Source organism: Caloenas nicobarica, chromosome 1 (assembly GCF_036013445.1).
Source record: "Caloenas nicobarica isolate bCalNic1 chromosome 1, bCalNic1.hap1, whole genome shotgun sequence".
Lineage (NCBI taxonomy): Eukaryota > Metazoa > Chordata > Aves > Columbiformes > Columbidae > Caloenas > Caloenas nicobarica.
The window spans coordinates 8,328,322-8,472,500 of NC_088245.1; the positions used below are offsets into that span (position 1 = coordinate 8,328,322).

Sequence of the window (144,179 nt, forward strand, 5' to 3'; positions counted from 1 at the left end):
CCAGAGCTCGATGCGTTCTGTGAGATTTTAAGGTCATCTTGCTACACAGAAAAGGAAATTATTACAGGAAATATTACACTTCATGCTTCTGCAGCTGGATTAAGTGTTTTATTACTTACCGCTGAGGACACTTCTGTTTGACACAAATATATTTTTTAGAGCATTTTATTAAATTACACCAAACATCTGAATTCAGAGTGGGGCTATTGAGAAGCTAAATGTAAGAAGAATTGACATTACAGTGTCTCAGCAGCAGTAAAGCTGTAATCAGATGGGACAGATCTTACTCATGTGCTTTAGGCTCAACGAGAAGTTGTTCAGATACCACCATGGTGAAGCAGAAAGGAATGAAATATCAGGAGCTCCCGAGAAATGCAGCACTATCGAGAAAGGCTCTCCAGAGATGCTTCTCCCTGTTTTTCACAAACAACACTACAAAACTGAGGGATTTAGGGAAATAACCAGTAAACACTTGGTTTTCAGAAAGATTTGGCACATTTGTTAATAGTCCTGCCTCCTGACCTCACATGACTGTATGGACAGTTTATCCATCATTTTAAAACATAAGCTTCTGGCCCCCAAAGCTGTAGACAAATTGCAGCGAGAACATAAAACAATCCCATGGAGTGTTTTTCAGGCTGGGGTTTTTTAAGGCTTGTTTCATAAGTTTTGTAATTCTCATTTGATTTTTCAAACATTTGGGACCAATAACTTCACATCCTTGATTTTGCTGTTTCTGGCAGGAGAATTAAGAAGAACTGGATGCTGGTGCCCGCAACAGCCTGGCAGGACCAAACCCCAGGTAAGGGCAGCTGAAGGGCAGAGGCTGGTTCTTTCCTTCTCCCTTGGACATGAGATGCAGGAAGAGAATTTTAAAAAATTGCTGGCATCACCCCATTTGTTAATGATGAGGGACCCCCAGTAGGTCTTCTTCTCAGATTTAGGTAATTCTTAATCCCAGGCCAGATGGAAATTATATTCAGCAATAATTAGGCCAGTCTTCTGTAATGATGTGGGGTACAGTATGACCCCATTTATTGTTAGCTCTCACATGAGAACTACCATGCAGGGAACATTTTTCACATTTGCAGTCTGTAGGAGGCATTTTCCAAGAGTTAAAGGCTTCTTGCTCATCACAGGACAATTAATTTCCCAGAGGAACGTTCTCAGGCTCATCCCTTATTCCTTTCCCTCTGCTTTATAGTCCTGAGAGTCATTAGAGCACAGGTACATCTTGAGTCATTTTTAAAACACCATAGGAATTGCACAGCTGAGATTACCTCCTCCCTCTAGCATGCAAATCGTCCCTAAAAGGGTTTTCCTGGAAAACAATTCCTTACAGTTTTTTCCCAAGGGGTATGTGCTCTTTTATTTCTTGGGGATCAAAATGCTTATGTGACGATGGATAAGGAGTGATTATATTAATATCTAGAGTATTTTGAGGTAGCAGCTGCTTTTTCTCCTCTTCACTTATTTTCCTCATTCTTTTTACCTGTTCATGAGACCTTCATTGAGCCAGAAACTCAGGAAAAAATCTTTAAATGATTGCTGAGTGTCTTAGTTTGCTGAAACAAGCCAGTTTCTCTGCAAAATTCATTCAGGCACCAGCTGATAGCCTGTAACTTCTTGTTGCAGACAAGTTTTTCCTTTATAGACTCTTTGGACTTCTTATTTCCCTACTCAAAGTTTTCACGTAGTCAAGAGTATTGCAGTGAGCTCCATCCCGCCCAGGTTCAGTGATGCGGGATTATCCTTGGATATCTGCTACATTTCTGTTGAAGTCTCTTAGCCAAAAGCATGTCCTTTAAGTCCCCATCCAGAAATGAGCAGCAGGTGCGAGATGTGTGGAACCAGGTACTACATATTTGCTTCTAAAGAAAAATCCTCTTGAAGTATCCAAACCGCTTGTGTAGTCAATGGAAAGGGAAACGTGTCTTGGAAGATTTCCAGGGATCAAACCCAACTGAGGACCTTGATTGAATCTCTCTGAAGACAGACACAGGTAGACCACCTCCCAAGGTTAAATGTCCTTCTAGATGGTGACATTAGATGCATGCTCATGTTCCAGTGATTTTGATACGAATTCAAACCCCAGACCCAGGAAACTAACTAATTGAAATCTGGCCATTCACATCGGGACTGGGATTCACACAACTGAGCAAGAGCTTTAGTGTCCCATGTACAGAGCGTTCCAAATTCTCTAATTGTTTCTGAATTCAGATGGACTGCCAGCTCTTTGTGTTGAGTCTTCTGCCCAGTGCCAAATGAGCAGGCTGTGCCGGCGTGGAAGGAGCTGCTCCATTGACCAACTCCACAGGGAGTCCTTCCTCCAGACTTCGTTTTCTTGCTTCACAAAAGGAAAACTGTTACAGTTCGGACAGGATTTTCCAGTTCCTGGAAGCCTCCCTCAGAATGAAGCTGGCTGATACATTTGTGTGTTGTTTTTTCCTGGTTGTTAGCCACCCCAGTCAAAGCCACTGGAAATTATAGCACCGTGTAGATGAGTTCAAGGGTCTGATGCAACAAAGGACCTGTGTGCTCAGCTCTTTTTTCTCCCTTACAGGAGTAATGTCTTATTCTTTTTTAGTTTCCCCTCTGGAGAGAGCTTTATTTAAAATTCTGTTTGTACAATTTTTTTTTTCCTTTATTGCCTTTGTGCCTTGAGAAATCTGGAAGCTCAAGAATTCAAACCTCAAGGAGGCTGTTTAGAAAAACTTCAGCGTGCTACAGCATTTTGTAAATCCCAGACGCTGTCTTTGATTATTGATATATGCCATTCAAACTCTGCCTCTGTCAAACATTTTCTATTTCCACACTATTGGGTGAAAAATTCCCCATCCAGCAGGTGCCTTGTGAAGCAGAAAATGCTAATGCTTGTGTCTGTTGCAATGCACCTCTGGCAGGAAAAACAGAGGCTCTGTGTTGTCAACCTCTCCTTTTCAGGCAGAGTATGCACCTATATCACATTTTTATATAGTCACTGCAGGTTGGTCTCTGCAGAGAATAAAGAGCTTAAATTTATGGTTTGCCTGACTGTGACTGTCCCCTGCAGCTCATTTGACTATTCATCATGCTCCACACCATCAGCCCTCCATAGAGCTGAGGATGTCACCTATCAGAGGACAAACCCTTGGCCATGTTATAAATTTAACATTACACATTAAATATCTGTATTATTACAATACTGACATAAGGTATTTTATATATATTAAATCTCTAGAACTCCTTGCAAAGAGATTTTGACTGTCAGATCCCGCTCAGGTTGTAGCTCCAATAATTACAGGATATTCCTGTCATAGTGGGCCAGAGCTTCACCTGGCTGAAAAGGGAAAATCAATGTGACGCCACTGCTGCAGCTCTGCTGGTTCACAGCGTGATGGACTGGCAGCATCTTCCTCCCCTTCATCCCGTACAAGCAGCACTGTGAGCTCTTACTCCAGCTCCCCAGGGGTGCCTTGGGTACCACAGCTCATCATCCCGGGGAAGGAGGTTTGATCCTCGATGGGCTGGGAAGCTGCGAGGCCACAGATACTTGGGCCTGGCTGCAGACAGAGAATCACAGAATCATAGAATAGTCTGGGTTGGAAGGGACCTTCAAAGCTCACCCAGTGCCACCCCTGCCATGAGCAGGGACATCTGCACCAGCTCAGGTTGCTCAGAGCCCCGTCCAGCCTGGCCTGGGATGTCTCCAGGGATGGTTCATCCACCACCTCTCTGGGCAACCTGGGCCAGGGTTTCACCACCCTCAGTGTAAAAAATCTCTTCCTCATGTCTATCCTAGTCTGATGCCACATCTTTTTTACTCCACAGCTGTCCACTGGAGCGGGTGGTCATGCTCTCCTGTCATGTACCTTAGGCACCCCTGTGATGCCAAGACACCAGTATCCACCACCTGCAGACACTTCTGAGTTGCTTTCTCCTTTGAAGATCATGCCACCTTCTGCTGCTGTTGCTCCTTAGGCCATACCCCAGAGAAAGCTCCACAGAATCCCAAGCTCCCTCACGGGGTGCCCTGCCATGGTGGCGGTGCTGCAGAAGGACGGCACCACAAGGACGGCAGCAGAGCTGAGCACGGCTGCTGCTGCCCACAGGTGCAGCCCAGCTGCGTGGAGGTGTCCACCAGGAATAGTTTCTTGGCCTGGCATATCACCTCCAACTATCCCCACCCACAACCTCCACGCAATCCTGTGAGTGGGTATTACCTGAGGTGACAGTTCCCACTGGCACCTAAAATGGGCCTAGATACCAAAATTCAGACAACCCAAATGCCCTTACCTGAACGAGCCCAAAAGGGGGATCTAGAAAAGCAAAAGAGGTACCAAACTGATGGGTGAGGGATGTGATGAGGCAATGGAGCAGGTTGCTCCAAGAGGTGGTAAAATCTCCACCCTTGGAGACATTAAAAACACAGCTGCATGAGGCCGCGAGTGACCTCCCCTAAGCTGGCCTTGCTTTTAGGGTGCATCAGAGACACCCAGAGGTCCTTTCCAACTTAAATTATGCTACAAAACATGATCACAGATGGGATAAGTCAAGATGAGGCTCATTGGAAGGACCATGAGATAGATAGGTCTTGCTCTGGCCCCTCCAAAAGACAGGGAGGGAATGATATGCGTGTCACCTAGTGTCGTGTTACAGATTGATTTTCCAGAGAGAAACCACAGCTTAAGAACAAGTGTATTTGATTTTCACTAGCTAGGCACAGAAATAACCGGTGTCACTTGAACTCTCCTCTTGCTCTTCAGTTTTACAGATTTTTCTCAGAAAGCTTCTAAAATTTAGACATATTCCCCGGCAACCTTCCAAAACTCAGAAAGTAGAGAATATTGAACACCGTTTTCCTTCCTCCAGACTACCTCATCAATTTTAATCACCAGGGAATATATTTTCAAAGTGGCACTTGGAGGCAGAAAAATCATGTTAAAAATTACGGAGGTTTCCATCCCTAAATCACCATGACCAGCTTTAAACCATACCTGAAGGCAGCCCATTTTCTGTCCAGGCAAAGGACCGGGCAGAGGGAAAAGCTCTGGGTGCAGGAACAAGCCTGAATCTTTCTTGCCTGAGGAACCCTCTTCCTTTGCACGTGTCTAGGAAGGGTCTCAGGAGCACCTGGGACCTGTGTCCCACGGAATTTGTGTGCTGACCTGCTGTTTGTTCCCACTCCCTGTAGCACCCGCTCTACACAACATCAGAGTCTCTTTGGTTTTTTAACACAGGGCGAAAGAATGGAATCGTAGAATTATAGAATCACTTTGGTTGGAAGAGACCCTCAGGATCATTGAGTCCACCCATCACCTAACTCTGGCACTAAACCATGTCCCTAAGAACCTCATCTAAACACCTTTTAAACACCTCCAGGGATGTTAACTCTGCAGGTCAGTGCCAATATACACAATACCTCAGCCGAAATGCCACCTATCTTCTCATTGCTGCAGACAAGACATCGGCTTAATTGGTGTTCTGGACTTGTCTTCTCATGCTGCACTTTTGTTTTAATTACACCCCATTAATTTTTCCCTTCTAAACTATTACAAATGGCAATGAGAAACCCAGATACAGGCATATTCTCCTCCTTTTTTCAGGCACATTCGTATTTTTTTCATTCTGGGTGTGTGATATACACAACATATAGACACCAGAGCACTTGATACCAGAAGATTAAGACCCAAACACAAAAGCATTAACTCTGTTGGCTTCCCAATGAACTCAGTGGGCTGTTCAGAGTCTCAACAGGAGCAAAGAGCTGCAATGGTTGGCTGAATCGGAGCCTTAAGGAGGCAGCCAGGACCACACAGTGAGGCAGAACGAGAGCCAAGAATAAAACCCAGGAGCTTCTTGGCTCTTTGTTCCCCATTCAGGACACGGGATCTGGCTTTCTCATTCCACTGATTTCATGTAAGAGCAATAAGGGTTGACACTAGGAGGCTACACGCATGATTTGGAGACGGCCTGTGCATCTTCGCGTTCCCAGTGCTCCAGGTAACCAACAGAGAAAATATTTGAGGAGAGGGATGTAAGCAAATCTGAACACAGCTAATTGAGAAAAAAAATAAAACAGAGCTGCACAAAGAACTACGTTGAAAGCTAAGATCTAAAAATAATAAAATACGTAGGTCACAATTTTATTTGGTATAGCAATATGCAATTAAAACAATGGACTTCTGGGAATGTGACATTTTTAAATTTGCAGGATTATTAACAACTTTGTATGAGGCTTAATGCCATGTTTCCTCAACCCTCTTTACAAAAAATTAAATGTTAAAATACATAAAAGGGAACACTGAATTTTAAACAGAAGAAACTGTTAAAGTGGCCGTTCATGACACAAACCCACTCATTAAGGCATTTTTTTAGCACAAAGGAAAAGAACAAACGACATACGAGATGATCCAAATAGCGGCCTCTACTTTGTTTTTCATAATGAATTATCTTGAGGCAGTTTTCCCCTGGCGCACACACACAAAACCTCACTCTGCACGAGCCGTGCTTGTCCTGCTGGGGACTTGAGCCACGTTTAAACGCAATGGAGAGAGCTGGAGCTGCCTGCGCTTGGAGCACCATCTGCAAACATCTCCAGTACCAGTTCTAGCAACTTCTGAAAGACACTGACATTCGCACTGCACGCAAGGCAAATATTTCTGAACTTGAATATCAGCTGATATATTTCTGAACTGAATTCAGTGCCCTTTCTGTGAGCTAACCCCTGCCTCACAAGAGGTGAAACACAATAGTCAGTCAGTCATGGCTGGAAGAAGGATCATGCCTGTCTTCTAGTTGTGTTCTTGCTACATTTGGGATAATCCCGACGTTTTCAAGACAGTGAGTGATTTTTAAAGGCCCATGGCTGAATAGTGGCCTTTATGAAGACATCTACTTTGAAGGAGCTGTACGCACAAAATGCCTTCACTGAATAGCATCGCTTAAATATGTAGGCATGTTCATAGATGCTTTCCTCTTATTTGAAAGCTTAGACATTTCAAATATCTTCAATTTTAAATTAGCCTGAGTATAGGGATGCCATTGTAGCTGCGTATGAACTCAGCAGTAACAAAATCCAAACTCAGCGGGGAATTCAGAATAAAATGCAGTAGATTTTGTTAAAATCTTTAGGAATTAGAATAACTACTGATTAGAAAACCTTATGTTTTCCTGAATGCATGATTGCACAAATTCAACTCAAGGTGAGAAGAAGCAGATTTGGGATATCTTCTTTGACACCTGCTAGTTGACAAGGGCCTATAAAACAGATATTCTGAAACATTGATCAGGTCTGAAAACTTGCAGTGAGAGGATGAAAAAGGCATATGAGCTATAGAGGTTTAATCCCCTCTCACATTTCTAGTAGCAACCCTACATATCATGATGAGTTAAAAACTAGGAATGGAAAAAATACATGGCCTCAAAAAGCCACAACTTAACGCAGCCTGGCATTATCAAACAGATCCTTGTTTTGTAATTTGTGGTATTAAAGAGTATCAAACTCATTTGGGTAGTTGCTGGTGAGAGGTAGATTCTGTCTGAATCTTTCTGAAAAATCACCCCAAATTTGGAAGTCTCTGCTGATATCCAAATTGTAAAATACTGCACCCGTAGTATTTTCAGTTTAACCTGACTGGAGTTGTGAAAGCATTAGAAGAAATAATGGATTGATAGAGAATTAAATAATGAATTTACAGAGGAATAAATCATGGGTTGGTAGAAGAGGAAGCCCAAGATTGCCCTAATCGAGGTGAGGAGTTGTGTGGGAAACAGCGCATGGGACCAAATGGGTTCAAACATTTCATCTACATGAACAGGTGACCCTCAGATGCTTAGCCGTGAGATCAGATAGACACTCCCTACACTAGCGAGGAGCAAAGAGAATCCGGCTATTGGAAAACAATGATGCTTTTATGAAATGTTGGTGTCTTCCTCCAAAAGCTCTTGAAATGGCAGGTGGAAAACCAGTATCCATTGTACACACCTATTTGGATGGGCTCAAAGAAAGAGTGATGCTTTCTGCGGAGAAAATAGGTGATGAAGGATGGGTGGTGTCAAGGTGACCTGCTGATGGGAACTCTTGCATTTCACAGGGTAAGTCAACTTGCGTCAAGGGTTGTCTTCTCTGCAGGAGCCACTCCTTGGCCAGCTGCTCTTGCCCTGGCCTCTGGGACATCCCAATGCAGGGGAAGGCAGGACAACCCAACTGGAACTGGAGATTGGACTGGGAAGCAGCAGTTTGGATGATCAGTCAAAGTAAGGACAAGAACATCTGGACCAGCTTGTTGCTGTTCAGGATGGCACAGCCTGGACCTGCCATGGATTTTAGCTGAGCCTGCTCAGAGGCACAGAACACACCGCTGAGCCTGCAGAAAAACAAAAAAAACAAAACAAAAAAAAAGAAATTAAAAAGAATAGTAGCTGAGGTTCTTGAATTACAGGAACAAACCTCTGTCTGAAAAGAGAACCAATAGCACTTACCAGCTTCATTAAGGTACCCTCACTTCAGCCTTGGACGATGACAAACTCTGCACAACGAGGCACCATCCCCGGTGGTCACAGGAAGAACAGATGCTTCCTCCTGATGGAAGAGCGGCTGGAGCACCTCAAATTTGTCTCAAGCCTTTTCCCAGTTATTGAAACCAGGCTGTGTGAAAAGGCCATCTGAACACTGAGCCAAAAGCACTTTGCACCTAGAAGTTGTTTTACAAAAGAAAAGACTGGTAGCTTTGGAGTAAGGGAGTTCTTGAAATCAGCAATCCAAGATGAACTGGAAGAACAGTTCTTTAGTCCAAAACTATGCATATAAAGAAGTAAATTTATATTGTGGTTGAGGCCACAAAACCACCAAATATATCAGCAGCTGATATGCATTTCCAGATGCAGGCAGGACTGCAAAACCAGGTCATTGCTACAAGGAGCAGAAACTGCCGTAAATATTTTGTCTTGCTTTTTAATTTGCCAGTTTTGAAGTGATTTCACTTCAGCTAGTGAGGATGAAATAGAAACGCCAAGGGGCTGGGGAATTTAGAAATGCACACAAGAGTACTTTTTTGGGAACAAACTCCCAGCAGATGTCTTTGGCCATGTCTGGGCACCTCGCTCATCATACAAACAGACAGCAGCTCCTGAGCTTCGCCAGCCCACCAGGGGAAAACAGATGATTTAACATCTGTTTTGTTAAACCCTCAGGTTTCCCCTGACCTCCAGCCTGCCATGGAAAATGCTACAGGCAAAGCCTGAGGTGGTAAGGCAGCAGAGGACACGGTGTGGATTCTGATGTCCCGCCAGCCTGGTGTTGAGGCTGTCCGAGGTCTTCTTCATGCCGGGGGTCAGAAGTCCTCATGACAAGCCCCAGAGGCAGCAGCCTGCCCAAGGAGAGGGCGGCAGAGCTGGAGCTCAGCAGGGAAGGGCAGCCTGATGCCACGCTTGCCCTGCCTCATGGTGGACTCTTTTTTTCCTGCAATTTTGTGCTAGACGTGTCCTGCGGCTTTCAGACGATGGCAGGATACAGCCCTGAACACACCTTTTTCACCACATTTCAAGCAATCCTCCTATTTTCACGTATTTATGCTTTAATCTGCGTGGGTTTTACGGGCCAAAACAGTTATGTTTTGACTCGGAGGGTGTGTGGGACAGTAAACGTGGTCCATGTCACATATTAGGACCTGGTTGGGGGGCTGGAAAGTGTGTTCAGAGGGGGAAGGGGGCACATGGGGGGTGCAGAGGGCTGGCACCCCTCGAACAGAGCATCCCTCTGGTAGGTAGATGGTGAAGACCTGAGGAGGAAGCGAGTGTGTTTGCACATAGGGAGGTGATTTGGATGCAGGCAGGGAAGTGTGGCGGGGTCTGGCCAATTTGGCTGGGCTGTTGCTTGTTGTTATAGCAACAGGAGGAGTCGGCTGTCAGCTGGGAGGATGGAGTGAGAGGATGGGGAAGAGGGACATTTTTAGAAAGCAAGAGAGGGAGTTTGAATGGATGAACAGAGGGAGGAGTTGAAAGTCTGGAGATCATGATGGAAACTGCAGAGGGATGGGTGGAATATGTGGGAATCATAGAATAGTTTGTGTTGGAAGGGACCTTCACAGCTCACCCAGTGCCCCCCCTGCCATGAGCAGGGACATCTTCACCAGCTCAGGTTGCTCAGAGCCCCGTCCAGCCTGGCCTGGGATGTCTCCGGGGATGGGGCATCCACCACCTCTCTGGGCAACCTGGGACAGTGTCTCACCACTCTCAGTGTAAAAAATTCCTTCCTTTTGTCTAGTCTGAATTTCCCCTCCTTTAGTTTAAAACTATCATCCCTTGTTCTGATGCAACGGGCCCTGCTAAAAAGTCTGTCCCCATCTTTCTTATCAGCCCTTTTAAGCACTGAAGGGCCGCAATAAGGTCTCCCCGGAGCTTCTCTTCCCCAGGCTGAACACCCCAGCTCTCTCAGCCTGTCCTCCCAGCAGAGCTGTTCCAGCCTCGGGTCATTGCTGTGGCTCCTCTGGCCCCTCTCCAGCAGGTCCATGTGTGTCCTGTGCTGAGGACCCCAGAGCTGGACCAGCAGTGCAGGTGGGGTCTCAGAATGGAGGGTTCTCCCCATCTCCATTCAGATGATGTCCCATCAACCCCTTCCCCACGGCAGAGTGAGGGTCTGGCCAGGCACAGCAATGCTTTCCACAGGGGCAGCAGGACAAACACGGTTGCTGGTGGGTGGTCAGTGGGAGGGAGACAGAGGGGAGGGAGCACAGCGGTGTTGTGCTCCTTGCTGGAATGGCACTAGTAGGTAAATCCTCTGCAAGGACCAGCAAGAGTCATTGCAACTGTCACTTAGGGTAAGGCAGCAGCACCTAGAGAAGGCTGTCCCAGCCTTTGCACATTTGGGTTTATCACACCTCCAAAACATCCTGATAACTGCCTTGGATCTCCGCAGTGATCTGCCAGTGCAAAACATCCCTGGGAACTCCGCAAGAGCTATCACAGACCTCTCCATGGCAAACCAGACCGAGCATTTGAACAGGAACTGAGACACCAAAAACCGGTTGGTGAGTCCAGCTCGTGACCTACTGTGATCTTGAAACACACTCAAGGCTTTTTTAGAGTGACGTCTCAGTGCAATGGAACTCTTAATGACATTTGACAGGCTGAGAGAGTTGGGGTGTTCAGCCTGGAGAAGAGAAAGCTCCAGGGAGACCTTATTGTAGCCTTTGAGTGCTTAAAAGAGGCCTATGAGAAAGATGGGGACAGACTTTTTAGCAGGGATAAAACAAGGGGCAAAGGTTTTAAACTAAAAAATGGGAGATTCAGGCTGAACATGAGGAAGAAATTTTTTAGAGTTAGGTTGGTGAAACCCTGGCCCAGGTTGCCCAGAGAGGTGGTGGATGCCCCATCCCTGGAGACATCCCAGGCCAGGCTGGACGGGGCTCTGAGCAACCTGAGCTGGTGCAGATGTCCCTGCTCATGGCAGGGGTGGCACTGGGTGAGCTGTGAAGGTCCCTTCCAACACAAACTATTATTTGCATAACAAAAATCACTAAATACTCTTGCATTTCCCCAAGAAAGCACCAGTTTACAACAGAGAAAGTCTCAAGAGCTCAGCACCGCTGTATTTTCGGAGGAAAGCTTTGGGGGGGGAAGGAGAGAACAGCCTTTGCAGGGTCGTCCCGCAGGGTAAAACCCTCCGTCCCGCTCCGCACGGCCCAGCCCGGGAGGTGGCAGCAGCGATGCGAGGCCGGTCCAGACCCCGGGGACCGTCAGACCCAGGAGCCCCTGGAATCATAGTGTCACAGAATAGTTCGTGTTAGAAGGGACCTTCAAAACTCATCCAGTGCCCCCCCTGCCATGAGCAGGGACATCTTCACCAGCTCAGGTTGCTCAGAGCCCCGTCCAGCCTGGCCTGGGATGTCTCCAGGGATGGGGCATCCACCACCTCTCTGGGCCCTCAGTGTCAAAAATGTCTTCCTCACATCCAGCCTGAATCTCCCTCTCCTTTAGTTTAAAACCATCATGCCTCGTCTGGTTGTAACAGGCCCTCCTAAAAAGTCTGGAAGCCCCTGCGGTGCAGCCTGGTAAAGTGGCGGGTGAATAACCTGGAGAGTAAATAATTTGGACAAGCTTTTTATCACTTTAAGCTTTGCCCAGGGATTGCTTCTATGTCTTTTAGACGTCTTGCTGATGACACAACATACTTCTTTCATCCTCCTTCTCACCCCCATCAGGCTTTTATCATCATGGCCCTTCTTTTTAAGTGGGGCTCAAAGATAAAAACTTTGATACAACTATACCAGTTGCTCATTTATGTTCTGTCAGACATCCACTCTAAATTTTTATTCCTATCTGCTTTTTCCCCTTACATACCGAATATTTCTCATTTCCACTCCCCACAGGCTGAGGGTTTAGGCTGCATTTCGCCCTTCACTCTGCACAGCGGTGCAGTCGCCAGCCTCGAACACCCATTTGAGGATCCATCCCAAGGATCCCTCGCTAATTAAATGCATTTCATTACAAACCAGCCCTGGGAAATAATCCAAGGGCAGGGAGGCCTGAACAGGCAGCAAGAGCTTGGGGTGAAAGGAAACAATAGGAAAAGAATCAAAAGCACCATAAGCCTTCAGGAAAAAAAAAAAAAAAGAAAAAAGAAAAAAAAAAAGGCCCAAACAAAAAAGAAAAAAGCCATACATTATGTTAGATGTGAACACAGGGACACACTCTGCCAGGCGCAGCCTCAGATCCTCAGACTTGCCGTTTAACCTTGGGTACGGGGTGGAAATCTTCATCAGTCAGGGACTCACCTTCCCGCCGTCTATTCCTCCTTTTCAGCATCTCCTTTTTCCTCCCCAGACAGCAACCCCTGCTCCTCTGCACCAGGAGGGAGCGGCCTTGGAAAGCTGGAGGCGGTTTCACTTCACCTCCAGCCTGGTTATCGGCACCATTTCCCAACATGCAGGAACAGAGTTCTTGGTGCAAAACAGAAGCAACTCCCTTGTAATAAGAAAATGACAAAATATGCAAGATCTGTGTTTTGAAGAGAATTTACTCCTTGGTATTTAATGAGTTCATTCAATTTGTATTAAAAATGAGAGGAAAATTTCCCTAACAAACCAGTACTGGCGAAGCATCGGGCCCAGTGTGCTTAGCTAATTTCCAAATGCCACTTTTTTTTTTTCCTGAGCTCTGGTGAATTCTCCTCTGTTCGATTTCTGGGTCCCACCTTCACAAGCTAAGTGACTAACACAGAAATAAAGCCGGCCGAAGACAAGCGCCAAAATTGCACATCAGGGAAATTACTCTTTCTGGTCCACGACTGCGGTGATGAAGGGCCCTTCCAGCTTTGACGGTGTTAAGTTTAAAGGGTCTCGCTTTTTTCTTGCTGCTACCAGGCTACTGATAAAAGCAAATTCCTCATCAGCTTTTCATCAGAGAAATCTTTTAGGCTTCATTTACCGAAGGAGAGTTCGAAGACAGATATCCCGTGGGACAAAACCCCTTTTCCAGAGGGGTTGGGCTGCCGTACCCCGACTCCGGAGCGGGTGGGATTCAGCGCTCCACCGGCAGCTCCCTTTGCCTTTATCCCGAGCGACGCCGCTTCAAATGAACCCTGCTAAGGCTTGCCGGGTGCTCTTTAATTTTTGAGCACAATGAAGCAGACTTGGCATTTCAATAGCGTTATGAAAGATTAGTTTCTGAACAGCTGAAGAGGGGGAAAGAAGTGCATTTCTTCTTCCCACCTAATCAGGCTGAAGTTTCCCGGTGCCAGCTTCAATCTGTGTTAAATTGCTCATGCCATCCACCAGAGAGATTGGATTTGGGCACATAATCGAAGTTAATTCTGAAAATGATTACTCAGATCATTAAGTACTACAGCTGTAGTGGGTGATTCTGTCTCTTGGAGCCCACTCTCAGGAGCTTTGCATCCTCCTCCTTCCCTCACCACCGCTGTGGAGATGCCACCTCCTCTCCCACCGGTCTGGGGCAGGTCCCTTCTCCCCAGGCCCCTGCAGGGGCCACATGTCCCCCCCGCAGCTTGGAGGCTCTGCTGAAGATTCCATGGCCTCAAGCACCAGAGCACAGTGGAGAGACCGAGCTCTTTATCAGCTTATGAACCTCACAGAGATTAAGAGCCCAAGTTACAAAAGGTATCCAGGGGCCTCATCTTTCCTGCGGAGCAAAACTCCATGAAAAGGAATGAATTGTGTAGAGGCGGCAATTGAATTGCCCAGCTTCAGAGTCCTTGCAACGTAGATGATACTCCCTCCAAGTTGGGTGTTGCAGGCTCCTCCGCAGTCAAAGAATGGAACTGCGCTCCACTGGGCTGACTTCTCCACAGTGGTATAATGAGAAATCATAGAACAGTTTGGGTTGGAAGGGACCTTCAAAGCTCACCCAGTGCCACCCCTGCCATGAGCAGGGACATCTGCACCAGCTCAGGTTGCTCAGAGCCCCGTCCAGCCTGGCCTGGGATGTCTCCAGGGATGGGGCATCCACCACCTCTCTGGGCAACCTGGGACAGGCTCTCACCACCCTCAGTGTAAAAAATTCCTTCTTCATGTCTAACGTGAATCTCCCCTCCTTTAGTTTAAAACCATCACCCCTTTTCCTGTCATAACAGACCCTGCTAAAAAGTCTGTCCCCATCTTTCTTATCGGCCCCTTTTAAGCACTGAAAGGCCACAATAAGGTCTCCCCAGAGTCTTCTCTTCTCCACACTGACACCCCCAACTCTCTCAGCCTGCAGATGACCAGCTCAAATGCACCTCTCTGAGGTTCAGCAAAATAGGCCCCTGGTACCCAAAGAATAGAACTTGGCCCCATCTAACCTCGGAGAGTCAGTGCGGGCTGTGTGGTGCACCCAGTGCAACCTCTACCCGGGCCTAAAGCAATGCCAAAAGATGGGCTGTAGAGTGCGAGTCAGGACATGTGTGCTCTATAACCACCACTAAATATTTCCCATGGCCATGGTTTCTGTCACCTTCATTGAGAAGAGTCACCCTTAACACTGACAAGGGCACCAAAAACCTTCACTCTGGCAGATGAAAGGCTTCAAACAGAACACAAGAAGTTTAAAGTGGTGAGAAAGAGACCTTGTATTTCCACTCGTCCAGATCCCATTGAGTGTTTATGTTCTTTCTATGGTGACGTCTTGAGAACCCAACTTGCCCTCTTGTTCTTCACCCCAAAGACATCAGTTCTGATTCTGTGGAAACCACGCTGCTGAAGCTGTTCTGTCTCCAGCTGTGTTGCTCGGTTATTTTCTTAAATGCAACTGGCCACCACAAGTGCCATCAGCCATTTCAGGTGACGAATGCTGTCCATGGCCCCTGTAACAGCAGCCAAGGGGCCTGAAGGTTCTTCTTTCCACTCAGCTACAACATGACACAATCCATCTGCATATGGCCACAGGGGCACAAACAAAGTCCCCAGCAGACCAGTCCTTGTAGAACCACATGACAGAACATATTAGGTCAATGCCATCCAAAAAAGCATAGAAAAGGAAAATCATCTTTTCCGCTGGATGTGCTACAAAAGCAGATCACAGGCCCTCACTGTTTTCTTTCTGGAGCTGGAGTGAAATATCAAAGGGTAATTCGAAACACATTTGGGCATGGTTGAGGCAGGAGAGCACTGGGCATGATCTCCAGCAGGCCACAGAAACCCACCTCTCATTAACTCACTGTTCTTTCTTACCTCCCCCACATTTGACAGCTCCTGGAGCGGCTCCAGTGTCATCGCATCAGCAGCACTGCCAGGGCCCGTTCCACATGCTGAGCAGTTTCTGAAGGAAAAAGCATTTCCTGACATCTGTTGTGAATTTGCTGCTTTTCTCCTCCTCCTCCTCCACCACTTCGCTTCACCCCTCGCTCCTCTCCAGCTCCCCCTCCATCACCACCTGTCCCCAGCTGACCAGAGCTCACCAGCAAGAGCTGACGATCTTCGTGGAGGATGGATGACCCCACACCTGTTCCAGTCCTGTTCCTCCCCATGCTAATTTTCTCTGCTGTTGACACAGGATTTTGCTCTTTGCAATGTCACTGAGCAACCTGACCCTACCCCAGCAAATCATTTGCGCGTGCACTTTCTTTCGCTTGTCCAAGTTTTTCCTACTAGAACCACAGGCTTGAGCACCACCTAAATTAAAAGCACTTTTGCAGGACTGAACCCAGGACTGAACCCAGGACCGGGCTCACGATTCTTTCCTCGCTCCTTTTTAGGATGGAGCTGTTGCAATGCCGACAGTTCCAAGGTTGAACTTTGCTTGGTGCGCTTTGAGGTTAGCAGGACAGGGAAAGATTTCCACAATTATTTGATTCCCATCGGAAGTTTTCCCTCATGCTCTGCCTCTGGAGCTGAACAGTTACACAATCTGAAAAATTTTCTGCATCAAAAATATTCAAAAGAAAATAAGACTAAAAAATACGATGAGATTGTTTCTGCTAATTTGCCAATAATTTTGTATATACAAACATGGATACAGTTTAAAGGCACCAAAAGTCATCATGATCGTGATATTCCCCCCTGCATTGCAGAATTTTAAATACCCTTAATCTCAGCGCAGTCCCTGAGGTTTTGTTTTCAGCAGGACACAACAGACACCACCGCATACGCCAAGCATGTAGTAGATTTTATTAAGCATAACTTTGGTTCTAAGTATTCCACCCTCACTCTCGTAATACCTTTAGTTAAAAACAATTATACAAGAGCAAATACAAAAAATATTAAATTATGAAAACAAATCCGTTAAGGCTCCCTTTTTATATTTATATATATTTATATATGTACACTCAGACAAGTGCAGATATTAACAGAAGGTTAAAGCCACAAAAATGCTAAAAAATTTACTATCCTATCAAAAGCAAGAGTTTTAAAAAAGTACAAAGTGGTAAGTGAGCCATTTTCAAATCACTGAAGTATTTGCCTCAGATTGGTTGCTTCAAAACCCACACAGCTAAAGGTCGGATCAGGAATTGCTTCTACTCCCTGGCAAGCAGTTTCTCACTTGAGTAGCCGCACGGGACACTTGTGGCATGATGAGCTGACCACCCATTTAAGCATTGCCCATTCTAGCCCAATCCTGACTTTAAAGACAAGCTTTTGCCCGTCAAATCGGCATGAAAGGTGGCTGGAATTGCTAGACTAAAGGGGCAGCAGAATTCAAAGATGTTGAAACACACACGTTGATGATCTGTTCACACAGAGAATTAATTCCAACTGGAAACAAAAACCTACTTCACACCGTATGTACAAGGGAGTTTTCTGGCCTCCTGTGTTTCAGAGTGAGAAACTCTACCCTGAATCACAAGCTGGCATGGAGAGAAAGCAGAAGGCCTTCAGCCTTGGAGGGCCCAACCCAACACCCACTGAAGCCAAAGGGAGGTCCTCATGCCCCACCGCCTCCCGTGCCTTTTGGATTATACCAACTTCACTGCACTGGCCACGTTCACCAAGGGGAAATGGCTGAGAAGAAACAGTCCGCTCAAGCCAGAGAACGGTTTCCTCACCAATTTCTACACATTTCCATACTGAGCAGAAAGTTAATTGTAGAGTGGAAACTGAGAGCGTGAAGTTCGTTACGCTGGGAGCAGCTAAGATAAAACACGAGCGTGGCGTGGAAGGCTCATACATAGTGCTCTCTCAACGAGATACAACAAAATCAGTGCAAGTGTTTGAATAATGTGCTGCCAGAAGGGAAGATCCTCTCCTTCCAGAAGAAGGGAAGGAGAGAGGGAAGAACCTGCAGCACTCAGGGTGCTCCTTTGTTGAGAAAATACATGGAAGTGTCTTATGTTTGGCCTTTGTCTTTCATATGTCCATAATCTGAAGAGTCTGGTAGACCATCTTCACACTTAATCTTCCAGACATCAGTCACACTGCAAGTCTAAATCAATGGCAATACACTTATCACAATTCAATTTACACTCTATCTGATTATGTCCTCATGAAAAATGCCTGGATCTTGACAAATCGAGTCTGTATCTAGGAAACATTTCTAATTGTGACCACTTTGTCCCAAGTGCTATGCTGAAATTGTATTTAAAACATCCAATACTTACAGGAAAGGCAGAAGGAACTAAAAAACAAACCAACAAACCCTCCTCCACCACCTTTACAATACAAACACGCCACTGTTGATATTAATAAAATGTGGTTTTGAACAGCTATGTCCAATGTAATTACAACGCAGAAATAGTTTTGTTTAGCATCCTAAGGCAAAGACTAGGGATCAGATCCTCAGCTGATACGGGTGAACACAGCTTCAGTGAGAGCTGGGACTGTGCTGGCCAAGGAAGATCAGGATTTCTCCCCAGCTTCTGAAAATAAGATATCTGCAGCCATTCATACCAGGTAAGAAGCCAGTTCTGGAATCCTAGATGTGTAATCTGTTCCCTTCTCCTCATCCCAGGCTTCCCTGGATAACTAGTAGTCATAATCATAAAGGATCAGATTCTGTCATCCCCATGCAAGCTGAGCGATATTCTACTTAATGGCAAGTCACAGGGGCAACTCGTGGAAAGGCAAAAGGTGACAGAATTGGACCCTAAGGCTCAGTGGTAACACACTTCCCTCCTTTCTTGAGGCTAAAGGAAGGATGGGATAAAATGAATTTCATTTTATGCCTCACTTGAGGGAAAAAAAGTCCATTTCAGTAGATCCCAATGATCAGTTTGTTCTGGCTTAAATACTGCTCTGTTGCAGGAACCACAGCAAGTTCCTGCAAGCAAAGAGCAGAAACTGATGGCAGATGAGATTCCTGTTTCAGTTCCAGCAAGTGAGTTTAAACACTCCCAAGAAATGCGTTAGCACTGCAAGCAGATCAGCATGTCCTCAGAGGAGAAAGGCCACAACAGTAAAGGAAGTAGGATTTCAAAACACAAAAAGTAGAATATAGGTTGTTTTGCATTGAGAGACAGAGGTAAATTCACAGGTAGCACTGCACAGGTCTGTACACAAGGGTGTAAGTTTAGAGACAGAGACAAATCAGCTGCTGGGTTCTCCCTAGTGAGAGGATCATGTTTCTGCTCTTTCCATAGCCCAAATTCTACATGTAAAACAGAGAGAACAGGGCTTTAAGGCTGCTCGACTGTCCATTGCTGGTGAAGTTTAAGTATTCTCAGTTTGCTCACACCTGTCTATCCTGGTGGGGATGGGCAGCAGTGATCAACATACCTCGTATCCTCCCAGATTTGATAAAAAGTCCAAGTAAGCACAAATTATTGTGGGATATGCACAGGCTGTAGGCCTAGATGGAGGAAATTCACCTGAACAGCAAAGTTTCATCAGAAATCACGGGAGAAATTTTGTTCTGTTTTGAAGCAAAATATAATCTGTGTTATCTCTCCACTACACTAGAATCACAAGAGATAAAGCAGTGCAACACTGAAGGAGTGTCTCTAGTATCCCTGGTTAAAATCTCTGAGTAAGCACATCAGGCTGGTCCCTGACACTGAACTGACAGACAGACTCCTTATCCATTGATCTCAGGACTGCATTTGGCAAGTCAATCTGTTTATGGTACTTGTCTTTTTAACCCACACGCCTCGGGAACTCAAAAACTCATCTTCAGTAAGCGTCAGCTAGATGCCATTATTTTCCCTCTTGAGGGGCAAATCTGAGACAACTTGCGAAAGCTTCTCTCTGCAGGAAAGCTGGAAGTCTTAGCAGGCACCAGCTCTAGGAGTCTGGTGCTTCTGTAGCTTCCTGGACCGTCCTCCTCAAGTTGCCCTTGACTTTGACAAATTCAGGTGCATTTTCCTGTTCTTCCTGTATCTTCTGTTGCTCTAGTTCCAGCTTAAAAGAGAATCACATGTAAAAAAAAAAAAAAAAAAAAAAGTGTAAGTCAGATCATTGAAATGCAAGACAAAAAAAGGCTGAGGGAGCTGGGGCTCTTTAGCTTGGAGGAGACTGAGGGGTGACCTCATCAATGTTTATAAATATATAAAGGGTGGGTGTCACGAGGATGGAGCCAGGCTCTTCTCGGTGACAACCAACAGTAAGAAAAGGGGTAATGGGTTCAAGCTGGAACACAAGAGGTTCCACTTAAATTTGAGAAGAAACTTCTTCTCAGTGAGGGTGACAGACACTGGAACAGGCTGCCCAGGGGGGTTGTGGAGTCTTCTTCTCTGGAGACATTCAAAGTCTGCCTGGACGCCTTCCTGTGTAACCTCACCTGGGTGTTCCTGCTCTGGCAGGGGGATTGGACTAGATGATCTTTGGAGGTCCCTTCCAATCCCTAACATTCTGTGATTCTGTGATTCTGTGAAAATAAAGGTTTAAAGAACTGGCCATGCAAAACTCTTTGAATTGCTTCCTTTCTCTCATGGAAAAGATAAAGTTGAATTTCTTTGGGAGTATCTGTTCTCACAAACAATAAATCTTTTCAAATCCTTGGCTCTAGCTTGTTCCAGATGTCCACGTTTGCCAGACGGACAAAAACTCTACAAGCTCAGTAGAAGAACAAGATTTTTGAAGAAATTCTTGGACATCCTCATTAAAGAGCCAACCATAAACCTCTTCTCTGGCTTCTACAACAGGGCACAGATAAATGTGCCTTGTGGGAGAAGACATGCAAACAGCTACTACTTAGCACACTTGTCAAATCTATTTCTAAGTGTCTAGGTATGGATTTCTGTGCATAACTTGAGCCTTTTTTGGTGCATCTGTTTTGTCTATCACATAAAGTGATTTAAAAAAATAAAAAGAAACCTCCTTAGCCCTTAGTTGTTCATTTTTGAGAGCCCATTCGTTCAGAGTTTTAACCCTGTTGGAGCTCCTGCCCGTGCAGATGCTTGAAATTCCCATGTGAGGTCAGACACCCTGCGCTGCGGGGCCAGGCCATACAGTGCCCATATAGAATGTGTCCTACATGTCGCACAGAATATGGATTGTTTGGCATCCCTCAGTGAAGGCACAAAGGAAGAAACACCCCTTTAGAAAACTCCTGAAAGGAGCTTTGTGGTTTTTTTTAACAGACCAAGGTCTCAATGATTAATGGGGACCACGTATGGCTCACCTAAATAATCTTTCTTTTGTCTCTGGTTCACAGACAAAGGACACATCTTGTTACAGTAAATCACGACAACATTTCTCCATGAGTCATGTTGTCAATTAACGCCATTCCTACAATGTTTACAAAGTCACAACATTGTTTGCAATGGGCAGGCTTTTCCTCTTGTAACAGGATTTTCTATTCTACATATGCCCTTGGATGGCTCAGTTTCAAATCAAATCTTCCCACAAGCTGAATCATTTGAAGTTGGGCCCTTAGGAGCAGAAGGGAAAAGTGACAGGATGATACACAGAATAGCATTCTCCCTCCAAAAGTACTTCTAAGCCTAATTAAAAAAAAAAAAAAACTATAACAAAACCCCCTAAACCTAAAAAATTATTGGATTACATCTCATTTTCAACAGAGTAATTATTTGGCTTAATTGATTTCCATTGAGAAAAACAGGAGATGCTGTTGTAAGCCATTTATTAATTTAGAAATAAATGCAATGCTTGATGCACGGTGACTTCTTTGATGAGGTGTTTCGCTGTAGAACTATTAATATTTCCTCGCAGGTACACCAGGTGCCTTCAGAGGCACAAAGACGTTTGGCAGGTTCTGTGCCCAGCAGTGAGCTTCACCACCACAAACTCCAACTCCACATCATCTCCATGCTCAGGGTCTGAGGATCTTTTCCTTCACTTGAAAACACCAACGGGCTCATATATTTTAAGGCTATAAAAGATCTTTTTAAAGTCTCCTGCTTTCTTACGTAAGGCAGACACCATATGCGGATCCTACACTGTGACAACAAACAGGCAGTTGTAGAGTGTGACTCATCCTAAAAAAAAAATATATATCTACATTTGATCAGAGGAAATGTGCCAAAAATCAGCTGTTGCTTCTTTGCCTACAAAAGGAGCCTTGCGTGAGCAGCTCAGACGTAGGTATGTAAAGGTGGTGTTGTTCCCCATATTACCTGCTCCAGTTTCTGCTGCCGTTTCAGTAGCTCTATTTCCAGATCCGATTTCTTCTTTTGTGCCTCTTCTTCTTTTTGTTGTTTAATAACTTGATCTCGTTTCCTTTTCTCCATCACCTTCTGTAGCTCTGGTTTGTTCTGAGGTGCGAGACCCCTTCAAATTAAATGGGAGGAGTGTGGGGAGGGGGGGAAACAGGGAAGAAAGATCAGTTTTAATTAGCAGAAATTCACACAGATTTGTAGGCAGGTTTTCTAAAGTCAAGGAGTTGCCTATTTAGATACACTGGAAAATAAATATTTAATTAAAAGGAAAAAAAATGCAGACATTTGCCTGGTTACTAACCAAAACCCTAAACTAGAATTTAAGCCATATTATTACTGAGGATACTCCCTTTTAACGTACATGTTAAAGTTCCTCCTGTATAATTCACTATTTTGACTTTCATTTTTAGTCTTCCCTCTATTCTCTCAATTCCATAAGAATGGATTAAAAAAACGATCACAAATCAAGACTCCAGCAGAGCTAGAAACAAACTCCGGACAAAAAGACTTCCCTTGCTGGCTGATAACCTGGTGTCCTGGTTTTGTTAAAAACAAGTTTCTCTTTTAGTGAATTTCCCTGTCAGCTAAAGTCTTCTTACTAACGGCAGTTTTCCTGAAAGTTAGGTACATGTTTTGGTAGACATAGCAATGCAATGCAAGGTCATTGATAATGATGCATCCCGCGAGATGTGCAAGCAGGAGGTGAACTGAAAATTCACCAACTAAAGTATTCCATCCCATTCATGTCATACTTTTTATAAAAGTGGGGGATCACGAGGATCTCGTCCCTTTTTTTCCTTATGGCCAACATTGGGAGAGGACCTTGCGAGTTGTCCCTGCAAACTGAGGCCTCGTGACAGACTGAATCCAGCTCCGGTTGGCTGCGGAGTCCAGTCCAGGACTTCGGGTGCTGGCCCCACATCTGCCGGAGCAGCTGCCGGGACTTTCAAGATTGGTTTTGTACATTTTGTATTATTTTCTCTATTTCTATTAGTAGCATTAGTAAAACACTTTTAATTTTTCCAACTCTCTTCTCTCTGTCCTTCTTTCCCTCCCAATCGCCTGTCCTTAGTGGGAAGGGGGGAGAGGAAGGGGCTGAAGGGGAAAGCAGAGGGGAGAGGAGGTTAACAATACATCTGCCACGGTTTTATTGTCACCCCGCAATCAAACCACGACACCTGGAGAGATTGTGTTCAGACAGGGTATGATGCTGTAGAAGTCTGCACAGACAGAACTAAAAAGCGACCTCCCTTTGGATTTTCTCAGACTGCTCCTGGAAATTGTGGATTCTGTCCTTCCTCGAACACGTGGCAGGTTTACCCACGCCTGGCTGCAAAGCTCTTTGCAGTGAGAGGCTACACTCCAAATCACAAAGAGGCTAAGACAACAAAAATCCAGAATAAAAAGGTTGCAGTCACCTTGGAGACCAGACAAAGGCTGGAGGATTCTCCCTCTTGCAAGGTTTTAGCTACTACATCAACTGAATGTTTCAGGTCTGTTCAGCACAAATTGCTTTCCAAGCCAACTACACTGAAATGAGAAAGCTCAGACCTTGGGAAGATGCATGACTTTATTCATACAGGTGCACACACAGATACACACTCACTCCTACTTATTTGTGTGATTTCAGCTATTTCTTTTATCTCTGTTATGATAGGATGTTTTCAAAATTTGTCATAAGATTCAAAGCTCTCCCAGTTATTCAGATATTAGTATCACTTAAGTCTGACCAGAAAGATCTGAAATTTGTCTTTGTTATTGTTGTCTTCCCTATGAAGACCATTATGTGAAAACATCCAGAATTAAGTTTAACATCGACCATTTTTTATTTCGACTTTAAGAAATTCAATAATCTGAATAAGCTTTCAGAAAGTGTATTTTTACCCTTCCCTACTTGCTAGGTATCTGTGGTTGCCTAATTCTTCTAGAATATGCATATGTGACAGCGTGTCCAATAATACATTAAATGCCATTCTATGGTGACATCTATGAACGACTCCATATATTATGCAACACGCTGTCCCTTTACATACCCTGACAGCAAAATCAAATATTTAGCAACACCAAATGTGTTCCCTATTTCTCATAATAGATTCTCATGGTCTGAATACAACAGAAGCTACAAGACTGTGTTAATATTTAATGTTTCGTGCTATTTTAATTACATTTTAACACATGAAGCTTAAATCAGGCAGAGAAAAGCTGGAGTGATTTTTTTATTACTAGTACTGGTTCAGTGAGAGCTGAATCAACGGAAAGTTCTGTGTTGGCAATTAGCAATCAAGATAGCCATGAACCAGAGGCAAGCTGCTAAGCAACATTACTTGTTGCTGATTTTTTTAAATAAGTTTGCACATAACAAAGCAGAGGTACAAGAGTGATTTGGATGTGCTGTAGCTGTAACAAAAGGGACACACAGACATAGAAGTAAATACAACCTCTCAGGCTAAGCAAGTGGGGTTGGTGGTCAGATCTGTAACAGAACAACTGTAACGTCAATCCTATTTTCACTCTCCTATGTGAGGAAAAGCAAAAAGCAGGTGGCTACTGGATGAACTGAGAGGCTTGTATCACCTCCTTGTTCTGCTTAAATAAAAAAATTCTAAAGTTTTGATAGAGAGTAAGCAAAGAGTGCAATAAGTTGGATCTGGTAGTGCAATAAGTTGGATCTGGTAGGGTTAAAACCTCCGGAACGGACAGGACCAATACTCTGCAGAGCTGAGGTTGAGTCCTAATAAATAAAAACAGTTTAAGAACAAGGGGAGGTTTAGATTGGGTATTAGGAAAAATTTCCTCACAGCAAGGGCTGTCAGGCATTGGAACAGGCTGCCCGGGGCAGTGGTGGAGTCACCATCCCTGCAGGGGTTTAAAAGATGTGTAGATGAGGTTCTTAGGGACGTGGTTTAGAGGTGGACTTGGCAGTGTGAGGTTAATGGTTGGACTTGACCTTAAAGGTCTTTTCCAACCAAAATGATTCTATGTTTCTGTAAGCGACCAGTGCCTTGAGGTACCACTACCTGGATCTTTGTTTGCCCAAAACAACTATTAGTACCACTTCTGCAAGTTTAATAAATAGCTACGTCAGTTCAAGACCCAACAGATGCTGCTCACAGTAGACATGGAGAACAATCTGACCAGCATGGGTTAATATCTTCTAAGACCCAGAAATAGCTGTTCAGACCTGACTGGTCAAAAAATGAAGCTGCTGGTGCCTACACTGGGTCTTCACAAAAGAGTAAGGTACATGTTATGCAGACTTCTGTAAAAGCGCTGAAGTTCCTCCATACGTATAGCAATTTGCAGTAACAAAGCAGAACACAAGCCTAATATCTACATTACTGAAAAGCCTCATATCAGAGGTAGTACAGTGACACAAAGCACAGAAGACTAACCCTCTTTTCAAAAATACCAGTTTTTCTGCCAGTGAAAACCCTCCAAGTGTTTCATTTCTGCGCCAATAAATAAGAATCTAAAATTAACAGCTGCAGCTAATCAAAATCACAATAAGAGTGGGTATTGAGGGCTGCACAACTCCTCTGTGTAATAGGATATTCTCCTAGAAGAAAAGAACTCCATACTATTTAGAAGTGCTTTATGCTTTCATAAACTTAAAAGAAAAAAAATAGCCTTAGTTTATTGCAGCCTCCACGTCCTTTAGAATAAGATCATAAGTCAGGAAACTTTGACTATCTTTCTTTCAATGACTAAACTTCTTGGTGCCAGGAACTGACTTTGATGTTTAATCCCATTAACAAAAAATAGGACAAACACCTATTTAGGCCAGTTTCTCCCAATTCAGTCAGCATTCTCTAAAACATTCCTACTTCTTCATCACTAAAGAAAATCTGTATTGTGCGTGCAATTCATTTAGAATTAAGTATCTAAGCCTAGCATTTGGGAGGATTTTGCTATTACACATAGAAAAGACCCCTTCTCCCTTCCAGAGTTGGAGGGGAGGGGGAAAGGAAAGAAAAGAAACTTTCATCTCTCATAATGTGACTCTTCTTGTTAAATAGACAAATCCAGTTGTGCTGGAATAGCAAAAGCGACAGCTTCCTCCTCTCCTTTACTAAGGGGCTGGGTCTCAAAGAGTCTGAATGGCTGCTACCAGCAACTTCATTCTCAAATGCACTCTGAAACACTCTTCTTCCACTTCTTTTTTGTGGATCCCCACACTTTTGCCTTTGGGAAGTCCACTTTGGATGGCTTCAATGCATCAAATCACTAATTTATTCACAGGAAGTTTCTGTTTGTTTAAATGGAGGAGCCTCAACAGGCTTGGTGGCTTCTCCTCCAGTGTCTGGTCTGGTGGCTGTTGTCTCAATATGTTTTTCTAAATAAGTCCTCCGTTGCTGAAGAGACTGAATAACAGAACTTCAGCAATCTCTGCGCCAAGTGCCTGTATCTCTGAAGTTGATGAAATAAAGTCCCAGTTATTTGCATCTTTAAAAGCAATATATAGAGCAACAGCTGTGCATCCCATCCCAGAATGAAGAATTATTTGCATAACATACAAAGAACCACTTGTGCAGCAGCGGCGCAGGCGCCGGACTATCCCACTGCATCGCAAGGAAGATCAAGTAAGCAGAGGACAGTTTTGTATGAAATAAAATACACGATTTCTTCAGAAGTGGTCCCATAAACTCAGTGTGCTGGGAATGGTGAAAACCCACAGATTTTTATCATGCTGCTGGTAATAGCAAAAATGTTGTCAAATATTTGATAAAGTTAAGAGCTCAAGAAAAATTACAGTGCCCAGGTAACCAATATAAAATGTGATAGGGGAGAACTGAACTGCTTCCCCCTGAAACTGACCCTTTGTGAGTATTCATAAAAACGAAGCGAGAAGCCTTTTACAGCAAGCTTTCTGCAGAGCGACTGGAATTCAAACAGAAATAAATGCCACGGTCAAGAATCAGAGACCTTTCATCTACAAGATCTGAATCAACAAGAAGCATCTGCTGGGTTTTGGATAAAATGTCATTTTGATGAAGCTAAAACTCAAGCTGTGTGTTTGGGGTGGAGGATGGCACAAGTGATTTTTAGACTCTTACCTTTTCTGATTCATCAGCAGCTCTCTGTGGAGATCTTGATGATTCCGGGATGACTTCACAGGATTAATTAATTTCTGGGGTCTAATTAATTCAGGATTGTCATCATCTATGTAGTCTGGTTCAGCCATAATCTTTCTTGGAATGGGATATGGATCTTTGGGTTCAGTGTCCTTATTCACAGTATCTGTAAAACAGGGAAAAAGCTGCAGTAAATCTACACCGAAAGGCTTTTTAAAGATGTATTAAAACATCAAGGCGGCATATTACATTGGTAAAATCTATGCTTTTCCCAGATTAATTTTGTCTGTGTTAAGTAATGGCTCTCAGAGCAAACATTAGTAGTATCTTTTTAAATAAATGGCAATTTCACAACAATGTCATCTCCAACAGCCTCCATCCATTGACTTGGAGACACAAATTCCCTTCATTTTAAGAACAATTAAACAAATAATTTAGGTTAAGTGTGTGAAGAGCCCTATTGATTTTAATAAGCCTACTCAGACGAAGCATTTTTAGATCAGCAATACTGAGACCCTAAAGACATTTTAAATACTGTCTATATTAAATACTATAAATGTGTACCAAAACCATATAGAGTCTTATTTTCTGCCACCAGTATCATGTCAGCTATGGGGAAAATGCCTCCTGTGGATAAGCCCTGAACTGCACCGAGCAAAAGCTTCCATGTGGAAATTGCCAGATCTGCAACTGTTGGGACAGAGGTCAGATTGCAAAGGTAGAGAAGAAAAAGACGGGTGAGCTTGTTTCTTTAAGGCCATATTTCACCCAGTGAAAATCCACAGAAGTCCACTGATCTGAAGGCAATGAAGTCTTGATGATTTATATCGTCTGGAAATCTGGCATTTTCCTATCCTGCTATAGAAAACATATCTATATCCTGAATCACAACACTTTTAATCAACTGATCAGCTGATAAGTAAACTATATTTTCAAATAATGCATATGTGGCCATTCATACTCCCGTTAAAAAGCCAGTCATCAAAAGTTCAGCATCCAAAATAAAGCACATTCAGAGCAATTCTGCCTCTGTTTGCTGCTGTGGAAACCTGCAGGCAGAATCTGGTGCACTGCGATTATCAATTTGATGAAACATTGGCCCCTCAAACAGACCCCAAAAAATTAATCTCACAGCATGTGGGTTTACAGACGTGAATCGATGGGACATGAAAGAAAAGGCAAGAGACCTCCATTAGCCTGGCTGGCAGAACAGCTGAATGCTGCACACTGTACAGTACGGGGCTATAAGAAATCAGAGAATCCCTGGGATCGGCCGCGTATTTTCCAGTAAAAGCTGAATATGCGCTTTAATTTAAATCCTGCTGTTACCAGCCCTTCCCTCCCTCTCACGCCACAGGCTGTAAAACCTAAATTCAGTCTCAGATTAATCCCTATACTATTTTGTTTCATTAGGAATCTCATATTGTTGCTCAGAGGGTCTGACTGAAAATTCACTTGATACAGCGGAGAGATTTCCACTAATTCTTCAGTACATGAACACTGAACAGTACGACCATCACCCCGCCTGGGCTACACGTGCACTTACAGACGAAGAAGCGAAACACCAGGACTAAGTTTCCAGTGGATTCGGGGAAGCCACTCTGGATCTGAATGTGTCCAATGGATCCTAAACAGCCCTTTCAGCCTCTTTGTTTGAATGGATGATGTAATAGTGTTTTATTGGTGCTACATCTCATACACCAAGTTTCTATAGAGCAAATTCAATGAGAAATTGCTTACCAGTGTGAGCCGCTCTCAGGGTGGTCCCTGCATCAGTTTTTCAAGGCAATTTTATATGTAGCGTTTTTGAACTCTGTGGGGATGCTAGTTCTCACATGGATCTCTGGAACTAATATAAAAATTGCCCACAGTTCACAACTATGTAAATATATTGCTGTACACGACATAAACCTCTTAATGACATTGATCATGCAATAAAAATATTACCCATTACCCCTTAGAGGAGTCCTTGCTTCAGTCGAGCAACCAGCTATCACCACAGGTGCCAAATATACAGGTTCATTTGAAAATTAAGGTCAGAAGACACTTGGAAAGTTTCTAATTCAACTTCCAGCTAAGAGCAGGAGCAGCTGTAAGATCAGACTAAGTTGCTCAGGGCTTTACCCATAGAATCATAGAATGTCCTGAGTTGGAAGGGACCCACAAGGACCATTGAGTCACAGAATCACAGAATGTCAGGGATTGGAAGGGACCTCAAAAGATCACCCAGTTCAATCCCCCCGCCGGAGCAGGAACACCCAGATGAGGTTACACAGGAAGGTGTCCAGGTGGGTTGGAATGTCTGCAGAGAAGGAGACTCCACAACCCCCCTGGGCAGCCTGTTCCAGGCTCTGTTACCCTCACTGAGAAGAAGTTTCTTCTCAAATTTAAATGGAACCTCCTGTGTCACGGTTTATACCCATTGCCCCTTGTCCTACCATTGGTCGTCACCGAGAAGAGCCTGGCTCCATCCTCGTGACACCCACCCTTTACATATTTATAAACATGAATGAGGTCACCCCTCAGTCTCCTCTTCTCCAAGCTCAAGAGCCCCAGCTCCTCAGCCTTTCCTCACACGGGAGATGCTCCACTCCCTTCAGCATCTCCGTGGCTGCGCTGGACTCTCTCCAGCAGTTCCCTGTCCTTCTGGAACTGAGGGGCCCAGAACTGGACACAATATTCCAGATGAGGTCTCACCAGAGCAGAGTAGAGAGGCAGGAGAACCTCTCTCGACCTACTAACCACCCTCCTTCTAATACACCCCAGGTACCATTGGCCTTCCTGGCCACAAGGGCCCAGTGCTGGCTCATGGCCATCCTGCTGTCCACCAGGACCCCCAGTCCAACTCCTGTCCCTGCACAGGACAACCCCACAGGTCACACCGTGTGTCTGAGGGGCTTGTCCAGTCTCTTCTTGAACACTGTCAGGTTGGGGCCGTGACACCTCCCTGGGGAGCCTGTTCCAGTGTCCAGCACCCTCTGGGGGAAGAACCTTTTCCTCATGTCCAACCTGAACCTCCCCTGGCACATCTTCCTGCCATTCCCTCGGGTTCTGTCACTGGTCACCAAAGAGAAGAGCTCAGCCCTGCCCCTCCTGCTCCCTTGTGATGAAGCCGTCGCCGCCATGAGGTCTCCGCTCAGTCTCCTCTTCTCCAGGCTGAACAAACCAAGTGACTTTAGCTGCTCCTCACACGGCTTCCTCTCCAAACCCTTCACCAAATTCGTAGCTCTCTTCTGGACACTCTCCAGTAGATTAATATCTTTTTTTTTAATCCTGTGTTGCCCAGAACTGCACACAGTGCTCCAGGTGAGGCCGCACCAGCGCGGAGCAGAGCGGGACACCCTGCTCATCTATCTTCACGGTGAAGTTTTCCCTTACAACCATACAAACCTCTTCTTTCAACTCATGCCCGTTGCCTCTTGCCCTCTGGCCGGGCACCACAATGCAGAGCCCGGTTCTGTCTCTCACTAAGTTCCTCCCAGACACGGGGGCTGCTCTCAGGTCCCCCCAGCCCTGTCTCTGCTCGGGCTGAGCCAGCCCAGGTCCCTCAGCCTCAACACAGCACCTACACCCTGCCCACAGCCCAGCTCGGTGGCCCTTTGCTGAACTTATGTCTCAATTCCCTCACGGTTTAATTGCATGCCATATAAAAAAAAAAACAAAACGCAAACCCCTCAAAAATCCAGAACACAATATATTTCTCCATGTATACCACGTCGCACCACGTCGTTAATAAAGAGTGTGTGGAAGTCTATTCTCCTTACCATAAATATTTAACAAACTAGCTACAGGTTTGGGGTTTTCTTTAAATAAGGACACAATTCCTACCTTCTCAGCGTTCACATCACGCTTATCACAACTAAAACAACTCAAATGTTACACATCCAGCCTCCACCCAAAATAAACCTGCTGTGTAAATATTTGGTTTCCTGCACTCTGTCAGTCCTGTTGCATCGATGGGGCTGTGAGTCTTCCAGAAGGCTTTTATCATGGACAGCTCTCCGTCAAAGTACATCCAAAAACAACCTGCTGCTTCTTCAAGACAAGTCTTGTGTTTGCTTGGGCGAAGGTGAAAAACTCAGAATTACCCTACAACTGTCTGTCATAACAATGCACTATTTTTCTAACACAAGCCCCTGAAAAAACAATTTGATTCAATCATTTCTCAGCAAGTTTGATGTAATATTTTGCAGCACGTAGATTTGCCTTTGGCAAGCCCTTAAAATGAAGTCTATTTATTCTTCTTTCTTCTGTCCCATCTCTATTTTTAAAAACATGTATTCAACTCAGAGGTCAGGAATTGTGGTTTCCTGGCGTAACATAAACTCCACTAGCAGCAAACTTGAATGAATAAAACTCCCCTGGGAACTGCAGATACTTTCTGTGTGTGATTAAGCTGTAAGTGATTTCAGGCAGGACTTCCAACCAGAGCCAGCAAAACAGGGCACCCGGTTCCCGCTCCGTGAATCCTCTCACACCCTTTGCAAACCTCAGCCTTGGCTCGAGGCTGCCAACCCAGTCCTGCAGAGTCACCGTGTAATATTAGACACCAACAATACAATGAAGGTGGTGTGATTTCTACCCACGCCCTTTCAAAGCGAACATTTACAGAAGCACTAGCGAGTTTCACAGAAAAAGGAAACTGAGGCACAAACGAATGACCACGCAACACAGGGCGGGATGCGAGCGGGCAGTGCAGCCCCAGAGTTTCATTCTGAGATTCGGGCTCACACTGATAAACCAGTCAGGCACGATGACAAAATACCTTAAAAATCCTTAAACAAAGTTTAATCAATGTTCAAGCAATAACAATTAAAAAAAAAATAATTCCACAATTCTCTAGTGCTCGTCAGCACAGAAGTCACAACCGTAAAGCTGCTTTCATATCATCACTAGGTGCAACAGTGGGACACGAATAATCCAAATAATCACTTAGCAGGAATGTGCTGCTTTAGGAGCATCCAAGAGGCTCTTTATAACCTTCTACTGTTACATGATCACTGAGAATACACAATTAATTTCTGTGTTTCCCTGTTACCTTGCTCCAAAACAAAGGATTTGGGGGATGTTTTAGCTGAGCTTGGCTCAATTTTAACACACCCACTAATTCGCCAGGTGCTCCTCCAGTGCATTTGCTGAACCGGGTGTTGCTGCACAAGCAGCACAAAAGCATTTATCTACCCTACCTTGTCCTGCCTGAGCAAGTCTCAGATTTTGTCCATGACTTCTCACCTACACAGGGATTTTCATCCAAAAAGAACAAACTGGGGATCTGGCACGGAAGAGGAATTTTAACTCCTTAAACAGAACTGCAAAGCAATTTAAGTTTTCCACTAAACAACATCTCTATATAAAAATAACTTCAAGTATCAACCCAGACACAAGTTTAATGTTAGTTTTCAGATACAAAGACGCTCTTGGAGCAATAAAGCAGTACCATACTGGTACCTCACTCTTGGAGAGCCAAGACCAAGCGGTCACATACCTGCAATTCCCTCATTTATTTTCTCTGGAGCACAAGTAAATTCATGGAGAAGAGACCCTTCAAATTGATCGCACTGAATAGATACAACTGAACCGGGGTGTGCCAGAAGCACCCAAGTTACATTTGCTTCCAATGTTATTTCTTTTTTATTCTATCTATAGAGGGCTTTTTCAGCAGAAGTTCCTTCATGGTATTAACACTGGAAACACATGTGCCAAGAGAACTGCAGACAGGCACCAGCGTTTTTAGCAGATTCAAAGCAGATCTTAACATCAGGTTAAGGATTCAGCAGCTGCCAGAGCTTTTGCTTCAACAGGGCTCTCACGGCTTCCACAAGAGAGGGAAGTTCATGCCGAAAAAAACCCAGGTTTATATGGCATGCAGGGAATTGCATTTATTTTCTATCTGGTATTCCTCATACCAGAAATTGCCCTCTACATATGGAATCCAAATATAAAAATTCCTGTGAGACACCATATATTTTTATTATTATACATATATATGGCATTTTCGCCGTTCAAATTATTCCCACAATGATTCCCAGCTGTGAAAGCAGAGGCAGAGTTGAGGCCTCTTAAAAAGCAGATAAATAAATGCCTAAAAATACCGATGAACATCAAAATAATAGACTAGTCTGGGATCCAAAAGTTACATTTAGGCTACATTTGCGTGATTTCCTTTTTGCCTTAATAAATTATTGAATTAATATCTTCCACAGAAGCATGAACTCAGACACTGAATACCTCCCAAAGTAAGATTTAATTCTCAAAAAAGGTTCAACATCTGCTCTGAGCTGTATCGTAAACCATCAAATGCTATTTTTTAAGACTTAACATTTTTAGCTCTTCAAACTGCCGCATAGACTTGCAGTTTCTTACAAGTAACCCAGAGGCATTCTTTGAGAAGAAATACAGTTTTTTACTCTCCCTCTTCCGATTTTGAGAGGAATCGGAATATAAATCCTTCAGCGTGTCTCCGCTCAGACTTACAAGACCAGCACGGCCAATTCGGGTGGAAAGCAAAGGAGCCACTTAAAAATGCAGAATGTGCTTTGCAGGCACCACCGCCTCAGGGCTGTTTGCACACGAAAGCTCAGCACCGCTATCGTTTTTATCTACACGCTCTCAGTGCTGTAAGAGGCACTTGACTAGAGAGATTTACTTGATTAATCCTTGATTATAGATATCATTAATAATTTCCCACAATCTGCCCTTTAATTCAAAGTGAGAATCCCTGAAAATAGAATACAAAATACTCTTCCCACCCAATGTGCTCAAAATAGCCACCGTCTCAGGAGTTTGGTTCTTATCCGCACCATCTTTGGTGGCTGGAAGCGATGATGGGGTTTGGATTGTGGCAAAACGCAGCCGGAGAGCTTCGGGGGGACCGGAGAGGTCCTGGAGCCTGCGATTCCTCCCAGCCCCTGGTGCTTTGTTCAAAAAGGCTGCTGCTTCCCAGCTACAGGAGTTTTGCTTCAAAAGAGGAGATTGTCCTCACCTGCCTCAATATTGAACGCATTTAGGGCAGTATGTATCTACTGTTCCATGCGGACTGTGCATTTAATATCTTCCTATTATCAGATTGCTTACTATATTGCTATTCTTCAAACAAAATGAAGACCATCGAACTTTTTCACCCTTTTGGCAGTTACCTGGGTTGTGTTTCTGGCTCCAGCCTTACCTCACTGATCTTAGGTAGGTTATTTCACTCCTGTGTGCCCCAGCTCGCACTTATACGAGAGAACAGCCTTTTATAAACTACCACAAGCTTCTGCAAGGCCCGTCTCGCTGCTCCTTCTCATGCACTTTAAAATCTTCAGATCCCGGCAGACAAAACAAGGTAGCAAGACTGAAAAACTTCTGTCCATGCCATGCCAGAACTGTTTAACTCACAGCACCTTCCTTACGCTGGGCATCACCAGTTAACAGCTTCGTTAATTGCATGGCTGCCTAAAGACTGACAGGCCACGTAGGCTTCTCTCAGGAACAAGGGTTCGCTCATTGACCGTGGCAGCCCAAAGCCATCTCAGTGATGTCAAGGATATGGGGCTTGCTGGCTACCGAAGCTGTCCCTGTTGTCACTTTAGAGGATGTTAAAATGAACTAAACCACTCAAATTCTCAAGGAAATCCAGTTAATGCTCCTTTTCTTCCCTTAAGTACTGCTGAGAGTGTAATGTCAACAAAGCACAGATAAAACATCCACTAGATAAGAAACCGGGAGAAAGAGGGTCCTTATAAAGATGTTTGCATTGGCACTGACACCTAAAGGGAGTGCAAGATTTGGGGCAGTGCTCCACGCTCTTACAATTCTCTCAAATGCAAAGAGCTGCTTATGGGTCTGGTTCAGTTTAAACACCACCAGGCAGTCTCTGTTCCTGCGCTTTGAAGCTCAGTCAAGTTTTGGGTGCTAAGAGAAGAGCCTGGATCCTCTTCGAGGCTGAGGGCTGAAGAGCAATGCTGCTGAGAACAGACCGGCTGGTCCCTTCTTGGTCTCTAGCCTACTTGGACAAGAGATGCAGAAAGACACAAGCAGCTTTAAGAACAGTCTCACCTTCCACTGAAATCACCAGGCCCCGCGAACAGGAACTTAATTTTCCCTCAGGTTGCAAGATCTGCGGTGAAGCTCTTGGCTGCCGGCTTTGAAACCAGCTGAAAGTACCAGGCCTAAATAGTGGCATTTCTTCTCTCTAAATAGTTGCATGTTCTCTTGCTCAGTTAAAATGCTGAAGAGGTATCAATGAAGCTGTGTAATTAGAAGTGGAAGAAGAGAGAAAGTGCCTTTCCCCTCCTACTGCAAGAGGTCTCCATGCAAGGGAGGCTGTAAGAGCATCGGGAGAAAAGGAGGAGATGAGACCTTTGTTCACCATCACAGGCAGAGGCTGGATCCCCTTTCTGTCAAACATGGGCAAAACTTACATATAGACTTTCCCTGCAACAAATTCCCTAGCATCTAATTTTTAATATAGGCAGAGGAAAACACAGAAAGACGCAGCATGAAGACTTACACACTGCAAATAGCGACCATCCTCCCTAAATCCTGGTCTATGCTTAAGCCACTGTAACATCATAGTTCCAGTCTAAGAGTAATGGCAAATAAAGCAGACTATGCATCTTACATCACTTCTCTTCCCCCAAAGTCCTGCATGTTCATTAGGGATTTTATATTCTCCATACTCATTTTGCTCAGGTCCTTGTGATTACTGAAATCCCTAGACAGGGTTGGGGATGCGGAAAACCATTCCGGTGGCAAGAAGACCTGGTGTTCTGGACACCTCTCATCAAAAAGGCCCACAGAAATTACATCGCTTTCTCCCTGCAGAACAGCAGCACGTCATCCACACGCCCCCTCCCCTCCATCTCCTCTGATGTCATTCATTGGAAAGGAATAAATCACGACTAGCAAAGGCACACAACTGAATATATATCTGGCTTCCACCAACACACTACGCAAGTAATTATTACACCACAGTAAACATGATTTTCAGAAGATCATTGAAATTATTCCTCCTAGGAAATGCACTCCACAGCACAGTTTGCAACCAAATTAATCCCAAAAGGTAAGTAGCAATTCATTTACACATGGGTCAACAGTGATCCGTATGCGATTCTGAAGTGACACACGTTTTAAAGAGATTTTATGATTAGAAAAGTAAGATCAGTTTATACCCCCTGCAGCTATAGGGCACCATCGGCCAGTCAGTCTGGACCACTAAATTAAAAATCAAGGCACGTTTGGTTGAATGAAAATACGGGATTTTTTTAATGAAAACCAAGCCTTGATTCAAAATCAGAAGCCTAGGAGAATGGTTTCTTTAGGGCTTCACTGTTGCAAACGTGAAGAACTATCAAACAGTGTCACCCAGTGGTAAAGAACATTCTGCAGACAGGAGGAACCCAGCAGGAAAAAGGAGGGGGGAAAGGGGGAAGACTGACCCAAATCCATGTTTATATGCAAAACTGCTAAACTTAAACAGCAAACAAACTAAAGCCCACACCATTTTAGCAGGTGGTCTTACTTGTAAGTCATTTTGTTTCTGAAACATCAGCTTTAGAGGACAGTAATTCCTCAAACATGAAAAGTTTAACACTAAAGAGGTGTGTTTCACAGGGAAAGCGGGAAATCCGGAGCAGGCAGCAGCCTTTGATTAATTCGGAGAGTAGAAACATTTCAAGCCTTGTCATTTGAGATGGTTAAAAGGAGACTGGTGAATCCTGAGCACCCTTAAAACTCCAGTTCAGAAGATTTCACCAAGATTCTTCCAGGGAAGATGGAAACACATGGATGGTGGTTGTTTCTCCACTTGTTCTGTATTTTGTTCACTAAGATCTGGTGAGCAAGGTGAGAACGTAACATGTGTCCCAATGAGGCCAAGCAAGATCCAGAAACAAGAGAGTGTAGGTCACACTCCCTGAGCAGAAACACTGTTCTGGATGATGATGATGATGATGGAGGATCCTGGTAAATATTTAACCGGACAGAAGTCTATGCCAGATATAAGCCAAAAAGGTAAAATGACCTTTGATATAAGTGACAAAATTTTGGAGCAATAGAAGAGGCAGGTTACTTGGCACCCATGTAAACATGATTGTCACGGCAAACACAGTTTTCTTATTTATAAAGAAAACAGGATGTTAAAAAGCAAATGGAAGAGAAACAACATCGAAGAACCTGAGAACATGCCCTATATTGAGGCTGTAATAAGAGCTCAGTCCATTTGGTTTTTAAAAAGTGAAGATTAAGACCAGTCTTATTGTCTTATAAGCAACAAGCCCAACAATAGTTTGAGACGTTTCAATGACTAAAGATGGGGGCTGGGAAAAAATTCCTAAAATACGGCACACACTTTCAAAGCAAGCGGAATAAAATGCTAATTTACTAAAAGATTTGTGATAGTAAATCAGAAATGGTTCAGTTGCACCGAGATACCTGTTGACAGGATCATAATTAACCCTCCTAATTTTACAAATATATAAATCTATAAATGCAATTATCAAGTGTTTGCAAGGGGGTCTGAAGATGAAAATCTCTGCATTAATCACGTAATTATGCATTCAGCAGCAAAAACGAGACCAAGTGAGCTAAGTGTTTCTCATGCTGCATAAGTTACCCCAGTGCTGTCAATCCCAGAGTCTTGCCAGTCGGGGTGTATGGGGCTGGTGAACCTCCAGATGTCCCTTGGTGCCACGTGCTGCTCCCCGGGGCACCCCAGTGTCCTGCCTGGGGTTAGGACACATCTTGACCTGCTGCATGTCACACCTCCCCACCGTCGGCATAGGTGTTTCTGAATGACAACCTAAAAGGAATTCTACCACCCATAAAAGAAGCCCGTTTTCAACGAATTTAAAAGCAGTGACGTAATGAAAAACACACAGACCACTGCAGCGTGCCAGCTCCCTAAATACATTCATAGGTAGTTATGTAAAAGTTAAGTATTTCTTCAGACTGGGCAGATATGTATCAATTACCTGCCAAGTCAACTCAAGTTCCCTTCATTTTCTAGAAGAAATCCCTTTCCTAGGAAAAAAAAGACAAAAAAAATCTTCACTAGTAAAGATTGCTTTATTCTTCTTTCTTTGGTGGCAAATGGTTCAGAGCAAGGACCCAACCTCTATTGTGATTTCTTAACGCGAGGAGTATCTTTTCTTAGAAACGGAGAAAAGGAAACAAAATAAAACATTTTCTTAAACATATCGCTGCTCCAAGCTAACACACTCCCAGCTTACTCACAGGAAATAAATAAAACCTTCACCTCAAGAGTTAGTCTTGGCTCAGGCAACTAAATCCCCATTCCAGCCTGCACTGTGTCCACAAAGAGCCACCCTTCCTTGCCCAGACCTGTTGCAACTACTTGCAGCAGCCAGTGCTGTATTTTAGGTGTGTAGATCCTCACTGCAACTCGGTCGAAAAAGACACAACTACAAAGGCAAGGAAGGAAGACCTGAAGGAAAAGGTAAAAATAAAGAGACCGGTAAAGATGACGATCTGATCTTCATCAGCGGTGGGGCAAGAAATTATAGAGAAGGCTGTTCCATATCCTACTCGTGACCTTAACCTGAACCCTAATGGGTTTAAAAGGAACAAGTGGGTGTAAGAATGGACATCAGCCAGAACAAACCTCTTGAAAATGTGTGCTGCAGGAGGCCGGGCATACACCAGATGGGTTTAGGACAGATGAGCCTGGTAGACACGAAGCTTTTAAACTGCAACACTGATCAACGGGAGCCCTGCAAAGAACATGACATGGTATAAGGTATTTAGCGGAACATCATCTTCGCATGGTTTGATGGAAGAAATGTGAAAACGGGAATTACTGGAAAATAAAATTGGAAAAAAAGTTGGCACTGGGTCGTATCTGTCAAAGCTGGCGACTTTTTACATGTTCTCTATGAGCAGCTCCAATCAGCAGCTACTGCAACCACCTAAATTGGGAAGCTCTGACACCAGGGCAGGGCTCGGTATCAGTCAGTACACTGCATACGAAAGGTAACACGGCTGCCTTGCTTCTCAGATGGAAGGGAAGGGCATTGTTTTCTAAAGAAAAACGCCTCCATCTAACAGTATCTTGAAGTGTTGTTCACACAACTGAGTTGCCTTTGGCCTTTTAGACCCTCTCGAATGAAGAACCTGAATGTCAGCACCTAAACCAAAAGTAGTCACGCAAGCTTAGCATGTGCACAGGGGAGATTTTAGATAATACTCTGGCAGAACAAACAAAGTCATGTGTGGTGAGACCAGACTGTTTCTAGGACGTTTTCTTAGAAAGGTTTGAAGAAGTTCAGGAAGGGAGAAACAGACCACCACTCCCTAATACCTCCAGAAAGGAACTGCTCAACAAACTCCAAGCAGTTAACAAAGAAAAAAAAAAAAAGAAACTAGAGGGATGACCCCAGTCTCTCCACAAAGGGATTGCTTGTTGAGCTTGCGAGCTGGTGGCAGAAAAGGAATTTCCTACAATTGTTACCTTTCTGCTTGACAGACCACCTGGAGGAAAGTCTCAGACTGTCCTTCCTCAGCAGCACTCACGAAGGGGACCAGCCGTGCCACCGGCATCCGTAGGACCATGCAGCACTGCTCCTCACTTCCTTCTCCAAGGCTTTTGAGAGGATGGGTCACTTGCTTTATGTGCTACAGAAGCAGAATAGAACTGGACTTAAACTTGAACTGAAAGAAGTCTTAAGTACCTAAGCTGAAAAAGCTAAAAAAACCACTCAGTAGTCCTAAGAGGCACTACAGGGATCTCCATCAAATTGTTAAAAAGCACCACCTGCAAAACAAAAAGTCACATGCTTGTTCACAATGGCCTCCCAAAAGAAAATAAAATGTGCACATTCTTGTCTCTTCAGGCTTAAAAATAAAGAAGAAGCTTAAAGAAGCCAAAAACCAAAGGGCTGCAAACCAAGACTCATGCAAAGCCAAGAAAGAGGCTGAAAGTCTTTTGTCGTTAGATGGCTGCAGCTGAGGAACAAAAGCAGAGTTAGGTCACGGCTTGGCTCTTGCTAGTCAAGGTTCAAGAAATCAGTGTACAGAGCTTCCAGAGAAGAAAATGCGATTTGTCACTTGCAGATAGACACCCAGGCAGCCGTGTCTCTGAAAGAGGGTGCTGTCAGCCTTGAAGAGAAAAGGCTTTGAAAAACCTTCTCACAAGCCTTGGAGCCCTTTTATTAAAACCCTTTCACAGGTGACTCAGCTTACAGGCTGAAAAGCTGTCCTCTAGCTCCAGTTTTAACAGCAGCAGTTTAATTAATACGATGAATACCTATTGATGGGCAGTCATAACCACGAATTGCCAGCTGCACCTCTTCACACCAAAGCCAGCCCTGTTCTTTGTTCCTCTGCTCGGGGGCTCTCAGCACCTGCTGGGCCTGACACCGAAGAAACTTTCAGGCCAACAAACTTTATATGTGGGCAATAAACTGCATGTTAAGGGCTCCTTAAAAATGTCACTATACACTGTCTCCAGCAGGATATCATCTCACTGTCTCAGATGTTTGTAGAAGGAAGGAAGAAAAGGCAAGAGGTGTTTCTGCAGTCCTCTTCCTGCTCTCCTTCAATAGTTAAATGGGCTATTTTAAAAATAACAAATACAGAAAAATTGTAATTAAAATTCCAACGAGCCTATATGACCCCCATGTTTTTTAAAAAGCACACCTCTGTTTCACAGTCGGAAAACACTCCTAAAAAACAGACATGGGGTAGTGAACACATCATGCCACATCACATCCCAGCGAGCACTGCCTTTCGTGTCTCCTATCACTGAATTAATTACTAGTTTTCTCCATGGCTGTGTTACCTACAAAGATGTTACAGGCTTATTAGAAGGAGAGGAACTACAGAGCTACAAAGACAATTAGAGGTCTGGAGCATCTTTCTTATGAGGAGAGACTGAGAGAGCTGGGCCTGTTCAGCCTGGAGAAGAGAAGCTGAGAGGGGATCTCACCAATGTTTACAAATATCTCAGGGGCGGGTGTCAAGAGGGGTGGACCAGACTCTTTTCAGTGGTGCCCAACGATAAGATGAGGGGCAACGGGCACAGACTGAAGCACAGGAGGTTCCGTCTGAATATGAGGAGAAACTTCTTTCCTTTGAGGTGCCAGAGCCCTGGAACAGGCTGCCCAGAGAGGTTGTGGAGTCTCCTTCTCTGGAGACATTCAAAACCCGCCTGGACACATTCCTGTGTGATCTGCTCTGGTGAACCTGCTTGAGCAGGTGGGTTGGACTGGATGATCTGCAGAGGTCCCTTCCAGCCCCAACCGTTCTGTGATTCTGTGTCACTGTACTGGTGTCCAAGGGTGAAAGGGGAGTTGGTATTTGTGTAGGCATCTCAGGCATACTTGATTCCTCAGGTTGTGCCTCACTACAGGAAAGGTGCTCTGCATGTGAGCACTGTTTCTAAAAAATAAGAGGTGGAAGCCCTTTTCTTTTACTCTAAATTCTTCACCTGTTACTAGTCCCATAAATCTGCATAAACCAAACCAACTTCCCACAACACTTTCAAACATTTCAACCCAAGTTGCTCAAGTTCGTACACCCATCACAGCCTGTCCATCACCCCACACACAGTCGCTTTCTCAACCTGCTTGCTTAACAAGTAGTGGAGAACTCCAGACTGCCAAAGCAGAAAATTAACATCTGCTTCTTTTTGTTTGTTTGTTTAATTAGACAATCATGTTTTGCCACGATTCACTGAGGAATTATGTTTTAAAACTGCAAAAAATTACTGAGCAAGGGGAATTCATCAAAATATACAAGTGGGACCCGTTTGTTCTAATGGGCTTGGTCACAACAGAGGCTCGTTCACCCAGCAGGAAAACTGCCCCGTAATTACACCGAGGAACTGAGCTGCGACAGAAGAGAGAGGGTCTGTTCTCAGCTCTGCCAAAAACTGGATTTGTGACGCTGAGCAAGTCGCTGAGGCCTAAATTAATCTGGAACAGGCCGTGGTTGTCAGCACAAGACAACATTTCGGATACCAAATGCTGAGAGAGCAAAACACACTTTTTTTGGATGAGCAGATCATAAAGAAACATCATAAATTACAAACCCGCTATGTTTTGTTCTATTATAGGCAGCGTTCTGTCAAAAGTTTTCGAGCCATTTCATGTTAAGCACTCTTTTTTATGATGGAACAAATGCTGGTTTTAGAATCAAGAAGCAAAATTCAAACTGGTAATTTGCTGAATGACGTTTAGAAAATGAAATTGATGATGTTCAAAATAAGCTAAAAAGTTACGGATTAACAGATGCACAGAATAAAATTTAGAAAATATGTTAGAGTTAATAACACACAGGCTGTGAATCAGGGATTTATGAGTCTTGTGCCTGAAGGACTGATGCCATTTTCACCCCAACCCTATTTTTATGAATTTCTTCCTTCCCAAGTTATTAACAAAGTCCCTAGTGTTTTCTTTTTTGTCCTTTGTCTATGGATTTATCATCTCAACAACAAAAAAAGATACATTAAACACATGCTTTTGTAAGCTGCACTAGTAAATACGTTCTCAGAAACTACTATAAAACGAAGATCCACATTGCAAAGCTGGAATGAGAGCTGGGAGCCTGAGGGCTTTTCCGATCCCACTGGTGAATAGAGCACGTTCTTCTCGAGCATGTTAGTAATAAGACAGAGACTCGTTTATCAAAATCTGTCCTCTTTAAAACAGCATGTACTCCTCAACAGCCCCAGCGCTCAGCAGGGTGTAAATACTGCATCTTCAGCCACTATATCAATGTGAGTTTACCATATACATTATTGTTTAAGATTACAGCAAATGTTTGCTATAGTTCATAGAACGGTTTGGGTTGGAAGGGACCTTTAAAGGTCATCTAGTCCAACCCCCACATTAAGTCGCATTTCATCAAGAGAATGTTAATAGTCACCCTTTAATGTGAACATTAAAAAGTCAGCCTTCAGTTTTTTCATATCATCGAGATATATGATGTTGTAAACACAGGATTCCTACCCACTACACTTAACCCAGCAGCCTGCCTGCACAGAGGATGTTGTCACACCTGCTTCAACGCTGATCCCAATAAAAGCTGCCCAGAAACACAACAAAGGCGGCACTTTTACTGTCAGACAACAGGATCCATTTCCAGTTTAGAAACGCATTTGGTTCTGAAAGCAACCAGGCTATTAAACCTCACCCAGGGGCCTTCCCCTGCACAGATCTGTCATGAAAGCTTCTTGTTCTCTCACCTACACCTTTCCATCACCGCTGAGAGCAGCAACATCATGGGTACCAGCGGCACCAAACTGCAACTGGGAAATGTTTGAACATGGGGAACGTGGTTTGAATGGTGTTGGTTCAACCAGATGTGCATCTTAAGGATCTTTACCAGCAGATGACAGCTTGCTCCAGCCAGTCCCAAATCAGCCATATTTGAGAAACTATAGCAGCGATCAGCTCATGTTGCACCCACAGGAGCCAACAGCCCCTGCAAGGAAGCAAAACCCCCAGAAGAGACAGACCCAGTGAGCTGGGATCGTCCAATTTCTGCCAGTGCAATGGACTAGTGAAAATCAGCACACGGGTCTGTCTGTATCAGTATCAAAGTTACTTCAGGCTGGGAACAGCTGCGCCAGCATAAACACGATCTGCTAGTGCAGAGAATCGTACCACTTCGACCCTACAGATAAAGCAGTACAACTTGTAGGAAAGCTTAGAGTCCCACCAACAATTAAGATCAGACTGGGAAGTGCAGGCGGAAATGTGAAAAATCTCTATTAAGGACGCTGTCGGGAAAACAAATCCCAGCTCCTTCATCTTTCATGATATATGAAGGGAATGAGTTGCAAAAGGCTGAAATGACAAGATTTCAATCATTATTATTAGAGTTTCAATAGAGTTCACATTATACATTTATTTTACAAACAGCAATTAGAACTGAAATTAGAGTAACTTCACTGTCCGCACACACTTGAGAGAGTCATTATGCTCCATAAGCCTGTAGTCTACACAGAGGGCTGAACCATCATCCCCACCTTTTATCCTAAATCTCCCTGGAAGCCAGTGGGCTTTGGGGCTTACAAAATAGGAGAACTTTTGGAAATATTACTTTTGACTGCGCCCATTCAATGTCGCGTTCCTCCAGAGAGACAGAATCTTCATCTTGTCTTTCGCACGAAGGTGCACGTCCCGCTCACGTTTTAGGTAACTGCTTAGTTTAGATTTTCCAGATTAAAAAAAGATGTTAACTTCATCCCCAAACCTCACCTCGCCAGCACTTCTAACCTGTTTGCTGCAAATTCAGGCTGCATGAAATGCAATATTATGTGTCTTTGAGCAGGGTGACAGTCACCTCCATGGGAGTCCACCAGCATGGCACCATCTTGTACTAAGCTAACAACTCCACGGTTTCGGGTTAAAAACCCTCTTTCAAGAGCAACTTCTCTCTCACAAACACACTTTATTAAACACACACCTCAGGGCCCGGCGGAACAAACAGTAAGTCTTTGTGGTTGCACGGGGGTGCAGATTTTGATTCAGGAAGTATATGTCTGCAAATTAATTCTGATCCGCATCCTACTGTGCTCAGTGTTTTCCTATGGCTTCTATTCAGTATAAACATTCACTACCATTGAAAGCCCAGTGCTTCCAGGAAAAAAATGTTTAGTTAAATTCGCACAGTGATTAAAAAAATGACAATAAGATCATTAAGAGTTTGAAGTCAATGGATGAACTTTGCAAGTCAGCAGCAGTAGGTTTACTAGAGCACAAGCAAATGTGCCAGTCCGCCATCAGAATCACCACTCTCACCAGTAGGGAGATTAACAAATTTGTTAAGTTCTTTCCAGTAGAGTCAAAATGGAAAAGTTTTTAGAGGCTACAGCACAGGTTCTTAGCAGGGAAAAGAGATTTCTGCACAATTTCAGAGTTCTTTAATCTCCCCTGGGGGGTATTTCCATTTCTAGAGGGTGCTGACATCCATTTTTAGAGAAAACCTCTGAATGTGTCTTTTAAATATCCCTTTCAAAAAAGCTCCCAGGGGACAGCTGCATGACTTCAACAGGCAACATGAGAGGCAGGAAGGGACAGTATGTTAAATGAGTAAGGCAGACACGTGGGAGACCAAGGCAACAAGAATTTCATCGCAATTCTTACATCTCGTTCTCCGCTTCTTTACATCAGATAAATCCACATAGTTCAGCTGTAAACACCTTCTATTAATCTTACCCAAGACCTCAGCTAAAAGCTGAAGACATCAACCACTTTTCTCTGTGTCGCTTAAGACTTTTTATATATCCCACTCCAGCCCTTGTTAATACCATTATGATTATTATCTAATTATAAACAATAGCTTGATTAAAACATACACATTTATGGAAGCATTCATGTCACCTACCTTTAGGCCTTTAACTGCTGCAGCTAAAATAGGAAAGCAAGCTCCTTATAGCATTAGTGTGGTTATCCAGGGGACAAATCAAAGCAGCTATGCTGAACACTTAATGTCAAACATCGTCTCTCTCAAGCAGCTCCCAGAGACACTTGCCTTCCTGCACTGGGGTTATGAGAAGTCCAAGGGGCCTAAACTCCCAAATTGCTTTTTAAGAGCAGTGGGAAAGGTCCTTTCAAAAATCAGAACAGTTAGAAATTCCAGCCCAAATTTCATAAACTACAGTAATACTGAACAGATCAAACCTGCCACTGCTTTCTGTAGTATCTCCAGTATGCCAGTTACTTCCCTTCACATACTATATCATGTAAAACCATGGAAAATACTCAGTTTAATCTTTTCCTGTGTTATTCACTGCACTGTGTGTAATACCTTGTGGACTAATTATTTAGATAACAAAATGACTGCAAGTGCCATTATCGTCACTGGTTTAAAGCAGTCACCTAAAGATCCGGAGCAATGTGCTCCTGTGATCAACGGCGTAAGGGAAACTGAAGAAGAATTCCTCCTACCTGCTACATACGGGTGAAAAAATCCCCTTCCTCCCCATGCAGGAAGGTGACTAAACCACTATGCAACTGGGGAAAGTCCCAATGATTGGGAAAATTGAAGACAGGAAAGGGCTTTCATACCTGGAAGCCAAACCGTTCAAAAGAATGGAGAGCAGGGTCACCAAGTCTAACACATCTGAGTCATCTTCATCTGACATCCAATGGAGGAGCCAGAACTTCTTATCCATCGCTACGTGAACTTACTGTGTAGTAAATGCTGTGTAGTAAAAACTATTTTTACTCCTGTATGTCGAATGCCAGAGGCTAGTGCAACACCATCAATGTTCAACTCACTGCAGAGCCCAGTGGATCCCCAGTACCGACTGCTCAGAGGATGCACATCCCTCCCCTCTTCCTCATAAGCACCCAAACTTGGCCAGAAAGGCTCAGCTCCTGGCATGGAAGTGGCCAGTTAACACTGGGAGCAAGGCGGGGTGAAACACAAACAGTCACTAAGTAGGACAATCCACGTCATTGAACAGTGACATCTAAAAGCCACGTACCCAAGCTAAGCTGGTCCTTTGGGCTTGTCTAAGCCAATGTTGACTGCTTCTGTAGAGAAAAAGAGAACAGGACCTTCAGGAAATGACTTGTTAGAGCAGGTCCAGAGGAGGACCACAAAAACAATCAGAGGGATGGAACACATCTCCTACGAGGACAGGCTGAGAGAGTTGGGGTTGTTCAGCCTGGAGAAGAGAAGGCTCCAGGGAGACCTTTCGAAGGGGGCTTATAAGATGGACAAAGACTTTTTACCAGGGTCTGTAGTAACACGACAAGTGTCGACTGTTTTGAACTGAAAGAGGGTAGGTTTAGACTGGATGTAAGGAAGAAATGTTTTACAATTTGAGCACTGCAACACTGACATGGGTTGCCCAGAGAAGTTGTGGCTGCCCTATCATTAGAAGTGTTCAAAGTCAGGCTGGACGGGGCTTTGAGCAACCTGGTCTAGTGAAAGATGTCCCTGCCCACAGCAGCGGGGCTGGACTAAATGAACTTTAAAGGTTCCTTCCAACCCAAACCCTTCTGGGACTCCATGATCACAGTTATTTTGGGATGGGATAAACGTGGTTTTGAAGGTGATCAACAAAAGCAGTCCAACATCGAGAGACATCGCACCCAAGGCAACAGAGCCCTCCTGGACCCAGGACACCCACACGAGTGACCGAAGCCCTCAAGTGGAATTCCTGCTCTCCCTGGCCACAGATGTGGCCACGTACCACCACCATTCTCAGCTTGCACAGCTGGAAACATCTCATTTCTGTGTGTCCTGCTTGAGCGAGAGGCAGGGATTTCTGTTTGAAGGCAATATAAACTGCGCCACTGAAAATACCAGTGGAAATACTTCTGTTATTTCCACGCCACCAAACACAAGTAGCACTTACTAGTTTACTACTCTGGTTTCCAATTTGAGAAATGCCTTTAGTGGAAGCGCTTTCTTGAACACATACCAAATGCTACTGAACATAAATGTGCCTAAACCGCGGCTCCAAGAGACCTCTGTATTTAAATTAACTGAGCATGTCCTGACCTAAAAAGGGAGGGGGGAAAAGAGGAGAAAAGAGGAAGATGGTCTCTTTTGCGGCATTTTTCTTTCTGCGAACATGGGAGGAAATAGGTGTTGGCACAAGCAGAAAGAGAGACAGATTTACATCTCCTAGTTGCAAAACAAAGTGCTATCAGCAAAAATATTAGATTATTGATGCAGAGAGAGAGGAAGTGGCAACGCTGCTTAACATTTCAAGAAGCTGTGAAGCTTTTCACTCAGTGCTGTAGCTGGGGAAAATAAAAACATTCTTTGGGTAGGATTTAGTAACTCAATACCAGAAGTCAAATAGATTAAATGCTGCATCTGTTGTTATAATTAAATTAACAAAGCACTGATAGAATCATGCATATTTTCCCCTTGTGTACCATACCCTGGGCAAAGATGTACTGTAGCTGTACATGTTTCCTGGCCTATAAATTAATACACAAGTGAAATTCACCCTTCCTGCAATGCTATTAAAAATCAAGAAAAATTACTCCAGGGATAAATCTGGCCCAGAGATGTTTTTCAACAAAGATGAGCTTCAGAATAAATTCTAGGAAAATAGATCTGTAAGGAAATACTTGAAACATTTTCACTGGTGTTCCCAGAGCACTTGTTTAAAAATATATTGGAAGAGATAGTTCCCAGTATTAAATAGGTAGAAAAGTTGAAGACGGTTGTTTAGAATTCTCTGTTTCCAGGTGATCAACCCAGTATTCTTACAGTCTGGATTTGGGGGTGGTGGTTGTTGCTGTTTCTTTTTTTCCCAAAGGTTTTTAGGGGGTAGGGAGGGGTGATGGAGTTTGTAGGGGGGTTGTTTGTTTGTTGTTGTTGGTTTGTGTGGGGTTTTTTGTTTGGTTGGTTTTTAATACCTAAGTATATGCAGTCTTAAATAAAGGCCACTTTATATGCAGGTCAAGCTAGGTACCAAGAATCGAGGAGCTCAGAAATTACAGGTATACTTGGAGACTCAGCCCCGTGCATTTGAGACATCACAAATTTTTACACTGAGATTACACAATCAGATGAAATATTACTATAAATAGCATCAGGTTAGACTCTCAGCTGGCACAAGCTGGAGCCAGTCTACTGAAATCAATTAATCTTCCTCAGCTTATCTGACTCACTCAGGGAACGTGTACAATTATTAATATTACAGTTCTCCGTGGAGTCGCATATGCAGAAGCACTGGCAAGAGCAGCCGCCTCGGTTAACCTTCATATGCAACACTGCGATGCTGGAGACCTGCAGGAATGCACCTCTAACACTTCTCCTGCAAGACTGCATGAACTAAAGCGATGAAAACAACCATAAAACACAAGTTGATGAAAGCAATTTATCTCCAGCAATTTGCACAGCTAACAACCATTTTAATCTCATTTTTACAGAATCACAGAAAACAGGGCTGAAAGGAACTTCCAAGTGGCCATTGAGGCCGTCCCTGCCCCAGGGCGAGCTGTAGCTCACCTACCTGCTCCTGACACCTCCTCCTTCCTTGGAGGGTTTTGGGTCAAAATGTGTCATTCTTGATCTCGGTCCAAAACAAGACGTGATTTAAACCCAGTTGTCCATCTTGTTTTAAGCTCCACGTCTTGGCCTTTAACGCTAACAAATATACAGACATCAAACTGGCTGGCTCGTTCCTATGTGAATCAGAGCTAAGTCTTTGCTAATGCACGGACAGCAGAAGATATAAACAGGTGGGATTAATGATTTTATTTTAGAGCGAGAGTCAAACATAGAAGAAATAAAAAAATCTGTTCAACAGATCTCCATTGCAGGAGATATTTTTAGCACATCTGGAGGAGATCACAGAGGTCATGAGAAAATCTGCAAGGCTCTCATCAAGGCCATTCTCCCCACGGCAGGCACTGAGGGGCAGCGGCTCTGCCCTCCCACTGCAGCACCAAAGAGGCCACTGTTCCCAGAGAGCACGATTCTCTCCAGCCTTGCTCTCACCAAGCCTGTTTTCCATCCCCCAGCTTTTACAAGCTTGTGATAAAGTCACTTGGAACAGCACAGGACCCTGTACTTCTCCTCCACGCTGTTTTTCCACCAGAAAGTCCCAGGCTCAGAGGAGCATCCCATGGATAAGACACGTCCCAGCTCCCCCAGCTCCAAAACCTCCTGGGGCACAAATCCAGAGATGGAGTCTGTGGAAGAAGGAAAGCAAAGACTGGCAGGGAAAGCCATCGAATGTGTCATTTTGCAAAAATAGTACTTGGATTCTCATCAGCACAGAAGAATTCAGGACTAAACAGTGCTACTGATGGTGCTTCCGCAGTAAGGTAAAGGGAGAAGGGTCTGGACATCAGATCCTAGTCTTGCAAAAGTTTTAATTTATTAAAGCAAGGCATGAATTCTTGTAAGAAAGCTCTGATGCTCATTTAAAGAAAATAATGCACTAATAAGAACATTTTTTTCCTTCCACATCTTCCAGGCATGGCATCACTAGGATCTGTTTGGAAACGTTTCCATTGTTTCTGCCACAGTCCTGAAAAGAATCTTGTGTTTGTAAAAAGATGCAGCCCAGTCTCCTCATGATACTAAACCAGAATACGTTTCTTCTATTCCACCCCCCCCAATATGTCTTTGCATGCTATTTTTCAGACAAATCATACTCAGTCTCCTGGGACTCAGTTTATACCAATAATTCAGAGGGCTTTTTTCTTCTCCGATATTCTGGTTTTCATGGCAAGGTTACTTTTTGTGTGTATGATACTTCTTCAATTATGCAAAACCCAAGGCAAAAGTGTAATAAAAAATGCAACAACTCTATTGCTTATTTTTGTGGTCTGACATTTTCATTTCATGTCATAATGACTCTAATCAATCTATCCTGCATTACACACATATCACATTCCTAACCAGTAGCAATTAGAAATAGATAACCAATTTCCTTCTTCCAGAATGGTATGAAAATTAATGTCACTTGTCACAAAAAGAGTTGAGACTACAAAGAGCAACACACAAAACACTAAGTATTTTAATTTGACACCAGTCTTCATGAAATTCTCAAATCAAAAGCAGCAATGTTAAATTCTATTATTAATTCTCTTGCTTAGATCATCACTCTGAATAAAGGCATTAACGAGATGGAGACCTGCAAAGCATCATCTTCAAAACCATAAAACATGAAATTAAAACTAAAATTGAACAATTTGGTCCTCAGGATTAGAAGCCCTCAGCAGATCACATAATCACAAAGAAAAGGCTGAAGTACTGAACAAGGAGAGTCTGTGGCGGCTGTTCCTTTCTGTACAGGTGACAGGCTGGGCTACTCTTCAGTGACCAACACATGAGTCTCCCCGTGACCCGTATTAGAGCTGTCGTACCCGTGTGTGGCAGCCACGCTGGCAGCTTTCCATCCCAGGGCTCGAATTCTCACAGCTGCCTGCTCACAGGACTTCTCCTGCTCTCCTCCGACACACTTGCCCTTATTTTCTGAGAGGCAACAAGCACAGTTGTCCCAGTGAAGCAGGAGGTGTCCTGCACCCTCACACCCTCCCGAAGACCCAACCGGTCTCAAGTTGGCAGCTGCAATAAAAACAACTGCTCCACATCGACAAGGAGCAACCAGTTGCTGCAAGAGCCAGCTCTGCCCCAGCTGATGGAAGTGAGAAATGGCGACATTTCTTCATTTTGGTTGCAGAAGCCTTGCCTTTAATTTCATGTGGAAGCTTGTCCCTGTCCATCAGGTCTGCTCAGCTGGTGCATCAGTCACTTGTTCCTTGAAAAGTCCAGGCAGGGAGAAAAAAAAGACATAGAAGCTGGGATAATGCTGAGCTCTTCTGTACCTACAGCTTCTGTATCTGTGTCTCTAGAGGTGGCTGGATCCCATGCAGAGTGTGCTTACCAGCTCAGAAGTCAGAGGGCAGCCCCAGTTTCAATTCCCAGTGCTGCTGTGAAATACAGACTGCGACTAGAGCAAAGCTGGACCGGGAGTACCAAAAATTAAGTGATTCAGGCTCAGCTCTCAACCAGCTACTCAGATGTTAAATCCACTTCTTAAAAACATCCACCTGATTCTGTATACGTGTCAATGGAGAGAAAAAAAAAAGCCTAGTGTAGCAGATGTACAAAGCTCAGACAACAATAAAACAGGTCACTGATCACATAAACTCTCAGGGGTTTTCTGTGCCAAAGACAGCTCGCAAGGTAACAAGATAGATGGACAGTAACACCTATTCCAAAATGTCTCAAGAAAAGGGAGAGACACAATGAGGTATCCATGACATTTGTATAGAAACCTGTATAAACTGAATCCCATACAGTGTGTGCAGGAGTGGGGGTGCAAGAATTGCTCACACAATACCTGAATCCTGGACAAAACACCCATGGCCAGCTGTCCTGGGGATTGCCAGGGCAGACTTAGGGAAGTCTAACAGCTCACTAGCTGCTACTGAAACCTGTGTTCAACAAGAGGCTAAAAAAAATACCAGGTAATCTCTTATTAGGTCCTGACTTCTTGTTGAAGTAACAAGATGTGCAGGATCCAAGGAGGCAGAGCCCGTCCAAGAGGGACAGCAATTAAAGCTTTCAGTAGCAAACCATTAACCTTGCAGTTTCCAAAAACTTGAAGTTTCATTGAGCAAATGAAATGTTTTCATACCCTTCTAAATCCTTTGTACGATCTGCATATTGGCAAGTGCAGATTGCCATTTATATTTTCATATAGCAAGCTAAATAAAACCCTGATAGTTAAGAGTGAAATAAAGAAACAAGTGCAAATTATGAATCCTGATGGTTATTCCCTCTCCCCTCCCCGATATTTGTGTGTATCTTCCAAATGCTGAGTAAATCAAAACCCAGACAGAAATACACACCCTGGGCCAGATCTTTCAGTAGGTCTAAGTCAGCATGGTCTGAATGACTCTTCATACATAATTACACTGCCAAATACTTGATGAAAAGAATTGAGTGGATGTCAGCACATGCTTTGTGTAAAACAGACAAGAGGACCTTTGTCAGACAAGAATTAAATTAAGACTCACTATAGGAACTGTATCATACGGTTTAAAAGAAAACCACACTATAAATACACATGGCAGGACTGAAAACGGGGGTAAAAAGCATGAGAAATGTCTGCTGAGGTCTGCTCTTTACAAGAAAGGAGATTCCAGAGCAAGGGATATGATTATTCGTTACATCCAGAGAACTGGTTTTATAGGAACTGGCAGGCGCGCTGCTCCAAAGCAGCTGCTTGAGCATTTAGCTTGAAAGGCGAACTTATTCCCTCACATTTTGTGTGTCTTTTAGTTGTGCTGCTAAACCACGCTCTGCTGACACAGCAGCGCCAAACAGCAACACGTTCCGTAGGGGACCCAAGTGCCTTTGGGCTGAACGGGTGCCTGGTAAAAGCTGCACGTGGTTTATGTAGTTTATACGGCACGCTGAAGCGGTGACCAAAGCCGCACCAAAGCCAGAGGAGCCTGGAAGCTATCGCACAATTTTTTGAGGATGCGGCTCAGTGTGTTCGCATCAGCAGGGTGGTTGCACATGAGCCATTTTCGGCGGTGGCTATTTTGTCGTAAAGGAAGACAAAGAATGAAGGAGTCTCAGTAAAAGCTGACAGAAACCTGCGCATTCAGGAGAGCAGCAAATGACTCATCTACTGTAGAGGTGCACACAAGACTAGTCCATGCTAATCAGAGATGGTATTACAGACAATAACTCCAACAGCCTCCATTATACAGATACCAGGTTTGCAGCCTACACATCTGCCAGTTTTCTTACTATTATCGAAACTGAAAAACAGCACACATCCAATCGCAATAACTGCCTTTCCTGCTTTGGTCTTCTGTTACACAGCTTCATCTGGTCCAAGAGACTTAAAATATATAAATTAACATCTGATTTTTTGCTGGAAAATTCAAATGATAAATTGAAAATTAATTTTTTAAAAATGTAAAAAATTGAAGTTAACCAACCAAAAATAATTTCCAAAGCAGTGGTTCAGACGAGTGTATGATTTTACACACACACAATGGGTTTTCCACATATTAAACTAACGCTACCTAGAACAAAAGATGTGTTCAGCTTTCCTTTGTAAAGCTTATCACGCAAGTAAGTATCTAATAAATAAGACAACCGTAGTCTGATACAAGATGGCAATTTCAATCTAACACAAAATCTCGCTGGCATTGAGGCAGAAGCCACACATTTTAAAGGAAAGCTACCAGACCTTTCCTGGTATGAATATTTAATGTTCTGCAAGAAGTGAGAGAATTTTGTGTTTAGAAGCTACTTCATCAGAAGCACGCGCTGCTCTCTTAAACACTTTGTTTTAAATTACAGTTAACCAGCTTGTAAGATTGCTCACAAAAATCTCCAACCCCTAAAGCAAAGCAAGAAGAACTCAATCAGTAAATCTGTGGATAAACAGCATTACCAGTATGTCTTGCAAGTGATAACAGCCTGTTAAAAAGGGCAGAATCACATTTCCATGTGGGAAATTTTAAAATTATTATTATTACTAAATATAACATCCCTGATGTTTTCCTCCTATTTCATTTACAGTAATACACATACACTCGCCTCTGCTCATTCCATTAGATAACAAGAGGTAGCAAAGCCAAAGTCACTTTCTTGTTCAAAATGGGTTGGGATTTGAGCGCTCCCTCCGGATTTCCCCAGAGCGGAGCAGTAATGCTGAGACCACAGGGAAACAGGCAGGAATGTGCAGGGGTAGAGGAATAGGAAATAATAATAATACCTGCATATGGCCCTCAGCAATCTTCATAACACTTGTCAAAGTATCTGCAAGGCAGCCAAAAGTCCTATACAAATCCAAACTGGGGAGGGAAGAGGGAAAGACTCAAGTATTGGGATGTTGCAATTTTAAAGTGTCATTAAGAACTGTAATTACGAGCTAATTACATTGGGGGGGAGGGGATTTTAAAAAAAAAAGAAAAAAAAATCAAGCAAAGAAGATCCATTTGATATGGCACCTAGATGGCAAGGGAGAGAAGGACTTATTCCACCACAGTGAAACATTTTATATTCACAGTCATCGCAGCAGCGTTGACTGAAGTGTTGCTGCTTGTTCCTTGTATCGCTCTCTGCCACGGCACCCTCTGCCATCCAAATTCCCACCCCCTCTCACACCTTTACAAAACGTCAGCACAGTGACTTTCTAGGAATTTGGGCCAAGTTCAAGAATCCCCATCTGCTCCCGTTGGAGAGGAATGAGCTCAGACTGTAAACGCACAGCAGACTCCTAGCAAGGAGACACGAGAGCACCATTTGGACATGTATGACAGTCAGTCCCAGCTTTCTTAATTCAAATTAAAAACTTCAGACTTGCCTCTGTCTCTCTGTAATGAAGCATTCATATATTCAGTTCATCATCCATTTAGGTTAAGTGCATGTATAGGCAAGCACTCACAAGACACTTCATTAATCTACATTTGTCTTGAAGATGTTTACAACTGTAGACATGCATGCACAAGATGATTTTTTTTTTTTTTCCAAAGACTTAAAAGCGATTAGGTCTTGAGAAAAGTGGCTTTGACAGCACATGTTCTCACAGTTATTTAAATAAATTCAGATCAAATATATGCTTCAATCAGCACAAGACTTCTCATTAGGCACTGGTGTTTTTTCCGGTTTTAAGAGTTTTTTTTAATGGCTTTGCACTGCACACTGAGGAGCATCACTCCGCAGGTAGTCCGCTTGCAGGATGGTTCCCCTTGACATACATACAACACGGGTTCAGAAGTGGAACTTGTTATACTTGTTGCTATAGTTGGAAACACTATGGAAATATATATACAAAAGATGTGCTTTGCTTTTAGAACAGTCTTTCAAGTGACTTGCAGGAACAAACTGCAGAAAGAGAGGAAACAACTGAAGAGCAGCGACTCCCTGACTGCTGGGAAAGCAGCACCCAGAACAGAGAAAGTCCGTAACAGTAGGAAAGAAAGAGACAAAACACCACAGCTTCTCTGAACTCAGTCACCTCCTCCTTTATGCTCTTAAGTGCATAAACCTTGTCACCTTCTGGAGACATTTCTCCCCACCTGACTGGTTATCACAGTGGCCCAGGGCTAAAGTTAGGAGCAGAAGCTTGCATTCGTCTGAACACTGCCCCATCTACCTGCATGGCGCTCTGTAGAGCTGAGATCAAACTTCCTTATTGCATAAGATGGGGAGAAAACAAAAAACCCCACAACACACACACCCCCCACACCACAGAAATCAGTGTGCCCAAAAGCAATATGAGAACTTAGAGAGAACTGGAAACTCAAGGGGCATCATGCAAGTCTCAGTTGAGAGTAAGATTAGCCCTTCTGGATTTCGCCATCTACTGCACTTCTAGATGCTCAGTAATTTCAAATCCTGCCTATTTAAACACTAACAGAGGACTCTTGAATTTTCCAACATTGGAAAAAGACCTCTAACTCTGGCAAAGAGTATTGAACTTCCTTATAATCCCAAGTGTCTCTTGCTTGCATCTATTAATTTTCCTTTTAAATCCACTTGTTCATAAATGTGGCCAAGAAAAAACAATGTGATTACATTCTGCATGTGGTTAAAGCCTGAAGCCTGCAGTTTTAAAGCATACACAGAAACATACAGATAAATATGTACATATGCATATAGTCACACATAGATACAGCCTTTCTTAATAATCAGAACAGATCTCAGTGAATCACCTCTATTTTTTTTTACAGTGATTCTTGCAAAAAGCAATCACCAAATGTGCAAACTATTAAGAAGATATGTGAAAAATCAAAGTCTGATTGGCAGACTAAAGCTGTAGGCTGAAGAAAACATAAGCCTGTTTAGTATTAATGGCAGCAGATCCCCTCTCACTCTAAAAAATCTGTCATGCAATTTGCTTTATTAGCTCTAAATCTACTGTTCATTTAATTTACATTAAAAATAGGAAATTAGAAATTAATACAGATGATTTAGAACTGAAGTCATGCAAAGACAGCCCTGCTTTTTTAATGGACTTTCAGTTTGGAAGTGAATATTACTGCATGCCGCTGAATTGTCATGACAGTCCGCAAGGACAGCACTAGAAGTCCGTCGATATAACCATTAAGATTTCATTTACTACAAGTTGATTAACTCAAGGCTTCCTTTTCCACTAATAGAACACCACAAACTGCCTCCAGTTGTTATGGGTTTAGACCTGCGTGTATGAGCAAGGAACCTTATGCACCATCCAGAATTACAACTTCACAGATCCAGGAAATGAAACTTTCAAAAATTGGGAAAAGAAAGGCGAGATAGAGCTTCACCCTAGTCAAAACGTCACTGCAACTCAGATTAACTCAGAATTCATGAAACTTTAGTCAACAAAGTGAAAATGAAAGTCTGACCGCTAAAAAGGTCAGATGTTCCAATAATTTCCTCTTCCATTTTTGTGAAGCACGTGGTCAAAGGTCAGAGAAGAGTCTATTAGAAGTCACAAATATGCCACGAGCAGAGACCCAAGAGTTTCCCTTCCAAGCTAGAGATAATTACCAACAAACCAGAACGCACCTCTCCAAGACTAATAAAGGGAGCCTGAGTTGTTTATGAGCAATCGCATTTAATAGAAACAACAATATAGGGAAGCAGCTCCGCAGCTAGAGCCTGTGGCTGGCACAGCACCTGGGCAATTGGGACAATTAATTCTAGCGGAGTGACATTACAGTCGTTCATATCCCTGCTCGCTGCAGGGGCCGTGATAACATCCGTGTTTACTCCTCTGGGTCAATGCCAAGAACTTCACAGTCCTCACCTACTGAAAAGTGCTCTCCTGCTCCACCTTTAAGCTTCTCCACGTTCCCACAGTGAGAAGGGACATGCTGCTTAAACTCCATCTAAGTTCATTTTAATCACACACACATAGGCTTTCTTCCCTTCCAATATTTTTACTGAACATAACAATAGAAGAACCTGATCTTTTTTTTTTTCCTTTCTTAATTCCCACAAAACCTTTTTCCGCTAAGTACTTTGTCACAGGGCTGCCGCACAGCGCCATGACTGGAAACAAGGATTTTATAATGGAAATGGTGATGGAACCTTAAACACGGCAGCGAGCTGCGTGAAAACCCTGTCACGCTTCTGGAAAGAAAATGCATTTAAAACCTAACAGGCTCTGTATCGTCGTAAAACGCACACGAGTGCTGCACGCTCCCAAAAAGCTTCGTTAAACGGGGCCAGGCACAGCAATGAACTGCAGCCTCCCTGACCTTGTACAGTCCGCGGGCTCATTACTACCAGCAGCTGGGACCGTCTCCACGCTAACAAGGAAGATAAAAACCCTCACCACATTAGAATCTAGTTGTGTGATAACAAAAAGAATAAGGGAACAAAATTGGTGTGAACAGAAGTCAGAGCTGGAGGGTTACCCTCACTACCTGCCCATTATACACTCAGTTCTTCTTTGCCTTGCGTTAACACCCACCCATTTCTCCAAAGCATGACCCTCGTTATCATCCTTGTTCCTCTGCTGTTATCAAACCAGCCATCCTCTGGGGAAGGTTTATCAGCTGCAATGAACACCGGCCACCGTACTTAGCATAACATTTGGAAATTTTGAAATTAAGACAGTAAATTGCAACTACCCTCTGCACATAAAAGACAAGTCCAGACATGACAAAGAAGTAACGATGCTATTTTATTAAACCAGTAAAAGAACACTGAGGAGAAGTGAAGACAACTTGCCTTTAGTGAAAATCTGAAAGTTAACAACCCTGAATTAATAACCCTGATGAAGACTGCTGTTACAAAGATCTCCTGGAATTTAACAGAGAACAAGTTTTACTGTTAAAACTATACTTACCCTTAAAGTGCCCTGGATTATTTAAAATCTATGTGAGGGCCAAGAGACCTCATCTAATCAGGAATATGCTGTAACAGCCTCTGATTCAGAAGCCATCAATTTGTGTTCACAGACTATGCACGACATACCATAAAATGAAATAAGAACAGGTAAAAGGGCAGAGCTGATATGGCAAAAGACCCAAGCAGTAGCAAGGAGGGGGAATAAAAAAAAATAAAATAAAAAGACTATTTTAAAGACAAACTACCTCCATGTGCAGTTCTGAAATTATAACTCCCAGCTTCCCTCTCGCATTACAGTGTGTGCTACAGATAAAAACAAAGCAATGGGGAATAAGAGGGCTGTGTTGCCTCTTTTGAAAAGAAAACTCCACCACCGTGGAAAGCCAATAAAGAGAATAACAGCAACAGGCAAGACTAAAAAAGCAGAGAACGAAAAGTAATAGTATTGATTCACATAGCTCATTTTTTATTCATGGATATACTTTTCAATGGATATCATAGAAGCATTTTATGTTTAATAGGTGCCATCACTGTGCAAACGTTTTTTAAAATAAAGACTGATTTATTCCTAAGTACAGAAAAAAACCCTTTACCAAGACATTAAGTGGCTTCATTCCCCCATCCAAAGCCTGCACAGAGGGACGTACATGAGAAATGACAGAAATACGCACAAGTCCTTCACAAAAATGTCATCATAGGAAACAGCCATATACAGAATTCAAGGACAAAGATAAAGTGTGGACCATGTGAAAACAGAAGAAAATTTATCTTCAGTGAAAGCCCATTGATTTTGAAACAATTTAACAGAAAACTGGTGCTATAGATGCTGAAATATTCCATTGTTTTAATTTGCAAAGCAAATTAAATGGTGTTTTCATTTGATAACCCTGGTTAATTAGTCAGTGATACCTGACTTCTCAGAGGAGAAGGCATGTGTATTATTAACTACCCTTCAAAATGCTTCAAAGGAAAAACCTCAGTTGGATACACAAGTCCCAGTCTCAGGGTCTTACAGACAAAAAGAGGCCAATTGGTTCCTACTTCTCTCCCTTCCTCTTCCTTCTGCTGATTTAAATGCTTCCAACACTTACGTTTGGAATATTTATCCCCAATTCAGTCTATTCCACATACCTTAGCTATAAAAGCCTAATTCAGATAACAGATTAAATCCCATTATTTAAACTAAAAATTTTAATCCATAATTAATATGCAAACCAAAGCCGCTTTTGATTCCTTTTGCGTAAATTGCTTTCCTCCTTCCCCAGTCTCCACGACAGAAAATGTTGTTTGTCAATAATTTGCTTTGTAATCTCATTAGCAGTCACTTCTTCCCTTTCTCATGGGTTCGGTTTTGTGTTTAGATAGAAATATCTTCAGATACTGCCTGGCAACAATTAAAGCTATCACATCTGGTTTGAATTGAAAATGCTATTTAATCTACTGTGATTTTGTTGATATCAAATATTCAGAATAATAGTAAAGGTGGTAGGGAAATTGTCACAGCTTTGGAAGGATGTAATGTACTTGATATCTATTTCCTTTATATCACAGAATGTCCTGAGTTGGAAGGGACCCACAAGGATCATCGAGTCCAACTCCTGTCCCTGCACAGGACAACCCCACGGTTCACACCGTGTGTCTGAGGGTGTTGTCCAGTCTCTTCTTGAACACTGTCAGGTTGGGGCCGTGACACCTCCCTGGGGAGCCTGTTCCAGTGTCCAGCACCCTCTGGGGGAAGAACCTTTTCCTAATCTTCAGCCTAAACCTCCCCTGGCACATCTACCTGCCATTCCCTCGGGTTCTGTCACTGGTCACTAAAGAGAAGAGCTCAGCCCTGCCCCTCCTCCTCCCTTGTGATGAAGCTGTAGCCGCCATGAGGTCTGCCCTCAGTCTCCTCTTCTCCAGGCTGAACAAAGCAGGTGACTTTAGCTGCTCCTCACACGGCTTCCTCTCCAAACCCTTCATCAACTTTGCAGCCCTCTTCTGGACACTCTCTAGCAGCTTTATATCTTTTTTACGCTGTGGCGCCCAGAACTGCACACAGTGCTCCAGGTGAGGCCAACACAAAAAGTCAGGTGAGAGGGTCACAGTGACTGAAACAAGAGGCTGTGCAGAAGTATGTCCCTTTCTTGCCCATCAGAGGTGACACCAAGAAGAAAAGACCCAAGGAAACTTCTGCTTCCCTCAGAGGTGCCCTCGGGCAAAGGACTGTCAGATGACTGATGGTCGTCTGTGCCAAAGGCAGCCAGGAAGCAGACTGCTGAAGAAGCACACCAGGCACTCCAAAAGCCCAAAGGGCACTGGAAAGAGGCACTATCTCAGGATTGGCAATCTTCTTTCAGAAACCAGAGCCTCACCGGTGCAGCTGACCTACATTCTCCAACTCAGCATTGACAGACTAGCCAAAACATGCATAAATAATGACTCCGTATCAGCGGAATCTACAACCATCACACGCTGGTGAGAACAAGCCATCTCCTCTCGTGAACTGCTCCATCACCAGCCACAGATGCTAAACACGATCCCAAACCACATCTGTTTTGACTTGCACAAGGCCTTTTACAGACCAGACTGTATCTTGCCAGACCTCCCGTTAGATTGCCATTTATTTACTCCAGCGGTGGTGAGAAATCCAAGGTTTTAAATGATCAACATAACCCTCACCTTTGAAAACTAATTCAAACCAGTTTTAAGACTTCCTTCTTATGACTAATTCCCTTTATCCTGGCATCTGTTAGAGTCAAGAAAGAAATCACAGCAAGCTTCAACTTTTAGTCTTGTCTTTAACCAAGGTAGCCCATCTTTGAAAGACCAAAAAGATTCTTTGTGGTCTTGCACAGCCAGGGGCAACTTCTGCATATTCGAAGCTTGTAGTCTGTGGGTTTCAATGTTTGACATCAAGAGCAAAGGACACACAGGCTAAAAATCATCCCATGCCTCCATTTTTCACTTCAGCTAAAAAGGACCAAACAAAACACATCAGAAGAGAAAACACTGGTGTTGATTTGTATTCTAGAAATGAACAGATACCAAGAGTGAAAATTATATATGCAGAAATCTCGTTTGTTAAATATTTGTAGCGTTTTCTACCTTTCAGTTATTCTCTGCAGAAGGGCTGCTGTAACATGAGCCTTTTGTTTGCTCAGAGGCAGATAAATTACACCACTAATTGGTCGCATATAACAGAAACTTACTCAAATTCTTTATTACACATGGAAAATGACTCACTTCTAATGCTCTAAGAGAACACACTTTCAGCTGTAATTCCTATCAAGGCTGCATTAAGAGACATAAGTGAAGGCAGAGTAAGATAAACCAAAGCAAAACCAATTTTATTTACTTAGATGAAATCACCTGAAGCAAGCTGTGCACAAAGCGGAACATTTTGTTTACAGATCAAATTTATAAAATGAATTCTTATCTAAAGTTAGCAATTTGATTATTTTTGGTCCTGATTCCAGATTTTAGAACTGGTTTCTATCTCAGTCATATTCTTGACTCTATTTTCAGCTTTGGAATAACTACTTAGTGAAATGAAATAAGTAGTTACTGAATTCATTGAATGAAATTTAAAAAAAAAATATAAAGCAAATATCTCTGAATTTAACAGAAAAACTACTGTAAAATTTTGCTTGTTTCTCAAAAAAACCTGGTTCCAACCCCCTCACCAGTAAATTTCAACAAGTCACAAATGTTCAGGGCAGGCAGGGAAGCCTTAAGGTGCATAGATCAGTGGAGCAGGGGAGGTTAAGTTAGACTGAATATTTCATTATGGCTAAACTACACATTTATTTTAAACTTATTCGTAAATACGATTTTTTCCCCATTATTTTTTTGTATTTCTGATCCAGTTTAAACTACTGTTTCCATATACACAATCCTAAAGATCTATCTTTATATATGTATATATTTTCAAGAAAATACTTGAAGAAGATTCAAAGTGGACAAATTCAAATCACAGGGCATTCCATCCTGAAATAGGTCTTGGCCCATTTTGAATTTACAGTTAAAGTCTTGCATCCCAAATAGAGGATCTAAAGCACACTCCTCTGACTTTATCTTGACCAAGACTCACTCCTATGTCACAAAACTGGCAGGATATTTGTACAATAAGAGAAAAGCACAAACGTGGTGGATGCTTCCATACCTCGTTAAGCTCCAAGTGAAACAGCAGAGCAGTAAAGACCTCAGCAGTGCTGCTTTACCACACACCAGGCACCCAGAGCAGGATCAGATTTAAGTCAGACTTAAACCCAGCAGAAAGTCTTCAGGCTCTGCTCACCTGCATTATTCTTCCCTGGAGAAGCAGAAAATGATCCTTCGAGAGGCACGCTGCTCGAAGAGCTAAAGTCTTCCTTTTCTTCCTGCTACAGCCCAGCTCCCCGCAGTCAATCGACAGCTGCAGGTACGGGATGGCCCCTCTTTAACTTGCATCCTCACCTTTGCTGGCAACAACAGAAAGCACCTGGCTGCAGGATCAGATGGCAGAAGCTGTCCTGGTCACCCTGCACCAGCTGCCACCGGCTTTCCCCACTCTTTTCCCACCCTCCTGCACCAGCCCCGCTCTGGGGGGCTGGCACAGGAGCGGGGACACAGCGGAGGGGACACGAGGGACATGCAGCTCCAGACTGAGGGGTTTCGGTGTCTAGAGCAGTCCTGCACACGGAGGTGGAACCACCTTGTAATCTCGGCCTGTGTTGGCTAAAAAAATACAAAGCAAACATGGGACTGCGGGCGTTTGTGTACACATCAGAATAGCAGGAGGCAGAGATGGTCAAAAAGATAACGAGTGTAGGAGCAAAGGCAGAAGTGCCGGAGCCTTGCGAAGCAGCAGACGGGCAGTGAGACAGGCGGGTCATGACGAGAGCAGGGATAATAGCCCTGTAACAGAGAAACCTGAACTGGTTTAATTGGGCCCTTCTCCTTATAAAATACTTATAGAAAGAAATGTGAGATTAGAGGACCAGCTGAAACTGGCATGCTAATAAAACACAGGAAGCCATTGATCTCAATAACATTTACTGAATGCCATCGATCTCAATAACATTTACTGAATGTGTACAGAGAACTGGGTCTGTAGGGCTAAAATGTTATTATTTCTTATTAGTTTGGGTTTTTTTAAAAAAAACATACAGTTCTTTGTAAAAGTCAAACACAGCAGCTGGAGAAAATCCATACCCAAATGATTCTACAGCAACCACGGCTTCGCTGGAATTCTGAAGGCAGATGATACCAAAACTTTTCCTGCTTAAATGCAAGGCTGACCATCTTAAAAAACCTTTTTACAACATGCCAAAATAACTTTGATGATATCACACCATCTCAAAAAACAGAGGGAAGACAAGGAGTTCAGAGGAAAACTCAAAATATATACATTTTTACCTTTTTTTCTTCCCACATGAAATGACTGTGCAACTGAGGTCCCTTTAAACTTCAGCATCACCAACAGATTAGCCAGTAGCACACCAAGCCAAAAAGCAAACAAGAATACAAAAGGAGATGTAGAATTTACTTAACAAGGTCTACAATAGATCCTAGTGTATCTCTGCCTCAGGAAAAAATTAAAAAAAAAAAAATTGGGAAGACACCACAGGACTTTGTAAATATGTGTTCATGCTCACATATCACTCAGCATTACATGCGGCTGCACAAATTCACTGTCTCGTGAGATCATACGCATACACCCTAAGTGATAAATTTAAGCAAGCTTTTGCCAGAACCGGTCAGACGTTTTCTTTTATTTCGACAGCTGCTGAAAAGTATTATCACATCCATACTCTACCATATCCAAATTTTCCTGGCTTTTTAAATGACCCATGCTTCCTCTTTAAAGCTTGAGCTGGAATGGACATTTAACTCATTTCACAACAAGTTTGGTTATACGTCTCCCTTTATGAACAATTTAAATTGTTTGGCTAAGCAGCAGTGTCTTTTTACCCCAATACACTACTCCAGCAGCAGTTAAGTAAATAATATGAAACAAAAACAGGGAAAGGAAGCAAAGTGTTTTGTAACTAATGCAGAAGAAGGTTTTGGTTTGTTTTCATAAAGTTCAAACAGAAGAAGTTTTATGATTTAAGTAAAATGACTGCAAAGGGGTTTGGAGAAGGAAGGTTTCCATTAAACAGATCCGAACTGGTTCAACAGTAATTTGAGCTCCTTATGAGCTCACTTTGCTGTGCCACAGTCAGCAGTGAAGCAAAAACTTCACAAAACACAGGAGGGAGCTGATGACAGATGAGAGGGCAAGAGGCAATGCAGGGGCCATCTCTGAAATAATTACTGGAACTATATTACAGCCTGCCACGAGAGAGCCTTTCCCACATTTTTAAAGCTGCAAACATAAACAGCACTTAAAAGGAAATTTAACTTGAGTGGTGAACCAGGAAATGAAAAAGATGGGCTGGAAGAAAATGCTGGATTTTCCTGTGCCCCAAGGAGCAGCGCTGGGAAATCCTGGCTCTCAGAGAATCCCAGTTCATGGTCACCAGAGCTCTCCATCTGTAGGGATGGGACATGGAGAAGCTGTAAGGCAGCTCAGGACAGCTGACGTGCAATAAGCCTCAACTGCTTTAGGGGTCTGGCAGAGACACCCTGGCTTAGGGAGTCACATTCCACCTGCACTTATTATAAGTCAGTTCTGATTCACAGCAAAATAATTTTTTGGATAGTGAAAAGCAGCTACTAAAAGTGCAGTTTTGCAAAAAACAGTGCGAACAAAAAGGCAATCCAGGAGACTCTCTGACAGCGTCTGCAATTTATGGAAAATGGCCAAGAAAGGAGCAAGCTCAGGCCAGGCTCAGTGGTGGGTGATGCTGCCTGGAGTTCATCCCTGGCTGCCAGAACCCACATTGTGCGAGGGCAACCTGAGCACAGTCCCAGCAGTTCCTGCGGCAAATGACATGTGTTGACACTTTGGAGAGGGGGTCCCAGAATCACAGAATGTCAGGGATTGGAAGGGGCCTCAAAAGATCATTCAGTCCAATCCCCTGCCAGAGCAGGAACACCCAGATGAGGTTACACAGGAAGGCGTCCAGGAGGGTTTGAACGTCTCTAGAGAAAGAGACTCCACAAGCCCCCTAGGCAGCCTGCTCCAGGGCTCTGGCACCCTCACTGAGAAGAAGTTTCTTCTCAAATTTAATTGGAACCTCTTGTGCTCCAGTTTGCACCCCTTGTCTTACCATTGGTTGTCACTGAGAAGAGCCTGGCTCCATCCTCATGACACTCGCCCTTTACATATTTATGAACATTAATGAGGTGATGTCGTGGTTGAGACGGACAAATGACAAGGTCTCCTCTCAGTCTCCTCCAAGCTAAAGAGCCCCAGCTCCTCAGCCTTTCCTCACACGGGAGATGCTCCACTCCATCATCTTTGTTGCCCTGCGCTGGACTCTCTCCAGCAGTTCCCTGTCCTTCTGGAACTGAGGGGCCCAGAACTGGACACAATATTCCAGATGTGGTCTCACCAGTCCCCCAGCACTGGCCCACAGGAGGCTGACCTGGGGAGTCACACCAAACCTGCAGCCGAGGAGTCCCGGCTCACACTTGGTGTCAAGGCCGTGCTTAGAGCACAGTGCAGATGCTGCCCCGGTGCTGTCCCCTCATGCTGTATGGGATGGCACCTGGGGATCCCCACAGCTCCAGCTCGGACAGCAGGACCCTGGAAGGACACAGTAACACTCCATCTGCCTGATGGGTACCTAGCAAGACACCGCTTCACCTCAGCCAGCACAGCAAGTCTCCCTTCTGAGAGCTTAACGTTGCACCCGCAGATCTGCGTGTAATCAGCTCAGCGTTAGGATCTGTGGTTAAACCTCACTGGCTGAGCCTGAAGATTAGAGATAAAAAACAGGAGATTTGGGAACAAAAAGTAAAGCAAGGCAGTCGGAGTTATTGTTTCCCTCCTCATTACTCATCACTGTAACTGCATCCGAAGGAAAACCACTTGCAGGCAGCACTGACACCAGTTCATTCCCTTCTGCAGAACTGGGCAGGCTGGTACCAGTCTCCAGCTGAAGTTGAGAACTACCAAAAACCTCGCACAGGTTTGATGCAGGGAGGTTCACTCCTGCTGGGGGAGGCGAGACGAGCCGCCACTCGTGTTGCCAGCCCAGCAGCCCAACACCCGCTCAGACCGTTTAAATCCTGACTTAGTGGGTTGGGCAGCGCTTGCAGAAAGACCTCGCATCAACAGGAACCAGGTTAACGGTGCAGGAGCAGCCACGGCACAGGTTTTGCTGAACAGTTCTCCTCTCCAAGGCATTCTGCAAGGGGCATCACACATATTGCAGTAAAGCGAGACAACCCTGGGCAGACCTTATGAGCAAAGTCAACAGGAGCCCTGCTGTGGGTTCCATACTTCGTGTTTACAAAGGTGATTTTAAATATGGACCCTATAAGTGACTCTGTAGGACGCCAGTGCAAACACACAAATGCAGGGAACAGTGTGAGCTGAATAACCAAGATTTCTGTGCATATAGAGGCTTGCTAGCCAATTTTTCTTCAGCTTCACTGCAGGATGGAAATGTAAATGGAAGCGTATTTTTGGTAACAGGTAATAACGACTTAGGAGAGCCTCTCTGATTTTTATTTATTACATGGGCAAGAGGCCAGACAGACCATTTAGTTAATTAAAGTTTTATTGATAGTAGAAGTGGTATATTTCTGACATCGTTCTTTTTCCTTTTTCTTTCTCCCAGTAGAATGTGGGCCTTAGCCTTCCTTTTATGTACAACAACAAAAGAATAACTATGTAACTTCCTGCAAGATCCAAATAAAAAGCTACTGCTAAAATAAATCAATAAAATAAAAACCAAATTCATCATTCTACACAGCCAGCCCCATAAAAAGACTAACACACAGATGAAATGGGAAAGAACCTTGCCGAGGCTGTGAAGGTGAAATGCTGTATTAAAAAGGTAAGTTTGGAATAAAAAAAAAAGCAAAGGCAGGAAGTAGGAAAAATAATGAGATCCTTATACTCTGTGAGTTGGCCAAATGTACCAACCCTTGTTATATTTATTTGCCTTGTGTCACTCAGTAGGCATGTTCATGCACTGGGAAGAATACCAGATAAAACATGTGGTTATTGGCCAGCAGAGATAATACAGCCAGAGCGCAAGCTCAGGTCTGTAGCAGCTTTGCTTAATAAGTATATTCCTTAAGTATTTCCTATCTAAACAAAGATTGATCCTACATGATGTGACAGGCCACTGATACAAAGAAATTGCTTTATAATATAATCCTTGACTGCAAAACAAATGAACAAACAAAACCAGCCAATGTATATTCACTGTGGGCTTACTGAGTTTCATACTACTGTGTCTGTAAGTTTCCATTTCATGTAAAACCAACTTTTATCTTTCCGTGATACAACCCGGCAGTAGGTTGAATTCAACAGTTAGTCTTTCAACTCAAAGGCCTGAAGCCAGCTTACAAATACATAACAATGTGAAATAACAAGTTTCCTATCTGTTCTAGTTTTCGAGACTTTGTGATGCACGTGTCATTCAATCTACGGGAATAGCTCATTCAGTTACAAAACCTTCTAGAAGGAAGCGATAAATGAACGTTAGGCCTTTAGAGCTGTAACCAAATGAGGGGACTGAAATACATAGGGGTTTTCCCCCACGTTCAGCTTTACAAATTTTCATGTGGTTCAATGGTCAGAAAGTTAGCAAGAATGAAAACGCATTTACTATTCCCCGTCTCGGCTACCCACCAAATGACAGTTAAACAGAGCCAAAGGAAATTGGTGTGGTTTGCTTGCACAACAGGCTTTCTAAAAAGGTAGCAACCACATTGTAAAGCATTTAGACATGAAGCAGGAAGAATCTAAGACGCTATTCTGATGCCCACATCTTAGCGAAACCAGCATGGTTCCAGCAGAACCAGCCTGCAAGAGCTGGGCTACAAGAACCACCACAGGGAGTTCCCTTGGTGAAAAGATGAGCTGCAAACACGTACCCACAGAGACTGCTCCATAACCAAGAAGCAAATATAGAATCAGGTCAGGTCCTATAGATCAGGGCAAATTAAATTACCTTCTTAGATTTCTTATATAATAACACAAGGGTGTACTCACAACCCTCCTCCTAAGTTTTGGCAGGTTTCAGCCGAATTTTTAAAGGGTTTGAAGCTTCCAAGATACAAAGCTGCCCTGAATTTTATGTAAACTGGTGGCTGAGTAATGAAAGACTCCAGCCAGGAGTCCAAGCTCTGACAGGGCTCACTCCCGCGCTGCCAGACAACAGTTGCAACCAACAGCCCTTAGAAGCATGTTAAAAAGCAAACAAACAAACAACTCTAAGAATTCGGATCAACAGGAAATGAAGTGTCAGGAAAACAAAATCAGGGTTTATCGAAGGCAAAACTGGAGGATCCCCACATTGCCTCCATGTGAACTGGATGACAACAGGGATTTAGTTATGCAGCACATAAAAGTCCAAGCTTGTGATGCTGGTGCGAAAGACTCATGCAAGCTTACCTTGTGCAGATCAGCTAGAAGGTTTACAGCTTCAGTTTGCAGCAGAAATACATATGGTACAAACCACATTTTTGTTTTCCAGTTATCTCACATTTAATTTTCTTTCCAGTCTAGTATTGCAGCCCGACCCATCTTCTCCCCCAATCCAGAGATCAAGTTAAAATTTATCAAACACGATGACAATGAAAAGGTCAACTCTGATGTACCTACCTGCCTGCTTTCCTTCTGAAAGTAGGTGTCTTGTAGGATTCCTCTGGCTTCTGTGGCACATTTAAGTAATCAGAGAAAAAAAAAAAAAGCCCCAAAGCCCAAACTATTCCAGCTTTAAGTACAAAGACCTCTTCTGTTAGGGAAAATACACTATCATTGTGATGAACATGATGAACATTTCAGGTTCTTGCAAGAACCACTTTTGGTCATTTTACAAATTTCCTGTAGTTTGCTAATTACATGATTGACACCTATAATCTAACGCATTTTTCACTTTAGGAAAAAAACCCCCTCACATTATTAACCTTTGACAAATTGTCTTGTATAGGATAACGCAACAAGGTATAATCCTGCTGCAATGAGAACAAACCCAGTTTAATCCCAGGCCAGTTTCTGAGTTGAGGAGCCAGTTACTGATTTGAGGACAAGTTGTATCACTGAAAGTCTTTCCAGTTACTGTCTGCTTCACCTTTACTTCCCTTGCTTATTTTGTTCATGCTTAGAGCAGAATCAGGCACAGACCCAGTGGTCTATCGCAGCCCAGCATCATAATTTGGTGCTGGAAGATACATACAGGCTTGTATGGAGCCATACTGCTCTGTGCTTTACACCCTAAGAAAAGCAACAGATGGAGTCCAGAGAAAGGCTGGTGCCACCACCAGTAACAGCTGATGGCAGCTTGATTTTATAGACTGCACACATGTGGGCACCTCAGCCGGATTTCAGCCGAGGGCTCTTAGCTTCTGAAGTTGGGTTTTCAGCTTCAAAACAGCTGGCTCTGGATAGAAAGTTTTATACACTTGACAAATGCTACTCAGGCAAAGGGGAGAGGAATTGCACTGTAAATTCAAGACTCACAAAAAAGAAAGGTAGAAGATATGCACAACGGGGGAAAAAAAAAATCTCAGTAGAGACTAAATGGTCAGTGAGTTGAAAGGATGACAACAGAAAAATCTGATAATTTAAGCTGACAACTCTACATTTGAATAGTATGTTGATGCTCCCACTCCCATGCCAAACTGATCCTGTAAACTTCAAGCCCTATATTCAATTATAAACCTGAGGGAAAGATAACCGTTTTAAAAATGCTCTTGTACTCCCCTTCCATTAAAGACTTAAAAGCAATAACACTTGTATCTATTCTAGGCTTTAAATGTCCCAGACTCTAATGATTCAAGCTTTTAAACTTCCATTCATCCACTCTTCATTCAGTAATTGGTTTACAGAAAGACTTTTAAATTGTTTTAGAGAGCACTATGGCTCTTTTGATTGTCTAGCATACACTATCACTTATTTACGTTTGGTTTTCCATTACTCAAGTGCTGGCTAGTTCACATTCAAGTGAATTACAAGCACCAGAGCAAACAAGTCTGTTAAGGCAAAGGAATCCAATTCAAACAACATCCAGTACAAAAGACATTTAGAAGTCCAGAAAACTAAGGTAAGTTTGCTTTGCTTTTTAACTTACCATGTTTCAAAACAAACAAACAAGTCATTTAGAAAGTCTGAAATTGCTTAAACTTAGAGAAACACCACTAGAAACTCCCTATCTCTTAATTTTCATGGCTGACATAAAGGCATTGACTGAAAACAGTGGCTACTGCAATTAATTAAATTATTTCCAAATGCATCTACAGAAAAGGTGAGGGGGCAGGAGGGAAACCCAAAACCCTGTTCCAGGACCACACTGTTCTCCCAAAATGCACAAACACTAAAGTGGTGCAGTAATCGTGCAAGTGCTACCACCCCTCCAGCACACAATTTAGAGAAGCAGTGAGTATTGTGCTTCAAGATGCATTGTCCTTGTGACCCAGAGAACTTAACAAAAGCAAAAAAGGAATGTTCATTCTATCCTCAGCCCAAGTTATAGTGAAAATTAACATTTGACCAGGACAGAGGGAAAACTGCAATTTAATGAAAGCGCAGTTAGTGACATCCCATAACGCGATGCCAATCACTTGTCCTTGAGTCAGCTACATTTCCAAATTTAGTACAACTGCTTCGGGTGACTCACACTAATAACCTATCTCGGAGATAAGTAAAGGAAATCTCTAGCATGATTTTATTGCAGCTTTTCAAGATAAAATGTAATTTGCCTGGTGCTCCTCATCCGAATTTCAGTGATTTGAAAATGCAATTTGAATTCCAATTTGTCTTTGGGAATTTTCCCAAAAGCAACAAGCTTAATGGGGGCAGCATAAGAGGCACAAAACTGTCAAATAAGGTAATGATCACAGTCTAACCAGATCCTGTTTTCAGCAAGAGGCAGCTTTGTAGGCTGCTTGCTTACCTAAAGGCCTTTATTGGAAGGTGATTTTTATATCGGGGTAGTGAGTTTATGCTTGAAATATAAAGTTTATATTATCTTTTCATTATGCTTCTGTTTGCTCTTCTCTTGGTTCAAAGTCCCAAGTTCAAATTTTATGCTTGCACTAATTAGTTATAGCTGTAAGCAAGTCAATTCAGCCTTTGTTTCCCAATCTGTAGAAGGAGGACAACAATAAATATTTATCTACTTTAAATAGATATTGGAAGGATTTGTTTACCCTGACACAGTTTGCTTTTCTAATACACAATGACTCTATAAAATTCTAAGCAGAAATTACCTCATTTAACCATATTAACTGGAATTATTGTAACTTTCGTAAATGGCTCGTTGAGCTTTCACGTTCTCTGCTTTCTAAAGGACACCGCTTCCTACAGCACACTTCTAAATCTCCCATTTAGCAAAACATGATACTCTAATCTGAGTTTGTGGCATCTTAACTATGGCAGGGTTGTTGGGTTTTTTGTTGTTGATTTGTTTGTTTGTTTAAAGAAACAGTAGATTGCTAAGATTAAATCTCTTTGTAATCGATCTGAACGTCTGCATTTTAGAGTACAGAATTTTTCCCAGTCCCCTTCCTGGGTGACAATACCCACTAGGAATGACGGCAGGAGCTCCTTATTTCATTGTTTTTACAGTAATGATTTATCTTTGATATTCAATGCTTTGTTGATTGGTATGTATAATCTGGTGCCTTCTAAATCCAACCTTTGCCTGACTTCGTAGCACTCTAAACATCTGCACTTAGAATGTAAATTAACTACATCTGTGGCTGTTTTAGCAAACAATTAATAAGCTTCCCATTAGAAAGACAAAATACCCTAAACCAAAGTGTGATTCTACAGGTAAAATAAAGATGAATCTCAAGCTTGTGAAGCATCAAACCTGAATAGGAAATCAGCTGATGCTTCTTCATCGTTAAAGATAAAACAGGAATAAATGAACTTACCTCTAGTTCAAATGTTAATACTTAATTCTACTAGTCCTGATGTTACTTGTAATAAAGAGATTAAGATCCAATGCTAAAATGGAAGGAAGGGTTTGGAATGATTCCTGAGAGCAGTAATTTAACAAAGCACCATTTAATCAGAGCATGCTACTCCCAATTTGATAGGACTCTTCATTAATTCAATTTCAGTCAATGTTGGAAGGAATAAGCTTTTTGAAAGCACACACTTCTCTGCCTTAGAGTTCATTACTAAACTCTTGCCTTTCAGCACACAGAACAGACATTACAAATGCAGCCCTCCCCCTGGATGCTACCAGACGATGGCAGTTGAAAGAATTAAGCATTAAAACAAAGGCTTCCATCAATGCAGAGAAACACAGAAAAGTAAAACCAGCGACAGCATTGTGCTTCGGCAGCTAGAGCATCTTTTTTCTTGCGCAACCTGAGGGGGTAATAAAGGCTCCAACACACAGTTGTATTGAAAGCTGATATATGGAAACTTTAGAGATTAAGAAATTTGTATGGCAGACACTGAGACCTTAATTAGAGTAGCATAATAAATCCTGGGCATCCTTCTGGGTGCAAAGCCAAGTACATCACAGACTGAGCCGACGACAACCTCAGCATCACAGAAATAAGAGCCTTTCTCTGGCAGATGCTGTCTGCAGTAATCCTGCGCCAGCAGAACAACTACTTAGCCACAGGAAATTACGGCAGCGAATTAGGAAGAGACCAAACAGATACCTGCATTACAATTCGAGCAGAAAAATTAGCTGCCTACATACCCATATGGCCCATTGCTACAGCATCCAAGAAGTTCCCCAGGATTTAAACACCTTCCCCTCTTCTGAAGTTCTTCACTCAGTTCCTTTACCAGCATCACAGGATCTCTGACTCTGCATCTCAAACCAGCCCCTATTTTTAGAGTTGTCTGCTATAAAATTCCACAATAAAAGTGACATCAGTTGGGGAAATTTTCTAGCAAAAAGTACTGATCTAACTTTTTCTAAGTCCTGTTTTATTTGAAAATAAGATTTACTATATAGACCTGTGTTTCTACTTACTGCAATAATTTTTGGCTGAAGCTGGCAAATGGGTTACATTTAGCTAAAAGAACATGTTGTCTTGGATCTGTTAATCCTATTAGATACCTGGAAACAGGTAACAAGGTTGAGGAGATGCCTTTTTAGTGCTTCTATAATACAAAGTATATAGATCCCTATCGGGCAGCTTATAGTGTTAAAATTTGTTCCTGTAACGCAATGAATGTGAGTGACAAAGTACCTTTATATAGGTACATAAAGCTACATCTACACTGGAAGTTTCGGTAAAAATCTGGCTCTCCAGCAAAGCAGCTGCATTCACTGCAAAACTGTTCTCTGGTGCAAGAAAAATTTTTCTGCTTCAAGTTTGCAAAACCATTGAGCCAGTGTCACAAAAAACCAAAACAACATGCTTCATCTTTTTGTGTCTCTAATGTCCATTCACTCACTCTCTCTTCCCTATGTAAACTGTAAATGCCTCAGGGCAGAGACTGTCTCTTTAGGACAGTGCTTTGCAGGAAGGGCCCTCAGGCCACTGGAAAACAAAACAATAGTTGGCACACTTATTTTCTAACTTGGTGTGCTAACTTGTCCTCACATACTCCAGCAAGGAAATTTATTTTCTTCTGCTTACATACTACACTAAAAAATAAAAAATAAAAAAATAAAAAAAAAAAATCCAAGTCATTGCATGTTCAGTAAATTCTTGGGTTTATAGAGGAAACTTGAAAGGAACGGTACTTTTGCACAATTAGGAAAAGGATGTAGCACATAACACAGCCAGCTGATGCCTCCAATCTCTCTCTCTTTTTGCTCAGTTTCATCAGTCACTAACCACAGAAAAAGCAAGACAGTCCCAAGAAACTCAGATCTGAGCTTCCCCCAAGAAGTATTTTGATACAATGGCATCTGTTAACACATGCTTCAGCCTTTTAAACTAAATCCTCCACCAGAGACTGACTGGCACAGACGTTCACAAACTACAGTTTTCATAACAAGCTTCAAGGCTGGCTTTCTAGTTACCGGAACTTCAGAAAAATACTTTTGTAAATCTTTCCAATGGATACAGCTTCACCTCAAGAGATACCTGCTTTCTGCTTTTCAGAGACATTAAATTTCTTGAATTCTAAAGCTGACTTTTAAGGTATTTTCTGAAAAAGGAAGAATATGTTTGCTCGTATTTTGCATAAGAAATTTATGACTTGTTCAGCCTTCTTGTACTTGAAAGAAGAAATGGGTAAATGAAGAGTAACGGGCATGCTCCGACTGTCTTTGGAGAGCCACCCTGCTCCCCATAGTTGCTACCTGTGGTAACAAATATCATGCAGAAGACAACCCCAAGCACATCCAGGACTTCCTTCCAGAATACACAAGACTCCCCGCACCTGAGCGTCTCTGATCAGCGCGTGTGTCCTTGCGCTGCTCACTGTGACGAAGGGCACAGGAGAAAGGTGGGAGAGCAGCAAGGCAGGCTGTGCTTACTGCTCGCCCTTACCCCAGCAGCCACCTATGAAAAGTCATCTCTTCACCTCGCAAAACCTACAGCCAGCACAACCGGGGAGTCGGATACAACACACAGCGCTCCGGTTTGCTTCTGCGTGTTACGCAGCAGGAGGGCCTCAGAGATACTTCTAAGGCTTGGAAGAAAGAGTTGGTTTACTTTTAGGAATATCAAAAAAACCTCACCTCCCACAAAAAAAAAAAAAAAAAAAAAAAAAAAAAAAAAAATTAAAAAATCCCCAAACCAACATGACTGTTTTCCCATCCTTCCTCTGTTCTCTTAAGACACACGGAACTGGCTACAAATTTCTGCCAGACTGTTTTCAGGGGGCAGTGGTGATGTGCCAAGTATTATGTGAATTAAACATGTGTATCACAGCTTGCATTATACGACAGAGTTCATCTTCAAGGTCAAGTTACCTGGAAAAGCTCTAGGATGAGAAAAAAAAAAAAAGAAAAAACCCCACAATGTAATGCAAGACTACCATAACCAAATCAAACTTCTCCCTATTCTCTCCAAAAATAAACTCCCCCAAATCCCAGTGGCTTCAGATGAAAATTGGCTTGCTTTCTCTACCAACAGCTGACCCCAGACATCCACTCTTCCTTGAAGGGCACCGAGGACCTCAACTACTGCAACAAGTCTAAAGGACACATCAGCAACGCAGTGGGATTCTCAGCAAGTCACCTGTTTCCCTGATGACACTTAGAAGGAAACTGAGGTCGCAGAGACATATTTCAGTCAGAACAGCAGAGCAGCACGCATATTTGAAGGGCTGCTCAGCAACTCATCCTGCCAGGAAGAAGAAAATTTCCTTTGGCTCAAACTAAACTGCTTGCTCTCCAGAGGTGCTAAACATTAAAGCTTTTCCTCTGCCGTCATATGAACACGCAAAGCTACTCAAGACCATCCGTTCTGATCCCCATCCTTAAGTGCTCCGCTCAGTAAGAGGTGCACTTCACCCATCCCACAGCGTAAACTCCAGCTCCCGTTAAATCTTTTCAGCTTGTTCAGAAGCATCCAGCACAGACACTGGCCTAGATCAGGAGTGCGGTTATACACACACCAGTGGTCTTGACCCACTTCTCATCACATCGTGTTGACTGCTTGGAGCTGTGAACTCTGTTTTATTATTAGCACCAGAACAAAAGCCTGTGTTTGTACATGAGGTCTTATGAATGCCCATTCATTTTACAGGCAAGGAACGAAAAGAATCATTCTATTATATCCCATCATCATCCTCCTCTCGCCAACCCACCGAAAGACCCGCTAAATGCCATTGCTATAGAAATACCTTCGACTGGCAGCGTTTGGCTCCCACTCAGAGCAGAGTCCAGACCTGGTGAGTTCACAAGCATGGTGAACTGAACATCCTTCTGAGATGGACAGGAGAACTCTTAATATTCAAGAAAGTAAAGGAGCTTAATGCAAATTTCCCTTTACACAACAACAAAGAGTTTCAAGACTCAGTTTCCCCCCCCCTAAAATATACTGGACTGCAAAGCAGAGGGACTGCTTCAACCAAAGTCATACATGAAGGCAGTTACCCCTTCAGAGCATTTCTGGGTTTTAGCTCTCCAACTTACAGGAAAGGTGAATAATTCCTGGGTACAAGGTAAAAAATAAGATCCATCCCACCACAACAAGCAGCATGGTTGCTGTCCAGGGCATTAAAGCACATTTCATGCTTTGTCATTGTAAAGATAGTTCTCTATAGGACTCTAATGCAGCTCAGTAAATGTAAGAGGCTGAGATTTGGTAAAGGACAAAACAGAGGTGTTAACAGTTCATCCTGCAGGTATGTACACTGCCTGAAATCGCAGTATTAAAAATAAAGAAACAGATCTCTAAAAGCAAGGAATTTGTCCCACTGTTCCTAAATGACTATGCTATTCCTCTCTGAAGAGGAACATATATTTGCACAAAAAGGCAATCTTCTGGTTTAGTTTTGCCAGAGAAATTTTAAAAATGTAAGCAAATCCAGGAGTTTTGCTTCTAGGATAAATAAAGCTAAATAAGGCAAAGGTTATTGCATTTGTGCTCCCTGGTCTCATCCTTCTCCCATCTAAGCAAGCTGATGAGCTGCTCGATTAACTCCAAGCCAGACTAGATCTACACTAGAAGCAAAATCAACAAGCCACTACAAACCCCGCTCTTCCAGCTATAGGGCCGGGCTAAAAAATTAGATTATCTACTGATTTTAAACATCATTTTAAAATGTGATACAGACCAGCGGATGGAGCACTGCACGCAACTGCTTCAAAATCTTTCTGGCTTATTTTTATAGACACAACTTGGAAATGCTGCTTTCCCACCTGTGAGTTTCTTACCCTTCATTGCACAAAACTTACAGCGTTGGCCTAAATGCAAGAAGTGGCTGCCAGCTTGAAACATGTTTTGAAAGTCAAGTTAAAACTATGACAGACTTTGCAATTACAACAACCACCAAACACAGCGCTGTAAGGAAAGGTGATAGTTCAAACTTCGGTTTTCCCAGTGTGATGAAACACAGAGGTAGCAGGTACCCTCCCGTGTTTTCAAGTTACATGTAAGAGGGAAGAAAAGGTTCTGTTTGACCACATCCTTCCTTTTCCTGCAGACACCAGCGCTCCCTACACATACAAGCCCTACAAGATTTCTGCCACAAGAGAATTACCACACGCAGCTCCCCACTGTTGTGCAACACACACGGTCCTTTGCACCAACGCCCTGAAGAGGAAGAGAGTGTCTGTGCACAGCACAAGTAAGAGCAGCCGCCCCTTTAGAAACCACCTTTAAAAAGAAGCACGAACCTTGTCTCTCAGGGTGGGGATCTGCACTCGCACCATCCCGCCCAGCTGCTGGGGTCACAGCCAAGCAGCCCTGGTCTCCCCACAACCCTCCCGGCTCCATAAAGCCTTCCTTGCCCTTCTGCTGGCACCTGTTCACAGGCAACTGTACAACGGGACAGATAAAGGACCTCCCCAAAGATCCATCCAGAAACCTAACTAAAACCAGCACCCACTATTTACAGGGAGGTGTAGAAAGAAGAAAAGCGTCCCTTACTGTTTTTTCCCCTCTCCTGTGTGCTGAATGTTTTTGTTTAAGCACTTATCATTACAAAAAGGGACTGGACAACACCCTCAGACACACGGTGTGAACTGTGGGGTTGTCCTGCGCAGGGACGGGAGTTGGACTCGATGATCCTTGTTGGTCCCTTCCAACTCAGGACATTCTATGATTCTATGATCAAAAACCTTATGTTTTTCCATGATCTAACAAAGCCAATAGGTATGTTGCTGATAGAAGCAGCAGTTGACCGCTAATTGTATCACAGCCAGGTAATCAAACTGATTTTCATACCGTGCCTCTAGGACTATGCCTCTTCGTTCTTTTCTTGTTCCTTTGTGCCAGAAGTTATTTCATTTCTGCACTAGCCAATAGTTCAGGAGACGTGAGTTCAAGTTCTTGCACCACTACACAGTTCCACGGACAACCCATTTACTTTCTTAAGCTTTTATTCCCCATCTGCAAAGGGAAGGTGCTTCCCCCACAGTGGGAAAACGCAGCACCTTTTCCACTTCAGCACAGTTTTGAGAGGGTTCATATAAACAAAGCGTGCACAGAGATACACCTGACAAGAACATGCGAGATGTGGAAAAATGAAATATCATTGAGAAACGTAGTTCTACGCAGATAATTTATCCTTCTCCTAAAGAACATTTTTCCTACCAAATTTGCAGCTCTGTGCTCAGGCACTGCGATCAGTGCCCTTTCCACAGCTGAAACCTTCCATTGGCTTATGTTAAAATTAAACATCAAAACCTAACTTCCACACTCTTTAAGTAAATACAGAAGAGTTGCAGGCTCTTTGTAACACCTACGTTAAGCTGCAAACCATACTTCCACTGATATTCAAGAACACACCAGGTCTGGTCAAACCAGAACAAACTTTAGACCGGTCACTGCATCGAAGAAGGATTAAGCATGTTTTTTTTTCCCCCCTCCAAAGCCAGACGGTGCATGGATCTTGCTCTTTGATGCCTGCTGTTTCCCAAAGTGTCAGAACGGTGTCAGCTGTGAGTTGTGTCTGACATGTTCTTTTTTGTGTACTTATGAGATGCAAATAGATCCAAAGTTGTACAGCGTAAAGATGTCAGATACAAAAATGGCTCAGCAGAGACTCTGCAAATCTGAGCACTGAAACTTCTTTTGTTTAACACTACCACAACGCCAGAACAGCCTCAGAGTTGGCCACGTGTATTTAATACTGCTGACTGCATATAAATATAATTCTATTTAATAAAATCTTTTTTTTAACTTTGATGAAGCCAAAGTTCTATTAAAGCCATTTACTAGTCAAACAATTCCACTCTTCTTCTGACAGCTAGTAAACAAGAATAATCCCTTCTATCTTTCTCCATTTTTCCCTTCTGCTGCAATTTTTAGATGATATTCTTATTCTTACCGGTGTCATGAAGGGGTGTTCTCAAAACCAGTGGTTTCTCAGTGCTCCAAGTATATGGCACTGTGTAAAAACACTGTGACTCCCCCACCTCGGTCTGCTCACTGAGTCTCTCTCAAGCCTGGCTGTTCCACTGTGTGCGACTGTGTCAAACAATCTGCCACCTCAGCAAAGGCACTGGCCACAGCCACCACACAAATCAGCTTGAAAAGAAGAGGAATATGCGAGAAACATCTCGGAACTGCAGCTCCTCACCCAGCTGTGCTGTGGTGTTGTAGGGCAGTTCAATACAGTTAGCCTCAAAACCTTTAAATGCTTAACAGTGAGCTGGAGTTCAGAGAAACTTCTTAATTTTGGAAGGAGAACATAAGATGGCGAGACTGAAAAAGAAGGAAGAGAGTAAATTAAAAGGATATAAGATCTGAATCAGAAAGGAGAAGGCAAGTGGAAAAGGATTTAGAGGACCTGAAGAGATGACTCCCCCATCTCTACACCTTACTTTCAGGAAGCATCAGCGTACCATTTTAATTAACAATACTTAAGCGCTGGAGGCAAAAGAGCAACATTACTCTTGAGAATTTTGGACTCTGAAAAACACAAGTGACACTTCACCTGCCAAAATCATCCCTGGCAAAACTCCACTGACATCAGTGGAACTACACCAAGCATGAAATTGGCCCACAGTTGCTTTAGGACAATAAGGGCTTTGTTTTAGGAACATTTGTGGTTCTTTTTAATAAAGCTCAGCAAACAATTGTTTATTGTCCCTCAGCAAATATCGCTGACAATAAGCAAGCAGCTACCACATTCATAGTACATGCTGTTTGTCCATATATCGACAGGAAACAACCATCAATAAAGCAAGAGATTCTCAGTGTCCTGTTCATGTCACAGGAAGATTAAAGGCAGTTTAAATGTCTCTCAGAATGCCTACAAGATCCACAAGCAATTGCTCCCACTTTTAACAACGTTCTTCCACGTTCCTACTTCTCTGCCAAGTCAAAGAAAGTTAAATATCCTCATTGGCCCTACAGGATTTAGCACACACATATAAATACCACAACACAGACCAGCACCGCTGCCAGAGAGTTATTCAACAGTACTCCCACCACAAACTATACACAGCGACCACATCATGCTTACACAGAAGCATCTTCTTCTCCCCGTTTTGCTGCATTTTTGTTTGACTATGCGAAATTCCCAACAAACCCCCAAAAGCTCACGTGTTCCTGCCCCTCTCTGGAGTTTGCTACAAGCATTGCCCTGAACTTACAGGACCAGACTGTGCTGCAACACCATGCACTACCGACATACGCCAGAACCCAGTAAACCATGACAAAAAAAAAAAAAACCAACAGAAGAAGCAAACAAGTAGTTAAGTTAAACAGAGTTCATGCGCTGCACCCCCACCCCTTGCGAGCCCCCAAAAGACATTGATCCCCGCAGTCACCCTGGCCAGCCGTACCGCCTTTCGACCCAACACGGAGGAAAATCTGGACATTTGCAGTCTCGGAGCCGTTCGGGGAAACTCCGACAGAACCGCCCTGGCAGGGATGGGAGCTCAGGGCGACATTCGGGGCTCGCAGCACTCCCAGCTTCTACTTTTTTTAAAGATTTGTAAGGAAACATCCACCCTCCGCGTCACAAGTTCGGCTGTTTTAAATCCCCATTTAGCAGGTCAGGACATATAGGAAGTAAAATATGTGTATTTTTATTCGGTTTTCCTCCTCCACCTCTTCTTCCTCCCCAAACACGCCCCCGGCCCCACCAGCCTGCAGCCCGCAGACCCCGCCGGGCCGCGGGGGTGCCCCAACCGCAGCAAAAAAAATACACCGGAGAAGAGAAGTTGCCCCACCGGCGACCCGAAACGCCCCATCGGGCCCCACGGCCCCGGCGAGACGCGGGGGGTTGAACCCGCGGAGCAGCCAAGGGCTCGGCCGGCGGGACCGGCAGCTCCCCCGCCGCTGCGCTCCCCTCTGTTAACGATTAACTCCCCGAATCTCCCTTCACCAACGGAGGAGCGGAGATGGGGCTCTCCCGCGGGAGCCCCACGGGGCGCCCCGACAGCTCGGGGACGGGACCCCCCGCTCCCTCCGTCACACGGAGCCGCCTTCCCCAGCCACCCACGCCGCCAACGCCGCCGCCTTTGTGTGAGGAGACACAAAACCTACCTCCCCGGGGCGGCTCTGCCCGCCCGGCAGCGCGGGGGGACGAGGGCAGGGAGATCCCGAGGCGCCTGGCGGGAGGAGGAGAGGAGGGAGCCCGGCAGCCGCCCGCTGGCTCGCTGGCTGACTGACTGACTGACTGACTGACTGACTGAGTGAGTGATGGAGTCACCGCCCGGCCGCCCCGTCACACGCGCGGAGCCGGCCTGGCCTCGCCTGAGGGAGCGGCGGGGCGGGCCGGGGGCGGGGCTGCCGCTGAGTCACCGCCCGCCGCCTCCTTTGTTGTCAGGCGTGGAAAAAGGCGGGGGGAGTGTGGGAGCCCCGGCTGGGTGGAAATCCCGAGGGAAGCGAAGCGGGGGGTGCGGAGGGTGGAGAGCCAGCACTGGGCCCTGGTGGCCAGGAAGGCCAATGGTACCTGGGGTGTATTAGAACGGGGGTGGTTAGTAGGTCGAGAGAGGTTCTCCTTCCCCTCTACTCTGCCCTGGTGAGACCTCATCTGGAATATTGTGTCCAGTTCTGGGCCCCTCAGTTCCAGAAGGACAGGGAACTGCTGGAGAGAGTCCAGCGCAGGGCCACAAAGATGAGTGGAGCATCTCCCGTGTGAGGAAAGGCTGAGGAGCTGTGGCTCTTTAGCTTGGAGGAGACTGAGGGGTGACCTTGTCGTTTGTCCGTCTCAACCACGACATCACCTCATTAATGTTTATAAATATATAAAGGGTGAGTGTCAGGAGGATGGAGCCAGGCTCTTCTCGGTGACAACCAATGCCAGGACAAGGGGTAATGGGTTCAAACTGGAACACAGAAGGTTCCGCTTAAATTTGAGAAGAAACTTCTTCTCAGTGTGGGTGATGGACACTGGAACAGGCTGCCCAGGGGGGTTGTGGAGTCTCCTTCTCTGCAGACATTCAAAACCCGCCTGGACACCTTCCTGTGTAACCTCATCTGGGTGTTCCTGCTCCAGCGGGGGGATTGGACTGGATGAGCTTTTGAGGCCCCTTGCAATCCCTGACATTCTGTGATTCTGTGAGCGTCTCCTCGGGCAGGGGCTGCGGCGGGATCTGGCCGCCCCCCTGCGGGAGGACAACACGCGCGGGTGCCCAGGGGCCGTTTTTAAGGCTGTTGGTCCTTTAGAGTGGCCCCACTCACCTGCAAGAGCCACCACGCTCTTAATGGAAGAGGAGTCTCCCAGCTGTGCCTTTCTTCTAACTTTCCCCCCATTGGTTTTTCTGCCTTTCCATGACCCAGAGCCCTGTCCCCTGTGGGTATTTCCACCAGTCAGTCTGTAGGAATTAAGGTTCCCCACTCTTCCCATCCAACTAAGAAGCCAAGAAGTCACAGCCAGCCAGCCAAAAGGTGCCTCAGCGTGACCCAAAATCTGTTTTGTAGCGAATACTACATGATGGAGACAGTACAGAGAGCTGGCGATACAGCATCACGTGCACAGACTTTGGGAGTGAACCCCCCAAAACAGAAAAACTTTTGGGGAGAAAATGTCTATTTATACATTGGTGCGCATACTTGGATTGAGTCAATTTCTTTTGTATATTTATCACTAGGGTTATTTGGCGTTTCTTCAGAGCAGATGACTTGGATCACAGCAAAGTGACAGAAGCAACTTGAGTCATCCCAGGGATGGAAAGTTTCCGGCTGATTTGGGCTCAGTAACAAGCATTCGACATTGCTTGGCCTGCGGAGACAGACCCTTTCCCTCTAAAAACCCCCAACCCCAAGAAGTCTCTGAAGGAAGGACATTGGGTGCTCAGTAGACGGTGCTTTTTCCACCAAATCTGTCCTGAATAACCCACTGCCCCAGCATGGTAGGGGGAAAGAGTGGACAGGGAGAAATATGTTTTCTGTGGGCAGGGTTGAAATCTGGAGTGCTGGTATGTACTAAAAGGCTGCTCAGGTCTTTGTGTGCGGCTGTTCTTTCACCGGGGGAAAAAAAAAAGAAAACAACAAAACCGAAACCAAAAAAAAGGCAGCCTGGGTGAAACTTAGCAAATGGCTAAAATCCAGAGCATGGGTGGCCACTGTCAGTTCTGGTTCGAGTCTGTTGCCGAGCACCAACATGTGCAATCAGAGCTAAGCTGTGAACGAATGAAATGTTATAACGTATTACATGTTCTTCAGGAAAAAAAAAATCACTTGTGGTGTGACAAGCTGGACACCCATTTGTGTCGTCCATGTTCACAGTGTCAGCCCTGGCTGTGGGCAGCCTCGTTCCCCAAGTGCCCTTTCCTTCATAGGAGCGTTGTGAGAGACAGTTGTTCTGTATGTGGAGCCCATGGATACTGTATGGAGAAAAACCTCATAAAAATTGATATTTTTTTTTTATTAAATGCAGTATAATGATGTGCCTAGTTGTATGAGGGAGGATAAATATTGACTAGTTCCCTGTTCTGTGAGCAATCCTGCATCTGAAGTATGGGAGGGGGAAATAATGTATGAGCAGGGAATTGCAAACAGCAAAGAAATAAAATGAACTACAAGGCCAGCTGGAATGCTGGCTTTCCCTATCTGTTGCATTCTTGACCTTACAGACCTCTCCCTATCATTTCTGTAGGAAAGCATTAACCATTTGTATTCTAAAGACACTTTGTAGTCCTGATCATGTTTTTATCTCTCTTGCCTTAGACACTGCACAGGCAGTTGTCCCTGCTCTGAAACCTGACACTTCACATCAGTGTTTCCCAACCCTGCCTCAGCTCAGACAGCTATTTAGCTGCGATACCTACCGTCTCCCCAGCAGATCCTCCACATCCACACCTTTAAATGGAATGTAACACTTCGCTGAAGCTACCAAAAATTTCTGTGAATCTTGCCACAGCTTGTCAAAGGAGCACAGGTATTTTTTCCTGGTGATAGCTACTTTGTTCCAGTGTTACATTAAATTTAAGTGTGTGGTTATGTGGTATCCTTGGCGGTACCAGGTGCGATTTAGCAAAGTGCCTCCCCGCAGATACTATCAGGTTGTGCTCCATGAAATGACACTAAATCTGTGCGACCCCTGACCTACCATGGTTGTATCCAGGCTTGAAGTAAGTGAGAGAGAGGAAGATTTGGAAGAGGCAGAAAGTTGAAAGGACCCACCAAGACCACATCAGAGGACCAGCAATGGTTCGGACCAACCTGTTATCCCAGAGTCTTAATTCCTCACTCAGTGGCTCATACAAGACGGTAGTCAAATGATAGTTCTGAGTCAAACATCTCACAAGTAATTTAAGATCTGGGGAGACCTTATTGTGGCCTTTCAGTACTTCAAAGGGGCCTAGAAGAAAAATGGGGACAGACATTTTAGCAGGGCCTGTCGCGATAGGACAAGGAGTGATGATTTTAAACTAAAAGAGGGGAGATTCAGGCTGGACATAAGGAAGAAACTTTTTTTGATGGCGGTGGTGAAACCCTGGCCCAGGTTGCCCAGAGAGCTGGTGGATGCCCCATCCCTGGAGACATCCCAGGCCAGGCTGTACGGGGCTCTGAGCAACCTGATCTGGGTGAAGATGTCCCTGCCCATGGCAGGGGTTGGACTGGATGAGCTTTGGAGGCCCCTTTCAACCCAAACTACTCAATGATTCTAATGAAGGGATAACTTGTGTCATCAGATTGCCTGGTTTCGGTGCAGGATCTGCTCAGTACCCCAAACCCCTGGTTGGGGACAGTGTGAGCCAGTCCAGCTCAGCTCCAGCCCATAAGTGGGGAAGGGGGACACATCAGTATTGTCTCCCATCTGTGAGCTACTCAGGTTCCTGGTGTTCCCCTTCCTTCTTTAAGTCACATCATATGTGCTTTATGCCTCTTGACCACATGAAAATCACAGCGCTTGGTTCATGCAATAAAGAAATTTGGCCACAACTGTGTTTTAATCATGACGAGCCTTCTTCCTCCAGCACTGTGGGCACTGAAACTCCAGAAAGTGCTCAAGAAGACCCCAGGGATCTTTCTAGATAAAAAGGACTGTATAAATGTAAGATGTTACCATTTTATTTTAAATGAAAAGCAGCGTATTGGAATTCAAACTAGTAATAAACTGGCTCCACTTTAGAACAACTCTAAGACAGAATGATGCCCTGGAAATACTTAACAAGATAAACCCCTTTTTTATTAACATTATAGCCAAAAGTATACAGTCATTCTATTGTATAAGTGTCATGGGACATATGTAGTATGTAGTTTGGCACTTTGGTATCTTATGAATCAAGTATTATGTGTTTTAATTGCCTGTTTGTGTTTGCATTTCTTTTCAGTCAAACTACAGAATTAAAAGCAAAATCATCCTTTAATTGCTTGAGTTGTCCTCTTTGTGGGGTAGGGAATTGCATTTTACTCCATGCCCGCACCATACGTGGCCTTTGAGTATTACCATAATATGACCTTAAATAATAATAATAACAATTTTACTGTGGCAGAAACAGCCTGGAGTACAGACTCAGCTGCTGTGGGATTCCCCTTGCTTAATTTTAGCTGTCTGGAAGCAGACGTCTCGTCTAAGCGGGTCATGTAGGCTGGGGGAGAGGTAGGTGCCTCCAGAGGGAGGTTCATGCCTCCTGTGTTAGAACTGGATTAATTTCTTCTGGAAGTGCTTCTGTGGGTTATACAATGCAGTGGCCTGACAAGCTCCAGCTAGATGCCTTCCTCAGAAGTTCTTTAGCTGTAATTCCTTTACCCGAAGTGGCAAAATGTTCCCCATTACCTGCTCCCATTTGCAAGCAAGAGATGAGTGCTGCCTGTATACCTGTATACTAGAATTTTTATTCCACATAACGTGGAGAAGCACTGACTTCCATCATAGGAGAATGTTGTTTTCTTTATTCTAATGTATGCACTTTAAATGGTTTCTTTTTTCTGTATTTTTAATTTAATCAAAGTAAATCAACTGAAATGTAGGTTGCTGTGAAGGTTTTTCATACCATAATTTTGCAGAAACCTCAGTTAAGTATCTGAAGAAACATCTGCCGTGCACATAGATGTATATATATATATAGGAACCAAACACTATGACTTTTGAGTTTGCAGGGTTTTCTTTACACAAAGCCAGGGGCAGCAAAGGGCTTTCCTCCAAGTTTTCCTGTGCGTTAATACTGAAGATCAGGATGCCACCTTTGTTTCCTCCCCTTCTAAACATACAGCGAAAGGAAATGGTTCTGGATCGAATCACAAAGAGCAGTGGAAAAAAACAGACTACACTCCACGCTGGCACTCAGAAGTTTAATTATCCAGCATGCTGCATCCTTATGGAAGAAGGAGACAGATAAATCCCATATGTTAATAGTTGGCCCCCTGTAGCTGACCTTTGGCTCAAATATTTCATATCGTGATTAATGTTGCACAGTTGGATCCAAAACATGCTCATTCCCCAGGCTGCAGAAAAAAAAAGGGGGGGGTGGGGGGGGGGGGGGTGCGGGGATAGACTTAATTTACCTTCCAACAGCAGAATTTCATTTGATCACTCTTTTGGAGGCTGATTTTATCTCTACCTACAGGTTGGGTTCTGAAGACCTGTTCTGTGCTTCCTTGGCTGGGACTCTTAAGACCCAGCTTCTTGTACTGCCTCTACTACTGGCTTGCTGAGCAACCTGAAATAGGTCATTTTGCCTCAGTTTCTGGTCTAGTAGAACAGTGAAAATAACCATGACTTCCTTGCCAACACAGTTTGAAATTTGCAGATAGAAGACACTAAACAGGGTTCGTCTTCAGACAAAATTAGATATTGACCTCTAGAATCTAGATGTCTCACAGGATTAGGTCAGAAAAACACATCTGCACTTGGATCATGGTTTTCTGGCCACCTTCTCCTCTAATCTTGCAGTTCGTATATGCTAGAGGTTGTGTTTGCCTTCTCATGTCACTGTAGTAATCTTACATCGTTCTAATAACATAAACCACTGGGCCTGGCATAGAGAAGCAGGCATCAAGATTTCCAAATCTGTGTGGGTTTGATCCTGAAGGACACAGGATCTGTGGACACACGCAGCCCTTATCTGACAGATGCATAGAATTCCAGGGCACTTTTCTGGGGAAATCAGATCCTCAAACATATGGTTATAGGTGGGCTCGGAGTTGTAATGCAGAACATGTAACAGACTCAAACAACATGTCACTGGCATCTGCTATAGGGTTAAAGCCTTGAGGTGCGGCGATTAATAATACCAGAATTCCTTCTCATTTAAGTTCTCTATAGCCTGACACAGAAAGCCTCAGCCGTAGCTAATTAAAGCCATTGCTAAAATTGCCACAGCCCTCAAGTGACTTTAGACTGAGCCCCTCATTTCTGCCTTCCTCCTGGATGAGATGAAGCAGCAAAGCCTGATGAAGGCTTGGAAACAGCTCCTCCTCCTGTGGAGATCACAAGGAATTTTGCTTGGACTGGGCCTGTAAAGACATGCCGAGCTGTCTTCCCAGGGATGACACAGAGAAGTCTATAAAAATACAGCTGTAATAGCTGGAGATGCAGAAAAACGTGAGACAAAGCCTCTGAGGAGGTCTGTCCCTACCTCCAGCCAGGACACATCTGGACTGCCGTGCAGGCTGGGCAATTTTTTCCATTTCCAAGCTGGTTTATTTACCAAAGATGACAGGCTGTGAGCAGGCTGTACTCAAGGTAGCCTTACAGCAGTTGGAGAAGACAATCTCATATCATTTCCCACAAAAGCAAATAATCAAGTGCTCTTTCCTCCATGAAAGGAAAACCAGACATATCTTCTGTGTCCTGAGCCATAAAGTACAGGAAAATTGCAAGTGACACATAGCTTTTCTTTCTGTCTTTTGTATAGTAATGACTGTACTCCAAAGACTTTCCGTGGGCCACATACTCACTTGCAGAGGAACATGCACAAGGATCAAGGCTCTACAGCATCTTCTACTACAGGATGTCAAAGTGCTGCCTAAACATAACTGTAAGAAATCAATAACCATGCCATTTCCAGCATGTCACCAGAATATATAAGCATGTCTAATTTAGAGATGAAATACTCCAGATTCTCATTTTCTGAGAACTGCCCACCTTAGCTGAAGTTAATGGGAGCCTTGGAGATCACCACACCTAAAAATAAAGTCAAACTAAGAAAGAAATGCCACATCATACCTGCTGGCATTTCACATGTAAAAGCAAAAAGTTTAATCTCTAGGTGTTGAGCTCTGTGTTTGAATGTGGGATTTTCTATGCAGAGATCCCTGAATGTGGGTCATGTTGCGCTGAGCAGCGAGTCTTGTCCAAGCTCAACATCTTGGACCTTCTGTGCAAGTTCTGCAAAACCGATGGGTCCATGCACAGCATGTCTAAATAGTTTTTGAGTGTTTCCAAGTCCCCTCGCATGGACAGATAAGCCTTGCAAGCACCTAGAAATCCTTAATGTTAGCCAAGCTGCTCTGGTTTTCTATAAATTCCTAAATAAAACAGAAAAAGCCACAGCATGGCAGATGACTTACAGAAGTGGTAGAGTTGATGGAGACACCCAAGGCAACACACTGGGCTATAGCAATTCTGGGAAGACGAGTCAGAGCTCCTGGTTCTCACTATCCCAGTAATGGGTAGGTCGCACACTGGAGTGCGTCTCCACTCCAGAACTGGTTCAGGTCTGTGATCTGTGTGTGACATTTCTGGCTGGCCCAGGCATGTCCTGGACAGTCACACCGTGAAATTCTGCCCGCATTATCTCTGGCCCTGCATGCTACTAGGACTTCTGGGGGTCATTCTTCCTAGGGAAGTTGTGCTAAAATAAGTTCAAAGTCTCTCTGACTCTTTCTCAGTGAGTCATTCATCACGGGAGCGCTTGTCTTGGTCTTCTAGGCACGTGGGGGAAAGTGTGGGAACAAACTGAAGAGACAAAGTAAATGTAAAAATAAAATCCCAGGGGAAAGCAGAGCCATGGCCTGCACTTCCAACCATGGCTTCAAAAAAGGGTGACTGTATTGTGTAGGATGAAGAAAGAAAACGTGGGGAACACTGTACCAGAGCCTTCAACAGTGAGTAGTGAAGACACAGCCAGAGCACAATAGACCCATTTCAGCTTAATCAGCTTTTCATCTCAGCTCAGTCTCTAAGTCACCAATTCTAACACAAATAATAACAGAGTTATGACAGCAACACGAGCAATTAGCAGAAATAGGTTTTCAACTTCTTTTCTTTTTCTGGTTTCCCACTTGAAATAAATCATTATTCTGTCCCTGACTCTTCATTTTTATTGTCTACCCCCTGTGGTTTAGTAACCAGCTGGCATTCCTTGTAAAGAAATCAGCAGGTTGACTGAGGCTGTGGCTACCCTGAAGTCCTCTGAGGCTTTCTTATTGACTGACCATATCCTAGATAAGGTTGCCGGTAAATTATAGCTCTGCTTAAGAGCATCTGCCTCAGGGCTGCTCTCCCCTCATTATAAAACCTGATCTAATCCTGCATGTCTCTTCAATTATTGGAGAGTACAATTCCAGAAGTGCCTTCCCCAGTGAACATGAAATGAGATAAACTATTCCTAAGTAGAGTAAACATGAATACTCAAGAGTGAAGCTAAGCATTTCCAGGCCAGTCTCCTTCTGATTTCCATGTGGTTTCCAACAGAATAATGTGTCACCACTCATGTTAATGTTGACTGTTTTTTCACCATAAAAATAGTTAAAAATTGGATGTCCATACACCTGTCAGTGGAACTACGTGTCAGTATTTCTGTCTACAAGAACCACATGTGTGACAATTCAGGTGACAACCCTAGGAAGGGTACGGGGTAAGCCACTGCTCCCCAGTCTGCCACGGAAAGCCTTGGGAAAGGAAAGCCCTTCATCTCCAAGCCAAGATGCAAGAAAGGCATTTAATTTATGAGATCAATGAATGTCAGAGAGCAAATGGAAAATGAACAAGCTTATCTTAACATTTTTTGTGTGTGTTAGGGAGATAAATTATGTCCTAGATTGCAGGATGGGTTCGACACATCAGTGCTGATGGAGATGACTTAGTCCAGTCTATAGCTCCGTGAAGGAAAATACCTTGTGTTCTGGAAGGATCCTACTGTACCTAATAAAAGGTGAATAAAGGAGACTGTTAGTGCTCCTGTTAGGTCAGTACCTGCTGGAAGTTCCAGCAATTGAGACAACTGCCATCACTGTCTGTGGCCTTCCACACACCATAGCACCAATGTAGAGCTTTGCAGATCCTGCCTGAGCTCTGGCCTTCCTTGAACCTTGCATCCTGTGGGCACCTTTTCACTGAAGAGAGCATTAAGATGCATGTTGTCTTTATACAAATCTAAGAAGTATTTTTCAGCACTAGTAGATAGCTGTCTTTTAGGTACAGCTTTGTATTTTCATCTGGATAAAGAGGGAGAAACAGAACGATTTATTTCATTCAGGGGCAAATGTGCATCTAGCAACTAAATTAATGGAATCTGTGAACCCAAGCCAAGGTTATATGGCAGTTTGACTCAACATAACGTTAATGACTTATTCTAATTGTGCATTAAAAACCTAGATTATGTTTATTCCACAGCATTTCTTTTTGTCTAAGGGGAGTTGATTACTCACCCAGCTCCAAATACAGAGTGAATTTGCCATTTCTGGTGGAAAATGAACAAGCTGTCTCATTGCTGCTATCACCCGTGTGTGCTGTTTGTTAGATCATTAATTTATAGAATCATTTTGGTTGGAAAAGACCCTCAAAATCATCCAATCCAACCATTAACCTAACACTGTCACTGAACCATGTCCCTAAGAACCTCATCTATACATCTTTTAAACCCCTCCAGGGATGGTGACTCCACCACTGTCCTGGGCAGCCTGTTGCAATGCCTGACAACCCTTTCTGTGAACAATTTTTTCTTAATATCCAATCTAAACTTCCTCTTGTCCTATTGCTTGTTACTTGGGAGAAGAGACCAACACCTACCTCGCTACAACCTCCTTTTGGGTAGTTGTAGAGAGTGATTTCTGCCAAGAAGGGCAAGATAGATTGGGATGTCAGATGACAGAAGGAGGAGAACCCATCTGAGGGTGTGCAGATCATCCTTCCTCAACCTCAACCTTTGTTGCCAGCCAAAGGAAGCACTGTCTGTCCTGTGGAAAAGACTCATAAGATCCTCTTGGAAACCTCTTTTCTTGCACTTCCTTCTGATTTGTCATAGTACAAAGAAATAAAAAGACTGTAAGTGTGGCTGCAGTGTTCAGATTACAAACCCGTTCAGCCCTGTCACCAGCAGTGAACAAAAGTAGATGCACAGGGAACACTCTAAGAAAAGGGCAAACATAAGTGATACTCCAATCACAGCCTCCAGACACTCACAGCTTCCTGAGCTGGATATAGATTTCTACTAATTTCTACAAATAGATGTAGATTTCTACAAATAACTTTCAACAGATCTTTTTCCCTTGAACCTGCTCAGCCTGCCCTTAAATTCATGTTAAGATTTTGGTGATATCTTTTGGCAAGAAATTGCAAAGCTCAATAGTCTTCTTGTGGGAGCGGATACTGTGCTACCACTGGTTAGAAATTTGTTTTGTTAATGTTAATCACTCTCAGCACAATTTTTCTTACAGGAAACTTGATTCTGCAATCAATGGAGGGAAACTTTTACAGGCGTCTCTAGTGCTGGATCTCAGTGATATGGTCTAACCCAAGACCCATGAAAACCAGCAAGAGATTCTTAGTTTTAGTTAGGTCCACAGTTTAGGTAGGTTCTGGCTGCCAGAATAAATATATTCAAAATTACGGCTTAGTCAAAGTGAGCTTTAACCTCTTCTAAGTATCCAGCATCCTTTCATGCAGTTCTGGCTTTGTAATACTGTTCTGGTTTCTAGCAGAATGCATCCAAACATTGATTTCACTTAAAAAGAAGCTACAGAGTGTTTCTTAAGGAAAGATGAAAGGATGAATTGTAATGAATGGTGAGCGGGGCTGCCCCCCTACAAATAATTACAGAAACAAATAGGTCCAATAAAAAGCTTGGTTCTCATTTACGTGACTACAGTGCTCATCTAGCTAAATTGTGGCCCCTTTTATCAAAGGATTTAAATCTGGATGATCTTGTAATTCTCTCAGATTTATACCAGTTGTATTCTGGTTTTGATCAACTATTTTCTACTGTGTTATTAATTAAGGCAGAGGTACCCTATAAATACTGTATACTTCAGTAGACTCCCTAATTTAGGTACTTATAGATAACTTCAATATTTGCCCAAACTAGACATGCCACCATGACCCATATAGTCAATATGTGTTGCATTTGCATTCTTTTATAATGCAAATCAGTTGTAGAGTTACGTACAAATAGACCTCAGGGGGCCCTGGCCTCCCAGCTGTATTAAATAAATCCCCATAAGCACAAAAGAGGAAGAAAAGGAGACAAAAAGCTTCCTGCTGGCTTTTCCTGGAAGCATAGAAGTGAAATAATTCTCTTTAGTGTCTTGTGGAAATAAAAGGGTAGTTAGAAAACATCCGAAATGAACTTTTACAAAAATACGATCCCAGAAGTGAAATAGTAAACATCTTGCCTTTAGAGAAGAATGGATTTTTTCCGATGCATTCACTCACCATCACAGCCCTGCAGAAAGCAATGAATCTTTACTCTGGCTGACTGTCCTTGTACCATGGAAATCACAAGGGGAAAGTGCACCACTTGGATGGACATAGTTACAGAGTGGGTTTTTTGGCAGTAGGTTATATAAATTCTTCTGCTTTGTTTCACTGAATTGCAAATTTATGTCTTTATTGATACATATACAATACTCAAGCTGATTCTGATCTGATAAAAGGAGGCATTTAGGGGTAATTTCTTGTTTTCTTGAAAAATATTTTAATGAAAACTTGAAACCAATTTTGCTTCAGTTTAAAATCAGACATTTTTTCAGGTTTTGTTCATGTATTAACCAAAAACCACATGCCTTCCTACAACTTTTGACAAATATTTCCATTTAGTCTAAAAACCCATTTCTGGAAAAAAAACCTTATTTTGTAGATACCAATTCTTCTAGAAAAACTGATGTTAGGCTTATGATTATTCTGGGCAGACCCTATAACGTGGGTGATTCTCAGTTCGTTCTTCATTGACGGCATCTTATGGGGCCCTCCTGTGCATCAACCCTGGACACGTGGAACATCCATTGCCTTTAACACCAAGTACTCCCCCATGTGTACCTCATTGTCTGTATTCCCTGGATTTAATGGAAATGCAGGGATATTTCATTCATCTCCTATGATGAGCGGTGTTTTTCCATATGTCCCTTCCCAAGGCAGAGACAATGGAAGATCAATGGGGTTGGTTTGTTTGTTTGTGTATGTGTTACAGGATGGATTTTGGAAAGGGAAGCTCAGCAGTGTTTAGTCATAGCCCTTTGGTTTCGTTCACTGATTTCATTGTCCTGGTCTCACAGCATTCACAGTCAAGACACACATTTTGTTACTAATTAAGTGAATGGAAAAAGGCTGGCAAAACTTTGGCCCATGACACATTTCATTTCATGGGCCATTGAGATGAAGGGATCAGAGAGAACAAGCTGAAGCTTACCATGTGTCTCCTAGGACCTGCCATGTCTTGCATGTAAACATGATTTTACCAGTCCGAGAACTGAATCCGAAGACCTGTTTGCATACAACAACATATGCCAGATGAGTTCTGTTTTGTAAAATCTGAGGTAGGAATGACTGGGATGTAATCAAAAGTCCCTGACTGGGAAGCGTTAGATAAATGGTTCTGGTTTCAATCCATCTCCTTTGTTAATCTTATTATTTAAGGACTGCTTAGAGCCATCCCATGCTCATTTAAACTAAATACATAACCCAATTAAAACAATCTCGAGCTATTTAGATCTACAGAAGCCAACTAAATTTCAGTGCTTCTCACATTTTAGATTGTTCAGAGCTCTTTCATGTCAACCATCATTAATAAATTGCACATGTGGGTTAGGAGCTCGTCATATTTCATATATGATGCAATAGTTCCAGCCAATTTCCTTAATAAAGCAACACTTACAGAAATGATTGGATGTTGCAATCCCCTGGTACAGCTCTATGTCCGACTACAGGATACAGGACTTCAGTCTGCAAATCCACTTGGGTCCCTGGGACCATGGGAATGTGCTGAAGTGATGGCAAGAAAGGACAGAGGAGAATGGTTGAGTTGGAAGTATTTGGTCCCTCGGTACAGCAGTTTTCCTAGCAGAGCTGGAGCCTTACCAAAGGCCTGGTGGCTTTCTCCTGCTGGAGGAAATAATCTGCTAATGAGAGAGTTCACAGTAGAAGGAAACAAGGAGAAGGGGCTAGTTAGACTGAGACAATGAAATGCTTTTCTCATCAACTGGACTTGAACCCAGCTGCAAGATGATCTGTTTGCTAGGAATAGGCAAGCAAGGTCTTTTCAGGGGAATCTCATAAGGTTGCAACAAAAACCAAGGAATGCTCAAGATATTTAAGTGAGACTTTAACTAAAACAAGGGCAAGAAACTCATGGCAAACATAGAGCTCAGCAAATTACTCCAAGCATATAATTTCTTCCATGGATTTTGTACCATTTCAGTTCACACACTGTTCATGAACAGATTGCAAAATTGAAACAAGCAAACAAATGGGAAAACATTTATCCATTATTGGAATAACTGACATACAATATGTTATGAGTTAGAGATAATTCTTGGTCTCCAAATTGTATCAACCAGGATTGTGTGACTGTCATAACTTGCATGGTGTAACTTTGTCGCATGAGTCATACGGCTCTGCGGGACTTAAAACCAGCAAAATTCATGAGAGCGGTGAACTGAAAGCTTTCATATATCAAAGACAGTGGAGGACCTGGTGGAGCTGGAGAAGGGACAGAGAAAGGCAGCTGAAGTCAAGGGGATGGAGCAGCTGCCTTTCCAGGAGAGATGGGAAAGGCTGGGACTCATCACTTTGGAGAAAAGGCAGCTGAGAAGGGATGTGACTGAGGTCTACCAGCTCACCAAGGCAGTGGCTAAGGTCAAAGAGCAGTTATTCACCCATCCCTCAATACTATATCTAGTATAGCACCCCAAGATCACCAGCTGATTCTTGGGGGGGATCCACTGAACTGACGTGCTACTGCCAAGGGTGCTCTGTCCAGGGACACAACAGCACTGGGGAAGACAAGCAGATCCCCCAGATAAAACAATGGTTGTGGCCAGGAGGAAAACTTGCAACAGGACCGCTGATATGAGCATTCAGGCATCTCTTATGTCCTTAATCCATTTGGCATGGAGTGCCCTTCACACAGAATAACAAACCTGTAAACAGAGCAAGTCCGAGTTGTATTAACTTGCACAGGTGTGGAAGAATGTGTGAATGACACCTTCAGAGATTTGCCCATCTTGAGTTTGGTGTGAACAGGTCAGGTGAAATCCCACATCCCTGCTCGTGTGCTTGGACTAGTGCATGGATTCCTTGTTGGTTGTGCAAGAGCTGGGCTTCCCAACATCAGAAATGCTATCAGTTGAAAGTGGTAGAATGAGTAGAATTCTACTACTTTCATTAGTAGGATGAAACCCAAAATGACAGTAAATCTGATTTAATTGCTGTGTGCACAAAAGCTCAGCTATAGAATGTTCTTGTGCCCATCTCTTTGGTCAGCAACAGACATCAAGGGCAAGGAGTTCATTGATCAGCAGGCAGCCCTCCACACTGTGTTTTATCTTCTCAGTTTGCTTTCCTGCTCTCCTATTTTCCTGAAATGGCTTTAAATTCCTCATGGTACTGATGAACTCCTTCTCACTCACCCGTTCTCCTTTCGCTCCCCTGTGCCCTTTCACACTCTGAATATGCATTTGAACCTGGCAGACACGGGTCCCTGCTCTCTGACAGGGCCTTGATTTTTTTTCTTCCTTTTAAATTTTTTTCTTCTTTTGCACCTGCAGATGACTGTGGGCGTGATTTTTCTGTCATCAGTTATACAGAAGTATAATTTGTGCCTCTCGGAGGGCTTAGAAAAACTGCAGGCTTTGCTTCATTTGTGCCCGGTTCTGGAAAACAAAATGTACCTGCGATTATGTATCCATGGGTACAAATTAAAAGGATAATGCTTAGACGAGATTAGAAATTTTCCAGTGAGGAAGCTTTTTGCTGGGAAACAAAGAAAACAAAACTGCTCTACCTGAGCTGAGAGTTTTTTGAGGGAATGTTCACATCAGTTTCAGCAATGATGGCATTTCTGGGAACAACCACACAAAACGATAATCAGCTTTTCCCACCTCCGAATAGCAAGAACGCAGAATGTAGAGCATTTACTCGAGACGTGGGTACCAGTGTCAAATCTCACTTCACTTGATTCACAAGAAGTAATTGGCTCTGAGGTCTCACATCTCCAGTGCATGCCCTGCCTCTAAGGCTACAAGTGAATCCTCCCCAGCATCTTTGGCTGAAATCGTCTCATCTAAAATATTGAGTGACCTCTAAGAAGTCTGGCTGACTCCACCTCAGTACTCACAGGACTTATTAAGACTGAGGGTCATAGCTGGATCTTCATTTAGACAGGGCGAAGTCCTAGATGGTGCACACCCGAACCTTTCTGACAAGCCATAAGTGACCGAGTTGAGGCTCCAGGTGATTGCCTTCCTTCAAGTGTCAGCTTAGGGCTTTGGAGGTATTCACACTGGGCAAAGAAGCTCCCAATAGTCTTCACAAGTGGTGCAACTAGTTAAAAATGTATTACCTTCAGGCAAAGCCCAGAGACCTGACTGCAGAAGAATCCCTTCAGATCGAAAATGGTATCAAGCTTTTAAAACCCTAAACACATTATGTATCGCCCCATGCATCCCACCTTCTTGAGGAGGAGCAAAAGAAAGATTTGCTGCTGTTGGTTTCTTAAAATGCCTATTAATAACTATAACTAACCCTGGAATTCAGGCAGGCTTAGTTCAGAAGGGTTTAGGTACTCCATGGTTATGCTGTGGGCCATTTCTGCCTGCTTTTTTTCTGCAGGAAAATCCACATGCATTTTTCTACACGTGAGAAAACAGTGCACATCTTTTACAACAACATTTCCTTCCTCCTAGAAGACTCTGATCACATCTCGTCTACCCTCCAATGAATAGCCCCGGCCACCTGTATTTGAAGGAAACCTGGCAGCAAAGCCATATGAAGACATGTCTGCGGCTGCACGTTTGGCTTCTGCTTCCCTGTCCATGCTGCAACACAGCTGAGGTGTGGAGAGGAGACCAAGGCAAGGAGTGAGACATGTCTCTCACTAAGTTTCGCTGGTTCAGGTTCTTCATCTCGGATGCCCTGTTTTGGATTCAAGATGCTACTCCACAGCCAGCACTGGGTACCAGAGCACTTTCCCATGCTGAAGCTGCAGACTAGTCCTGGCCTATTTGCAAATGCAGTGGTGAGCTTTGGTGAAAAGGATGAGAAGTTTGGAAGGACTTTTTTTTTTTAGTGATAAAAGCTGCTTTCATCTAAAGAATTAATCTGAACAGGATGAACCGTAACTCAGACACTGCTGAGTCCTCTAAGCTTCATTGCTCAGTGACAGATGACATTTTTCCTCCAGCCTTGTCGAAAAAGTACAGCACTAAATCAAAGCTCTGCCTCATCCTGCTTCATTGGCACATAATAAGGCAAAATTACAGGGTTTGCTGGCACCACCCAGCAATTCAGCGCCGAGATTGTCTTTAGAGCCAGCAAAGCACGAGAGCCACCAGCCCCTCCTGCGGCACCTGGCACTGGCTCAGGGTCAGTGCAGAAGATGCACTAAGGCTTTTCCAAGAGCTCTACCATCGTGATAGCATCTGGCATGCTAACAAAACCAGAAGTAGCCGCAAAGGGACCAGGGGCAAACAGGGCAGGCGTAGCAGCGGAAAGACACTGGAGCAAAGCCGTTCTGGTGTTGCCGTTCCTCAGGGTTGGAAGGAGCGTTAATGGGCCCCATGTGCTACAGGAATGCAAAGCTCTACATGGGCCGGGAGATTTATGCTCTTGACATTGGGGGGAACTTCCTGACTAAGAGCTAATTGCTTTGGACTGTGAGTGTCTCTGCTCCAAATTACTGTCACTTTATTCAGCAGTAAACCTAAGGGAGCAGCAAAGCCAAAGACGGACAGTCGTCCCGTGTAAGGTGCCACTGGTTTAACCTCTCGTTTCCGAGGATGTGGAGCATGCAGTATTTTTGTTTAATGAAGTTCATATTTAGTTGTCATTTTGGTGTCATAAAAAGATGGAACTGGTCTCATTATGGTTGTTCTCTAGTTTATGTCTCCAACAAGCGCACACAGTGAAGCTATGTGGAAGAAGGAAGGAGCAGAGCAAAGCTCTAGTGCTTTCCCAGTCCTCAACGAGCTATGGCATGTGCTGATCCACACGTGATGGCTTTGTATTTTAGTAATCTTCTGTGATTTCTGTGATTTTTATGAATTTGTCCATTGATGAACTCATGTAAACTGCTGGCAGCCCAAACATCCCACAGCTCAACTGAACATTGCGTGAAGAACCATCTCCTTTCTTGTCTTGTCTTGTACCTGCTGTGTGCCAATCACTACACTTCCTACATGGTATTTGGGTGATTCTCTTCTCTTAGGTGCAGGTGATAGCATAGTTTAATTGACAGAATTATGTACTTGAGACCAGACTCGGAGATCCAGCTGTTCCATTTTTTGTTCATCTCTGACTGCTGATCATTGAACTGAAGCTGAGCTCCCTGTGGGGGAAGAATCAATGTGTTTGAAGGATCTGCTTGAGATGAGATCACTTGAAGACACAGACATTCAGTCATCAGCTCAGTGGTCCAAGAACCTTCCTTTCGCCTCTGTAACCCGCTGAGGCACACAACAAAGGTTTGGATGCTCAAACAGTGTGAGGAAACATACAATCATAGAAATCACAGAATCATTTCAGTTGGAAGAGACCCTCAGGATCATCAAGTCCAACCATAACCTAACCTACCTGAAAGCAGGTAGATGCACATACTATAAAAGGAAAGGAAAACAGCTCTGCGAGAGGGAAAATTAGTAGCTCTGAAAAGATCTGGAGAAGGCACATGCACACAAGTGCAGTAGTAGATGGAGATGCCAATGGGACAGAGGAAAGAAAAAGAAACATAACGTTCAGTGATTTAAGTTGGTCTGTTCCCAGTTTGCAATAGTTCGATTCCAATGTGTACGCAGAATTAAGAAAAGTCGCAGATCATAAAAATGCTGAAAACCGAGGGAAGAAAGGTCCCTTTTGAAGGGATTCCCCCCTCTCACCACCACATGGTTAACAGAACCTTTATTCCCCAGCCCCATATTAACGCAGAAATGTCAGGCTCCACTGCGAACTTTGAATACTTCTAATTCATTCCTGTGGTTCTCTAAGCATCCAAATGAGGCAGAAATTTAGTCAGTTAACTTATTTAGGAAGGCCTTCTCCCCTTTCCTATACTGCTCACATTGCAGTGTATTGCTGGCATTGTTTAAAGTATTACTGGCAAATAATATTGCTTTGTGCAGTATAAATAGGAATCAGGCAGCAAATGAAATTAAATGTGGACTGAAAGGCACAAATTCCTGAGCAGAACAGTCTGTGTGTCTGACAGGAAATAGAAAAACTTTGTTAATTTTGCCCATGACCAGCCTAATTTGATCTTGGATTTTAATTTTTTTTTTAATGTGGTATTACAGGTCTACAAAATGTAACAGCTTCTTGAAACTGAAAACAAAACCACTAATATAAGATCTCTCCAGGGCATGCCAAATTATTTCAAGCTGAATTAGTCTGAATTCTGCTTTTCCAGTGTTACTGTGCAACAGATAACAGTAAACAGCACGTTAAAAATATACAACATTAGGATTATACAGGCAAAAAATAGCAGCAGTCAGTGAGGACAGGTCAGCAACAAAACCCCGCTTTGGTTATTAAAGTCTTTCATCCGTAAGAAATATCGCAGTGACACTCCAATTCCTTAAACTACATAAAACATCAACTATGCTGCAATCCAAGGTGCCTTGCAGTGAGTTGATGGAGAATCATACCCATTTTTCAGGAATGTAAAAGACCTTTTTCAGACGGAAAAGTCCTCGCTGAACTCTCAGTCTTCAGCTTATTTTTGTATATGTCGATTAATTTTATGGATTTTTTTTTATTTTTGCTTCCAGTTGTGACTTTCACAAGAACACTGTGGACATTTTTGGTGGCAGTTAGAGCAAAGAATGTCAACTTTCCAACAGCATCTGTCATTTTCTGCTGCGGTAGCAAGGCCTTTGGGCAGATTAGGATTAATCTTCCCTGCTTCCTGGCTCCTAAAGATAGCAGCCAGACCTGCACTGCAAGTTCATCTCACAGCTACACGCTCTCCGTTATCAATGATCTGTTCATACGCCTCCCTTGCTTCTTCCTTAGCTTGCTTCCTCTTTAGCATGTTAGAGAAAGATTTCACCACCCTGACAGTTTCCATATCAATACTCGACACACGTTGCAAGAATCCAGTCTGGTAACTGCTAACTGGACGTTTCCTCTCTGGGCATCTGTGGGGCTTTTTGTAAACCCAAATGATCAAAAATTGTTGGGTTAGAATCAGGTCATTTTCAGTTTTCTGTTGCAAAACTTGAAACATTTTCTTTTTTTTTCAATGCAATTTATATCAGAAGTTTCTTGGAAAACACATTTCCCCTGAAAACACATTTTGGTTTTGGAGAAGCCCAAGTTTACTCTCCAGCTCTGCTGGAAAAGCAGGAGGAACTGATGTCAGCTTTGCTTCGCTGGAAAAATCTATTGCTTTGCTAGGGGACGGAGGGCAGCGTGTCCCCTCATCATAAGAAAGACCTTGAGGTGCTGGAGCGAGTGCAGAGGAGGCGATGAAGCTGGTGAAGGATCTGGAGCACAAGTGTGATGGGAGCGGCTGAGGGAGCTGGGGGTTCAGCTGGAGAACAGGAGCTGAGGGGAGACCTTCTGATCTCTGAACTGCCTGAGAGGAGTCTGGAGCATGGACAGTGTTGGTCTCTCCTCCCAAGTAACAAGTGACAGGACAAGAGGAAATGGCCTCAAGTTGTACCAGGGGAGGTTTAGATTGGATATTAGGAAAAAAATTCTTCTTGGAAAGGGTTGTCGGGTGTTGGAACAGGCTGCCCAGGGCAGTGGTGGAGTCACCATCTCTGGAGGTGTTTAAAAGGCACTTAGATGAGGTTCTTAGGGACATGGATTAGTGCTAGAGTTAAGTTATGGTTGGACTCGATGATTCTGAGGGTTTCTTCCAACAGAAATGATTCTATAATTCTATGTGTCCCCAAAGTGCAAGGCGAGGTACACAAAGATCTGAGATCTTCTTTAACTTGACGAGATATGAACTTGCCCTGATCCGAAAGCCAAGTGGCTGAGCATTGCCAAACCCCTTGTCTTTGCAGACTGAGTGCTCCTATTTTCCCACTTTGTGTAGCAAAGGAAGAGGCACTGGGTGCAGACGCCCAGCATGGGTGCAGCACTGAGGCACAGAAATTACAAAATAAGGACTGAATTGTGCGCAGGGCTGTGCGTAAGTCAAAGAGGATCCTGCACAGACCCGGAGACCTGGAGCTTATTTCAGTGTACATGATTCTACACGTATGGTAAAGCTCCCATCACTCTTTGTTATGTAGGATGAGGGCTTGAATGAGCTGGGACTGAGGAAACACTTAATGCAGAGAGAGCTTTTAAAGTATTTTAATTACACCCCCTTGCTTCAGAACTGTAACCATGATCTACAGTGGTAATTTATCCTGCAAATTTGTAGTACAAGTATTGCACAGTCAGTCCTGTATTGCAAATGGGAGTTTAACCATTACTGATTACTTTAGAAATGTTGTCTAGTAAAAAAGACATAGAAATAAGTGATAATCAAGGGTGAAGGGATTCCTGCTGTTGATTTAAAAGCTTGCTAAGGCAGATTCAAAATCCCAAAGCTAGAGCATTTGTTTTAGCATATAAAAATGCAAAAAAGAACAGACTGGTGGAGTCCTTGCTCAAACAACTGGCAGGCCAGTAGCAATAAATCATTAAAAAAACCTTTCCTAAACTTCCTCTTTTAATAAATTAGGTGTTGTTTGCAAAATAGCTTGGGAGAACATGTTAATAGAGAACTGTTAGCTAGGTAACGAGCCAAATCCATCTCTCCATTTCAGCCGAGTTGCACCAGGGATGGATTTGGCTCAGTCTCCCTGTAAACATGAATCGAGCTGTTTGCATTTTGTCATTCGCTATCCCTGACCCAAGAGGATACATTTCCTTGGCAACAACAATTAAGGGCCTGACAAAAACACTACATATTATCTGCATCATTTTTTAATTCCTTAACTAAAGTTGTATTTTCCCACCATTATCCCTCCCTAAGCAAGGAAGATTAAGGGGCCCATCCAGTTTCCTGAGAAATCAAAGATAACATTTCCACCGATTTTGACAGCTACAGCAGAGCTTCCTTCATTTTGGAATTATTTATGAGACTGATGGGCTGAGCCAGGCAGCAATCCCAGCTCCATTGGCTCTGGTGCTTGCGTTTTGGCTTATGGAACTTCTCCTGTCTACAGCAAATGCAAAGAGGATGGCGGCTCCACCGGTGATGCGCTGGAAGCCTCCTGGGCTTCCAGACATTTGGGTGGGATTACAGACACTAATGGAGATTTCTTCAGGAAATTCACCAAAACTAAGAGCTACACAGGTATTCTGTGCATATGTATTTAACCAGGAGACTCACAATATGCATCAAGGCTTTCCTGCAGTCAAAGGTTTGGCCAAATGGATCCTGGCTATGCAGAAGTGACTCCTCTGGCTGTGCAAGGCACAGGTTTTGGGTCCTGCTCCCACTGACACTCCCTTAAATACAGGATAGTCATGTATCTCGTAGGCATTGCACGAAGGAATGTTACGTTTTGTGGCTGTCTCTGTCTGACTGAATTTGCCATCAGGAAAATGGGGTGATTACTCTTTTAGCAGACAGTGGGATCTGTAGGATCATCTCCCAGTTTGTATCTGCACAGCAAAGCTTGGATCCTTGCTAGCCCTTTAGGAGCAGCTCTAATCTTCACCACCATCCTTCTAACATGACAAACATGGAAAATCAGTATATTTTCTCTCACATTTTTATTGTCTATAAAATATTTTAATGAATGTAAGCCCTCTCCTAAACCTTTATCAGCCTTCTCTTCCTGACCCAATACAAACCAAGACTAAACGTAAGTGTATAGCTAATAACTTCAGGAATTTCTATCATGATTTTACCCAATTAGATATTACACATTAGAATGAGAGGAACAGGATATGCATCAGTTATAACATATAAGATACTACTTATTGAGCATCAGCAATGTGATATATCTGAGCTGTGTAGAATGCAGACCCTGTCTTTAAGGAATTTTATATGCAAAAAAACTTAGTCCTGCCCAACTTCATTTTCAGAGGAAACCTTGATGAGTGTTTTAGAGTTTATGCACCCAGACTTTAGGCAATCACAGCATCTGTATGCAGAATATTTATTCCCTTGTAGGGAGCCGAGCTGTTGATAATGCAGACTGACTGTAATGAATGATCACCCCTGTTGGAGATAAAACCTGCTTCTGCTCACTTCAGGTGGCTGAACCTGACTCGTAGCCTTTTAGCTGTCATTGCAGGGAGTCATCACATCCAGCCACTCCAGTCAATGGTACAACAGAACAGTATTTCCATTGCCTGCATCTGAGAAAGCCACCGAGGCACCCTGTGAAATTTTTACCTGACTGATGGTAAGCCAGAAAAACAGCAAGAGAACAAAACAAAATCTGTTTTGCTCTTCTCTTGCTTGTTTTTGTGGCAACATGATAACCCCCGCTGTCAGGATCAGCAGCCCTTTTCCATTATCAAAACTAAGCGGTCATTACCACCACACCAAAAAAAGAGCCCGAATCTGCTTTTTGCTGCTTTTGAGCAACAGGCTGAGGAGGGATTTTCCACATCTGTTTCTTCCATTTGCCTCTTGTTTGCTGCCGTGGGGCAGGAAACACATTTCTCTGTGCACCAGCCGCTGACCCTCCGGGAGTCAGCCTGCAAGCAGGGCTGGAAGTCCTTCACACTTCATCTCGTGGAGCTTTGAGAACATAAATTGCTATTAAACCCAGCCCAAATTTCTGCATCAGGGCAGGAGTCTGTATGGAGGGTGTGTTTATTTTGGGTATAGTAAAGAAAAAAGGAAAATAATTAAAAAAAAAAAAATTGAAGGTTAGTGAAGGGGATGAAGGAAAATGAAACCTGGCCTCACCACGAATATTTCAATAGCTGTGCATGTCAGTGTGAGGAGTTGGTTCTTTCGTGGGTATGCCCTGGCTGTCCTAGCACAGATCAGTGCTACCAAGATTTCTCATATTGTCTACCTCTGTCTGCTTCATAAATCTCCTCCAGGACATCCTCTCTGCAGGAGGAGGTGTGTTTGAGTCATTCCTGCTACGGAGGTGTCCCTAAAGGTCCGTCACCTGGGGGGAATGACTCCAACACCTTCCCTGTCACCTCCGAAGAGCCCAGTCCTGAGGCAAGGTTGGCCCCTCTCCACTCTCTCCCCCTGATGTTCCCCTTCAACCTTTACGTGCTTTGGGGTGCCACCTCCTCCAGTGCCACCAGCGCTACCCCCTTGACATGATCTGCCAAGAAACTCTCCCACTTGCTCCATCCTCACTGCGTGTGGCTGTTGTATCTTCTGTGTTTGCCATAGCAAGGATATCCCTCTTTTTCTAAGGCTTCAAAGTATATAAAAACGTGTTGTTTTTCCCCACCTATCCCCTCCTGACAAAGAATGCTTATGAGCAATGAAAGACAAACAGTTATCACTCAAAACCTTTTTTCCCAAGTAGCCTCTAGGCATCTGGCCCCCGTCTCTTACCGCAAAGCCAGATAAGTTCCCTTCCTGATTTCATCCGGCTTGTTTTCACACTTTCCAAAACTTGAAACTTGCACACTGACGAGCCCTTGAGACTGATTAAAAATAGCCTGTGTTAAGCAAAAACACCAGCCAGGTCTTCACTGTGCAACAGCCTGTCCCAGAATCTCACGCAGAACCTTGTGTAATACTAATACAGGGGAGGCTGGGATGTCACTTTGGAGGTCAGCTCTTCAGCTTGGGTCTCCCAGCATGAATTATGGGGAGAGCATACTGCATCAGGCTGCATCAGCAAGGGATAGGAGACAAAACAGGGAAAAGGTAGTAATTTTAAGAGATTTCTAGCTCCTACAGCAGAAAATGAGAAGGCAATACTGAATCGCATCCATGAAGAACCCAATGGCTTCTTCTGCAAGGCAAGCAGAGCGTGCAGAGACCATTGAGGGCTTTCTGTCAGTGTCGTGCCCTTCTGCAGACATTGGAGTGTGAACAGACACACACAAGGTAAGCAGGAGAGCAAGAGATGCAAAGAGTCCTAGCAGAGCAAGGAAACAACAAGGTGCTCTGAGATAACATCGTGACTCCCTTTAACATTTGTTGCTTCATAAGCAAAAACCAGTTAGAGGCAGGTGGTGTTTATCACGTGCTGTGAAGGATGCGCTTTCATCTTCACCTCACACCGACCTTTTAATCCACAGCATTCTCCTTAATGAGACGTGCTCTGAATGCTCAGCAAAGATGAGCACAAATGAATCCCCGGTGTGCACGGAACTCCGGGGCTTAGCGTGGGGTGTTCACTATGGCTGTAGGATTATCTACAATTAGACTGTCTAGACCACATTCAGAGGGGATGTGGATGGGGTGAGGATTACCAGCCGGGAAATCAGATATTCAGTGAGAGGGCGGGGAGCTGGGTTGGGGCGGGAGAGGAAGCCAAGTGGAAATGTAAGAAAGCACCAGATAAATTGCCACTGGGCTGGAATTATTGTACGCCCTCAGCTTCCTTGCATTAGCTATGTTCTGTGTTCCTGCTGAGACATCTGAGCCCTTTGCAATCTTGCATGTCTTTCTTCCTCCACATCCCTGTTAGCAAGGAAAGTGGCATTGCCTTCCATTAACACTGAGACAGTAAGGCATGAATTGGGTGGTGATGTTCAGGCATGCTGAGCTTCATCTCCCATCTGCCTTCTGTATGTGTCCTCATGCCTTGGAAACACCAAGCTCAGACATCTCTTGGACAAAAAAGCCACTCTACACGTGCCTACTCTGTCCTCTTTGTTCACACAGAGGGTCTGTGGCAGACAAAAACCTGAACCTGTGTTCCCAGACTGTTCTTCTAATCTTCAGACCATGCTCCCACCCATGGCCCTTCCCTTCCAATGGTCTGGAGTGTTCACCTCGTTGCCAGGTGTACGAGCATTCCTAAAGAAATCAGTACAGAGCCACAATCTATTTGACATGTCACAGTGAGTACTTCTCACATTCAAAGCTGAAAAAAATGTCCCATTTTATTCTTCTTCATGTTCCCTTCAGGCAACTGGCCCCAAATCTGTCCCTGCGCCAGTGCTGAGTATCGGAGAGATGCACGGGGGAGATGACTTGTCCCTCCTGGGGCTCATGGCATAGCGATTGGTTTCCCTGGGGCAAATCACAACAGCACTGAGTGTTATTCTTGTATCCTGAGTTTTAATACTCTTTAGTTGCCCAGGATGACATGACCTCTCCTTCTCTACTGCCTCCCTGGGTCCTTCTCCAGAGAAGTAGGTGTAGATGTGCTTCATGGCCACTTCACATGGGCTCTGCTGGAAGATGGTGGCCACAGACCACCCTTGGTGGATCGCTGCTGTTCTTGCTCCTTTGCATTGGACCATGCTTTGCCTGGCACCAGCGTTTTGGAGCCAGATGGTCCTGTAACATGTTGCTTCTTGCCGTTGGGCTCTGCCAGCTTGAGCAGACAGATTGGAGGGGCCTCAGCAAGAACAGGAAACGGTTTTCGCTGAGGTGTAGGAGCTATTTTAAACACATCAGCAAAGTCTAGCATGGAGAAGACCCTTCTGCCTCAGAAGCATATTTATCCAATCTGATACTGAAATGTGACCATATTTTACAGAGCACATAATTTACCCTGCTCCAGGCAGGGCCTGGGGTCAGGAGGCTTCATGCAGGAAGAATTTTTTTACACTGAGGGTGGTGAAACCCTGGCCCAGGTTGCCCAGAGAGGTGGTGGATGCCCCATCCCTGGAGATATCCCAGGCCAGGCTGGACGGGGCTCTGAGCAACCTGAGCTGGTGCAGATGTCCCTGCTCATGGCAGGGGGGGCACTGGTTGAGCTTTGAAGGTCCCTTCCAACCCAAACTATTTGATGATCCTGTGATTCTAAGAGGAGCTGTGCTATTGCTCTCCAACACCCCACTTTCTGCAGGGTGGGTGCAGGAAATACTCTACTAATCTTTTTGGCACCAAGGAGGCACTTTCCAGCCTGAACAGACTGGGAGAGACTTTGTGTTTTATTCTCACTGCACGACAAGCAGCAGGCGCCGTAGGTGTGGGGTGTTGGGGATGTACCCCACCACACCACAGCTGGCAAAACAAATCTTTCCACAAGGTTTTCACCACCTGCCCAGCTTCCTCCCTGCAGGAAATCCAGCTTCCTCTGCTCCTGGAGCTTTGTTTGCAGCTCCCCTTTCACAAGTTAAACCAGCACTGACTAGTAAACACAGCGCCACTGAATGTGAAAAGCAAAGCTTAAAGCCTGGAAGATAATGATGTTCTTTTCTACTGAGTTGGGTAAGAGCATCTGCCAAATCCTTGAAGTGAGTGTAAATAATTCCTCGTTACTGTAATTTGCTTTCCAGGAGCACCCTAAAGCCCCAGCTGGGACTGAAGCTTTGCGGTGGGAGCAATGGCTTTGCCTTTGCAAGCTGGCCAAAGAGACACGGCAAAGCTACAGAGCCAGGGGACGGCCCCCACTGAGCAGTGGCAGACCTTGAATCCACCTCCCTCCTCCCCATACAAGCCACTTTACCTAATGCTATAGGGTCATTCTCCATTCCTACTCTGCAGAACACACACATGCTCCGCTTCTTACACACCTGGTTTAGAGGTTGCTATTGTAAAACTAGAGAGGCAGGGCCAGATCCAGCCTAGCTACAAACCCAACTCATCAGGAAGAGTTTAGCTGCAGAGAGTGAGGCATGCAAATGGAGAAAAGGAGTGTGAGGATCACTGCACGTGGTCTGATCTGAAGTGCAATTAGCTCAGTATCCAGTCTCCAAGTAAGGCTGAAACCAGTGGCTTCAAGAGCAGATAAGCATATCCCTTCAGCCATGAGGATTATATTTATTTTCCAGTTGCATCAGGTGAGGTTTAGATTGGATATTGGGAAAAATTTCTTCCCGGAAGGGGTTGTCAGGCATTGGAACAGGCTGCCCAGGGCAGTGGTGGAGTCACCATCCCTGGAGGGGTTTAAAAAATGTGTAGATGAAGTTCTCAGGGACATGGTTTAGTGCTAGAGTTAGGTTATGGTTGGACTCGATGATCTTGGGGGTCTCTTCCAACCAAAATGATCCTATGATTCTATGATTCCAAAAGTGCTGATAACTTAAAATCTCTTAAATTTCCTAAGTTGGTCTTTTTATAGTTCACCTGTCCTAACTGTCCACACACAAGCCCTGTATCTCCTGATAAAAAAACAGGGACATGGCCATCGCTGGGTGCAACCTCTTGCAGACAGACACAAAGAATATGCCAAACGTCCCACTCTCCAGGAGTTCCCAGCAGGAACATCCCTCCTCGCACAAGCAAACTCAGAGAAGGAGTGTTCACCTGCATCCTTGCACACAGACTTTCCTCAAGTATGTCATGGCATGCAATATTTTTAATACAAAAACTCTTTTTTTTTTTTTTTTTGTAAAGTCTTTTTTTAAGAATTCTGTTAGCTTAGAGCTGCTGGAGGATACCAAGTGAGAGACAGGTACCTGGACCAAGTCCGTAGTGACAAAGTGGCTGATCTCCGCACTGAGCACAGGGGAAGACTGAGTTGGCAGCTGAAGTAGATGATTGTTGTAGGTCCCTTCCAACTGAATAGTCTATTCTCTCTTCTATTATATTCTAGTTCTGGAGAGGAAAAAACCTGTGGGGTACAAAAGACTGGAGGAATACTCCTTGGAGGAGCTTCCAGAAGAGGTTTTCTAACTACCAGGTGTGTCAAAGGTTCAATGCTACCTAAAGGCCATGCCGACAAACAGATTGCTCCCCTGAAATTTGCCTTGGGAAACAACTTTCATGATTAAAAGCAAAAGCTTTAAATGGTCAGAAGTTTTGCTGGCTCTGTTTCATGGTATTTTAACTGAGAGCATTAGATTCTCTGGTAAGATGTTTTTGATGGCTAGGGATCTCTGGTGGTCCAAAAGGAATTAAAAATAAGTGATTTACATTTTCCATAAAAAAAAGCAGGATGTGAGGAAAGCTTCAATGAGGACAATGAAAGAGCTCTGGATTTATATGGAATAAAATAATAACCAGGTTGAACTGCAAAATCCCTTAATGACCACATTCCCTTTCCAGAGATGGAAAAAAGAAGGACCAGCACCGTTTTTTTTTAACCTCACATTTCCAGGAATCTCTTTGTTTTGTCTTTCACAGCAGGATTAGAAGAGGTAGAGTTAAGATATTGAGACAAAGGTCATCCTTGAGTATATTTAGCCTGACTGAAAGTAGGAAATACCAGAAATCCCTCCAGATTCCCAGCTCCATTCATCCATTTCAAGAAACAAAGATAAATCCCCCAACATCTGCTTGCAAATCAGCCACACCGAAGGGAAGCTGCAAACCATCTGCTGTTTGAAAAGCGATACCAAATGCAGTTTGCTCCTGCGTTGACTGGTGCTTTATGCCCTGCACCTTTTCCATGCCAGTCACCAAGGGCAGGAGAAGGGACCATGCAAAGGGACATCCCTGGCTCCTTGGCAGCTCTTCTATCTGGTGGAGCAGCCAAGGAAACCCCTGTCTTTGTCCGTTCACCTTCAGCTGAGCCACGATGAAGGCTCCTGCTCTCAGATGGAGCTCTCTCTGGATGGCCAGGTCAGGCAATAGCTCACCTGCAAACAACATGAAGGAATCTGCTTTCTAAGCTCTGGTGTGTTGTGTGGTGTTTGGATTTCGGATCAAGTCATGTGTGCCATGGGTTATTATTTTAAATTACGTTCAAGGTGTGTGATGTATATTTGCATCCTGAGCTGCAGGAAGGGATTTTTTTTTAAGTTCTTATTTTTATCTCAATGCAAACAAATGGGCCCTAATTTGGACGGGTATCTGTGAGGCTGCTGACACTTTGAGAAAAAAACTTTTGTTATTGGAGGGTAAGCTCTTTCTCCTCCTCCATTTCCAGCACTGCCAGTGATTTTCAGCTTTCCATTTGTATGTAGCATTGCAGAGAGAAACAAACACAGACCCCAAAATGTGGGTGTCATGTAAAAGGGATGGAAGCAGAATCTAGATCTTCCTGCCCGCAGCCTCACACTCTTGTTGCAAGGTCACGACCATCAGTTGCGCGCACAAAGAAAACTGCTCACCTGCTTGGGGGAAGTGGAAGGGAAGTAAATCTGAAATGTGGGTTATTTCCTGGTCTGTAAGACCCAAATCCATCTCTGTTTAAACACTGCTTGGCACCAGTGAGTTTCTTCAGCAAAAGACTTTTTAGAGCCTGCTCCATTTGTCATTTTTCACTTCTGCTCAAGCAGCTTTTTTTTTTGATGAAGAATATAAACAACTTGGCCACTTTAGGCTTTTCTCATGTAAGCTGCTATCTTAAAAAAGCAAAAAGCTCCAGTTCATACTCCGGTAGCTGAAGAAGGAAGTTGTGGCTTAATGGAGAAGTCCTGCGAGCAGCAGAAAGCCGTGAGCAGAGGACAGACTCGCTGAACCAGGAAAACCGTGTCCATGTTGCAGCTGAGCTACAATGCAGTTGCTTCAGTGCTGGTTAAAAATACCTGTAGCCTGATCCCGCCACAATCGAACAAAGTCTGGCCTGGGTTAAGAAAGGGATTTAGAAAAAATCATTTTGCAACAGTGCAGATGTTTGCTTAAGTGTCACCAGCAGTGTAGGCTGGCCTGAAAGCAGCAGAAATGAACGCACGCCCATGTCTTGCTGGGAAGCTCAACTTGCTGCATTGGCACTTCCATCTTCTTTATCGCTATAAGTTTATTCAAACATCTCCATTCTCCAGCCCTGGTGCAGAAGCAGATTAACAGCATGTCCAGTTGGAGTCCCTAATATCTCAGATTACCGCAGCTGCATCCACTTGCCAGTTACCTGTGAACTCTCTGATTTCTGCTCAGAAATGTGCTTTCTGCTTTGCTTGGGCTGCGGCCAGTTCGCTTGTGGTGCAGCTGTAACCACACCATGGCAGCACGAAAAGAGAGGAGCCACCCTGTGAATTTTCTTTAGCAAGAAGCCAGAACGTTGTTTTTTCTCTTGATTTCCCTTGGTTTCCTACTTTGGCTTTGCTTTCAAGGTTTGTGGAGGAGGGACGGGTGGTTTTTGGCTGGTGTGTGGAGTTTGCCTTTCCCTGGACGCCGTGTCCCTGTGGTGTTGACGGTGCTGGCATCGCTCCTGGTGCCTGTGCCGGGGGAAGTGCTGAACGATGGGGCTTGTGAAGGTGCCATTGCGAAGGGGTGGTCAGAAGGCTGCTGAGACTTGCTCTTTACATTGCACAGGGCTCACGCCAAAGCCGTTAGCACGGATCCCTGTGCCACAGGTGTTTAAATTATGGTCCTGTCACTGGAGAGCAAAAGGAGGAAGAGTGTGACAGGCTGCTCAAGCCCAGCCAGTGAAGATGGAGCAGGCCTCCAGCAACAAGGTTAGAAGACACTAAATGAAGAATTTGTGGCAGAGCTTCTCCTCGCCCCAGGCAGTGAAACATCCTCTCTCCTTCCTCCTGTCATTTCCTGGGGGTGCAATGGGCCCCAGCTGCTCCTCCTTCCACTCTTTCTTCTCTGCAGCTTGCTGGGACCTGCACTTCCACTAGGAGGGTCCACAGCAATATATGGGTAATGCCTGGAGGCAGAATTAACCCCTTATTGCCAGTAACAGGTCATGGTCAATCACAGCAGTGGAAGATATTAATCTAGCCCTTACCTAGAGTTAAGTCTGAGTACAAAGTACTCAGAAGTACAGAAGTACAAAGGGGAAAACTCCCTCTGCCTTGGCACGGAGAGCCCAGGAAGCAGCTTCACAGCCACCCAGCACATCTCCTACCAGCTTCACGCCAGTATCATGTCCCATCTCACAGAGGTCTGCGTGGGGAAAAGCCGTTCTGTGCTGTGGAGTCATCTGCAGACAGATGTAGATGGCAGCTGGAAATCATAGTGGCTCCCTCCTCGCATCTTGCTGATCATGAAATGGGTTTTGCTCAAATATTTATGAAAAACAGCACTTTTGTTGGTGGTTTGTTTGTTTGTTTGAAGAGTATCTTTTTCACAGGCTTGCCTTTCTTTTGGTACCATTGTAGTTTTAAGCCAGCAAAATATGTGGGTTTTCATTTTTTAAAATTACGCATTTGTGTGAGCAATGCTAAAAATCAATAACAAAACAATGTCTGAACTTTTCAGACTTTACATGGAAAACATTTGCTATTCTTCTGCCCAAAAAATTAAATAAGCCTTGCTCGGGTTCTCTCTTTATTGGAATTTAGATAAATAACAATTCAGAGGGCAACTTTTCAGCTCGATATTGATCTCCAGCTGACTTTTCATACACCAGTCCCAGAGCTGTGTGCTGCTCAGAGCATCTCTGCTCACTAATTTGCCTGTTACATCGCAAATGCAGGAGCTGGGACGTTCGCTTTCATTTCTCTGCCACAAACAATAAAAGCAACCCTGTGGCTGATTTTAACTGACAAAGAGTAAAAGCTACATTGGTAAAAAAATGTTTTGTTTCATTGCTGCTTCCTTACAACGCTGCCTCCAGGACATGGCAGCTTCAGCACTGACATGAGTGGGGAAGGCAGAAGAGGTTTTTTTCATGTTTTTTTTCCTTACACTTTTTCCACAGCTGCATCAGCTCAAATGCCATCCCTGAGCAGCTTTGTCCCTGGCTGCAGCAGCAGCTCAGTTGATGCTGTGACATTTTCCCCTCTCCAGCCCCAGCCTCCTAAACCTTGGCATCTGCAGCTGGTAATAACCATTTACACAAGGGCTTGCATTATCATAAATAAACTGGGGCTTCAGGTTAGAACCCACAGATGTTACAGCACTGGATATTACCAAGCAATTAATTCACTTGCCCAGAAAACTTTAAACACTCTAAATAGGTGCACAGGCAGCTTTTTCCTGGGTCCTTTTCCAGTTCTGATCTCTCACTTGCCGTCTAGGTGGGCCCATGGTAAACGCTGATCCCACTTCAATTTATAACCACAGATTTGCTGAGAACATGTTATTTTATTTTATTGCTCTGTCCATAAGCAAACCAGGCAGAGAGGGAAAGGCAGAGGAAACCCCACAGAGCTAAAACTTGTGCTGGCCTCTTTTTTGTTTTGCCTTATCTAAAAAGCCACAAGGGTAAGATATAATACCTCCGGGTCCAACCTCACACACAGAGCTCCCGTGGCATTGACGTGTGCTCAGCGTGTGTATAATAAGCAGCCATGCAAGAAATATGGATGTTCAGAGCTGTACCCATCTGGGATCACACTTGTCTCGGATCTCATCCCTCTCCTGCTGGTACGTGGAGTCCATGTCTCAGAAGATGAGGGCGCTTCACTGGGGCCTCCTTCCACCCAGCCAGCTGCTGCATCTAGTGCGACTAACAGAATTCATACGGTTTTACCAAATCATCCCCAATTTAAATACAGACTGGTCACAGGACCAGATTAACCACCCCTCTGAGTCTGCAAAGCAGAAGCAGCAGACAGACCTGACAAGTGACAGTAATACTGATGATGGATGCTCTCCTAGTAGGCCTGAAGTCTTCTCTTTTTAGGAAATACCTGGCGTCCACTCCTCCTGGCACGTCTGGGAGCAGGAGGTGCACGAGGGTCCCGAAAACAAGTCTGGGCAGGCAAGGGTAGGAGAAGCAGGAGCTTCCCACCAAAACAGGCTCAGAGCGACAGAGGACAGACACCACTGGATACCTTTTTAACAGGCATTTGGGGAACTGCCAGTGATTTGAACAGCCAGCGCTACCCAGCCGGAGTGAACAACCTTCAGCCCGGCTGTGATTCACATGCAAAACTTTATAGAGAGATTTCATGGCCCGTCATTTCTTGTTAGCAAAAAGAGAATGAAGTTTTTTTTTAAAGGGGGAGATGGATAAATTCCTCTTCATTCACACTGTAAGGACGTGCCTCCGAGGTGTATGGATTGCAGGAGAGAACAAATACTGCATGTAGCCTTAGTCACTGTCTTTTGCAAGGGATGGGATCAAAGACGTTTTTAATTGCATTAGCTGCAAGTGCTTGCCCTGTTCTTATACAGGCACAGAACCACTGTGTTAACAAACTGAAATAAAATCCCAAGATGACAGACAGGCTATAATAGACATGCAACAAGCCCCGATCTGTTATCACAGGTATCTCTCTTTTTCATTTGCCATGATCTGAATGTCATCACGTTTTCATCCTGGCTCAGGTCAAAATAGAAAAGACAGGTTTTCATTTCATACCTGGTAAGGGTTCATTCTCCAAGACTGGCAAATCCAACTCCTTCTGCGACTCCTCTTCTTCTTCTTCATCTTCTTCCTTTTATGTTGAATTTCCAAAGAGAAAGAAGAAAAAAAAAAAAAAGAGAGAAAATACAAATCATTAAACTGTTCATCAAAAAGAATGTTACTAATACCAAGCAGAAACGTGACTTACATTTAAAAAAGTCTTTCATCAAACAGTCTTGTAATTCATGCCTAGCATGAAAGCAAGTCTCCTAACAGCCCTGGTCAGGCATCACTTCCCCATGATGCTGCTAATAAAGGTGGAGGATGTGAAGCTCAGAAATCATGTGAAACCTCGCAAAACCCACCCAGCATTTGAATAGTAGAGCTGGCTGGAGATAAAAGTCCAAGATTTAATCTTGATATTAAAATCTAGTGTTGCTTATCTCTTGCTCCAGCTGAAGACATTAAGCTTCTCTGTCCATTTCAGAAGAGAAATAAAGTTTTACTAGAATTATGCAACTTTTCCTTATTAAAATACAAACTCCATTCATTTGAAAATCTCGTTGTTGCCAAATGCAGAAAACAAGAGAAAGGCACAATTGTTTTTTCTTCTGAGACTTTGCCCCTTGGTAAGTGAATGTATCCATCATTTGGAGGAAATTTCTGGTCACAAGCAAATTCCTGACTCATCATCTCCCAAAGTTCAGTTAAGAGAACCAAACAACTATTTCCCATAAATAGGTTTATATTAGTAATGGTGTAACCCGATGGCCTCTGACATTGTCAGAGTACTACACATATGACTGAACTTGATTGGGTGGAAATAGCTTTGTCATCATGTTTTACAGAATAAAGGTAAGGTGGAACAGGGAATGGAGGATCACTGTAGGACTGTGGAGGTGGAAATGCAAGTCACTGGCACCACGGCAGCCTTCTTACTTATCTTGGGCAAGATGGCTGAAGAGGGATCCCTTTCTGCTCAGTTTGATCTGCCTCAAGTCTGCTCTAAGATTGCCATGTAGGCTCTAGAGATGGGGACCTCCAGCTGGTGACCTGTCTCATCTGAGAGAGTTAACCAAGATAAGTGAGATGAGTCTGGAGACAGGATGAACACCAGAGAATGTCCTGGGACAGACACACAGCTGTCAGATGTGCCGAGCAAGATCAGATGGGCCCTGCCATTTACTGTATCAGGAATAGTGTGGCCAGCAGGACCAGGGCAGTGACCGTCCCCCTGTACTGGGCACTGGTGAGGCTGCACCTCAAATCCTGGGGTCAGTTGTGGGCCCCTCACTACAGCAAAGACATTGAGGTGCTGGGGCGAGTTGGGAGAAGGGAACGGAGCTGGGGAAGGGGCTGGAGCACAAGTGTGATGGGAGCGGCTGAGGGAGCTGGGGGTTCAGCTGGAGAACAGGAGCTGAGGGGAGACCTTCTGATCTCTGACCTGCCTGAGAGGAGCTTGGAGCATGGACGGGATTGGTCTCTTCTCTCACATAACAAGTGAGAAGATGAGAAGAAACAGCTTCCAATGGCGCCAGGGCGGGGTTAGATCGGATATTGGGAAAAATTTCTTCTAGGAAAGGGTCGTCAGGCATTGGAACAGGCTGCCCAGGGCAGTGGTGGAGTCACCATCCCTGGAGGGGATTAAAAGGCATGTACATGTGGTGCTTAGGGACATGGTTTAGTAGTGGAATTAGCTGTGTGAGGTTAATAGTTGGACTTGATGATCTTAAATGTCTTTTCCAATCCAAACAGTTCTATGTTTCTATGATCCTAAACTGTGACATAAATCAGTGCTGGGTGCTGAACAGATGGAACTTTGCAACTTTTCAAGGCTGCGGCCAGATACAGTGAAAACTGGTCTGCAATTACCACAGTGAGGTGTAATTGAAGATGAGCAGAAATTGAGATTTTTCCCTCACCACTTTCCAGCTTTTTGTAGTAAGGCCCTGTTAGAAGTGTCCATGAGATTTAAAAGGGTAAAAGGAGGGACACGTTCAAGCCATCTGGATGGAGGTTCAGTGGAAGCAGGTTTCACAGTGCTGGGCTGGAAGATGAACGTTGTTCTGGGGAACTCAGAGCAGCTTTGGCAACACAGACTGTAACCCTTCCTTGATGTAGACAGTTTTCTTGTAGTTAAAATACCAAGTGCCTTTTTTACTTTATTTTGCTTCATTACAGCCAGCGGCACAGACAGCTTGACCTCATGCAGCAAACACAGCCAAGCAGATATTAATCGAGAAACGTGAAAAGGTGTGATTTCATCTGACCTATCAAGATAGACAAAAATACCATCAACAGAACTTTCTCAGCAGCAATGGCAAAAGGATATAGTGTGGATCACGCATCACATCATTGTGTTTTGCTCACCATGGCACAGCCTAGCAGTCAGCCTGCAGGCTGGGTTTTATCTCCTCCTGCTCATTCTTCCAGCTCTCTATGCCTCAGTTTTCCACACACAAGCAAAAACCAACAGCCCTCCTGCAGGTTCCGCACCATGCAAACACCTCCGCTGGGGTATTTGGTGGTGAGCTGGCCACGGACATGAGTGTGAGCCATCAGTGTAGCTCAGAGGACTCGGTGCTGGCAATGGCAAGATGCCACCCAGCTGCTGGCGAGGGAGAGAGGAGCTGCTGGTGCATAAAGCAGGCAGGAGATCATATTCAGCTTTCAGAGTACTATTTCCAGATTAAATATAAGAGGGAAGCTCAGAGAGGTCAGAGGCTGAGATTGACTTTCAGAATGATGCCTTTGACGTCCGAAGAGCGAGGGCAGGCTTATTAAAAATGCAGTGTGGATTGCAAATCTGTCACACACCCAAGCCACCACATGGAGCAAGGGGATGGATGAGGCCGTTATGGAGAACTTGCTGACAACGACAGCCTCTCGAGTGATGGGTCAGTGAATAGTTTGCTGCTATTCAGCGCTGTTTTGACAGACGCTACCCAAAGCAACTGTGCTGTGGGCAAGGAGTGAATGTTCATGTCCACTTGGAGTTTTGTTTATAATCTTGTGATAGGGAAATATGACTACGAATGAGAATTAAGCCCTGGATTTTGTTAGGAAAAGCAGTTTAAAGCAGTTTAATGAGGCAGAATGGGAAGGGGGCAGAAGGGATGGGGGGAATCATGGAGGTGGAGGGGAGGAGATAGCAACAGCAATGATGTAGAAGAGCAGGTGATGCTGCTGGGACGTGCTGGGTGAAGGCTTCATCAGCTTCTCCTGTTTCCCTGACTTCCCATGGCTGTGTCTGCTCTGGAACACACTGGGTTTCACCTGCTGCACCATTTCTTGGCCACAGTGGCTTTAACAGATGAAAGCTGATAGTGTCCATCACAAGGGTAAACGACTGGCAGGGAGCCACATGATCTACAAGTGAAGGTCTTGTGTGTTGACCACCACTTCTCTCACCCTCATCTTTCATCCCCTGAGCAGCTGCCCGATGGCTGCCTCGCCACCTCATCAGCAATACCATTAACTTGCTGCAATTTGAAGCTTCCCCACAGAAAAATCCTCAATGAAAAAGTCTTCATGTCTGGTGAAAACGAAAGAAACAGTATTCATCAGACACTGAAGGTGGCAGCTCTGGAAATGTTGCCAAAATGCCCCACGGGTGTTTAGTTTGGGTGTGATCTTATAGATGAGTGGGTTATAAGCTCCATTCTTGTCTATAAGCGATGCTCCTTCTCCAAAATCAGGCAGTGAAGCACCCAGGGAGATAGAGGCCAGAAACCTTGGAAGATACAAATCAGGATGTAGTGGGGACCTGAGGTAAAGGAACCATGAGTCCTCAGTGCAGCTTATCAAAATTTTTGGTGAGGGAGGCATTTATGGTAGTTGCAAGATGTGACATTCTGTGTCAGAAGTAGATGTAACGTCAAGGCATCCAAGCAAATGTGGCTTACCACTAAACAGGGCCAGTACCTTCTCCTGGCAAAGTCTAATCAGACTTAAGTATCTCAGATTGATGGAGTGTTTCCTTTTTGTGAGGGAACTGAAGAACTTTTCCAGTTTATATACTTGTAAAAAGACCAGAAAAAGGTTCAGAGAAGGGCAATGGGATGGATACAAAAGATGGGTGGCTTCATGTGGGGCAGCTAGACAAGTACACAGGAGAGAAGCCAGACAAGGTTTCTGAATATGCAGAAACTGACTTCAGCTCAGGCCATCTCTGAGCCAACTGCAGCATATGGGGATGCACCACATGCACCTGCACTCTCACTGTGAGTTAGTAAAAATCTCAACTTACACTGCACCAGAGAAATAATATCTGCCTAGAGCCAGATGCATTGTCCAGCAACAAAATGTTTAAAACAGACGAGTAACCGGGGAAGCCAATAATATTTACTCTCTCTATTAAAATTAGCACTTTGTACCTGCTGTGCACTAACACCGATGCTACAGCAGCCACCAGCCTTTGCAAACACCCCAGCTGGATGCACCAGGCCATCCCATGGAAAGAAAATCCTCTCTCTAGATTGTGTCTCGCATCATGAAGAGCATGGCATTTTGGTAGCTTGCAGCAAAAAGTTAAGCGCAAGAAATCCCTTTCTGCTTCCCACTCCTGCTGACATATATATCTCTCTATATATGTAAAGGTAGTCAGAGGTGCAGCTTTAACAACAACTAATAAAAAGATTAATTCTTGGTAAAGCTGTTAATGTGCAAGCACACATCTAGGCTATTGTGAAAACTTTTTAGGACTCAGCAGCCCAGTCTTGCATGACTTTCTCCATGCACCTCCTGGGATCGCAGGGCAGAGTGACCCCGTCCCACTGTGCTGCTCAGCTGCGAAGACCTTTTCCCTTCCATATTTTCTATGACTGCTTCACACGATATAGTATTTGTCTTCCACCATCAGTGGGATCATGGTGCTGGTGGGAGTTAAGAGCAATGCAGGACTTATTAGTTAGGAGCTGCTGGATCTGAGGGCAGACTCAATTTTGTGATTTTTGTGGAATAAATGTATTTATATATACATCAGAAAAGCAGCTGCCTCAGGCAGTACAGGAAAGCTAGGAGAGAAGCTACATGGAGAAACATGCTTCTTCTCCAGTAAGTGCTGTGAATGAAGAAGAATTTTTTACATTGAGGATGGTAAAACACTGGCCCAGGGTGCCCAGAGAGGTGGTGGATGCCCCATCTCTGGAGACATCCCAGGCCAGGCTGGACGGGGCTCTGAGCAACCTGAGCTGGGTGAAGATGTCCCTGCTCATGGCAGGGGTTGGACTGGGTGAGCTTTGTAGGACCCTCCCAACCCAAATTATTCTATGATGATTCGATGATTCTAATGTCTTCTCAATGCCAGCTACAGATCTGCAAGTTCAAGGACTTTTGGAAAGAGAGGAGGACACTCATGACCCTGGTGCTTATACTGAGTAAAGGTTTAGCCTGGCTTGGGTCCCAGACAAACTTTTGCAGCAGAGCAAAGACTCTAGAGGCTGCAAGTGCCAAGCTGTGTGCCTCACCTTGCAGGGAGGGTCATGCACCCAACCCAAATGGATTGGAAAAGGAAGGGGGACAATCAGGACACAAGCACTCCTCCCTGTTAGGAGTAGTCTGATAAGGACGTGCCTAATGACATGCCAAGGGAATGAAATAATGTCTTGAAGGAAAGCATGGTGATAGGCGAGAGCTGTGTTTATGGGTGTACAGGGCAAGTAACATTTCATACATATTTCAGCGCTTGCAAGATAAAAAGAAAAGGTTTTCTTACAGGCCTTCTGGGATAGATAAGAGGATTTATAATAGCTACATTTCTGGCCCATAATCCTTAGAAATGCGTGTATTTGCTTTGCATGCCAACAGTGACATAGAGACAAGCTACATGATCAGCTTATTCCATTGTGTAATTTGTAATAATTACAGCTGATCTTTCCATGTTTCTCCTCGGCCCAGCAGAGCATGCAGCTGTTCCATCCTGCCGAGAAGTCATCATACGGCTGAGAGTGGACCATGGTTCTGGCGGTGGGGTGCACGTCTCTCATGCCAGGACTTGGCCATTCAGCTCTTCCCTCTCGTCTCCTGGCTGATCTCCTCTAGTACATCACCTCTCTTTTCCCATGACCACAACTGGTTTAAATTCAGTGGCAGCCTTCTCATACAAGAGTTATTTGGAGATCTATCCAACAGGCAGTCATCATCTCCATCCCTCTCCTGCAGCACAGCTGCAACTCATTGAAAACTTGGGCAGAGGTTTGATGCAAGCGGAGAGCCCTGGGGAGCACAGCCCTCTGCCCCCCACAAGCTGGCCCCACAGAGACAGAGGCTGGAAGTGCCCTGTCTGGGCAAGAAGCATCTTCAGCTGCCTCTTATAACCGTGGGTTAAATCCAAACCTCCTAGTGACAGACCCAGGATGATGCCTGGAGAGAGGGCTTCCTTCAGTTTGGCTATCAACAGTTTATTTCAGCCTGAGATGTGAGCTAGATGATCCCTTCTCTGTGCATTAGCATGAGTGGGTTGTGTCGGTGTGCAGCATGGAGCTATAGGAAGCTATAGGGTACATAATCCTTCCCTCAGCTTTCCTGCTTCAGATCTGCTGGAGCCCATGTGATGGCACCTGTGCACACAGCAGGACAGCTGCAAGGTCGTGCACTGAAACATTTAGACGAACGTGCTCTGTTTTTTTCAGAAGCAAAACAAAATCTTGCCTTCACATCTCTGGGAAAAGCAGCTTGGCAAGACCAACCTTGCCTGGCAAGACTGGAGCCTCTGAAACAGCAGCTGGGGGTCAGCTCAGCAGCATTGGCAAAATCTGCCTTGAAGACTTCAGCCAAGCATTGCCGAGGAAAATGGGCATCTCATCCTGAGCTGCACACACTGTGCAGGGGCCGACGGGGTCCGTAGATTAAGAGGACAGGGCAATACCTGTCAGATAAAGGAAAGTGATGCTGCCCCTGTGCATGGTATTTCTAAGATGATCCCTATGGTCATCCTGCCTTAGGTCTTTCTATGCCTACCTGTCAAGAAGGATGTAAAAAAACAGTGTTAAAAAAGTGTTCTGGAAAGAAGACTTCAGGTATAAATTATACACTGCTCAGTTCAAGCCAGTGAAAAGGTGGAGAGACAAATGGTCAGAGATACAAACACCTGGCAAAAATATGGCCTGAACAGAGTTTACTGGGTGGGGAGCATTAGAGGAGTTTGGTTTCCTTCCCAAGCCATTCCCTTGCTCCATTGGAGTTGCTTCTTGGCCCCATGGGATGTGGTAACAGCATCTACTCTTCCCCCCGTGCAATGAGGGATGTACCTATCTCCCCAGATCAGATTTGGGGGTGTTTCAGGCTTATGGACAATGACATGATAAGATTCAGAGGCTGGAAGATGGGGTTGGATAAATTCAGACTTGCGGTTACACCTCATGCCCTGGCAGTGCTCACTGGAGCGGTCATGGGCTCACTCATCCCTGTCAGACCCAAAAAGCAGTATTTTTTAAAAGCCCTAGGCCTATCCTAGAGGTCAAAGGACATGATCCCAACATTGTGGCCCCAGAAGATTACATTTCATATGCCAGGACATGCATACCCAGTGGGTTCCTGAGATGTGGTCCAACCCTGGAAGGGACACTTCACCTGGGTCATGCACGTTGAAAAGGGAGACCAAGGATGCAGTAAGTGACAGATGAGTCACCATCCCCTAAGCTTGAATAAGGGATCTTTAAACCTTCCTAATTCACCTCTCCAAGGTCCAAACCACCTAATTCACCTCCCAGGTCAAGGAGAAGCAGACATAAGAGGACTATGGCTCTGGCTGGGCTTCCAGCTTCAATCACCACTTTCCTGAGGTCCTACCGCTGCTTGGAGACAGGCCACAGCAGTTTCCCCTGTGCAGAAAATCTGCCTTCGTGTCTCTCCAACTCAGACTGTGTCTCTTTGGTCCCTGACACAGAACAAAACGCACCCAATCTCCAAGGATAGAAGTAAAGCTTGGAGAAAGCTGTGGGATCCTGCAAAAGCTGTTGAGAACAAGAGGCACAGGAAGGCTGGAGGGTGGGTGTTCACATACGTGCTGTCTGCCCTGTCTTTTAACTGCCCACCAGGCCAGCGGTGAGCACTTGAACTGACAGATGTTTCTCTTCAGCCTGGACAAGCCACGGGGGACATCGCACCCACCCACAGTTTCCAGCTTCCGCTCCCAGGCTCTCCTAAATCCCAGCGAGGAACCCCACTGCCCTTTCACACGAAAGCCTGGAGATTAGCAGCTGCCCTCAAAACGTCCACATCCCCCTCTGAAAACTTCCAGAATTACTCCACCTGAGGAGAAAGGATTTCTGGCTCATCCTGACCAAACCTCTGAGGCCCGACACAGATACAAGCTCTGAGTGTCCCTTTCATAGATGCTCTCCTTGGAGTGGCACGAAGGTGCCACTGTGAAAGTGGCTTTGGATCCCATGTTTACAGCATGACCGTGACCACACTGAGCTCCAAATAGTTTAGAATAGTCTGTGAATTGCTCATGAAAACTTGAATTTGCCCACAAGGACCATACGACAGGTGACAAAAGCCAGACCAGTCTCCCTAATCCAGGACCCAGTAGGTGAGGCACAGCACTAGATATTGACATTGGCTCCCCACCATCTAAATAGTTCTCCACAAAGAAGGGGAAGATGAAGAGATGAGTAGGAAACCTACCTAACCATATCTGGCTGTTTTCTGGATTTTCTGCGTCATTCAGATAAAGTGTGGAGGACAGTCTAGTGAAGTGTTCAGTAGTGTCTCTGGAGCTGGGTTTTGTGACAGCCAACTGAACTGCTGGAACCACTGAATGACCGAAATGCAGGTGCCCCATTGGAGCTCACTGCTGGTTGGTGTGGCTGTAGCTGAGCTCAGGCGCTGTGGGAATGCGCTACTCAGGGTGCCACAGACCAACTGAAGCTGTAGGAACCATTTCACCTTGGATGTCAGATATAATCTTCTGCCTTCAAAATGGTGGAGAGTTGAGTACCTCTAATCCATCCAGACTGGCACTGTTTGTATGGTTGACCTTGATGAACTCCTATGTAAGAACTTCATTTGATCAGGGCTACAAACGGCTTTAGTGAGATCCCCCAAAATGTTTGTTTCTACACATATAAAACTTGATATAAACTTAAAAAAAAGCAGCAAACAAAAATAAAACAAGCCTAAAGCCAAAAAAACCCACCATCTTATTCCTTCAACAAAAAAGTCTTGAAAATTTTTAGGAAGTACTCTCCACTTTGATCTCATAACAAAAGAACTAATGAGACTTGACAAGTGAGTTTGACAAACTGTTTGTTGCTGCATTTGGTAGCCCTTCACAGTAACTGAGGACCAGACTGAAGATTAATCAAAAAATGAAGCTCATAGAACTAACAATGATTTCATGATACAGATTCAGGCTCCAAAATGAGCCTGACTTCAGAAGTGCTGAGCCATTGATTTTGTCACCCAGCCATGCCAGCTGGCTCCCTACCTTCTTTTGCAAAGCACTTCAGGACTGCACACAGAGCTGTCAGACCTGTTCTGAACCTCGATCAGGGCAACCCCCGGTACCAACCCAGGCTGGGATGAAGGGACTGAGAGCAGCCCTGCCAAGAAGGGCTTGGGGGTGCTGGTGGGTGAGAGATCGGCCATGAGCCGGCAATGTGCGCTGGCAGCCCCGAAGCCAATGGTATCCTGGGCTGCATCACAAGGAGCGTGGGCAGCAGGTCAGGGAGGTGATTCTGCCCCTCTGCTCCGCTCTGGTGAGACCCCCCCTGCAGTGCTGGTCCAGCTCTGGGGTCCTCAGCACAGGACACACATGGACCTGCTGGAGAGGGGCCAGAGGAGCCACAGAAATGATCCGAGGCTGGAACAGCTCTGCTGGGAGGACAGGCTGAGAGAGCTGGGGTGTTCAGCCTGGGGAAGAGAAGCTCCGGGGAGACCTTATTGTGGCTTTTCAGTGCTTAAAAGGGGCCGATAAGAAAGATGGGGACAGACTTTTTAGTAGGGTCTGATAGGACAAGGGGCGATGGCTTTAAACTAAAGGAGGGGAGATTCAGGCTGGACATGAGGAAGAAATTTTTTACACTGAGGGTGGTGAAACACTGTCCCAGGTTGCCCAGAGAGGTGGTGGATGAACCATCCCTGGAGGCATCCCAGGCCAGGCTGGACGGGGCTCTGAGCAACCTGAGCTGGTGAAGATGTCCCTGCTCGTGGCAGGGGTTGGACTGGATGAGCTTTGAAGGTCCCTTTCAACACAAACTATTCTATGATTCTATACTCACCAAAGACCACCAACACCACCAGTTGTCTCAATCAAGAATTGGTATTGGTCTACCTGGTCAACTTCCTCCTCTCAGAGGTCTTCAGTTCATTTTGGAGTAGAAGTCCCAGGGTTTTGCTCATCCTTGCTCTTCTGCAGAAACAGTTGGTGCCAGCAGTGACATGTCTAAATCTCTGTTTTTAAGGGACACTTCGTTCTACCATCTGTGACCCATGTGGCCATGTTGATCCTTACATTCAGAGAGAGCCAGAGGCTGTTCTTGGCTCAGGGTTTTCAGCTCTAGAAGAAGCTTCCAGATGTGTTATGGGTTGTATGTACATTGCCCATTGATCTGAGATCTGAGCTCTTTCTGTATAAAATCAATAGTGAGTCACTGGGGAATTTCCTGGACTCCTGTTTGCTTCTCTCTTATTTTTTTTAATATACAAATATGTGTATAGCATTAAACAGTATTTCTGCAAATTATGTTTGTAGAAGGTTTTTGGTTTTGAGAAGATTCACTCCTCACCTCCTTTACTGTTTGGCTGGTAGAGTTACAAGGTTAGAGGCAATGCCAGCTTTGCAAAGTGTCCTTATGGTAGAAAGGCTTTTTCCAAAGAGGGGAGACATTTTAAAGGATTTTAAAGCTGGTCAAACTGGTCTTGTCTGATTTGTTCCTGTAGTTTCCTCTCTCTTGCTGGTTTTCCTCAAGCAAGAATGCTTTGTCACTAGCTCTCTCCAGCCTTGCCCTGGGCTTTGTAATCAAATGCTGAAGCCCATACAAACAGCTTTTGTACTTTCTGCCTGGAAAACCTCTTTGTCTCCTTACAGAAACATTTTCTCACCATTTCTTTGGGCAGAAACCACTTTCCAGTTGAAATAAAAGCCTCACTTTGGCTGTCTCTAAGCCTCTTGATTGTATTAAAATGCACTGGATGCATCAACGAATTTTAATTCCACCTCAAGATAAAAAAGGCTTCTCAAACACTTAACTCTAATGTCTCAGCTTGGGACCGTATTCCGCTCTCCATTCTTTTTGTCAAAAATAGAAAGTCATTCCTGGTCTTCCACCCTCCAGGTCTGAAAGGTGGCCCTGAGAGTGGGCAGGGTCTGCAACTTTTGTGTAGTTCTAAATCGGGAAAGAGTTTGCAGGTGCAAACTGAATGTAAGGGAGGAGGGAAGATATCTGGTCTTACAATAAATACAGCAAAAAAAAAAATCAAAACCTTGCTGGCATTTTGTAGATTTCTTGCAGGATGCAGGATGTTTGTAGAAAATTTGGAAAGCTCTTGCTTTTGGACCAGTTTGGGGCAAAATTAAATTTTTCTTCTTTTTACTTCCCAGGAAAAAATACCCACCAGAAAGACTGTTTTGCAGACAGCTCAGCTACAACCAAGTCATTGCTATGACACATTTCATTCCCTGGACCAACTTGTTGATTTCTGTGTTTTTTACTATCTTATTCTCTGTCTTTCCTGCAGTATTTGCTTCTGTCCTCTCAAAAAGACACACAGAAACTCCTGGCTACAGGCTGATTCCGCTCCCCAAAGACACAGTTTACTGACGATCGCCTGGAATAGCCACAGTTTTAATAATGACGGAGTGGCCAAAGCCATGAAGAGAGCAGAAAGAGTTGGAGAGATTAAAGCTATGTGTCATTACTTGGGGAAGTTAAGGAGACGGGAGGCTACAATGGAAAGTATTGCTTAATATTTGTGCAAGAGAGAAAACCTTTTATAACCCTTTTCTAAGACATTTACAGCAGTGTGATGAATTTTCTCCAAATCAGAAAGGGACAATAAAGCTCACAAAAATCAATAGTGAGTCAGTTCAGTGCCGAAGAGGAGAGGGTAACCCACTGCGTTACACGTGGCAAAGAGCTTGAGCAAAATGAGGCCGTGAATTATGGCCAGATATTTGTCACTGAGGAGCCTTGTAAAAGCTTTCTCTGCATAAAAGAGAGGGACAGAGGCAGAGCAGAGGTACAAAATGTCAATGCAGCACTCACACCAGCGTTTCTGGGCAGAGGGATGGGGAAATTTAAGATGGGAGCTGGGCACAGGCAGGCGATGAGCCAGATCTCCCTACCTGCCCATAGCAGACACAGGTATACTTTGCTATATAAAGGAGACAAAAATAGATCATGTTTATCATAATAACAGCATTTTCACAATTTTTTCACAAATAACGAGTCATGCATGCCTCCCTCCACAGCCCCAGGCACTGATTGCCACATCGCATTAAGAGCCTACAGAGAGCCAATATAAGTTGATTTATCTTCTTAGAAACATGTTCTCTGTCCCCAAATAGTTACACTTCTCAGCTTGGAGATAAGAAATTAATATTTTTAGGAAACACACTGGGGGTTTTTGGAAGAGTTTGAACGTAAATTGCCAATTCATACACATTACCTTTTCCAATCCATGCTAGAGGAGCACCCCAGGGTTGATCGACTTTCATCCTTCTGCTAAATAGAACTTTACTTGGCTTGGTGAGGCTCCACAGCCTATGCCAGCCACTCACCCAAATTAGGGTAGAAAAGTTGTCACAGACAAAGGAAAGTCATGCTCATCAAGACATTTTAGAAGCAATAAACTTTTCAGCAGCAACAGCCTGATCTGATTTAACCACAGCTTGACCATGAAGCAGCAAAGCCGGTGCAGCTGCTTGCCACGTGTGCGCCCGTGGAGCTCTGCCCGGGGAAGGACACCACTGCAGAACGTTGTGCTCTTGATTTTCTAAGGCAGAACTACTGCACAAGCTGAGCTTCCCACCTACAGCTGTGTGAAGACCTTCATCTCTGAAGAATGATAAGGTTGTTCTCTAATAGGTGATCACTAATCTCGGACTCTCAGAGTACTTTTTTTTTTTTTTACATTTACATTTAAGTATGTCTGTCTCTTTTACGCAATATTTGCATCGCATTTTTCTTTACTTTCACTGAAATTCACTCAAAGTCTTCTTCTTGGGATGTTTAGTTTCTGGGGACAGTTTCCTTCAACACACATCATTTCTGGGGATCCTGCCAGTGTGTCGCTATATTTGAAAGACTGGATAATTAATGTGCACAGCCTAGAACAAAGTTTCCTTGAATAAATACATTCCCGCCTCTCCTCACCATTGCTGCATGTTAGTGGCCTCAGCTTTGGTGATCGGGGAAGATGCTGCTGGATGCTGCTACCCAGTCCTGCTCAGCACAGCTGTCCCACCAGCTGAGACCACCCTTCAATGCCTCCCCACATTTATATCCTTGATATATTTGCAGTTGAGGTAATCTCATCTGAAAGGGCCAAGGCACAGGAAATTGTTCTCATGCTGGCATCCCACATGTGCCAAGATTTATATCATCTGTGGAACTGGATTTGCTGGATGTACGCGGATGCTGACCATGTTGGGAGATCTCACAGACTTCAGGGGTGAAGTAGCTTACAAAAAGCCTTTAACTGGGCACTAACATAAAATTAAATTCAGCCTCATTCACAGCAAGGGATCATTAAGTGGACAGGTTGTTGTTGTTGTACCTGCTACAGCTAAAGAACACCACTATGTCCCATAGCTAGCAACGACAAGCAAACGAGTTTACCTAAAGCAAGCAACAGAGTTGAAAGCAAAGGGGGAAGAGGAAGAAGGAAAGAAGGGAAACCCTTATCAAATCCCTTTTTATATCTCGCACTTCATGCAACATTACTGCCAGATGACTGAGATGCGAGGCCAAGTTATGCAACCCTGCAAAGGGCTTTGCAATAAAAATTGAGAAAGCAGAAGCTGCTGGTTTCTGTGGTTAAAACCAGTTGCCAAATGCCCAGGACTGGAAAAGGTCCCACATCAGGACCGTACCTGCCTAATCTCAGGCTTCTGACATCCTGATATAGATTGCGGGTGATTCTCCAAGCTCGCAGGAGAGACCTACAGCGAGGAGCCTTCGGGGAGCCTCCCTCTCCCCTGGGAATGGGTTGTGCTCCGGGACACCCCTGGACCCACTCACATCTCTCGTTCCTCTCCCTTCTCTGAAAACTCCCTTTGCCCACGCTGCCGCCCCTGTGACAGCTGCAAACTGGAGATCCCAGCACATTAACTACCTTGGAGAAGCAGAGGAACAGGAAAGGCGTGGAATCAGAGGGACGTGGGCTCTGTGTCACATCGTGATGCTCCTGTGCTTGATGTGGGAAGCACTGGGGATGTACAGGCACAGCTTCCAGGCAGGGGCACCACCACCATCCACCACCATCAGGCAGCAAACTGCCTTCGCCCTGGTTGCACAAGCGGATTTACTGGATTAGCAGAGCCTGGGTGTGTGGGTAAGGGGAGGTGGCAAAGCTGCAGTTCTTATGTTGCTTAATTGGAGTTTATTATAAAAGCAAACGAATGTTTGCTCATTTATTTTCCCTTCTCATTCTGGCCCTTCGTGTTGCTACTAAAAGGGAGAAAATGGGTGGGAGGAGCAATGTTTCGCTTCTCGGTTCGATGGAGAACTCGGAGGCTTCAGAGAATTACAGGCGAGTGTGGGGGAAACAGTTTCAAAAAATATGGGAGTTTTTTGTTAGAAAAGTCAAACCAGCTGTTTTCCCATCGCCAGGAATTAAGATTTTAGAGGACCTCCTGACCTGCAGGTCGCCCACAGATGTGTCCATCCCAAGGCCAGGTGTATAGGGGTGGCTGACACAGCCAAGGGCAGGCAGGTACTGTGCTTTTGTTGCCTTTGCTAGAGAAATCCTGCAGATGATAAAATTATAAAAGCAAAGCTTGACGTCTGCAGCACTGTCCTTCTCCCTAACTGCCTCATGACGGCTTTTAAAGTGCTGGGGAATGTTTATCATTTCCCAGTAAGTCCTTTTCCAGAAGGTAGGAGCGAAACCCGCTTGCAGCTGTTCCCGTGCTCCCGCACAGTGGGGGAACAGCTGAGACTTTTTTTTTTCTTCTAATTTTTCCCTTTGAAACACTCAGCTGATCTCCCTGGGGCTCCAGCAGTGGAAGGAAATAATGTCGCTCTGGGATGGCAGAGGATGCTACGTGCACGTGTCCTGCTATTGGAGCCGTAAAGGGGCAGGGAGGCTTCATGCCTTTGGGTCCCCAAATGTCATTATCCATCCTCATGTGTCCCTTTCCCTGGGAAATCTCCGTGCCAGGACGGGCCACCTGGGATGCAGGATGAGCGTCCCATTAAGCGCACTGTTCCCTTGTGCCCTGTCACCCTTTGTCCCATGGGGTGGGACAAATGCTGATGGCATCGCCCAGGACTTGCAAGGGATCACTGCAGCTCCCAAGGGAAATCAGAGCAGCCCAAAGGCTCATCCAAATCAACATTAACCACACACTCAGATGTCAACGTGGGTACATGTGGTTTGACAGGCTGCAAAGAGGAGGAGAAGCTCATCCTGTGAATATATGAGCACCACAGGTCAACATAAAGGCAGAAGCCAACTTAATTGGAGAATGCTTCCAGCCTGAATCTTCATTATTTTCTGGACTTCTCACCAAGACACATGGCACACTAGAGGACTCAAGTGACACAGCAACCCAGATGTCACTCATGTCAAATGGCACTGCAGTGATATCAGCAGAATGGCCTCTATGGACATTATGCCACAGAACATGAACTTATTGGGTTTACACACTTTGCAGTATGTGTGAGTAGGTACCACTAGCATTCACCAAGCAGATCTTCCTGTTTAGAAACGTGTCCTCCACCACCTTCAGTGACTTCTGGGCTTTCCCAAATAAACTCAGACAGACCAGAAGATGGGGAATGGACATCCCTGCCCAGACCAGCCATGTGGGTTACGATTCTTGGTCCAGTTTTGTGTTTCCCCTGTGATATTCAAATGTATCACCTGTACAATCCCACTGGCTTCCCACACAGCTGTCACCTTCATTCCCTTTTTCTAGGTTTCCCAATAGCTTCCTCACACCTTTGCAGCACCACATCTCCCTCCTCTCCAGTGCAAATCTCCCCCATTGGGGTGCCCCCGCAGACACTTTCTCCTTGGCCTTGGAGATATGCTGGGTCTCTTGTACATGTTCCTCGGTGGGTTTCTCTACCCCCTGTACCCTAGCATCAAGTGTACTCCTTCACCATTGCAGACATCTGGAGAGCCTCTGCCATCCATCTGTCTCAGCCCTATGCATCCAGTGATGTTCTATTCTCAGAATAGTTTAAAAAAAAAAAATCTAAAAAAAGAAAGAGCAAGAGGCATAGGTACCAGAATCAACCTTTAAAAGTCTCCACTTACTTTTATCTCAGAGTCAAATGATTCAGATTCTTCCGCATCTCACAAAACTATCTGTGAGCTAAAAATATGTGACCTCTACAAGGGGAAATACATAAATCTGTCTGGCCTCCAGAAGCCACCAGACTTTCCAGGGTAAAGAGTGTTCTGCAGTCCTGTTTTATTTTTCGACTTGACTTCTGCAATCATCAATGTCTATTAGGGCTGAAAAACTGGAATTGAACTGCACTTTGGAAAAAGTGCAGTATGCCATAACTAGATTCAGAGTAATGTACAATTTGGTCTGTTCAGAAGTGCATATTATTCACAGAACATTTAAACGTCCAGATAAACATCTCAGAAAGACAAGTATCTTTCTTTCATGACTGGTACTTGGCTATTAATAAATTAATCAGTGTAATAACAAGGGTTCTTAGCTATTAATTAGTCACTGAGACAGGGGTCACTCTACTCTTGTCCCAAAAGCGACTTGTTTTATATCTGTTATAAACTTATGGATAAAGACTTCTCCAATCTGCTCTGTTCTTGTAAAAGTATGGCTGATACCAAATCAAAACCACTTTAGTAAGTGCCCCTATTTCCCTACAGACCGCACTTTCCACTGCGAGTTCTGGCTGCTGAGCAAGCGCAGAAGATACACTGAGGTCCATGGGTACCCAAGCCTGACAAAGCCTTGGCCATGGAAAGTGCAGTGAGATGTCAGCCCTGCAGAGAACCAAATTATTTCCCACAAGCTGGAAGGAAGGGGCTGGTGATCTTGTGCAGTCAGAGGTGGGGTGGAGGGAGACCAGCCAGGTGAAGTCTCTGCACGTGGCAGTGACATGTGGGTATGTCAGGCTGGAAAGACCCTCCTGAGTCATGAAGTGATGACCCCAAACCCCTTCTGTGACCCTGCACCACAGGATGGGCTGGCCAGCAGTGAAACAGCAGCAGTCTCTGTGCTCTTATTTCTGCTGGACCCTCGTAGATCTTTCAGTGGGTGGAGAGATGAGATCTTTATCAGCAAAGTAGCTTGAACAATACTAACAATAAATGTGTTGTTTAGCGGAAAAGTCCTGTGGGAAGCGTGCAGTAGAGGATTTTGAACAGGATAGGGGAAAGACAATGGGGAGTCTGATCTGAATGAGATTTGGGTTGGATTCAGAAGAATAACAAAGTGTGTGGAAGGGGCCTGAACCCACTCGCTAGGAACTTGAACTGCTGTAATATTACTGAAAAAAAACGTGCAGTCTTCTAAGCAGTGTTCAACATAAAAGCATTGAAATCGGCTGCTGTGGTGTGTCTTGCTGTTTAGACTATTGCTCATCCCCTCCCACGAGCAGCCAGAGCTGGACAGTAAATGTGGTCAGGCCACTCGGCAGGAGAGCTGTGGGCAGCCAAGAGCAATGCCAGAGCCTGACAAGGACAACATCTGGGTCCTGTGTGTTCTCCTGACCCACAAAACAGCGATCTTCACAGTCTGGGGGAATAGGGACAGCTCCAGAGAGGGATGGATTAAGTGCAGGATGGATGCACTTTTTGCCCCTAAATCAGCACCAGCACTGCAAGCCATGAGATGAGCTTCAGAGGAGAAAAACAGATTGGGGCGAAGCTTTTCTCTGCTTCGGTCAGAGTGTCAGCGTTACAACCCTCTATCATCTCCCCATCCCTGGTCACTGTGTAAATGCACCAATCTTCACGCCTGCGCAAGGACAGCAATTTGGGGGCAGGTTGGGGGAAAGGACGACTGCTCTTTTTTGGTGTCCTGCTGGTCTGTAACAATAAATTTGCTCTTGAATTCATGCTGTGGGAACCTTGAAGGATGGTTTCTCAGCCTCAACCACTCTGCGTGTTCCCTAGCCTTGTCGCAGTCCTGTCCCCAGGGGTCTGGCCAGCCCAGGATTAGGTCTCTCATATTTCTAGCTGGGATTTGCCAAGTGGAAAACTCCTCATTATGGTTTGGGAATCACTTGATGGCACATGTACAGTAGTGTAAGGAGGATGGGCAGCTGCAACAGTGATGGCTTGAACCCCCTGGACAGCCAGCACTCAGATCAGAGAGGATGCACTTCTCTGCTGTCATTAGGAAAATGAGGCAATGAACCTCTTTCATCTTTAATCATCAGCAGTGTTGGTAGAAATATGATCTAAAAATGTTCTGCTTTCACAAGCTGCGAACAACATGCGCAGCTCCACCATGTCTTAGTGCAGGGGTTTGTCACGTCCCCGCTTAATGGGCACGTTCCTTCTCAGTGATTTATCCCCAACTTTGCTCCAACCCCCTTCTGTGCAGGTGGCACATGGGGGGCTGAGCTGTACGTCAGCCGCAGAGCTGGGGGCCGAGTACAGCATGCGTCACAGCACGAAGCATGCAAAAATGCAGACCACAGAAACGATATCTGGAGAAAGACATCCCCACGCTGAGGTTATATTCAAGCCTGTGAGCCAGGAACAGCCCATGTAATGTGCATGTTGGGGGAGGACACAGCTGCGGTGGGAACAGAATTGGTAACATTGCATGGGTCGTTAAAAGTACATTGCACTGGGCAGTAGTAATGGAGAGAGGGCTATCCCCTCCTTTATTGACCCAGCAAACCCATCTTTGCTACCCATGTGCAAGAATACAAGGAGTTCACGAGAACAGAGGTTTTGGAGACTCCCTGTGTGCCTTCCTAAAAATACATAATGACCTGACCATGGCAGAGAGACACCACCACCACTTCTCACATGGGCTATCCTGTGCATTTACAACTTTACAGCAGCGTGAATGCAAAGGGTGAGGATTTTACAAACTGGGTCTTGGCCATGAGAAACCTCGGGCGTGTAGAGCTGGTGATGTTTTCCCACACTTGGGCACTGGATGGTTTGCTGGGTTTGGGTCCCATCACGCTCAGCCCACAATCTCCATGCTCTGGTTGCAGTCACCACCAGCCTTTCTCTTGACCTTGGCCAAGAGACTTTTCTAGCCTCTGCTAACAAAACCCTCTGAGGGAAGCGGGACCTCACTGTCCTGGCCCAGGACCAGCACTGATATGTCTCTTCAGCTATGCCCATGGTTCACAACCAGCTTAAGCCAATCTAAGACCACATCGTCACCCAAAGGTGTGGTCCTGCCTACTCCCTGCCCTGGCCACATGCTCCTGCTTGCTCCCTTGTGTCAGCACAACTCATCACGCAGCTACCAGCAAGCTGGATCAGTTTGATGGGTCATTTTTCAGCCAGATGAACAGGTTGACCTGCTTCACCGTGTGGTTTCACAACTGCTAGCCTGGCACGGTGGTGGTGGCAGGAATGCAGAGCTGGGGTGGGGTGGAGAAGCAGGACTACCCCTTTTGGCAGCCGGACAGGGCTGGATTGACTAGAATTACTCGTGGAGACCCGCTTTTAATTTTCTCTTTGGTAAATACTAATAATTCTCTTTTAATGGGGAAGTTGTGAGGCTCCACTGTGTTTTGGAGGCACTCTAACCACAACATCTTTCTGCAGATCATAACCGAGTTAAGCGTGTTGGGCAAATAATATTTCAGCTGCTAACAGTCGAGTCAACAGCAGGGTGATCACAATTTAATCTTCTGTTTCACAGGGGGAGACCACGCTGCTATTTTACAAAGCCTTTTTCATCACAACAGGATTCCCTGAATCAAAGGCCCACAGGTGTGATTTTTGGCTGGAAACACACAGTTGCATTCCTATCAAACATATTCTGCTTTCCAAGCACAAATAGCCTTAACTCCTTGCTGTTCAAGAGAATTGCTTTCCAGAAAAGGAAGGTGTTGCCTTCCCTCGAGTTCAAAGACCCATCAGGAATGTGGTGGTTAGGATGCTGCTAACAAAGCATCCTTCATTGCCAAGGAACAATTCCTAGTAGTTAACCAAGCAAAAATGCCTACAGGAGGCTAAAACCAGCTGAATTTGGAGAAGGAAGAAAAGTAAAATCAGCCATGAGCAGTGAGAAGAGGGCTGCCTCTCCTTTTCCTTTTTTTTTGCAGCAACTGAATCAAAAAAACACCCTTAGCTCTAAGCAATGCCCCTTTCAAAACCAATGGAGTGAAATGGACATCTCTTTCAAATACAAGTTGAAAAGCTGCTGAATGTTCTGTTGATCTTCGTAAGGGTATTACTATATAATAGTCAATGGCTATGCTTAGGTTAGATTAGATGTGCATAAAGATTCCTTCTGCCCTTTCAGGCTATTCATTTTGTTGTATGGAATATTTTCAGAGTGCTTTCTTTTTATTACATCAAAATTCTGAAGAGAGGCAGTGATTTGTAATTCTCTAGAGGACTTTACATAGCCATACCAGCAGAAATGAACAATTTTAACCCACAGGGATGCAGGAATGTCATAAATGAGAAGCTTTCAGTGTGCAAGATGTAAAGGAAGGCAGTTCCTTTCCCAAGAATGTGAAGTGGGCAAACCTTTAACAGTCAACTACAGTCTGATTTCAAATATCTCATGAGAGATCAAAGGGATTTGCTGCAAATTCATTTCTTGGGTGTTTTAGTATTGACAGATTTCCTTGCAGAATTTATACAAGCAGTGGATTGAGGCCAACAGGATCATCTGAGTCTGCAGATGGCCTGCTGGGGCATATCCTGGATTACGGCAGGAAGGCAGAAATAAAAGGATGGAGCAGTCTTCCTGTGTGGGTGGGATTCATTTGTATCCCAGCACTGATGCAATGTCATTCTGAGGGAAGACATAGAATCATAGAATCATTTGGCGGAAGAAATCCTCAAGATCATTGAGTCCAACCATTAACCTCACACGGGCACTCAACCACGTCCCTAAGAACCTCATCTACAGGTCCTTTAAACCCCTCCAGGGATGGTGACTCCACCACTGCCCTGGGCAGCCTGTTCCAATGCCCAACAACCCTTTCCATGAAGAAATTTTTTCTAATATCCAATCCAAACCTCCCCTGGTACAACTTGAGGCCGTTTCCTCTTGTCCTATCACTTGACACTTGGGAGAAGAGACCAACCCCCTCCACGCTCCAAGCTCCTCTCAGGCAGTTCAGAGATCAGAAGGTCTCCCCTCAGCTCCTGTTCTCCAGCTGAACCCCCAGCTCCCTCAGCCGCTCCCATCACACTTGTGCTCCAGCCCCTTCCCCAGCTCCATTCCCTTCTCTCAACTCACTCCAGCACCTCAAGGTCTTTCCTGTAGTGAGGAGCCCCAAACTGAACACAGCCATTCACCCCAACCCTTTTAGGACAGCTTCTCATCCTTAGGATATGCTGGGGATGCCTTAAGAGACACAAGGTCAGAGAGCAGCGGACCAAGTGGGGCACAGACCCCGTATCTCGGCGGGTACTGCTGACCAGGGTGAACCTCAGTGTCTGCACAGGATGGAGCTGAGCCCTGTTGCAATGCGGGTGCTGGCTGTTGGGGTTATTGCAGCGAAACTGCTCCAAACCTCCTTGGTCCCCTAGTGTGCCAGGAAACCTGGGATACGGGAGCAGAGTGGACAAATGGAGAGGGCAGAAGTTCAGATAGTGGCAAGGTTGAGCCATGTATCAACCTACAGGCCAAAGCTAGAGGAGAAGCCGGTCCTTCCTCTGGAGCAGAGGGCCCTGGAGGGGAGGAAGGTTCTGCTGGGAGATGGGGAGGTGAGGAGCTGCTACACAGATCTGAAGCATGTGTTGTTTGTATATGCTACTCTGCAAAATCTGAGCTAAAAGGAGACTGTCCAAAAGTGGAAGAAAGTATCTCCTTGTCATAAGTGTGGAACAGCCTGGGCCAACAATTCAGATCTAACATACCAGAAGGAACAGTCGCCCTGGTCTTAGGCAGCACCTTGAAACCTTGAGGTACTGAAGTTGGAGAGTCTTTGTAGATCTTTTTGCAAATACAAAGCAGGAGACTTTGTAAGCATCTTCCTGAAGTAACAGGGGGAGTCTGCTTAGGAGGTGCTCAGTTAGTTGAAACCAATGCTCTGTGCTAGATGTTTTTTGCTTAGAAAGCAGAAGAAACCAAAGAGAAGCCACTAGCAGAGCTGTAGCAACTTGGGGGTGCAGCTAGCAGAGCTGCTATATAAAGCGCCTTGGTATAGCGGGAAGGGGGGACAAAGGAGAGAAAGGGGAAAGGGAAATGAGCTGCCCGGAGGGGGAAGCCACCACAATTTGCTTCCCTCAGCAAGGCTGGGCTTAATGCCTTCTGCAGGCAAGGAAACAGCCTTCCACCGCTGCCCTTCCCCAGCCCACGCTCGCAACACAGAGCAGGGTAATAAATCTCAGCAGAGAGACGTTTCCCCTCCACATTCCTGTGTGAACCTGCAAAGGATTATTAGCTAAATATCTTCCTTTGAAATCAAAGCTAAACTTCCAGAGCTCCTAATCCAATCCTGGCAGTGTATCAGGTCGTGGAGCTGCACAAGTCTCTCGATAAGAATAGATATCAAATTATATCATGACAGTAAAGAAAGGTCTTCATCAGGTCCCTGCATCCCAGTTACCTGGGGGATTTCTTTCCAAACACCCACACCCTTGTTTGCAAGCCAGCCGAAGGACAAGGAAAAGAAAGACATTAAAGAGTAGCTCACGTTTAATTTATTCCTGAAAAAACGTTTACCATGCCATATTAGATTATTTGTGTCCCCTGAAAGGCCCAGAACATTAATTGCACATGTTCACCACACTCCCCTTAGGGAAGAAGAAAGCCGATGCGATGCCAAATTCCTGTATCAGTTCGGTAACTCTGCTAAGCTGCTTCTAGTTATTCTAATTACAGACCTGATGTGCAATGTAACTGTTTTGGGTACTTGCCCTCCAGTTCCACCTGCGCAGAGCAGCCTGGCAGGATGAGTGAAGCACAGCACTGGAAAATATACTCATATTCATAAGACATACTCATTATCTTGTTACCCTTTGCCAGAAATCCATAATGACTGAGGTCCAAAATACATTTAAAAGCCTCTGAACTGATCATTTACAGAAAATCACAGCGTCATCGTAGTTGGGTATTTCTAGAGGTCAGCAGGTGTCACGCTGATGTGATGCATTTTGTGACACAGCTGGGAATGAAGTAAGAGCAGAGCTGAAACATCCACACTGGTGTCAAACATCAATACTTTAAGAAGCTGTATGGGGAAACTAGAGTTTTCTGATGTACAGCTATGGTGAATATTAATAAACTTCTTAGAGCTGATCCAAGTTTTCCATTCTGGCTTTTTGCTTTGTGTTGTTTGCCAAACAACAACAAAAATTTCTTTAGCAGAGACAGAAATAATTTCAGGCGTGACGTATACTTGTGCTTTGGGGGGATGAATAAAAACTGAAATTACAAAATACATATTCAGGTCTCTGTGCTGCTCCTGTTCAAACCACGCTGCCTTTGGGAATATACACATTCCTCTTCCTTGGGGTTTAAGACCTAACTAAGCTTTGCAATCCACTTCATGAGAGTTACCCCTTCTCATTGTCCATGCAACGAATTATGAACCTCTGAAATGAGATAGCACAGCTTTTGCACATTGGAGGGCAATATAATAACCAACACAATCCATACATTCCTATTTATCTGCCTGTTCTTCAGAGCTGAGCAATGTGTGAGCTCATACCCTGCCAGGCTTGAGCAGCTAATCCTAGGATATTCCACTTGCGGTGGTGTTTATTTTACTACTGCGTATGGCAGCCAGGGCTGCTAATGAACCAAGAAGTGGGTGAGGAGAGAGGGAGAGCTGCTGACCGGGGGGCACAGGAGGGGTCTCCACACCTTCCCAGCAACCCTGCTCTCCCCTCCTCCAGGTCTGTGCCACTGGAGTGCCACTGATTTCCAAGTCTACCATCTCAGTCCTCTACAGACAGTACCAGATTTTTGTTATTTTTAAAAATTTATTGCTAAATAATTGCTCTAACCGGGCAAATCTTAGTGAGATATTATGCCCATTCTCTGCATGTGCAATTCTGCTGATTTTGTTGGAAAATTGAGCTCCTTCCTGTTGCTGGTAACATTTGTTCTTAGGCTGAGAAGTGATGGCTGAAGGGAACTGAAACAATAGGAATCAACAAGCATTTGCATCCAGAGGGGTTTCTCTTCAATGCAATTTCACAAGCGAAACTAATGATGATGAAAAATGACGTAAGTGTTAATATTATCTCTGAGAAGAAGTCAAATTACACTAGCCTGGGGAGCTAAAAGAAGGGTTTAATTAAAATCTGCTTGTGTCAGCCTTCTTCCCTATGCATACAAGCAAACGCTGCCAGGAAAATCCTCCTACAGAAAAGACAAATCCCTCTAAAAACTGGAGAATCCCCCAAAAACTAAAGCCAGAAAAATAAGAGCAAGTAGTTGCTTAAGGCCACCAGCTTCAGCCAAAGCCCCGATAACTGGGGCTGGGCTGGGGCAGAGGCACCCAGCGCCTTCACAACCCTCTTTGGGGGCTCCCCTCTCCCCTTCTTGGGGAGATCAGGATGGCACGATGCAACCTCCTTCCCTTCCTGGGAAGGCTTTAAACACCACCCTCTGTTTGTGTGCACGTGTGCGTGGCTCCAGGGGTGCTCAACTCAAAAGCCAGGCATGCTCAGAAGAATTATATTTGCTTTGATAGTAAAGTACTGTTAATTTTATTTGTATTCTGCACCTCTAGGCTGTTCTTGATTTTCTCAGTGTCCATGAGGACTCTGACCATGCTTTTGTTTTTAAAAGACGACAGGAACTATCATCTAGTAGATTATGCCATCATTCAGAGAAGGGAACGGAGCTGGGGAAGGGGCTGGAGCACAAGTGTGATGGGAGCGGCTGAGGGAGCTGGGGGTTCAGCTGGAGAACAGGAGCTGAGGGGAGACCTTCTGATCTCTGAACTGCCTGAGAGGAGCTTGGAGCCAGGGGGGGTTGGTCTCTGCTCTCAAGTAGCAAGTTATAGGACAAGAGGAAATGGCCTCAAGTTGTACCAGGGGAGGTTTGGATTGGATTTTAGAAAAAATTTCTTCACAGAAAGGGTTGTTGGGCATTGGAACAGGCTGCCCAGGGCAGTGGTGGAGTCACCATCCCTGGAGGTGTTTAAAAGATGTGTAGATGAGGTTCTTAGGGACTTGGTTTAGTGCCCGTGTGAGGTTAATGGTTGGATTCAATGGTCTTGAGGGTCTTTTCCAACCAAAACGATTCTATGATTCTGTGATTCTATCTACTATTGGGTTAATGTCAGGAAAGACCACCAACTGCAAACCATCTCGGATGACATGGGGAGGAAGAGGCAGGGCATATGCCCAGAAAAAAAACTGCAGAGATCATAGAATCATAGAATTGTAGAACCATTTCAGTTGAAAGAGACCCTCAGGATCATCGAGTCCAACCATAACCTAAGCTAACTCTCGCACTAAATTATGTCCCTAAGAGCCTCATCTAAATGCCTTTTAAACCCCTCCAGGGATGGTGACTCCATCACTTCCCTGGGCAGCCTGTTCCAATGCCTGGCAACCCTATCTGTGGGACGGGGGTGAAGGAAGGCAGAGTGGATCTGCCATGTCCTGCACCAAGAGTTTACAGCTTTTATTGAACGAGCTGTGGTGTGTGGAGGGAGATGAGCCCTGAGGTGCACAAGCCCTCTCCTGTGCCTACCCATCACGGTTGCAGCTCTGAGGACAGGCTGGAGAAAAGCACCAGCAAGTCATGGCCAGGAACCAAAAAGGAACTCCTGAAACCTGGTAATTTCCATCTACGATCATTCTCCCTGGGCCAAGAAATGCTAAAATCATATGAGGAAAAGAACAATCTCTGGGTAAAGATGAGGAGCAGAAGAGGTGATGGGAGCAATAAGTTACTCTCAGTCAGTCTCCAAGAAGCCACCAGCAAGAGGGACCCAGCCCACCTCAGGCTCTGCTTGGGGCTGGGAGGAGGACAGACCTGAAGGATATGAAAGCCCCAAGCTGCAAAGATGAACCCAAAAGGCTGTGCCATCCACAGGAGGTGATTGCTTGAATCTTCATAGGCTTCTGAGCAGGAGGTTTAATTTGACCAGGGAGACTAGAAACGCCACAGTTGTACCAAGGGAAGGAGAAGACTTCTGAGGTGATAGTGCCTTGTTCTGTACGCCTTTGCTAAGCTAGAGCAAGGTGCCTGGAAGTGCCCATCTCCAGCAAACACGAGCCATGTCAAAAGGTAGAGTGGCAGGTACTGCGACTTTCAGAGAGGATCTTGTAGACACAGAAATTACCTTCTCCTGCTGTCCTACCTCAACTATACATCTACCATTATGTGTCATCTCATGGCCATTTTTGGACCTTAAATACTTCTCTTTTTCATGATTCTGATTTACACATGAAAAGACCTCATCCTACCAGTGAGATTCGTCTGCCACTGGATGATGACTCAGTGTAAATAATTTTCATTTACTGCTTTGATTTACTGTTTGAACTTCCTGAGAGATGGAACTGCCACTCTTCCCTTTCAGAAGCTGTCCATAATTTCAGACCAGATGATGTCACGATCTGGGACTTGATTTCACAAACTTTTCTGTTAAATGAGTTATAATACCAGATGATAAACTGCTGAATTCTTGTGCAATGAAAACAAACTTGTCTTGAAATTATGAGATTGCAACATCTGAAATGATTTACATTATTATATTTGGCTGAAACAAGAAAAATCTATTCTGGTGGGGTTTTTAATTATTCATTTGCAAATGTCACAATTAAGAAAAGCTGCAAAGGGTGGAGGTTGTGTATAATGGGAATTGTATGGTAACAGCATAATGAATATTAGATGCTTCTGTCAAGGGGTCTGATTGAATAATAGCAAAGAAACTGGAAGAAAAATTCTTATGTACATCTTCCAGAGAGTGGAGAAAAATGCAACATGAAGGACTGAAGTTCACTCAAGTTTTGAAGGTGAGTAGAGAAGCAGAACTGAAGCTGATTTTTGCATTATAAGACATATTTGCTTTTAACCTCTCGTAGGCCACATATCTTCTCAGCAGGGAGACAACTAGTACTGAAAAGTTTGGGCAAATAAAGAGTGGTCTGCCAAGGTCTGGCAGGTCCACAGAAGAAGCTGGCAGCAGACCCAAGAGCTTTTAGACAGGTTTGTGGAAGCAGAGGAAGAGTTAGGCTTCCTATTAAAAAGCGACCTGCTCATGGAGACATCCAGAGAAGCTGAACACCTGTCACTGCGGTCCTCATAAGGGAGATGGCAAATTTTTGCTCACACAAATACATTTAAATGTGAAAAATACCCCACTCTGGTGGGAGACGGATCTCATCTCGTGCAGGTATCGATGCTTATCTGGATCACTTGAGCATTCACTCTTAAGACACCAGTCGGCAAGAAATTGTACCAGCCATTTAAAATCTCATTGAGCTGAAATATGGACAACAGAGTCATGCCTCATTTAATTACTTTTTCTTTGTTCCCCAGAAGGCTCTAGAGCACACAGCTGGGCTGTGGAAGATTTAGGTCTACCACAGAAACAAGGTCCTCTACTATTACCACTTTTTGATGCTCAATTTTGGTTAGCTGAGGTTGGCTTCTACAAATGCCGAGTGATGAGCTTATGTTCCTCAGCAGCAAGAAATGTCTGTCTAAATTTCACTTTAGGTACCTAAAAATGAATTTAATCCTTTGGCACCCAGCTACTATTTTTCATAATACACCAAAGAACAAACACAACTTCTGTTACCAAACAGATCAGTTAGATCTTTTTATCCCTCCCCACCACTACGATGCAAAGTTGCGGAGCAATTGCAGAGCATATGTTTCATGGCATGTGGGTCTACATACTATTCAACAACTTTTACCTGCTGAATTATTTGTTGTCTCTGTTATGCATCTTGGCTTAGCTTCTGTTCTTGGAGCCAGTACAACAGCAGGACTGGAGGCAGCTATGGATGCGTACAGGTGAAAAGCCTGTCCTGTCCCCAGAGAAGGCACTGTCTTGATAGCCATGGCATATGTCTGCTTTGTGTCAGCACAGGAAAGCTAAGGGTCCCTTCCGCTATTGTCGTGGCATTTTCCTGCATAATTAAAGAGTTACAAAAAAGCACCAATTTAAAGAGAGCAGCTGGAGACCTGTGACCACTGGTGTACGGAAAAGAGGGTGACAGAATAGGGCTACATTCAAGATGTACAGCTGGCCGCAAATTACAGGAACTTGCCATTATTCTTGGAAGGGTTTTAGTCTTCGCGTAGAGTCCTTACCTAAAATAAAGCTTTGTGTGCGTGTTCTGAAGACTTCAAAGCTCAAACAATAGCATTTTGCATCTGATGCTCAGGCACTGAAATCAATGACAATCTCTCTTGGGGTGAACCCATCACATCAAACACTTAGGTCTGGCTGTGCCCAGTTGTTTCATTAGAGTAACTAATGGCCCAGATGATTTGGTTTTTTTGCTACTTTTGGCACACTTATTTATGGTCTAAATGCTTCCATTAAAAATAATCGAGAAATAAAACCTTTCTTCTTACAGTTTAGGTATGACTTTTCTAAAGGTCGGTATTTAGCTATGTTGGTTAGGTAGAGGCTGAACGCTTGTGTTGCTGGACTACTGCCAAGCCATTGCCTTTCAGATATACATGTTATGTTACCACCTAGCCCCAGTGTATTAGCTATTATAATATCTCTAGGTACACTAGACCTCAACCTATAGCTATGGGACACATAAGAAAAGGAGAAGCAAAGATAAACACTGTCATGTCAGAAGTATGTGATGCCACAGGGAATGGATGCTGAAGGTCCCAAACCAGCTGTATTACAATCTATTATATCTGAATATAGTGATATATCTATAATGATAATAATGTGTATCTTTATATATATGAACTATAAAGTTTTGGATTTCTTGAGCCCTGTGTCTCTGGGCCAATATGCAGTCATGTTCTTGTAGGGCTCATTACTGGTTTCCACTTGGACACTGAGCCATTGACTGCAATTATTTGGATGTGGCCATGCAGGAAATTCCTTATCCATCTAATAGTCCAGACATCAAATCCATATCTCTGCAATTTAGAAGCAAGAATA

General features: G+C 44.3%; 1 protein-coding gene across 2 annotated transcripts; it reads right to left on the reverse strand.

The window, feature by feature from the left end:
* Positions 1 to 16,705: 16,705 nt before the first annotated feature.
* FAM107B (family with sequence similarity 107 member B) lies at positions 16,706 to 81,541 on the reverse strand. Of its 2 annotated transcripts, none has more exons than XM_065647161.1 (4): positions 81,412 to 81,541; positions 27,019 to 27,202; positions 21,923 to 22,076; positions 16,706 to 19,745 (listed from the first exon to the last, which is right to left on the reverse strand). In XM_065647161.1, the coding sequence occupies exons 2-4, from the start codon at positions 27,144 to 27,146 to the stop codon at positions 19,629 to 19,631; spliced, it is 399 nt and encodes a 132-aa protein (XP_065503233.1). In that variant the 5' UTR covers positions 27,147 to 27,202; positions 81,412 to 81,541; the 3' UTR covers positions 16,706 to 19,628. The 2 variants fall into 2 exon arrangements, with proteins under 2 accessions (XP_065503233.1, XP_065503223.1); XM_065647151.1 differs by lacking the exon at positions 81,412 to 81,541 and adding an exon at positions 38,639 to 38,683.
* Positions 81,542 to 144,179: the final 62,638 nt, after the last annotated feature.

Excerpts from the sequence above, each read along its gene's own strand:
- FAM107B (XM_065647151.1), bottom strand. The coding sequence starts at position 38,672 with ATGCCCGGCCTCCTGCAGCACACATTTTCAAGAG. Across the intron at positions 27,203-38,638 it reads GCAGCACACATTTTCAAGAG|ATACTGTGAATAAGGACACT; the intron begins GTTTGTTCTGGC and ends CCTGTTTTACAG. Across the intron at positions 19,746-21,922 it reads GGCAGCAGAAACTGGAGCAG|CTGGAACTAGAGCAACAGAA; the intron begins GTAATATGGGGA and ends TTCTCTTTTAAG.